Source organism: Oncorhynchus masou, chromosome 6 (genome assembly GCF_036934945.1).
Source record: "Oncorhynchus masou masou isolate Uvic2021 chromosome 6, UVic_Omas_1.1, whole genome shotgun sequence".
Taxonomy (NCBI): domain Eukaryota; kingdom Metazoa; phylum Chordata; class Actinopteri; order Salmoniformes; family Salmonidae; genus Oncorhynchus; species Oncorhynchus masou.
Window position 1 is genome coordinate 83,216,336 of NC_088217.1, and position 142,391 is coordinate 83,358,726.

General features: G+C 45.2%; 5 protein-coding genes and 1 pseudogene across 5 annotated transcripts; 3 read left to right on the top strand and 3 right to left on the bottom strand.

Moving 5' to 3' along the window:
• Window positions 1–59,408: 59,408 nt before the first annotated feature.
• LOC135542805 (mid1-interacting protein 1-B-like) lies at window positions 59,409–61,285 on the bottom strand. Its single transcript, XM_064970027.1, has 2 exons — window positions 60,894–61,285; window positions 59,409–60,694 (listed from the first exon to the last, which is right to left on the bottom strand). The coding sequence occupies exon 2, from the start codon at window positions 60,363–60,365 to the stop codon at window positions 59,892–59,894; it is 474 nt and encodes a 157-aa protein (XP_064826099.1). The 5' UTR covers window positions 60,366–60,694; window positions 60,894–61,285; the 3' UTR covers window positions 59,409–59,891.
• A 725-nt stretch (window positions 61,286–62,010) lies between these two features.
• On the bottom strand, window positions 62,011–90,544 carry LOC135542806 (tetraspanin-7-like). Its single transcript, XM_064970028.1, has 8 exons — window positions 90,307–90,544; window positions 68,283–68,471; window positions 67,262–67,336; window positions 66,917–67,012; window positions 66,583–66,738; window positions 66,423–66,506; window positions 65,328–65,409; window positions 62,011–63,755 (listed from the first exon to the last, which is right to left on the bottom strand). The coding sequence occupies exons 1-7, from the start codon at window positions 90,385–90,387 to the stop codon at window positions 65,341–65,343; spliced, it is 750 nt and encodes a 249-aa protein (XP_064826100.1). The 5' UTR covers window positions 90,388–90,544; the 3' UTR covers window positions 62,011–63,755; window positions 65,328–65,340.
• A 1,204-nt stretch (window positions 90,545–91,748) lies between these two features.
• Window positions 91,749–109,449, top strand: LOC135542807 (X-linked retinitis pigmentosa GTPase regulator-like). Its single transcript, XM_064970029.1, has 17 exons — window positions 91,749–91,880; window positions 94,656–94,781; window positions 95,025–95,117; window positions 95,532–95,594; window positions 98,558–98,716; window positions 98,893–99,042; window positions 99,455–99,613; window positions 99,918–100,073; window positions 100,270–100,394; window positions 101,721–101,918; window positions 104,127–104,319; window positions 104,555–104,667; window positions 104,763–104,822; window positions 108,118–108,279; window positions 108,365–108,413; window positions 108,550–108,656; window positions 108,785–109,449. The coding sequence occupies exons 1-17, from the start codon at window positions 91,850–91,852 to the stop codon at window positions 109,019–109,021; spliced, it is 2,181 nt and encodes a 726-aa protein (XP_064826101.1). The 5' UTR covers window positions 91,749–91,849; the 3' UTR covers window positions 109,022–109,449.
• Window positions 105,144–108,105, top strand: LOC135542809 (cilia- and flagella-associated protein 251-like; annotated as a pseudogene).
• A 194-nt stretch (window positions 109,450–109,643) lies between the features above and the next one.
• On the top strand, window positions 109,644–112,218 carry LOC135542810 (dynein light chain Tctex-type 3-like). The gene is made up of 5 exons (XM_064970031.1): window positions 109,644–109,781; window positions 110,099–110,140; window positions 110,477–110,600; window positions 110,776–110,853; window positions 111,314–112,218. The coding sequence occupies exons 1-5, from the start codon at window positions 109,758–109,760 to the stop codon at window positions 111,388–111,390; spliced, it is 345 nt and encodes a 114-aa protein (XP_064826103.1). The 5' UTR covers window positions 109,644–109,757; the 3' UTR covers window positions 111,391–112,218.
• Window positions 111,682–119,437, bottom strand: LOC135542808 (cytochrome b-245 heavy chain-like). Its single transcript, XM_064970030.1, has 13 exons — window positions 119,322–119,437; window positions 119,133–119,225; window positions 118,389–118,499; window positions 118,201–118,285; window positions 117,926–118,074; window positions 116,011–116,192; window positions 115,656–115,788; window positions 115,469–115,561; window positions 114,988–115,241; window positions 114,429–114,591; window positions 113,818–113,964; window positions 113,251–113,375; window positions 111,682–113,098 (listed from the first exon to the last, which is right to left on the bottom strand). The coding sequence occupies exons 1-13, from the start codon at window positions 119,364–119,366 to the stop codon at window positions 112,981–112,983; spliced, it is 1,698 nt and encodes a 565-aa protein (XP_064826102.1). The 5' UTR covers window positions 119,367–119,437; the 3' UTR covers window positions 111,682–112,980.
• Between the last annotated feature and the right edge of the window lie 22,954 nt (window positions 119,438–142,391).

Here is a 142,391-nt window from a genome sequence, read left to right on the forward strand (position 1 = left end):
ATAGTGCACTACTTTCTCTTGTACACTGAGGACCTGGGGAAGAGTTGACAACATAGTGCACTACTTTCTCTTGTACACTGAGGACCTGGGGAAGAGTTGACAACATAGTGCACTACTTTCTCTTGTACACTAAGGACCTGGGGAAGAGTTGACAACATAGTGCACTACTTTCTCTTGTACACTAAGGACCTGGGGAAGAGTTGACAACATAGTGCACTACTTTCTCTTGTACACTGAGGACCTGGGGAAGAGTTGACAACATAGTGCACTACTTTCTCTTGTACACTGAGGACCTGGGGAAGAGTTGACAACATAGTGCACTACTTTCTCTTGTACACTGAGGACCTGGGGAAGAGTTGACAACATAGTGCACTACTTTCTCTTGTACACTGAGGACCTGGGGAAGAGTTGACAACATAGTGCACTACTTTCTCTTGTACACTGAGGACCTGGGGAAGAGTTGACAACATAGTGCACTACTTTCTCTTGTACACTGAGGACCTGGGGAAGAGTTGACAACATAGTGCACTACTTTCTCTTGTACACTAAGGACCTGGGGAAGAGTTGACAACATAGTGCACTACTTTCTCTTGTACACTAAGGACCTGGGGAAGAGTTGACAACATAGTGCACTACTTTCTCTTGTACACTAAGGACCTGGGGAAGAGTTGACAACATAGTGCACTACTTTCTCTTGTACACTGAGGACCTGGGGAAGAGTTGACAAAATAGTGCACTACTTTCTCTTGTACACTGAGGACCTGGGGAAGAGTTGACAAGATAGTGCACTACTTTCTCTTGTACACTAATGACCTAGGGATGAGTTGACAACATAGTGCACTACTTTCTCTTGTACACTGAGGACCTGGGGAAGAGTTGACAACATAGTGCACTACTTTCTCTTGTACACCAAGGACCTGGGGAAGAGTTGCAGGGGAGAGATGAGAAGAATGCTTCTATTTGAAAGCTAAAACAAAAGGAGCAGCTCCCGACATGTTAAATTTTTTAAAGTAGCTCGTCTGTCTAGATATACAGCCTTTCTCTGCAGACCTAAACAGCTTCCCTGTGGCCCAGCGGTAGAGAGAGGGAGATGGAGGAAAGGAGAGGAGAGAAAGAGAGGAGGAGCAGAGGGAGGGGGGACAGTCAGTCGGCAGGCAGGCAGACAGCCGGAGCCCCGCTCCTCTCCTCTGGTAATTGCACGATATTATCTGCCAGGAAGAAAGATGACGCTCGGCCACAACTGAGAGCACTGGGGGGTGGAGGGGAGGAGAAGGAGGTGGCAGCAGCAATGAGAGAAGCCAGATCTACTCTGCATACAATCTGTCTATCCCTCTCTCTAGCTTCCTCCCTCTATATCCAACACACACCTGCCCTCCACTTCTTCACATATTCTCTGTTTCTCTCTCTCTCTCTCTCTCTCTCCCTCTCTCTCCCCCTCTCTCCCCCTCTCTCGCTCCAATCCTCTTTCTTGGCAGCCTCTCCGAGTGTTCTGATTATTCAGGCTCTCTGCATGAGAAATTGCACCATGAGAATCTGTGGATCGGCGGATAAGAGTATCAGCAGCAGGGGAAACGTTGAGCTTTGCCAAGCCAAACAAACTGTATTGACGGATCTCTCCGTTCTGCTGATCGACGGGACACACACACACACACACACACACTGCATTTATCACAAAAGGGAGATGGACTGCCCTGGCTCTGGCTATGTACATGTCAGCTTATCCACACTAGCTAGACATTATACGACTATATGGCTATTTACACAGTGCCTGCCAACCTCCCAAGCCCCCCACCCACCTGGACTTTACCCACCAGCAATGCTCCAACTTGGTGGGCTGAATCAAATATTTGCTTTTGTTTCCCCAAAGCCAAGCCCCCGATTCCACCCATGGCTCAGGTGTGAGGTTGCCAAAGGATGTCTGCCCGTGCGTGACTGTAATTGTCGGTGTACCGCAGCGAGCGCGGAGATGTTTTCCTGTAAGGGGACAGGGAAGAATCTCCCTCAGGTTCTGTCGTCTCTCTCTTGTCTTATTGGCTGGTAGGGGTCACAGCTGTACAATGACTGGGCTGTCTTCATTATGGTGGAGGGTCAGAGGTGGAGAGAGAGAGAGGGATGGGATGGGAGGAGGAGGAGAATGATTGTGAGCGAAAGAGAAAAAGAGAGTTGAAGAGAGAGAGAGAGGGAATGAGTGTGAGTCAGTGAGAGAGTTAAAGGCAGAGACTCCAGGGGGAGATATAACAGATGTGTGTTTGTTTATGCAGCGCTGTGGGAAAAAAGACCACTGAGAGCCCAGAGGAGTGTTTGATGTTGAGAGAGGGATGACGGAGGAATGACCCCTTTAGGAAGGGAGAAATAAATCTGCTGAAGAGCTCCAGGGTTGCCGCTATCCCTTTTTCTCTCCCTCCCTCTGCTCCCACCATACCACCTCCCTCCCTGTTTCTCTCCCTACATCCCTCTCTCTCTCCCCTCCTCCCAGACAGGTTAACAGCCAACCAAATGGACCCCAGCTGCTCCCACAGTACATTCGCTAGGCATCCACAGCCCTCAAACACTCAAGGCCAGGTGAATGTTCCCTAAGGAAACACATTTAATGGGGCCTTGGCTCTGAGAACAACTGGACACAGGAGTCTCCCCCTAAACTTTCCCTGTCTCTCTCTCTCTCTCTCTCTCTTCCTTTCTCTGTCTCACCCCCCCTTCTCTCTTTCTCTCCATTTCACTCTTTCTCTCTCTATCACCCCCTTCCCTTATGCAATGCCTTGTAAGACAGTAAAGTTGTTCAGATCAAAGCAGAGAGAATCTGTTTGCAGAGCCCTCTTTTTGGAGCAGAGTGTGTGTGTGTGTGTGTGTGTGTGTGTGTGTGTGTGTGTGTGTGTGTGTGTGTGTGTGTGTGTGTGTGTGTGTGTGTGCGAGCGTGTGTGTGTGCGAGCGTGTGTGTGTGCGAGCGTGTGTGAGCGTGTGCGTGCGTGCGTGCGTGCGTGTGTGTGTGTGTGTATTTGTGTCTGTTGCATTTTAATGCATGTGTGTCCCAGACAACTCCCCATCCTGTAAATGAAGAGAGAAACACACACACAAACACAAACAAACACACACAAACACACACACACACACACAAACAAACACAAACAAAACACACACAAACTGCAAAAATCCCAGTGAGTATGCACATGCCCCTGTTAGCAAAAACCATATGTGGAAAATCATGCGCTCACACCCTTCAGTCAATTAGACCACATCCCTCTAGGTTTTCTTCTCAGTAAGTCACTACAGATACAAAGGGCAGATGGCTTCTGCTTTGTTTCACAGAGCTATGAGCTGAGGCTATGCACCACACACACATACACACACACACCCCTCCCTCAATCAGCTTAGCTGAAGGACCCCTGACATGACCACAGGCTTTGATCCCCGTGCTGAACACACACACACAAACACACACAAGAACACACACACAAACACACAGAGACAGGGAAGACATTTGACCCATATGTCATGTCACCCAGTACCAGGGACAGATTTTGTTCAGCTCAAACAACTGCCCACAGACAAAGTTCAAAAGTTCAATGCTCTCAAGAGGTAGAGGTTTGCGGTGGTATAATCCCAAATGTTCTATGTATGAATATAATCGTAATCCTTAATCTACCAGATTTGCTTGTGGCTTCCTCTTCTGGGGGTTTACTACGGTTAAGGTAGAACCAGGACATGGACATGAAGCTAGGATGGAACCAGGAGGTGGACATGAAGCTGGGGTGGAACCAGGAGGTGGACATGAAGCTAGGGTTAGGGTTGAACCAGGATGTGGACATGAAGCTAGGGTTAGGGTTGAACCAGGTTGTGGACATGAATTTAGGGTTAAGATTAGGGTTGAACCAGGATGTGGACATGAAGCTAGGATGGAACCAGGAGGTGGACATGAAGCTAGGGTTAGGGTTGAACCAGGACGGAGCTAGGGTTAAGGTTAAACCAGGATGTGGAAATGAACGTACGATTGAACTAGGATGTGGACATGAAGCTAGGTTTAGGGTTGAACCAGAATGTGGACATGAAGCTAGGGTTGAACCAGGACATGGAAATTAAGTTAGGGTTAGGGTTGAACCAGGATGTGGACATGAAGCTAGGGTTATTGTTGAACCAGGATGTGGACATGAAGCGAGGGTTAGGATTAGGGTTGAACCAGGATATGGACATGAAGCTAGGTTTAAGGTTGAACCAGGATGTGGACATGAAGCTAGGGTTAAGGTTGAACCAGGATGTGGACATGATGCCAGGGTTAGGATTAGGGTTTAACCAGGATGTGGACCTGAAGCTATGATTGAACCAGGATGTGGACATGAAGGTAGGATTAGGGTTGAACCAGGATGTGGACATGAAGGTAGGATTAGGGTTGAACCAGGATGTGGACATGAAGCTAGGGTTAGGATTGGGATTGAACAAGGATGTGGACATGAAGGTAGGTTTAAGGTTGAACCAGGATGTGGAAATGAAGCTAGGGTTAGGGTTGAACCAGGATGTGGACATGAAGCTAGGGTTAGGATTGGGATTGAACCAGGATGTGGACATGAAGGTAGGATTAGGGTTGAACCAGGATGTGGACATGAAGCTAGGATGGAACCAGGAGGTGGACATGAAGCTAGGGTTAGGTTTGAACCAGGACGGAGCTAGGGTTAAGGTTAAACCAGGATGTGGAAATGAACGTACGATTGAACTAGGATGTGGACATGAAGCTAGGTTTAGGGTTGAACCAGAATGTGGACATGAAGCTAGGGTTGAACCAGAATGTGGACATGAAGCTAGGGTTGAACCAGGACATGGAAATGAAGTTAGGGTTAGGGTTGAACCAGGATGTGGACATGAAGCTAGGGTTATGGTTGAACCAGGATGTGGACATGAAGCGAGGTTTAAGGTTGAACCAGGATGTGGACATGATGCCAGGGTTAGGATTAGGGTTTAACCAGGATGTGGACTTGAAGCTATGATTGAACCAGGATGTGGACATGAAGGTAGGATTAGGGTTGAACCAGGATGTGGACATGAAGGTAGGATTAGGGTTGAACCAGGATGTGGACATGAAGCTAGGGTTAGGATTGGGATTGAACAAGGATGTGGACATGAAGGTAGGTTTAAGGTTGAACCAGGATGTGGACATGAAGCTAGGGTTAAGGTTGAACCAGGATGTGGACATGATGCCAGGGTTAGGATTTGGGTTTAACCAGGATGTGGACCTGAAGCTATGATTGAACCAGGATGTGGACGTAAAGTTAGGATTAGGGTTGAACCAGGATGTGGACATGATGCCAGGGTTAGGATTAGGGTTTAACCAGGATGTGGACCTGAAGCTATGATTGAACCAGGATGTGGACGTGAAGTTAGGATTAGGGTTGAACCAGGATGTGGACATGAAGGTAGGATCAGGGTTGAGCCAGGATGTGGACATGAAGGTAGGATTAGGATTAGGTTTGAACAAGGATGTGGACATGAAGCTAGGTTTAAGGTTGAACCAGGATGTGGACATGAAGCTAGGGTTAAGGTTGAACCAGGATGTGGACATGATGCTAGGGTTAGGATTAGGGTTGAACCAGGATGTGGACATGAAGGTAGGATTAGGGTTGAACCAGGTTGTGGACATGAATTTAGGGTTAAGATTAAGGTTGAACCAGGATGTGGACATGAAGCTAGGATGGAACCAGGAGGTGGACATGAAGCTAGGGTTAGGGTTGAACCAGGACGGAGCTAGGGTTAAGGTTAAACCAGGATGTGGAAATGAACGTACGATTGAACCAGAATGTGGACATGAAGCTAGGGTTGAACCAGGACATGGAAATTAAGTTAGGGTTAGGGTTGAACCAGGATGTGGACATGAAGCTAGGGTTATTGTTGAACCAGGATGTGGACATGAAGCGAGGGTTAGGATTAGGGTTGAACCAGGATATGGACATGAAGCTAGGTTTAAGGTTGAACCAGGATGTGGACATGAAGCTAGGGTTAAGGTTGAAACAGGATGTGGACATGATGCCAGGGTTAGGATTAGGGTTTAACCAGGATGTGGACCTGAAGCTATGATTGAACCAGGATGTGGACATGAAGGTAGGATTAGGGTTGAACCAGGATGTGGACATGAAGGTAGGATTAGGGTTGAACCAGGATGTGGACATGAAGCTAGGGTTAGGATTGGGATTGAACAAGGATGTGGACATGAAGGTAGGTTTAAGGTTGAACCAGGATGTGGAAATGAAGCTAGGGTTAGGGTTGAACCAGGATGTGGACATGAAGCTAGGGTTAGGATTGGGATTGAACCAGGATGTGGACATGAAGGTAGGATTAGGGTTGAACCAGGATGTGGACATGAAGCTAGGATGGAACCAGGAGGTGGACATGAAGCTAGGGTTAGGGTTGAACCAGGACGGAGCTAGGGTTAAGGTTAAACCAGGATGTGGAAATGAACGTACGATTGAACTAGGATGTGGACATGAAGCTAGGTTTAGGGTTGAACCAGAATGTGGACATGAAGCTAGGGTTGAACCAGAATGTGGACATGAAGCTAGGGTTGAACCAGGACATGGAAATGAAGTTAGGGTTAGGGTTGAACCAGGATGTGGACATGAAGCTAGGGTTATGGTTGAACCAGGATGTGGACATGAAGCGAGGGTTAGGATTAGGGTTGAACCAGGATATGGACATGAAGCTAGGTTTAAGGTTGAACCAGGATGTGGACATGATGCCAGGGTTAGGATTAGGGTTTAACCAGGATGTGGACTTGAAGCTATGATTGAACCAGGATGTGGACATGAAGGTAGGATTAGGGTTGAACCAGGATGTGGACATGAAGGTAGGATTAGGGTTGAACCAGGATGTGGACATGAAGCTAGGGTTAGGATTGGGATTGAACAAGGATGTGGACATGAAGGTAGGTTTAAGGTTGAACCAGGATGTGGACATGAAGCTAGGGTTAAGGTTGAACCAGGATGTGGACATGATGCCAGGGTTAGGATTAGGGTTTAACCAGGATGTGGACCTGAAGCTATGATTGAACCAGGATGTGGACATGAAGTTAGGATTAGGGTTGAACCAGGATGTGGACATGATGCCAGGGTTAGGATTAGGGTTTAACCAGGATGTGGACCTGAAGCTATGATTGAACCAGGATGTGGACGTGAAGTTAGGATTAGGGTTGAACCAGGATGTGGACATGAAGGTAGGATCAGGGTTGAGCCAGGATGTGGACATGAAGGTAGGATTAGGATTAGGTTTGAACAAGGATGTGGACATGAAGCTAGGTTTAAGGTTGAACCAGGATGTGGACATGAAGCTAGGGTTAAGGTTGAACCAGGATGTGGACATGATGCTAGGGTTAGGATTAGGGTTTAACCAGGATGTGGACCTGAAGCTATGATTGAACCAGGATGTGGACATGAAGGTAGGATTAGGGTTGAACCAGGATGTGGACATGAAGGTAGGATTAAGGTTGAACCAGGATGTGGACATGAAGCTAGGGTTAGGATTGGGATTGAACAAGGATGTGGACATGAAGTTAGGTTTAAGGTTGAACCAGGATGTGGAAATGAAGCTAGGGTTAGGGTTGAACCAGGATGTGGACATGAAGCTAGGGTTAGGATTGGGATTGAACCAGGATGTGGACATGAAGGTAGGATTAGGGTTGAACCAGGATGTGGACATGAAGCTAGGATGGAACCAGGAGGTGGACATGAAGCTAGGGTTAGGGTTGAACCAGGACGGAGCTAGGGTTAAGGTTAAACCAGGATGTGTAAATGAACGTACGATTGAACTAGGATGTGGACATGAAGCTAGGTTTAGGGTTGAACCAGAATGTGGACATGAAGCTAGGGTTGAACCAGAATGTGGACATGAAGCTAGGGTTGAACCAGGACATGGAAATGAAGTTAGGGTTAGGGTTGAACCAGGATGTGGACATGAAGCTAGGGTTATGGTTGAACCAGGATGTGGACATGAAGCGAGGGTTAGGATTAGGTTGAACCAGGATATGGACATGAAGCTAGGTTTAAGGTTGAACCAGGATGTGGACATGATGCCAGGGTTAGGATTAGGGTTTAACCAGGATGTGGACTTGAAGCTATGATTGAACCAGGATGTGGACATGAAGGTAGGATTAGGGTTGAACCAGGATGTGGACATGAAGGTAGGATTAGGGTTGAACCAGGATGTGGACATGAAGCTAGGGTTAGGATTGGGATTGAACAAGGATGTGGACATGAAGGTAGGTTTAAGGTTGAACCAGGATGTGGACATGAAGCTAGGGTTAAGGTTGAACCAGGATGTGGACATGAAGCTGGGTTTAGGATTAGGTTTGAACAAGGATGTGGACATGGAGGTAGGATTAGGGTTGAACCAGGATGTGGAAATGAAGCTATGATTGAACCAGGATGTGGACATGAAGGTAGGATTAGGGTTGAACCAGGATGTGGACATGAAGGTAGGATTAGGGTTGAGCCAGGATGTGGACATGAAGCTAGGTTTAGGATTAGGTTTGAACCAGGATGTTGACATGGAGGAAGGAATAGGGTTGAACCAGGATGTCTACATGAAGCCAGGGTTACGATTGGGAATGAACCAGGATGTGGACATGAAGCTAGGGTTATGGTTGAACCAGGATGTGGACATGAAGCTAGGGTTAGGATTAAGGTTGAACCAGGATGTGGACATGAAGCGAGGGTTAGGATTAGGGTTGAACCAGGATATGGACATGAAGCTAGGTTTAAGGTTGAACCAGGATGTGGACATGATGCCAGGGTTAGGATTAGGGTTTAACCAGGATGTGGACTTGAAGCTATGATTGAACCAGGATGTGGACATGAAGGTAGGATTAGGGTTGAACCAGGATGTGGACATGAAGGTAGGATTAGGGTTGAACCAGGATGTGGACATGAAGCTAGGGTTAGGATTGGGATTGAACAAGGATGTGGACATGAAGGTAGGTTTAAGGTTGAACCAGGATGTGGACATGAAGCTAGGGTTAAGGTTGAACCAGGATGTGGACATGAAGCTGGGTTTAGGATTAGGTTTGAACAAGGATGTGGACATGGAGGTAGGATTAGGGTTGAACCAGGATGTGGAAATGAAGCTATGATTGAACCAGGATGTGGACATGAAGGTAGGATTAGGGTTGAACCAGGATGTGGACATGAAGGTAGGATTAGGGTTGAGCCAGGATGTGGACATGAAGCTAGGTTTAGGATTAGGTTTGAACCAGGATGTTGACATGGAGGAAGGAATAGGGTTGAACCAGGATGTCTACATGAAGCCAGGGTTACGATTGGGAATGAACCAGGATGTGGACATGAAGCTAGGGTTATGGTTGAACCAGGATGTGGACATGAAGCTAGGGTTAGGATTAAGGTTGAACCAGGATGTGGACATGAAGCTAGGGTTAGGATTGGGACTGAACCAGGATGTGAACATGAAGGTAGGATTAGGGTTGAACCAGGATGTGGACATGAAGCTAGAATTCAAATCAAATCAAATCAAATTTATTTATATAGCCCTTCGTACATCAGCTGATATCTCAAAGTGCTGTACAGAAACCCAGCCTAAAACCCCAAACAGCAAGCAATGCAGGTGTAGAAGCACGGTGGCTAGGAAAAACTCCCTAGAAAAGCCAAAACCTAGGAAGAAACCTAGAGAGGAACCAGGCTATGTGGGGTGGCCAACTTCTGGCTGTGCCGGGTAGAGATTATAACAGAACATGGCCAAGATGTTCAAATGTTCATAAATGACCAGCATGGTCGAATAATAATAAGGCAGAACAGTTGAAACTGGAGCAGCAGCACGGCCAGGTGGACTGGGGACAGCAAGGAGTCATCATGTCAAGTAGTCCTGGGGCATGGATTAGGGCCGCGGTTCAGTTGAAACTGGAGCAGCAGCACGGCCAGGTGGACTGGGGACAGCAAGGAGTCATCATGTCAGGTAGTCCTGGGGCATGGTCCTAGGGCTCAGGTCCTCCGAGAGAAGAAGGAGAGAATTAGAGAACGCACACTTAGATTCACACAGGACATGAATTGGACAGGAGAAGTACTCCAGATATAACAAACTGACCCCAGCCCCCGACACATAAACTACTGCAGCATAAATACTGGAGGCTGAGACAGGAGGGGTCAGGAGACACTGTGGCCCCACCCGAGGACACCCCGGACAGGGCCAAACAGGAAGGATATAACCCCACCCACTATGCCAAAGCACAGCCCCACACCACTGGAGGGATATCTTCAACCACCAACTTACCATCCTGAGACAAAGCTGAGTATAGCCCGCAAAGATCTCCGCCACGGCACAACCCAAGGGGGGGGGCGCCAACCCAGACAGGATGACCACATCAGTGAATCAACCCACTCAGGTGACGCACCCCCTCCAGGGACGGCATGAGAGAGCCCCAGCAAGCCAGTGACTCAGCCCCTGTAATAGGGTTAGAGGCAGAGAATCACAGTGGAAAGAGGGAATTGAACCAGGATGTGGACATGAAGGTAGGATAAGGGTTGAACGAGGATGTGGACATGAAGCTCGGTTTAGGATTAGGACTGAACTAGGATGTGGACATGAAGGTAGGATTAGGGTTGAACCAGGATATGGACATGAAGCTAGGAAATGATTAAGATTGAACCAGGATGTGGACATGAAGTTAGGATTCGGGTTGAACCAGGATGTCTACATGAAGCTTGGATTAGGATTAGGAATGAACCAGGATGTGGACATGAAGCTAGGGTTAGGGTTGAACGAGGATGAGGACATGAAGCTAGGGTTAAGGTTGAACCATGATGTGGACATGAAGCTAGGGTTAAGGTTGAACCAGGATGTGGACATGATGCCAGGGTTAGGATTAGGGTTTAACCAGGATGTGGACCGGAAACTGCGATTGGGATTGGGATTGAAACAAGATGTGGACATGAAGCTAGGGTTAAGGTTGAAACAGGATGTGGACATGAAGCTAGGGTTAGGATTAGGGTTGAACCAGGATGTGGACATGGAGCTAGGGTTAGAGTTGAACCAGGATGTGGACATGAAGCTTGGGTAAGGATTAAGGTTGAACCAGGATGTGGACATGAAGCTAGGTTTAGGATTGGGATTGAACCAGGATGTGGACATGGAGGTAGGATTAGGATTGAACCAGGATGTGGACATGAAGGTGGGATAAGGGTTGAACTAGGATGTGGACATGAATCTAGGTTTAGGATTAGGGTTGAACCAGGATATGGACATGAAGCTAGGTTTAAGGTTGAACCAGGATGTGGACATGAAGCTAGGGTTAAGGTTGAACCAGGATGTGGACATGATGCCAGGGTAGGGATTAGGGTTTAACCATGATGTGGACCTGAAGTTATGATTGAACCAGGATGTGGACATGAAGGTAGGATTAGGGTTGAACCAGGATGTGGACATGAAGGTAGGATTAGGGTTGAGCCAGGATGTGGACATGAAGCTAGGTTTAGGATTAGGTTTGAACCAGGATGTGGACATGGAGGTAGGATTAGGGTTGAACCCGGATGTGGACATGAAGCTATGATTGAACCAGGATGTGGACATGAAGGTAGGATTAGGTTGAACCAGGATGTGGACAAGAAGGTAGGATTAGGGTTGAGCCAGGATTTGGACATGAAGCTCGGTTTAGGATTAGGTTTGAACCAGGATGTGGACATGGAGGTAGGATTAGGGTTGAACCAGGATGTCTACATGAAGCCAGGGTTAGGATTAGGAATGAACCAGGATGTGGACCTGAAGCTAGGGTTAGGGTTGAACCAGGATGTGGACATGAAGCTTGGGTTAGGATTGGGACTGAACCAGGATGTGGACATGAATTTAGGATTAGGGTTGAACCAGGATGTGGACATGAAGCTAGATTTAGGATTAGGTTTGAACCAGGATGTGGACATGTAGGTAGGATTAGGGTTGAACCAGGATGTGGACATGAAGCTTTGATTGAACCAGGATGTGGACATGAAGGCAGGATTAGGGTTGAACCAGGATGTGGACATGAAGGCAGGATTAGGGTTGAACCAGGATGTGGACATGAAGGTAGGTTTAGGGTTGAGCCAGGATGTGGACATGAAGCTCGGTTTAGGATTAGGTTTGAACCAGGATGTGGACATGGAGGTAGAATTAGGGTTGAACCAGGATGTCTACATGAAGCTAGGGTTAGGATTAGTGTTGAACCAGGATGTGGACATGAAGGTAGGTTAAGGATTAGGTTTGAACGAGGATGTGGACATGGAGGTAGGATTAGGGTTGAACCAGGATGTCTACATGAAGCCAGGGTTAGGATTGGGAATGAACCAGGATGTGGATCTGAAGCTAGGGTTAGGGTTGTACCAGCATGTGGACATGAAGCTCAGGTTAGGATTGGGTTGAAACAGGATGTGGACCTGGCGAGGGTTAGGATTGGGATTGAACCAGGATGTGGACATGAAGCTTGGGTAAGGATTAAGGTTGAACCAGGATGTGGACATGAAGCTAGGTTTAGGATTGGGATTGAACCAGGATGTGGACATGGTGGTAGGATTAGGATTGAACCAGGATGTGGACATGAAGGTGGGATAAGGGTTGAACTAGGATGTGGACATGAATCTAGGTTTAGGATTAGGGTTGAACCAGGATATGGACATGAAGCTAGGTTTAAGGTTGAACCAGGATGTGGACATGAAGCTAGGGTTAAGGTTGAACCAGGATGTGGACATGATGCCAGGGTAGGGATTAGGGTTTAACCATGATGTGGACCTGAAGCTATGATTTAACCAGGATGTGGACATGAAGGTAGGATTAGGGTTGAACCAGGATGTGTCTGGCAGACATATCAGTGTGGATGACGGATCACCACCTCAAGCTGAACCTCGGCAAGACGGAGCTGCTCTTCCTCCCGGGGAAGGACTGCCCGTTCCATGATCTCGCCATCACGGTTGACAACTCCATTGTGTCCTCCTCCCAGAGCGCTAAGAACCTTGGTGTGATCCTGGACAACACCCTGTCGTTCTCAACTAACATCATGGCGGTGGCCCGTTCCTGTAGGTTCATGCTCTACAACATCCGCAGAGTACGACCCTGCCTCACACAGGAAGCGGCGCAGGTCCTAATCCAGGCACTTGTCATCTCCCGTCTGGATTACTGCAACTCGCTGTTGGCTGGGCTCCCTGCCTGTGCCATTAAACCCCTACAACTCATCCAGAACGCCGCAGCCCGTCTGGTGTTCAACCTTCCCAAGTTCTCTCACGTCACCCCGCTCCTCCGCTCTCTCCACTGGCTTCCAGTTGAAGCTCGCATCCGCTACAAGACCATGGTGCTTGCCTACGGAGCTGTGAGGGGAACGGCACCGCAGTACCTCCAGGCTCTGATCAGGCCCTACACCCAAACAAGGGCACTGCGTTCATCCACCTCTGGCCTGCTCGCCTCCCTACCACTGAGGAAGTACACTTCCCGCTCAGCCCAGTCAAAACTGTTCGCTGCTCTGGCCCCCCAATGGTGGAACAAACTCCCTCACGACGCCAGGACAGCGGAGTCAATCACCACCTTCCGGAGACACCTGAAACCCCACCTCTTCAAGGAATACCTAGGATAGGATAAAGTAATCCTTCTAGATGCACTATTGTAAAGTGGCTGTTCCACTGGATGTCAGAAGGTGAATTCACCAATTTGTAAGTCGCTCTGGATAAGAGCGTCTGCTAAATGACTTAAATGTAAATGTTAAATGATGTGGACATGAAGGTAGGATTAGGGTTGAACCAGGATGTGGACATGAAGCTAGATTTAGGATTAGGTTTGAACCAGGATGTGGACATGTAGGTAGGATTAGGGTTGAACCAGGATGTGGACATGAAGCTATGATTGAACCAGGATGTGGACATGAAGGCAGGATTAGGGTTGAACCAGGATGTGGACATGAAGGCAGGATTAGGGTTGAACCAGGATGTGGACATGAAGGTAGGATTAGGGTTGAGCCAGGATGTGGACATGAAGCTCGGTTTAGGATTAGGTTTGAACCAGGATGTGGACATGGAGGTAGAATTAGGGTTGAACCAGGATGTCTACATGAAGCTAGGGTTAGGATTAGTGTTGAACCAGGATGTGGACATGAAGGTAGGGTTAGGGTTGAACCAGGATGTGGATAAGAAGCTAGGGTTAGGATTGGGATTGAACCTGGATGTTGACATGAAGGTAGGATTAGGGTTGAACCAGGATGTGGACATTAAATTAGGGTTAGAGTTGAACCGGGATGTGGACCTGAAGCTCGGGTTAGGATTAGGGTTGAACCAGGACGTGGACATGAAGGTGGGATTAGGGTTGAACCAGGATGTGGACATGAAGCTAGGGTTAGGATTCGGGTTGAACCAGGACATGGACATGAAACTTGGGTTAGGATTAGGATTGAACCAGGATGTGGACATGAAGGTGGGATTCGGGATGAACCACCATGTGGACATGAAGCTTGGGTTAGGATTCGGGTTGAACCAGGATGTGGACATGAAGGTAGGATTAGGATTAGGGTTGAACCAGGATGTGGACATGAAGGTAGGATTACGATAAGGTTTGAATCAGGATGTGGACTTGAAGGTAGGATTAGGGTTGAACCACGATGTGGACATGAAGCTAGGGTTAGGATTAGGGTTGAACCAGGATGTGGACATGAAGGTAGGGTTAGGATTAGGGTTTAACCAGGATGTGGACCTGAAGCTATGATTGAACCAGGATGTGGACATGAAGGTAGGATTAGGGTTGAACCAGGATGTGGACATGAAGGTAGGATTAAGGTTGAACCAGGATGTGGACATGAAGCTAGGGTTAGGATTGGGATTGAACAAGGATGTGGACATGAAGGTAGGTTTAAGGTTGAACCAGGATGTGGAAATGAAGCTAGGGTTAGGGTTGAACCAGGATGTGGACATGAAGCTAGGGTTAGGATTGGGATTGAACCAGGATGTGGACATGAAGGTAGGATTAGGGTTGAACCAGGATGTGGACATGAAGCTAGGATGGAACCAGGAGGTGGACATGAAGCTAGGGTTAGGGTTGAACCAGGACGGAGCTAGGGTTAAGGTTAAACCAGGATGTGTAAAGGATTAGGATTGAACTAGGATGTGGACATGAAGCTAGGTTTAGGGTTGAACCAGAATGTGGACATGAAGCTAGGGTTGAACCAGAATGTGGACATGAAGCTAGGGTTGAACCAGGACATGGAAATGAAGTTAGGGTTAGGGTTGAACCAGGATGTGGACATGAAGCTAGGGTTATGGTTGAACCAGGATGTGGACATGAAGCGAGGGTTAGGATTAGGGTTGAACCAGGATATGGACATGAAGCTAGGTTTAAGGTTGAACCAGGATGTGGACATGATGCCAGGGTTAGGATTAGGGTTTAACCAGGATGTGGACTTGAAGCTATGATTGAACCAGGATGTGGACATGAAGGTAGGATTAGGGTTGAACCAGGATGTGGACATGAAGGTAGGATTAGGGTTGAACCAGGATGTGGACATGAAGCTAGGGTTAGGATTGGGATTGAACAAGGATGTGGACATGAAGGTAGGTTTAAGGTTGAACCAGGATGTGGACATGAAGCTAGGGTTAAGGTTGAACCAGGATGTGGACATGAAGCTGGGTTTAGGATTAGGTTTGAACAAGGATGTGGACATGGAGGTAGGATTAGGGTTGAACCAGGATGTGGAAATGAAGCTATGATTGAACCAGGATGTGGACATGAAGGTAGGATTAGGGTTGAACCAGGATGTGGACATGAAGGTAGGATTAGGGTTGAGCCAGGATGTGGACATGAAGCTAGGTTTAGGATTAGGTTTGAACCAGGATGTTGACATGGAGGAAGGAATAGGGTTGAACCAGGATGACATGTTACGATTGGGAATGAACCAGGATGTGGACATGAAGCTAGGGTTATGGTTGAACCAGGATGTGGACATGAAGCTAGGGTTAGGATTAAGGTTGAACCAGGATGTGGACATGAAGCTAGGGTTAGGATTGGGACTGAACCAGGATGTGAACATGAAGGTAGGATTAGGGTTGAACCAGGATGTGGACATGAAGCTAGAATTGAACCAGGATGTGGACATGAAGGTAGGATAAGGGTTGAACGAGGATGTGGACATGAAGCTCGGTTTAGGATTAGGACTGAACTAGGATGTGGACATGAAGGTAGGATTAGGGTTGAACCAGGATATGGACATGAAGCTAGGAAATGATTAAGATTGAACCAGGATGTGGACATGAAGTTAGGATTCGGGTTGAACCAGGATGTCTACATGAAGCTTGGATTAGGATTAGGAATGAACCAGGATGTGGACATGAAGCTAGGGTTAGGGTTGAGCGAGGATGAGGACATGAAGCTAGGGTTAAGGTTGAACCATGATGTGGACATGAAGCTAGGGTTAAGGTTGAACCAGGATGTGGACATGATGCCAGGGTTAGGATTAGGGTTTAACCAGGATGTGGACCGGAAACTGCGATTGGGATTGGGATTGAAACAAGATGTGGACATGAAGCTAGGGTTGTTGAAACAGGATGTGGACATGAAGCTAGGGTTAGGATTAGGGTTGAACCAGGATGTGGACATGGAGCTAGGGTTAGAGTTGAACCAGGATGTGGACATGAAGCTAGGGTTAGGATTAGCATTGAACCAGGATGTGGACATGAAGGTAGGGTTAAGGTTGAACCAGGATGTGGACATGATGCCAGGGTTTGGATTAGGGTTTAACCAGGATGTGGACCGGAAACTGCGATTGGGATTGGGATTGAAACAAGATGTGGACATGAAGCTAGGGTTAAGGTTGAAACAGGATGTGGACATGAAGCTAGGGTTAGGATTAGGGTTGAACCAGGATGTGGACATGGAGCTAGGGTTAGAGTTGAACCAGGATGTGGACATGAAGCTAGGGTTAGGATTAGCATTGAACCAGGATGTGGACATGAAGGTAGGATTAGGTTGAACCAGGATGTAGATATAAAGCTAGGGTTAGGATTAGGATTAATCCAGGATGTGGACATGAAGTTAGGGTTAAGATTAGGTTTGAACCAGGATGTGGACATGAAAGGATTAGCGTTGAACCATGATGTCTACATGAAGCTCGGGTTAGGATTGGGATTGATCCTGGATGTGGACATGAAGGTAGGATTAGGGTCGAACCAGGATGTGGACATGAAGCTAGGGTTCGGATTAGGGTTGAACCAGGACGTGGACAAGAAGCTCGGGTTAGGATTGGGATTGAACCTGGATGTGGACATGAAGGTAGGATTAGGGTTGAACCAGGATGTGGACATGAAGCTAGGCCGGATTAGGGTTGAACCAGGATGTGGACATGAAGGTAGGATTAGGATTAGGTTGACCCAGGACGTGGACATGAAGGTAGGATTAGGGTTGAACCAAGGTGTGGACCTGAAGCTAGGGTTAGGGTTGAACTGGGATGGACATGAAGCTAGGGTTAGGATTAGTGTTGAACCAGGATGTGGACATGAAGGTAGGGTTAGGTTGAAACAGGATGTGGATAAGAAGCAAAGGTTAGGATTGGGATTGAACCTGGATGTTGAAATGAAGGTAGGATTAGGGTTGAACCGGGATGTGGACATGAAGCTTGGGTTATGGTTTAACCGGGATGTGGACAATAAAATAGGTTAGGATTGGGATTGAACCAGGATGTGGACATTAAGGTAGGATTAGGGTTGAACCAGGATGTGGACATGAAGCTAGGTTGAACGAGGATGTGGACATGGAGATAGGATTAGGTGAACCAGGATGTCTACATGAAGCCAGGGTTAGGATTGAATGAACCAGGATGTGGATCTGAAGCTACCGGCATGTGGACATGAGCTCAGGTTAGGATTAGGGTTGAAACAGGATGTGGACCTGAAGCGAGGGTTAGGATTGGGATTGAACCAGGATGTGGACATGAAGCTTGGGTAAGGATTAAGGTTGAACCAGGGTGTGGACATGAAGCTAGGTTTAGGATTGGGGAACCAGGATGTGGACATGGAGGTAGGATTAGGATTGAACCAGGATGTGGACATGAAGCTTGGGTAGGATTAAGGTTGAACCAGGATGTGGACATGAAGCTAGGTTTAGGATTGGGATTGAACCAGGATGTGGACATGGAGGTAGGATTAGGATTGAACCAGGATGTGGACATGAAGGTGGGATAAGGGTTGAACTAGGATGTGGACATGAATCTAGGTTTAGGATTAGGGTTGAACCAGGATATGGACATGAAGCTAGGTTTAAGGTTGAACCAGGATGTGGACATGAAGCTAGGGTTAAGGTTGAACCAGGATGTTGATTAGGTTTAACCATGATGTGGACCTGAAGTTATGATTGAACCAGGATGTGGACATGAAGGTAGGATTAGGGTTGAACCAGGATGTGGACATGAAGGTAGGATTAGGGTTGAGCCAGGATGTGGACATGAAGCTAGGTTTAGGATTAGGTTTGAACCAGGATGTGGACATGGAGGTAGGATTAGGGTTGAACCCGGATGTGGACATGAAGCTATGATTGAACCAGGATGTGGACATGAAGGTAGGATTAGGGTTGAACCAGGATGTGGACAAGAAGGTAGGATTAGGGTTGAGCCAGGATTTGGACATGAAGCTCGGTTTAGGATTAGGTTTGAACCAGGATGTGGACATGGAGGTAGGATTAGGGTTGAACCAGGATGTCTACATGAAGCCAGGGTTAGGATTCGGAATGAACCAGGATGTGGACCTGAAGCTAGGGTTAGGGTTGAACCAGGATGTGGACATGAAGCTTGGGTTAGGATTGGGACTGAACCAGGATGTGGACATGAATTTAGGATTAGGGTTGAACCAGGATGTGGACATGAAGCTAGATTTAGGATTAGGTTTGAACCAGGATGTGGACATGTAGGTAGGATTAGGGTTGAACCAGGATGTGGACATGAAGCTTTGATTGAACCAGGATGTGGACATGAAGGCAGGATTAGGGTTGAACCAGGATGTGGACATGAAGGCAGGATTAGGGTTGAACCAGGATGTGGACATGAAGGTAGGTTTAGGGGACAGGATGTGGACATGAAGCTCGGTTTAGGATTAGGTTTGAACCAGGATGTGGACATGAACCAATGTCTACATGAAGCTAGGGTTAGGATTAGTGTTGAACCAGGATGTGGACATGAAGGTAGGTTAAGGATTAGGTTTGAACGAGGATGTGGACATGGATAGGATTAGGGTTGAACCAGGATGTCTACATGAAGCCAGGGTTAGGATTGGGAATGAACCAGGATGTGGATCTGAAGCTAGGGTTAGGGTTGTACCAGCATGTGGACATGAAGCTCAGGTTAGGATTAGGGTTAGGATTCGAGGGTTAGGATTGGGATTGAACCAGGATGTGGACATGAAGGTAGGATTAGGATTAGGGTTGAACCAGGATGTGGACATGAAGGTAGGATTGAACCAGGATGTGGAAGGTTTGAATGAACCAGGATGTGGACATGAAGCTGAAGGATTGAACCAGGATGTGGACATTAGGGGTTGAACCAGGATGTGGACATGAAGGTGGGATAAGGGTTGAACTAGGATGTGGACATGAATCTAGGTTTAGGATTAGGGTTGAACCAGGATATGGACATGAAGCTAGGTTTAAGGTTGAACCAGGATGTGGACATGAAGCTAGGGGGTTGAACCAGGATGTGGACATGAAGGTAGGGATTAGGGGATTGCTATGATTTAACCAGGATGTGGACAGGGTTGAAGCTACGGATCACCACCTCAAGCTGAACCTTGCAACGGAGTTCCTGGGGAAGGACTGCCCGTTCCATGATCTCGCCATCACGGTTGAACCAGGATGTGACATTAAGAACCTTGGCGTGATCCTGGACAACACCCTGTCGTTCTCAACTAACATAGGATTAGGGCTTGAACCAGGATGTGGACTGCCTCACACAGAAGCGGCGCAGGTCTAATCCAGGCACTTGGTCTGGATTACTGCAACTCGCTGTTGGCTGGGCTCCCTGCCTGTGCCATTAGGATTACAACTCCAGGATGTGGACATGAACTGGCTTCCAGTTAGGCATTACAAGACCATGGTGCTTGAAGAGCTTAGTACCTCCATTGAACAAACAAGGATGTGGACACCACTGAGTTCCCGCTCAGCCCAGTCAAAACTGTTCGCTGCTCTGGATTAGACGCCAGGACAGCGGAGTCAATTAGGACACCTGAAACCCCACCTCTTGAATACCAGGATAGGATAAAGTAATCCGATGCACTATTGTAAAGTGGCTGTTCCACTGGATGTCAGAAGGTGAATTCACCAATTTGTAAGTCGCTCTGGATAAGAGCTAAATGTAAATGTAAATGTTAAATGATGTGGACATGAAGGTAGGATTAGGGTTGAACCAGGATGTGGACATGAAGGTAGATTTAGGATTAGGTTTGAACCAGGATGTGGACATGAAGGTAGGATTAGGGTTGAACCAGGATGTGGACATGAAGCTATGATTGAACCAGGATGTGGACATGAAGGCAGGATTAGGGTTGAACCAGGATGTGGACATGAAGTAGGATTAGGGTTGAACCAGGATGTGGACATGAAGGTAGGATTAGGATTAGGTTGAGCCAGGATGTGGACATGAAGCTCGGTTTAGGATTAGGTTTGAACCAGGATGTGGACATGGAGGTAGAATTAGGGTTGAACCAGGATGTCTACATGAAGCTAGGGTTAGGATTAGTGTTGAACCAGGATGTGGACATGAAGGTAGGGTTAGGGTTAGGGTTGAACCAGGATGTGGATAAGAAGCTAGGGTTAGGATTGGGATTGAACCTGGATGTTGACATGAAGGTAGGATTAGGGTTGAACCAGGATGTGGACATTAAATTAGAGTTAGGATGAACCGGGTTGATGTGGATTCTAGGGTTAGGATTAGGGTTGAACCAGGATGTGGACATGAAAGGTGGGATTGAAGGGGTTGAACCAGGATGTGGACATGAAGCTAGGGTTAGGATTCGGGTTGAACCAGGACATGGACATGAAACTTGGGTTAGGATTAGGATTGAACCAGGATGTGGACATGAAGGTGGGATTGGACTTGAAGGGATGAACCACCATGTGGACATGAAGCTTGGGTTAGGATTCGGGTTGAACCAGGATGTGGACATGAAGGTAGGATTAGGATTAGGGTTGAACCAGGATGTGGACATGAAGGTAGGATTACGATAAGGTTTGAATCAGGATGTGGACTTGAAGGTAGGATTAGGGTTGAACCACGATGTGGACATGAAGCTAGGGTTAGGATTAGGGTTGAACCAGGATGTGGACATGAAGGTAGGATTACGATAAGGTTTGAATCAGGATGTGGACATGAAGGTAGGATTAGGGTTGAACCAGGATGTGGACATGAAGCTAGAGTTAAACCAGGATGTAACATTAAACTAGGGTTAGGATTAGGATTGAACCAGGATGTGGACATGAAGCTAGGGTTAGGGTTCGGGTCGAACCAGGATGTGGACATGAAGGTAGGATTAGGATTAGGATTGAACCAGGATGTGGACATGAAGCTAGGGTTAGGGTTAGGTTCGAACCAGGATGTGGACCTGAAGGTAGGATTAGGGTTGAACCAGGATGTGGACATGAAGGTAGGGTTGGGATTAGGATTGAACCAGGATGTGGGCATGAAAATAGGGTTAGGGTTAGGGTCGAACCAGGATGTGGACATGAAGGTAGAATTAGGGTTGAACCAGGATGTGGACATGAAGGTAGGGTTAGGGTTAGGGTCGAACCAGGATGTGGATATGAAGGTAGAATTAGGGTTGAACCAGGACATGGACATGAAGCTTGGATTGAACCAGGATGTAACATTAAGATATGGTTAGGGTGGAACTAGGGTTAGGGTAAGTCATTTCTCCTATATGTCTATTATCCTATTCTTCATGGACACGACACAGACCGAGGCAGAAAGATAAGAAAGAGAAAACACATGGGAGAGTGAGAGAGCGAAAGAGACTTGAAAAAGTGGTAGAGAGAGAAATAGTGAAGAGAGACAAGGAGTGTTGGTGCGTCCGTGCCTTCCTTCCTGCCTGCACGTCTGTGTGGCTGCGTGTGTGTCACTGTGTGTTTCTGTGTGTGTGCGTTAAACTGCGGGCCTCTCAGCATGCATCAATACTTGGCCGAGGGGAAGTCGATATGGATGGGCTGACTGTTCTCTCCCTCTCTGAAGAGCATCGATCAGGTGTCTGCACAGACTAACCTCCAGGAACCTAAAGCCTGTCTACTCTACAGCATTGGCAAGAACAGTGTTGGGATGCTGTTTCCGTTCCTGGGATGTAGAGTGGAGAGACAGTGAAGACAGAGGTAAAGGAGAGAGGGGAAGCAAGGCTAAGGACGTCTCATTTCTACTCCACTGCTCCACTTTCCTCTCATCATGGGTTTATTGATCCGTGAAGAGGAGGGAGGGAAGGAGAGAGCTGAGAGAGAGGAGAGAGCGAAAGGGGGAGAGTAGACGAGAGACAGAATAAAGGCGAGAGAGAGGATAATGGAAAGAGAGTAGAGGGGAAGAGCAGAGGCAAGAGAGAGGAAAAAGAGAGAAAATAGGAAAAGAAGGAACAGAGAAAAGATGGGTCTTTGTCAGTGAACTGGGATGGCCTCTGCCATTCTCTGCTGAGCCAGAGGGGATATGCTGCTCGCCACACACACAGACACACACTGCGCTGTGCCCCCTGCCATGCTGCATGGAAGCCCCCCTGCTGAGAGCACACTTAGCTGCCGGGCATCTAACACTCACTACGGAGACACACACACACACTCATACACGGACAAGTGTGCACTCAGAGAAAGACACACACACACACACACACTTATACACGGACAAGTGTGCACTCAGAGAAAGACACACACACACACACACACACACACACTCATACACGGACAAGTGTGCACTCAGAGAAAGACACACACACACACACCCACACACTCATACACGGACAAGTGTGCACTCAGAGAAAGACACACACACACACACTCATACACGGACAAGTGTGCACTCAGAGAAAGACACACACACTGTGCACCTGTACACACACAAGGCCAGACAAAGCTGCCAGGCATCCGCTCCGCTGCTCAACAGAGAGCCAGACACACACACACACACACACACACACACACGCACGCACACACGCACGCACGCACGCACACACCTGTCTGATAGTGTCACACTCCCTTGCTGAAGTGCCACTGAAGATGACAGACAGAAGGAGGGAGAGACAGAGAGACAAAGCAATAGAGCAATAGAGAAAGGGAGGGAGAGGTTCCTGCGCTGAGGAGAGCGGAGTGGAGGATGGGAGTGTGTGTCTGTGTCTGTGAACAGCGGAGCTGAGAGATGAGAGGAGAGCGGTATGGAGCTCAGAGGTACGGAGCTCAGCGTTACAGCAGCTCCCCCTGCCTGTAATGACTAGATCTTGACTCGCTGCCGAACACTGAAATTCTCACTCGTTTTCTCTTTGCTCCATTCTGCGCCAGCTCTTTCTCTCTCTGTTCTTGTCATGAATTCTAAACCCCCCCCCCCCTAGTTTTCATCTATACAAGCATTGATTCAATGGAAGAAATAAGTGAAGAAAAACCTGACTTTGGGCTGCTTCAAGCCATCCAAGACAGCAGACTGAGAAGAACTACTGCCTCCCTTCAATGCTAGGAGAGTTTAGCATGAAAAGACACACACAATGTACCGCCATCCTCTACAAAGAGCTTCTGTGGAGCCCAACAAGCATTGTAACCCATGGCAACAAAAAGAGGATGTCCTGACTTAACCCAAACAATAGAGGGAAGAGTTTGTGTGTGTTTGAGGCGGTTGGTTATGTAAGAAGGAGGCGAGTGGCGATGATGTGTTTCCTGTTTGTGTGGTGCAGTGTGTCGTGGCACCGTGTGATGTGAGCTGGCGGTCTCATATGTCTCCAGGGGAAACCAGCTGTTTGCAGAGTGTGACGGCTACTGCGGAGAGAGCAGACCGCAAACCGTGTCACAATACACACAGCAGCAGTCTAAACACACACACACACACACACACACACACACACACACACACACACACACACACACACACACACACACACACACACACACACACACGCACACTTTAATCGCCTACCTAAGAACACAGATACCTTCCCTATAAATCTCTGTGTAAAAACCCTGTCAACCACCATACATGCACCAGGGTACATGCACATATACACCTCACAAAAAGGCCGGTGCATGAAATGGTTTTAAACCCTGTGTGGCATTTGGCCTTCTGAGTGGCACAGTGGTCTGAGGCATTGCAGTGCTAGAGGCTTCACTACAGACCCGGGTTTGATCCCTGGCTGTATCACAACCGGCCGTGATTGGGAGCACACAGTTGGCCCAGCGCCGCCCGGGTTATGGGAGGGGGTCTGGCCGAGGGGGGGCGCTTCACAAATACGTCATCATTGTAAATAAGAATGTATTCGTAAAAGACTTGCCTAGTTAAATAAATAACACCATTGTCATTCATCGTCACAATGGCTGCTTAAGGATCTGAGCTCAACCCTGTTTCACATGCAGACTAAATCATTAAGGGGCTTTTGATCAATGCCTGTCTCTCAGTCATAGAAATGGAGGGAGGCTCATGGTACAGACAGTGGACTCCCCTGTCCTTGGGCTACTTCATACACACATAGACACAAACACAAAGCATTCACATCGTAAGCATCCATCCGACCCAGCCCAAACAATGGATGAACCCGGTGCTCCCATCACCAGGTTCACTCTCCCCTCCTCTCACCCCTGGCTCGGACACTGTTCCTCTCTCTCTCTGTCACAGCTTTCTGTCCAGGCACTGTGTTGGAGGCCCGCCAGGTCCTACAAAGACCCTCTGACAGACACAGAAAACAGAGACAGAAACGCACACACATATAGAAACCAAGAGAGAGAGAGAGACACTGACACACACACACACACACAGCGGGCGCTGAGAGCTTGGCACTGTTCACACTGTGTGAGTGGGTGTCAAGCAGAGGCAGAGCAAATGTCAGCAACCAGTCAAACTCAGACAAACCTATCAGTGTTCAGGAGGACATAGTCCAGTCTGCTCCAATATAATCACCTAATTACCATATCTGCAGTAGTGGGAAAGGGCCACCATAGAGATCCTGAATAAATTTCAGTGCGAGCCACGATTGCTGAAATAATTATTTTCTTCAACGGCAGCTTGTAAGTCCATTTAACCAATCTATGGGACATTCTGTCTTGCCTTGGACAGTTTAAAACCAGCTGATCTTATAGGCTGAAATGCATCTACAGAACCCCACAGGGCCAGGTCAGACAGACAGAGGACCAAACCAACACAGCAGCATTAGAATCAGGGGGGTGTGAATGATTCATGGTGCTGTATATCCTTCATTATAAATTGGGTGGTTTGAGTCCTGAATGCTGATTGGCTGACAGTCGTAGTATACCACGGGTATGACAAAACAATGTATTTTTACTGCTCTAATTACGTTGGTAACCAGTTTATACCAGCAATTAGGCACCTCAGGGGTTTGTGGTACACGGCCAATATACAACGGCTAAGGGCTGTGTCCAGACACTCCGCATTGCGTCGTGCGTTAGAACAGCCCTTAGCCATGGTATATTGGCCTTATACCACACCCCCGCGGGCCGTATTGTGTAAATGACACACAGCCAGGGCTTCCGTTGTGTTGGAGTTTGGAGCAATGCTGCTCAGGGTGTAAAGTCACCCAGCTTAAAGCCACAGGGACCTCGTCATTTATATGCGCACACACACGCTCACACACACACACACACACACGCTCACACACACACACGCTCGCACACACACACACACACACACACACACACACACACACACACACACACACACACACACACACACACACACACACACACACACACGCACACACACACACACACACACACACACACACACACACACACACACACTCACACACACACACACACACACACACACACACACACACACACACACACACACACACACACACACACACACACACACACACACACACACACACACACACACACACACACACACACACACACACACACAGTCTCAGCCAAAGGGCATATGGACAACACAGAGTATCCACAGCGTACAACTTTGCAGATGGATAGACTAACAAACCAACAGAACGACAGACAGACCGACAGACTAACAGACAGTCTATTAGTCTGTTAATCTAACAAACCAACAGACAGGCAGACGGACAAAACACACATATACTATAGTATGCAACCAGAGGAGCAGCAGCTGTGTGTTTACATCCTGGCAACACTGGAAGAAAATAAGTAGAGAGGGCTGCTTTTAAAACAAAGTAGCAGTACTGTTGAGCTGTTGTGAAGACTGACTGGGACTGGAGACAGTGGCAGTACACTCTGTGTGAGTGTGTGTGTGTGTGTGTGTGTGTGTGTGTGTGTGTGTGTGTGTGTGTGTGTGTGTGTGTGTGTGTGTGTGTGTGTGTGTGTGTGTGTGTGTGTGTGTGTGTGTGTGTGTGTGTGTGTGTGTGTGTGTGTGTGTGTATGTGTGTGTGTGTGTGTGTGTGTGTGTGTGTGTGTGTGTGTGTGTGTGTGTGTGTGTGTGTTATCCACACACGCACGTCTCTCCATGTGCTCGCTCTCTTTCTGCTTTCAATTACCGTGGCGACAGAGGGGGGATGAGAGAGGAGGGGGGAGAGCGGCAGACACAGTCGAGGAGGTGTGTAAACGGGAGCGGTGCGGTCTACCTCTCGCTCAGTGCCTGCAAGTGTCAAGATAACAGCCTGCCTAATCCGCCGCACCGATGCCGAGCGGCACCTGAACACACACACACACACACACAGAGGAGGGAGAGGAGAGGAGAGGAGAGCTCAGCACACACGTAAGAACCAACCACACACAAACCAACACCCAGACAGAGACTGACTGAATCAAATACGGACGTACACAGTCAGTCAGAAAGAGCGTCTCACACACACGCAAACGCACACGCACACGCACACACACACACACACACACACACAACTCTCCGACGTCCCTTTGCGTGTTGTCTGAAAGGCCAGTCCTACACAGTGAAAGAGCAGGTCATCAGAGGGCTCGGAACAGAACACAGGGAGAAGATGAAACAGATCCACTGTGGAAGTTAATGGAAATACGAACAAGATGGACGCTTCATACATACAATAGAAATGTTTTCATTGACTTGAGATTAAATGGAATTGGACCAATTCCAAGTGAACACGTCACCTACCAACTAGAGTACATACATTATCAAACATTAGAAACTACAACAACTCCTTCACTTCACAAGTACCAGTAGTGAGACAGTGTTGTTTTACAGTAACCGGGAGTGAGACAGTGTTGTTTTACAGTAACCGGGAGTGAGACAGTGTTGTTGTACAGTAACCGGGAGTGAGACAGTGTTGTTGTACAGTAACCGGGAGTGAGACACTGTTGTTTTACAGTAACCGGGAGTGAGACAGTGTTGTTGTACAGTAACCGGGAGTGAGACAGTGTTGTTGTACAGTAACCGGGAGTGAGACAGTGTTGTTGTACAGTAACCGGGAGTGAGACAGTGTTGTTGTACAGTAACCGGGAGTGAGACAGTGTTGTTGTACAGTAACCGGGAGTGAGACAGTGTTGTTGTACAGTAACCGGGAGTGAGACAGTGTTGTTGTACAGTAACCGGGAGTGAGACACTGTTGTTTTACAGTAACCGGGAGTGAGACAGTGTTGTTGTACAGTAACCGGGAGTGAGACAGTGTTGTTGTACAGTAACCGGGAGTGAGACAGTGTTGTTTTACAGTAACTGGGAGTGAGACAGTGTTGTTTTACAGTAACTGGGAGCGAGACACTGTTGTTGTACAGTAACTGGGAGTGAGACAGTGTTGTTGTACAGTAACTGGGAGTGAGAAAGTGTTGTTGTACGGTAACCGGTAGTGAGACAGTGTTGTTGTACAGTAACCGGGAGCGAGACAGTGTTGTTGTACAGTAACCGGGAGCGAGACAGTGTTGTTGTACAGTAACCAGGAGTGAGACAGTGTTGTTGTACAGTAACCGGGAGCGAGACAGTGTTGTTGTACAGTAACCAGGAGTGAGACAGTGTTGTTTTACAGTAACCGGGAGCGAGACAGTGTTGTTGTACAGTAACCGGGAGCGAGACAGTGTTGTTGTACAGTAACCAGGAGTGAGACAGTGTTGTTGTACAGTAACCGGTAGTGAGACAGTGTTGTTGTACAGTAACCGGGAGCGAGACAGTGTTGTTGTACAGTAACCGGGAGCGAGACAGTGTTGTTGTACAGTAACCGGGAGCGAGACAGTGTTGTTGTACAGTAACCGGGAGCGAGACAGTGTTGTTGTACAGTAACCGGGAGCGAGACAGTGTTGTTGTACAGTAACCGGGAGTGAGACAGTGTAGTTGTACAGTAGCTGAAAGCACAAACTGTCTCAGTTCCTCCGTGAACATGGTCTCCCCCTTTCACACAAACGGAAGCAAAACAAACACCTGGTGGAAAATGAAAATGACCACTGAAGTGAAGTGTTCCTCAACGTCCTATTCCATCTCCTCCTGAGTGCTTTTAGAGAACCCTTGAGTTTGTCCCAAATGGCACACTATTCCATATTTAGTGCCCTACCTCTGACCAGGGCTGTCGTTTACTAAATGGGGACTAGGATGCCATTTGGGTTGAAGCCTTGTGATTCTGGCAGCAAAACAGGCTCCTTAACAACTTAATGAAGCCTGAGAGGCTGCTGACAACAGAGAGCGCAACACTGAGAGGAGACAGGGAAAACAAATAAACCTGGCAACTCCACTTCTTCCTCTCTTTCTCTCTCTCAGTAACTTTTCTTCCAAGCAGAAATAGTTTGACAGCCTGACAGAAGATTAAGGGGTTGAGAAGGAGGGAGGAAGGGGGCGGGCAGGGATCTCTCTATCCTTCTCTCTCTCTATCCTATGATGGAGGGATGGTGTGTTGTGTGGAGGCGTGAGCAGAGGAATGAATTCACCCTGTGTCAAGGACAAATGGCAGATGTGTGGGAGTGTTCTCTCTCTCTCTCTCTCTCTCTCTCTCTCTCTCACTCTCACGATCTCATTCTCTCACTCTCATTCTCTCGCTCTCATTCTCTCTCTCTCATTCTCTCCATCCTTTCCTCTGAGCATGTGAGGATGTGGAGTGAGGGTGTAGGAAGAGAGAGGGGTGGTTATCTATCACTGCTGAGGCTGGCTGTCAGGGAGCAGGCAGCACATTCTGACAACACACCCCTCCTGGCCTGTCAGACTAAACAGGAGTCATGTGACAACACACCCCTCCTGGCCTGTCAGACTAAACAGGAGTCATGTTACAACACACCCCTCCTGGCCTGTCAGACTAAACAGGAGTCATGTTACAACACACCCCTCCTGGCCTGTCAGACTAAACAGGAGTCATGTTACAACACACCCCTCCTGGCCTGTCAGACTAAACAGGAGTCATGTTACAACACACCCCTCCTGGCCTGTCAGACTAAACAGGAGTCATGTTACAACACACCCCTCCTGGCCTGTCAGACTAAACAGGAGTCATGTTACAACACACCCCTCCTGGCCTGTCAGACTAAACAGGAGTCATGTTACAACACACCCCTCCTGGCCTGTCAGACTAAACAGGAGTCATGTTACAACACACCCCTCCTGGCCTGTCAGACTAAACAGGAGTCATGTTACAACACACCCCTCCTGGCCTGTCAGACTAAACAGGAGTCATGTTACAACACACCCCTCCTGGCCTGTCAGACTACATTTACATTTACATTTAAGTCATTTGGCAGACGCTCTTATCCAGAGCGACTTACAAATTGGTGAATTCACCTTATGACATCCAGTGGAACAGCCACTTTACAATAGTGCAGCTAAATCATTTAAGGGGGGGTGAGAAGGATTACTTTATCCTATCCTAGGTATTCCTTAAAGAGGTGGGGTTTCAGGTGTCTCCGGAAGGTGGTGATTAACTCCGCTGTCCTGGCGTCGTGAGGGAGTTTGTTCCACCATTGGGGGGCCAGAGCAGCGAACAGTTTTGACTGGGCTGAGCGGGAACTGTACTTCCTCAGTGGTAGGGAGGCAAGCAGGCCAGAGGTGGATGAACGCAGTGCCCTTGTTTGGGTGTAGGGCCTGATCAGAGCCTGGAGGTACTGCGGTGCCGTTCCCCTCACAGCTCCGTAGGCAAGCACCATGGTCTTGTAGCGGATGCGAGCTTCAACTGGAAGCCAGTGGAGAGAGTGGAGGAGCGGGATGACGTGAGAGAACTTGGGAAGGTTGAACACCAGACGGGCTGCGGCGTTCTGGATGAGTTGTAGGGGTTTAATGGCACAGGCAGGGAGCCCAGCCAACAGCGAGTTGCAGTAATCCAGACGGGAGATGACAAGTGCCTGGATTAGGACCTGCGCCGCTTCCTGTATGAGGCAGGGTCGTACTCTGCGGATGTTGTAGAGCATGAACCTACAGGAACGGGCCACCGCCTTGATGTTAGTTGAGAACGACAGGGTGTTGTCCAGGATCACGCCAAGGTTCTTAGCGCTCTGGGAGGAGGACACAATGGAGTTGTCAACCGTGATGGCGAGATCATGGAACGGGCAGTCCTTCCCCGGGAGGAAGAGCAGCTCCGTCTTGCCGAGGTTCAGCTTGAGGTGGTGATCCGTCATCCACACTGATATGTCTGCCAGACATGCAGAGATGCGATTCGCCACCTGGTCATCAGAAGGGGGAAAGGAGAAGATTAATTGTGTGTCGTCTGCATAGCAATGATAGGAGAGACAATGTGAGGTTATGACAGAGCCAAGAGACTTGGTGTATAGCGAGAATAGGAGAGGGCCTAGAACAGAGCCCTGGGGGACACCAGTGGTGAGAGCGCGTGGCGAGGAGAGAGATTCTCGCCACGCCACCTGGTAGGAGCGACCTGTCAGGTAGGACGCAATCCAAGCGTGGCCCGCGCCGGAGATGCCCAACTCGGAGAGGGTGGAGAGGAGGATCTGATGGTTCACAGTATCAAAGGCAGCCGATAGGTCTAGAAGGATGAGAGCAGAGGAGAGAGAGTTAGCTTTAGCAGTGCGGAGCGCCTCCGTGATACAGAGAAGAGCAGTCTCAGTTGAATGACTAGTCTTGAAACCTGACTGATTTGGATCAAGAAGGTCATTCTGAGAGAGATAGCGGGAGAGCTGGCCAAGGACGGCACGTTCAAGAGTTTTGGAGAGAAAAGAAAGAAGGGATACTGGTCTGTAGTTGTTGACATCGGAGGGATCGAGTGTAGGTTTTTTCAGAAGGGGTGCAACTCTCGCTCTCTTGAAGACGGAAGGGACGTAGCCAGCGGTCAGGGATGAGTTGATGAGCGAGGTGAGGTAAGGGAGAAGGTCTCCGGAAATGGTCTGGAGAAGAGAGGAGGGGATAGGGTCAAGCGGGCAGGTTGTTGGGCGGCCGGCCGTCACAAGAAGCGAGATTTCATCTGGAGAGAGAGGGAGAAAGAGGTCAGAGCACAGGGTAGGGCAGTGTGAGCAGAACCAGCGGTGTCGTTTGACTTAGCAAACGAGGATCGGATGTCGTCGACCTTCTTTTCAAAATGGTTGACGAAGTCATCTGCAGAGAGGGAGGGGGGGGGGAGGATTCAGGAGGGAGGAGAAGGTGGCAAAGAGCTTCCTAGGGTTAGAGGCAGATGCTTGGAATTTAGAGTGGTAGAAAGTGGCTTTAGCAGCAGAGACAGAGGAGGAAAATGTAGAGAGGAGGGAGTGAAAGGATGCCAGGTCCGCAGGGAGGCGAGTTTTCCTCCATTTCCGCTCGGCTGCCCGGAGCCCTGTTCTGTGAGCTCGCAATGAGTCGTCGAGCCACGGAGCGGGAGGGGAGGACCGAGCCGGCCTGGAGGATAGGGGACATAGAGAGTCAAAGGATGCAGAAAGGGAAGAGAGGAGGGTTGAGGAGGCAGAATCAGGAGATAGGTTAGAGAAGGTTTGAGCAGAGGGAAGAGATGATAGGATGGAAGAGGAGAGAGTAGCGGGGGGAGAGAGAGCGAAGGTTGGGACGGCGCGATACCATCCGAGTAGGGGCAGTGTGGGAAGTGTTGGATGAGAGCGAGAGGGAAAAGGATACAAGGTAGTGGTCGGAGACTTGGAGGGGAGTTGCAATGAGGTTAGTGGAAGAACAGCATCTAGTAAAGATGAGGTCGAGCGTATTGCCTGCCTTGTGAGTAGGGGGAAGGTGAGAGGGTGAGGTCAAAAGAGGAGAGGAGTGGAAAGAAGGAGGCAGAGAGGAATGAGTCAAAGGTAGACGTGGGGAGGTTAAAGTCGCCCAGGACTGTGCGAGGTGAGCCGTCCTCAGGAAAGGAGCTTATCAAGGCATCAAGCTCATTGATGAACTCTCCGAGGGAACCTGGAGGGCGATAAATGATAAGGATGTTAAGCTTGAAAGGGCTGGTAACTGTGACAGCATGGAATTCAAAGGAGGCGATAGACAGATGGGTAAGGGGAGAAAGAGAGAATGACCACTTGGGAGAGATGAGGATCCCGGTGCCACCACCCCGCTGACCAGAAGGTCTCGGGGTGTGCGAGAACACGTGGGCGGACGAAGAGAGAGCAGTAGGAGTAGCAGTGTTATCTGTGGTGATCCATGTTTCCGTCAGTGCCAAGAAGTCGAGGGACTGGAGGGAGGCATAGGCTGAGATGAACTCTGCCTTGTTGGCCGCAGATCGGCAGTTCCAGAGGCTACCGGAGACCTGGAACTCCACGTGGGTCGTGCGCGCTGGGACCACCAGATTAGGGTGGCCGCGGCCACGCGGTGTGGAGCATTTGTATGGTCTGTGCAGAGAGGAGAGAACAGGGATAGATAGACACATAGTTGACAGGCTACAGAAGAGGCTACGCTAATGCAAAGGAGATTGGAATGACAAGTGGACTACACGTCTCGAATGTTCAGAAAGTTAAGCTTACGTAGCAAGAATCTTATTGACTAAAATGATTGAAATGATACAGTACTGCTGGAGTAGGCTAGCTGGCAGTGGCTGCGTTGTTGACTTTGTAGGCTAGCTGGCAGTGGCTGCGTTGTTGACACTACACTAATCAAGTCGTTCCGTCGAGTGTAATAGTTTCTACAGTGCTGCTATTCGGGGGCTAGCTGGCTAGCTAGCAGTGTTGATTACGTTACGTTACGTTAAAAGAACGACAATAGCTGGCTAGCTAACCTAGAAAATCGCTCTAGACTACACAATTGTCTTAGATACAAAGACGGCTATGTAGCTAGCTAGCTACGATCAAACAAATCAAACCGTTGTACTGTAATGAAGTGAAATGAAAATGTGATACTACCTGTGGAGCGAAGCGGAATGTTGACCGGGTTGTTGAAGTTCTATTCGGTAGACGTTGGCTAGCTGTTGGCTAGCTAGCTAGCAGTATCTCCTACGTTAAGGACGACAAATAGCTGGCTAGCTAACCTCGGTAAATTAAGATAATCACTCTAAGTCTACACACTCTAAACTACACAATTATCTTGGATACGAAGACAGCAAAGACAACTATGTAGCTAGCTAACACTACACTAATCGAGTCGTTCAGTTGAGTGTAATAGTTTCTACAGTGCTGGTAGACGGTGGACGTTAGCTAGCTGCTGGGCAGATAGCAGTGTAGACTACGTTAGGACGACGAAATACGATAATTACGCAATTATCTTTGATACAAAGACGGCTATGTAGCTAGCTAAGAAGAAATTGCTAAGATTAGACAAATCAAACTGTTGTACTATAATGAAATGTAATGAAAATGTAATGAAAAGTTATACTACCTGCGGACCGAAGTGTAGATGCGACCGCTTGCTCCAACCCGGAAAGAGGAGGAGTCATGTTACAACACACCCCTCCTGGCCTGTCAGACTAAACAGGAGTCATGTTACAACACACCCCTCCTGGCCTGTCAGACTAAACAGGAGTCATGTTACAACACACCCCTCCTGGCCTGTCAGACTAAACAGGAGTCATGTTACAACACACCCCTCCTGGCCTGTCAGACTAAACAGGAGTCATGTTACAACACACCCCTCCTGGCCTGTCAGACTAAACAGGAGTCATGTTACAACACACCCCTCCTGGCCTGTCAGACTAAACAGGAGTCATGTTACAACACACGCCCCCTCTACTCACATTGGCACCCAGTACACACCACCGAACACACACCACCAAACACCTACCACCCATACTGGAGGCTGACTCTGATAATAGACAGGCTAGGGGAACACCTACCACCCACACTGGAGGCCTGACTCTGATAATAGACAGGCTAGGGGAACACCTACCACCCACACTGGAGGCCTGACTCTGATAATAGACAGGCAAGGGGAACACACACCACCCACACTGGAGGCCTGACTCTGATATCAGACAGGCTAGGGGAACCCCTACCACCCACACTGGAGGCCTGACTCTGATAATAGACAGGCTAGGGGAACCCCTACCACCCACACTGGAGGCCTGACTCTGATAATAGACAGGCTAGGGGAACACCTACCACCCACACTGGAGGCCTGACTCTGATATCAGACAGGCTAGGGGAACCCCTACCACCCACACTGGAGGCCTGACTCTGATAATAGACAGGCTAGGGGAACCCCTACCACCCACACTGGAGGCCTGACTCTGATATCAGACAGGCTAGGGGAACCCCTACCACCCACACTGGAGGCCTGACTCTGATAATAGACAGGCTAGGGGAACCCCTACCACCCACACTGGAGGCCTGACTCTGATAATAGACAGGCAAGGGGAACACACACCACCCACACTGGAGGCCTGACTCTGATAATAGACAGGCAAGGGGAACAACCACCCACACTGGAGGCCTGACTCTGATAATAGACAGGCAAGGGGAACACACACCACCCACACTGGAGGCCTGACTCTGATAATAGACAGGCAAGGGGAACCCCTACCACCCACACTGGAGGCCTGACTCTGATAATAGACAGGCTAGGGGAACCCCTACCACCCACAATGGAGGCCTGACTCTGATAATAGACAGGCTAGGGGAACACCTACCACCCACACTGGAGGCCTGACTCTGATATCAGACAGGCTAGGGGAACCCCTACCACCCACACTGGAGGCCTGACTCTGATAATAGACAGGCTAGGGGAACCCCTACCACCCACACTGGAGGCCTGACTCTGATATCAGACAGGCTAGGGGAACCCCTACCACCCACACTGGAGGCCTGACTCTGATAATAGACAGGCTAGGGGAACCCCTACCACCCACACTGGAGGCCTGACTCTGATAATAGACAGGCAAGGGGAACACACACCACCCACACTGGAGGCCTGACTCTGATAATAGACAGGCAAGGGGAACACCTACCACCCACACTGGAGGCCTGACTCTGATAATAGACAGGCAAGGGGAACACACACCACCCACACTGGAGGCCTGACTCTGATAATAGACAGGCAAGGGGAACACACACCACCCACACTGGAGGCCTGACTCTGATAATAGACAGGCAAGGGGAACACCTACCACCCACACTGGAGGCCTGACTCTGATAATAGACAGGCTAGGGGAACACACACCACCCACACTGGAGGCCTGACTCTGATAATAGACAGGCAAGGGGAACACCTACCACCCACACTGGAGGCCTGTCTCTGATAATAGACAGGCAAGGGGAACCCCTACCACCCACACTGGAGGCCTGACTCTGATAATAGACAGGCAAGGGGAACACCTACCACCCACACTGGAGGCCTGACTCTGATAATAGACAGGCTAGGGGAACACACACCACCCACACTGGAGGCCTGACTCTGATAATAGACAGGCTAGGGGAACACCTACCACCCACACTGGAGGCCTGACTCTGATAATAGACAGGCTAGGGGAACCCCTACCACCCACACTGGAGGCCTGACTCTGATATCAGACAGGCTAGGGGAACCCCTACCACCCACACTGGAGGCCTGACTCTGATATTAGACAGGCTAGGGGAACCCCTACCACCCACACTGGAGGCCTGACTCTGATAATAGACAGGCTAGGGGAACACAGGTAGAATCTTCCTGGGAGATAACCTTGAGGGTTCAGTACAAGGGTTACCAAGGAGGGTATATTACTGGAAACTTTCAAAGTTGACCAGTAAACTACCAGAATTCTTGTCTTTGAAGGATTTAATGTTTTTTTTTCTATCACAAAACAATTAGCGGCTATTTTGGGTACTTCAGATTATCAAGTGTCTAATCATCTCTGGCCCTCCGTGTGGCCTTATCAAATGTAAAATATATGAAATAATGAAATAAGATGATTTTAAAATAGAAAATTGAATGACAAAGCCGTAAAACATTATCCTAAATAAAAACAATAATTTTGGTGAATACCATTGGTGTTTAATATGAAGGATTCAGCATGAAATATCCTTAGCATTTCTTATTTTCCTATGTCAATACGTCTTTGTTGTAAATATTTTGGCGTCAAACTGGAGGCAGTTGTGAAAAAAAGTCAATAGTTAGACCAATAATGGCATTGTTGATTAGATGCTTTTTACATTAATTGGGCTATTTTATCTTGAACCATGTGGTCTATCTACTAGAAACTCATGGACAATATGAACAGATATAAAAATGAACACTGTACAAATATTTATTTTTAAAAGTTATTCAAGTATAAATTACCTAAGTGACGATAGATTGCCATAGATTTTCTGTTAAATACCAAAATGACTGCAGATTCCATTAACTTTGGCCAATTATCAGTATCGTTGCAACCCTATCCAGTACACAGGTGGTACTTTGCCTATACACAGGGGGTACTTGAGAAGACTCATGAGACCATAAGGTTACTGGTAGAATACACATGAGGGGGTACGTCAGGCAGGGCAAAATTCACTTTGTACAGTAACAGGAAAAGGCTGGGAACCACTGCTCTAAACTGTAATCAGATTGGTATGATAGTTTGTGTGAAGAATATATGGTTTGATGCAAAATCCATGACGTCTGTCTTGGGCCCATTTTACTGCAGCATGAGTAAACAAAACCCCCAAAATAAGGTAAAAGGTTGAGGTAATAGAGAAAGTAACTTTCTTCTAAAAGAGTTGCTTAGTACATCTAGTAATCTAACTTCCTTCTTGACCTGGCCCTAGGTAGGACTTCTGGACAGAGAGAACAAGTTGATCACGTTCAAAACATTGACCTAGTCCCTCACAGCCATGCAGCGGCCCAGAGTGCAACTCGTGGTAGATCAGCTGGAGGACATTGTGACATGTCTCGGCTTCTGTATGGTCTGTGTCAGCAACCTGCCTTTCTCCCATAGTTGGGGTGAGAGTGGTCTGAGCTGGTTAGCTAGTGTACACAGAGACAGGAGCTGCATCAATACAGTCGATCCCTCAGCATTGTGTATCCAGGGGCCCGAGGGTAACGGCTCCAATACCAGAGGCCCCTTAGTGTTTTCACTGTGAGCTCTCTCTATTTCTGTCTAATATGTAACCAGAGAGATAAGAGTGGTGTGGTATAATGTTGTACTGTAGCATGTAGCTTTAGTACACTGTACTATCCTGTAAACAAAAGTCCATTTTTACAGTCATTTGCTTTCACTGCAACAGGTTCTCAAACATGAAGATTTTGACATTATGTTTGCCAGTACTGCTGAACTATCCAGTAACTTACTCCTCTAAGTACATTCTAGTAGTTCAGTACTGCTGAACTATACAGTAACTTACTCCTATAAGTACATTCTAGTAGTTCAGTACTGCTGAACTATACAGTAACTTACTCCTATAAGTACATTCTAGTAGTTCAGTACTGCTGAACTATACAGTAACTTACTCCTATAAGTACATTCTAGTAGTTCAGTACTGCTGAACTATACAGTAACTTACTCCTATAAGTACATTCTAGTAGTTCAGTACTGCTGAACTATACAGTAACTTACTCCTATAAGTACATTCTTTATCATCACCATGCAGTTTCAGCTGGTGGGCTGATAACCCATAAGGGTAAGATATGAATAGCATGTTGGACTGTCCAGTAGCAGCAGTAGTGTGATATTTCCCAGCACTCTACATTACGTGATGGGGATGGTTTCTGTCTAAAGGTTTTTTTTCTGTGTCTAGAGTGATATATCACGCCTCCCGGGTGGTGCAGTGGTCTAAGGCACTGCATCACAGTGCTAGCTGTGCCACTGGAGATTTTGACGCAGTAGCCAGGTGCACTATGTTTTCAACAACACATTTGGTGAGGCTGGCTTCCGGGTTAAAGTAGTGCGTCCTGGTTGGGTTGTGTTTCGAGGATGCACAGCTCTCAACCTTCGCCTCTCCCGAGTCCATACGGGAGTTGCAGCGATGGGACAAGACTGTAACTACCAATTGGGGAGAAAAACGGGATTAAAATAAATAAATATATAACATTTAAAAAAGAGTGATATATCACACAGTCAGTAGGTGGCATTTAGCTAACCAATAAAACGACAGCTCATCAACGGCATGAGCTGGGTAAAAGCAGCTTGTTCTCTCCACACACACACACACACACACACACACACACACACACACACACACACACACACACACACACACACACACACACACACACACACACACACACACACACACACACACACACACACACACACACACCACACACCACACACCACACACCACACACCACACACCACACACCACACACAGTACACTCTTGAGCCACGCTCTCTTGTCTGCTATGTTTTGTTTACATGGAATCTATTCATAGGCCTGGGTTATTTTATGTTGGCTGAAACCCCATACCACTCCATATCAGTGCTTTGAACTGAGCACTGTCTAAAGCACACACACTATGTAGCAGCTATATTAAGCAAAAAAGGGACCTGGGAGGATTAATTATGAAAAAGTCCCCACCTTCCCCACTTCCTGTTTGACTTTAGCTTGACGACTGGGGGCCGGTATCATGATATTGACAAGTGGGGGAGTGGGAGGGTTGTGGAATGAGAGGGAGGGGAGGGTTACGGTGCTGTCCAATAGCGGAGCCGGCCACACACACACACACAAACGCACGCATACACAGTGCAGGAATGTTTGGCCTTGTGCGTTTGTGTGTGACCGTGTGTGGCAAGAGAGAGAGAGTGAGAGACGGAAAGAAAAAGAGAGAAAGTCCTTCATGTCAAAGTGTGCTTTTTATTTTCCGTTGTCTATAGTGTGGTGAAGCTCTGAGTCAGAGTATAGCAGCAGCGCCGGCAGTAGATATTTGACAGCGGTCCCATTGAAATGTTCTCAGCTCAACAGAATAGCTGTCTACTTGATTTATGAAGCCATCTAACTGTCTGCACACCCCCCCCCCCACACACACACACAAAAATACACTCAGTCACATCACACACACCTCGGCCAGCAGCTCAAGGCAGGCCAAAAACACCTTTGTCCTTGCGTAACAGGTTGGCATGTTTGATAAGAAAGTGGTTTGTGTGCATGCACACATCACACACAGTCATGTTGTTCAACAATAACATCAGAACTGCCTGTGGAATTTCTGGTGGACTAGGAGCCCAGATATCATACAATACTTCAATATAGATTCCCCTGTAGTGATGAGGAACAGTTAGTGCCTTAGGTCTGCCTCAGCCAGGAACCGTTAGTGGTTTAGATCTGCCTCAGCCAAGAACAGTTAGTGGTTTAGGTCTGCCTCAGCCAGGAACATCTAGTGGTTTAGGTCTGCCTCAGCCAGGAACCGTTAGTGGTTTAGATCTGCCTCAGCCAAGAACCATTAGTGGTTTAAGTCTGCCTCAGCCAGGAACCGTTAGTGGTTTAGGTCTGCCTCAGCCAGGAACAGTTATTGGTTTCGATCTGCCTCAGCCAAGAACCGTTAGTGGTTTAAGTCTGCCTCAGCCAGGAACCGTTAGTGGTTTAGGTCTGCCTCAGCCAGGAACAGTTAGTGGTTTAAGTCTGCCTCAGCCAGGAACCGTTAGTGGTTTAGGTCTGCCTCAGCCAGGAACAGCTAGTGCTTTAGGTCTGCTTCAGCCAGGAACAGTTATTGGTTTCGATCTGCCTCAGCCAAGAACCGTTAGTGGTTTAAGTCTGCCTCAGCCAGGAACCGTTAGTGGTTTAGGTCTGCCTCAGCCAGGAACCGTTAGTGGTTTAAGTCTGCCTCAGCCAGGAACCGTTAGTGGTTAAGGTCTGCCTCAGCCAGGAACAGCTAGTGCTTTAGGTCTGCCTCAGCCAGGAACAGTTAGTGGTTTCGACCTGCCTCAGCCAAGAACCGTTAGTGGTTTAAGTCTGCCTCAGCCAGGAACCGTTAGTGGTTTAGGTCTGCCTCAGCCAGGAACAGCTAGTGGTTTAGGTCTGCCTCAGCCAGGAACAGCTAGTGCTTTAGGTCTGCCTCAGCCAGGAACAGCTAGTGCTTTAGGTCTGCCTCAGGCAGGAACAGCTAGTGGTTTAGGTCTGCCTCAGCCAAGAACAGTTAGTGGTTTAGGTCTGCCTCAGCCAGGAACAGCTAGTGGTTTAGGTCTGCCTCAGCCAGGAACAGCTAGTGGTTTAGGTCTGGTTTAGGTCTGCCTCAGCCAGGAACAGCTAGTGGTTTAGGTCTGCCTCAGCCAGGAACAGCTAGTGGTTTAGGTCTGCCTCAGCCAGGAACAGTTAGTGGTTTAGGTCTGCCTCAGCCAGGAACAGTTAGTGGTTTAGGTCTGCCTCAGCCAGGAACAGCTAGTGGTTTAGGTCTGCCTCAGCCAGGAACAGCTAGTGGTTTAGGTCTGCCTCAGCCAGGAACAGTTAGTGGTTTAGGTCTGCCTCAGCCTAGGAACAGCAGTTAGTGGTTTAGGTCTGCCTCAGCCAGGAACAGCTAGTGGTTAGTGGTTTAGGTCTGCCTCAGCCAGGAACAGTTAGTGGTTTAGGTCTGCCTCAGCCAGGAACAGCTAGTGGTTTGGTTTAGGTCTGCCTCAGCCAGGAACAGCTAGTGGTTTAGGTCCTCAGCCAGGAACCAGGAACAGCTAGTGGTTTAGGTCTGCCTCAGCCAGGAACAGCTAGTGGTTTAGGTCTGCCTCAGCCAGGAACAGCTAGTGGTTTAGGTCTGCCTCAGCCAGGAACAGTTAGTGGTTAGGTCTGTCAGCCAGGGTTTAGGTCTGCCTCAGCCAGGAACAGCTAGTGGTTAAGGTCTGCCTCAGCCAGGAACAGCTAGTGGTTAAGGTCTGCCTCAGCCAGGAACAGTTAGTGGTTTAGGTCTGCCTCAGCCAGGAACAGTTAGTGGTTTAGGTCTGCCTCAGCCAGGAACAGCTAGTGGTTTAGGTCTGCCTCAGCCAGGAACACTAGTGGTTAGGTCTGCCTCAGCCAGGAACAGCTAGTGGTTTAGGTCTGCCTCAGCCAGGAACAGTTAGTGGTTAAGGTCTGCCTCAGCCAGGAACCGTTAGTGGTTAAGGTCTGCCTCAGCCAGGAACAGTTAGTGGTTTAGGTCTAGGTCTGCCTCAGCCAGGAACAGCTAGTGGTTTAGGTCTGCCTCAGCCAGGAACAGTTAGTGGTTAAGGTCTGCCTCAGCCAGGAACAGCTAGTGGTTTAGGTCTGCCTCAGCCAGGAACAGGTCTGCCTAGTGGTTAAGGTCTGCCTCAGCCAGGAAGGTCTGCCAGGAACAGCCAGGAACCAGGAACAGCTAGTGGTTAAGGTCTGCCTCAGCCAGGAACAGTTAGTGGTTTAGGTCTGCCTCAGCCAGGAACAGCTAGTGGTTAAGGTCTGCCTCAGCCAGGAACAGCTAGTGGTTTAGGTCTGCCTCAGCCAGGAACAGCTAGTGGTTTAGGTCTGCCTCAGCCAGGAACAGCTAGTGGTTTAGGTCTCAGCCAGGAACCTCAGCCAGGAACAGTTAGTGGTTAAGGTCTGCCTCAGCCAGGAACAGTTAGTGGTTTAGGTCTGCCTCAGCCAGGAACAGCTAGTGGTTAAGGTCTGCCTCAGCCAGGAACCGTTAGTGGTTAAGGTCTGCCTCTAGCCAGGAACAGCTAGTGGTTAAGGTCTGCCTCAGCCAGGAACCGTTAGTGGTTAAGGTCTGCCTCAGCCAGGAACAGTTAGTGGTTTAGGTCTGCCTCAGCCAGGAACAGCTAGTGGTTTAGGTCTGCCTCAGCCAGGAACAGTTAGTGGTTTCAGGTCTGCCAGGAACAGTTAGTGGTTAAGGTCTGCCTCAGCCAGGAACAGTTAGTGGTTTAGGTCTGCCTCAGCCAGGAACAGTTAGAATGTCTGTCAGCCAGGAACAGTTAAGGTCTGCCTCAGAACCAGTGGAAGCCAGCGTTAGTGGTTAAGGTCTGCCTCAGCCAGGAACAGTGCCTCCGCCACGAACAGCTAGTGGTTTAGGTCTGCCTCAGCCAGGAACAGCTAGTGGTTTAGGTCTGCCTCAGCCAGGAACAGTTAGTGGTTTAGGTCTGCCTCAGCCAGGAACAGCTAGTGGTTAAGGTCTGCCTCAGCCAGGAACCGTTAGTGGTTAAGGTCTGCCTCAGCCAGGAACAGTTATGGTGTCTGCCTTTATGTCTGCCTCAGCCAAAAGCTAGTGGTTTAGGTCATAGTGGTTAAGGTCTGCCTCAGCCAGGAACAGCTAGCCAGGAACAGTTATGGTTTATTTTCGTCTGCCTCAGTCATGGAACCATAAAGTGGTTGAAGGTCTGTTGGCCTCACCATTTAAGTGGAGCTCAAAAAGCATGCACTGCTAGAAAACAAGCTACTGTCAGTTTTGCTAGAAAACAAGCTGTAATCTAGTGGTTTGGGTCTGCCTCAGCCAGGAAACAGGTCTCAGCCAGGAATTGCCAGGGACCTCACAATACAATTATATAATTCTACTTAGTTGCCGATACGAAAAGTGTTGCAATTCACATGATTCTCACGATTTCTATATGTATCGTGATTCGATACTGCGATTTTATTGTGATTTGATGTTTGAAACATATTGCTCTCTACATGTCTGCTACAGAGAGACAAGAGAGTATATGTTTATTTTCGTTTTTTATCAGTCATGGAAATAAAGTGTTGAAAACATGTTGGCTCACCATTTAAAAGGAGCTAGAAAACAAGCTATAGGATGGAAACACCAGAGGTTTGCTAGAAAACAAGTTATAGGATGGAAACACCAGAGTTTTGCTAGAAAACAAGCTATAGGATGGAAACACCAGAGGTTTGCTAGAAAACAAGCTATAGGATGGAAACACCAGAGGTTTGCTAGAAAACAAGCTATAGGATGGAAACACCAGAGTTTTGCTAGAAAACAAGCTATAGGATGGAAACACCAGAGGTTTGCTAGAAAACAAGCTATAGGATGGAAACACCAGAGGTTTGCTAGAAAACAAGCTATAGGATGGAAACACCAGAGGTTTGCTAGAAAACAAGCTATAGGATGGAAACACCAAAGGTTTGCCGCAGGTACAGCCGATTAGCTCTAGCTGACGCTAAAGAGCAACAACAACAAAAAATACATATATCAATATTATTATTTGGAAATCGATTCTTGGATTCAAAGTATCTATATAATATTGTCCAAAATAATATTGAGATATGTAACTATCGATTTTAGGTGCTATAGGTTGTGGATACGGTAATAAAACAAGTCTTCACACGACCCCGTTCTGGAAAACAACCACTCTGGTGTCAGGAGGGGACTGGCAGAAATAGAATGCCTCCCCCCCCTACCCACTCCCTCTATCAGAGGAGGACAGAGGACAGAACACAGGCCACTGTGTTATCCTGCATCTGAGGATCATATGGGATCGATACCCTGGCCGCAGAAAATCTAATTCCAGGCCTTTATTCCTCTATTCATTTATCAGTCAACTCTCTTTGTCCTGTGTTGTCCTTGAATCTCTCTCTCTCAGCGCCAGATAAAAGGCAGAGTTAGCTGGGCACAGATGTTACTGTCAGTCGCTGGCCTATATGTTTGTTGATAGGCTCATTAATAATAAAATCAACACCGTCTCACTTGTTACGTACAAGAGTATCTTATCCTTCCTCTTGGCTTTGACTAAAATATATTTACATCCTATTTAACCAACCAGACCTCTTCAGCATTCAATGTTTGTCCACGGGGGAGAAACGTCAAATTGCAACAGTTAAGTTTAGGCATTAATTCCAACTGGTTAAGCTTTGGGATAGGCTTCTAAATAAACTTTCTCACTGTCTCAATGATGAAGATGAAGCATGGGCTACTCACCGGTGATGGCCGATGATGAAGATGAAGCGTGGGTTACTCACCGGTGATGGCCGATGATGAAGATGAAGCGTGGGCTACTCACCGGTGATGGCCGATGATAAAGATGAAGCGTGGGCTACTCACCGGTGATGGCCGATGATGAAGATGAAGCGTGGGCTACTCACCGGTGATGGCCGATGATGAAGATGAAGCGTGGGCTACTCACCGGTGATGGCCGATGATGAAGATGAAGCGTGGGCTACTCACCGGTGAAGGCCGATGCGCTCGTTCCAACAGCTAATCTCAAGATAAGCTACTCTGAAAAACAGTGCTGTTTGCTCAGAAAGTCATTGAGAAAGAAATTGTTTGCTTCCACAGACAGATTTGTGTCATCTTTTCAATAGTAGGCGTTTGCTTTACAAACTGTATTTTTTCATGATTCTACTTGGAATTTTGCACAGGCAAACTGTAAAGTGTATTTAGTAGCCTACTGTAGCCTATAATATATAGTACCAGTCAAAAGTTTGGACACACATACTCATTCAAAGTTTTTTCTTTATTTTTACTATTTTCTTTCTGTAAAATAAATCAAAATATATTTTATATTTGAGATTCTTCAAAGTAGCCACCCTTTGCCTCGATGGCAGCTTTGCACACTCTTTGCATTCTCTCAACCAACTTCATGAGGTAGTCACCTGGAGTTAATTTCAGTTAACAGGTGTGCCTTGTTATAAGTTAATTTGTAGAATTTCTTTCCTTCTTAATGCATTTGAACCAATCAGTTGTGTTTTGACAAGGTAGGGTTTGTATAGAAGATAGCCCTATTTGGTAAAAGACCAATTCCATATTATGGCAAGAACAGCTCAAATAAGCAAAGAGAATCTAACAGTCCATCGTTATTTTAAAACATGAAAGTCAGTCAATCCGGAAAATTTGAAGAACTTGTGTAGTGGCAAAAACCATCAAGCGCTATGATGAAACTGTCTCTCATGAGGACTGCCACAGGAAAGGAAGACCCAAAGTTACCTCTGCTGCAGAGGATAAGTTCATGAGAGTTAACTGCACCCCTGAAATTGGCAATTAACTGCACCTCAGATTGCAGCCCAAATAAACGCTTTACAGAGTTCAAGTAAGACACATCTCAACATCAACTATTCAGAGGAGACTGCGTGAATTAGGCCTTCATGGTCGAATTGCTGCAAAGAAACTACTACTAAAGAACACCAATAAGACAAAGAGACTTGCTTGGGCCAAGAAACACGAGCAATGGACATTAGACTGGCAGAAATCTGTTCTTTGGTCTGATGAGTCCAAATTTGAGATTTTTGGTTCCAACCGCCGTCTCTTTTTGGGACGCAGAGTAGGTGAACGGATGAACGGATCTCTACATGTGTGGTTCCCACCATGAAGCATGGAGGAGGTAGTGTGATGGTGCTTTGCTGGTGACACTGTCTGTGATTTATTTAGAATTCAAGGTACACTTAATCAGCATGGCTACCACAGCATTCTGCAGCAATACGCCATCCCTTCTGGTGTGCGCTTATTGGGACTAAAACACACCTCCAGGCTGTGTAAGGGCTATTTGACCAAGAAAGAGAGTGATGGACCTGGCCTCCACAATCCCCTGACCTCAACCCAATTTTATTTTGTATTTTTAAAAACCTTTATTTAACTAGGCAAGTCAGTTGAAAACAAATTCTTATTTTCAATGACGGCCTAGGAACAGTGGGTTAACTGCCTGTTCAGGGGCAGAATGACAGATTTGTACCTTGTCAGCTTGGGGATTTGAACTTGCAACCTTCCGGTTACTAGTCCAACGCTCTAACCACTAGGCTACCCTGCCGCCACGGCAGGTGGTTTGGGATGAGTTGGACCGCAGAGCGAAGGAAAAACAGCCAACAAGTGCTCAGCATATGTGGGAACTCCTTCAAGACTGTTGGAAAGGCATTCCATTCCTCATGAAGCTGGTTGAGAGAATGCCAAGAGTGTGCAAAGCTGTCACCTAGGTAGCTACCTTGAAGAATCTAAAATCAGAAATATATTTCTGTGTTTCATTGTTGTGATGTATTCACTATTATTCTACTATGTTGAAAATAGTAAAAATAAATAAAATCCTTGAATGATTAGGTGTGTCCAAACTTTTGACTGGTACTGTATATATATAGCCTCCACTATACAGTATATATCGACGCAGTATATTCCTCCTAATATTGTACAATCAGAGTTTCTCTACTTTGGCCTGGGCTATTGTTTTCATTGCTATCAGTGTGTCACTGTGAGAGTAGCCACTCATTTTCTGGTATTACAAAATATTCTGCTAATGTCTTTCTGCTAATTCTGCTAATGAAAATTACGTAGAATTAATTTAAATGCCTTCATAAAAGGCAAAACCCTTTTCCAGACCCTGCAACAACAACAAATCCTGTGTGGAAATCCTGCTCAACTGTGTGCCACTACACAAATGCAAATATAGACGCTTTATTAAAAAGGGGATTTTTTTACATTAATTTTTAACCCCCCACCCCCCTCCCAGCACCCCATATCAAGACAAAAGCAATCAGGTCACGGTGCCAGTAGCTGATATTGCTCAGAGGGTTATGTAGAGATGAGGGTAAGTGACAGACATGAGCATACTGCCATGCTACCCACTGTGCCCCACACCCCCACCATGCACCAGCCTTCAGATTATTGTGCAACACTGCTAGACACATTGTGTTCCACAATGACTGACCCAATGGAAGGCAGGACAAACACACAGGGTAGGCAAATAACAAGCATATATGTTTCATTGACATGGATTTACGAGGCATGATGAAAACAACCTTATAAATCCCAATGACATGGCGTCCTTATCAACACAAACCCCAGTGGAGGCTGGTGGGAGGAGCTATAGGAGGACGGGCTCATTGTAATGGCTGGAATGGAATAAATGTTTTGACTCTGTTCCACTAATAAATCCTCTTAATTAAGGATTTTACCCTTTTTTCCATTTTCACCTAAAATGACATACCCAAATCTATATGCCTGTAGCTCAGGACCTGAAGCAATTCATGTAGGAGAATATAACACAGATCCCGTCAAATATATTACAAAGAGAAAAAAACATGCGGTTTTATTTTTTATCATCTTTGAAATGCAAGAGAAAGGCCATCATGTATTTTTCCAGGTTATGTGCAATTTAGATTTTGGCAGAAGTGTATGTGAAAAGTTTTAGACTGATCCAATGAACCATTGCATTTCTGTTCAAAATGTTGTATCAAGCCCAAATGTACCTAATTGGTTTATTGATACATTTTCAATTCATAATAGTGGACTCTCCTCAAACAATAGCATGGTATTCTTTCACTGTAATGGCTACTGTGAATTGGACAGTGCAGCTAGATTAACAAGAATGTAAGCTTTCTGCCCATATCAGATATGTCTATGTCCTGGGAAATGTTCTTGGTACTTACAACCTCATGCTAATCACATTAACTCAATCATCCCACGGGAGGACACCGATCCCGTAGAGGTTAATTAATTCCATTCCAGTCATTACAATGAGTCCGTCCTCCTATAGCTCCTCCCACCAGCCTCCACTGACAAACAGCTAGTGTGTTACCAGAAGAGTTCTCTCATCAGTTCTCTAAACAATAGGACAATGGCTCCACATGTTTATATAAAAGCTTCAGCGTACCTTTGTCTAAGGAGCTAATATGTTATCACTAACATAGTAATGAACCATCTGAAACCAACAACATGCTAAATGCTTTTCTCCTCCTCTCCTGTGTTTCTATCTATCTTTATCTCTCTCTCTCTCTCTCTCTCTCTCTCTTTATCTCTCTCTCTCTTTCTCTTTATCTCTCTCTCTCTCTTTATCTCTCTCTCTCAATCTCTAACAGCAGGGTTGGTGGTTACTTAGCAACCCTCCCAGCAAACTGCCAGAGGACAAAGCGAGGGAGGAGAGGTGAAGGAGAGTTGGAGCTGGGACAATCCCTCTCTCTCCCTCCCTCCCCTGGGAGAGGTACTCAGACTTAACCCTTTGTGCTCCTCTCACACCGGCTAGCTCAGATATAACCTCGCTTTTATGCTCAGTCCCCTCTCAAGGGAAATAACTTCAGAGGGGATAGGCTTAAAGGGATGGAGAAAATATCTCTCTCCCCCACTCTTCCTCTCTCTCCCCTGGTCTGCTCCCCCTCTCTCCTCTGGTCTGCTCTCCCTCGCTCTCTCTCCCTCTCTCTCTGATGTCGGTCCCTCAGACACAGTAGAGTGGTTGGGGCAGAGAGCAGAGAGTTTGTCAGGTGTCAGACAGCGATGGAGAGAGAGAGAGAGAGAGAGAGAGAGAGAGAGAGAGAGAGAGAGAGAGAGAGAGAGAGAGAGAGAGAAAGAGAGAGGCCAATCCACAGACTGATAACCTACCGTACATGGCCTCCTCTGCACACACATCACAGTTAAATCTTAAATGTTTACCAGATCTAATTATCACCTAATGGATGTTGAAATTATCCAATAAGTAGCCATACACGTAGAGGTACTGTATGTACAATAACAATCAGTTGGGGTCAAGAGAGGTCAAAAGACTTGACCCACCATGGATTGCACTCTAAATGACATTGTAACATCTTTAGGTCCATGTATTGATTTTTGGCACAGATTGTCAGCCACTGATAAATGTCACTTCTGACCATGTGGTCAAGTGGAATATAAAACCAATGCCTTCAGGGTTGGGGTCAGTTCCATTCAGATGCTGTCCATTACTGGGAATAATTGGAATTCCAATTCAAGACATGAAAAGGGTCCCTTATTTCCCACCCTGGAGTTTGTAGTTGATAAGTTGAATTTCAAATCACAACCCAACCCTGGTGCCAATACTAAAAGACTGGTATAACAATATACACATGCACACACACACACACACGTAGGCATCCACACACACATCCACATAAACACACAGGTATACAGTCATTATCTTTTCCACTGAACAACACCAATTAAACCAGCCTCCCCTCTCTCCCTTCGTCTCTCTGTCTAGATGTTCTACAAGCCATCAGTACATTCACACCTCCCTCACAGTAAAACATGTTGTTCAGTTTGTTCCTCTAGCATTAATACACATGATAATCCCTGTAGGAGAAGTTATCATGAGCAGGAGTCTGGCTACAGCTTGTGTCACAGGAGGTTGGTGGCACCTTAATTGAGGAGAACGGGCTCGTGGTAATGGTTGGAGCAGAATAAGTGGAATGGTATGAAATACATCAACACATGGTTTCCAGGTGTTTGATGCCATTCCATTTGCTCTGTTCCAGACATTAATATCAGCTGTCCTCCCCTCAGCAGCCTCCACTGGTGTGTGTGTAGTCATGGTGACTCACAGTTCAATCCCCTACTTCTCTCTCGGTGTGAGTCATGTTCTCAAGCCCGCTCCGTGCGCGTGTTTCCGTGCGCGTGTTTCCGTGCGCGTGAGCACCCGGTGCAGGAAAGAAGGTCGGCACTAATTGAATTAGCCACTTCTGTCCTGGCAATCGGCCTGGCTGGCTGGCTGACTCACTGGCTGGGTGATGAAGGACTGTAGATAATCATTACGCCGCACCAACACAGAGACAGAGAGAGAAAAAGGGGAAGAGAGAGAGCGGCGATGGGCAGAATTGATTAGTAGGGCTTTGATTCAAAGCAACGCCCACCCCCAGAGACAAGCTTGTGGGATGAGAAATGATACGAGGGGGAGGGATGGAGTGTGTGTCAGGGGCAAGAGGGAGGGGGAAGGTGGGAGGGTTGGAGGGTGTCAGGGGCAAGAGGGAGCGGAGGGGGGGTGGAAGGGTTGGAGTGTGTGTTAGGGGCAAGAGGGAGGGGAGGGGGGTTGGAGTGTGTGTCAGGGGCACGAGGGAGGGGGGTGGGGGGGTTGGAGTGTGTGTCAGGTGCAAGAGGGAAGGGAGGAGGGGTGAATCAAAATAGGATGCTGACAACTCTGTATAACCCAACTGAGACATCCCTCCAGTGTTGTGGAGGTTCTGAGTCAGCTGGTCAGCTTTGATTGAACAGAAATGCAGTGCTCAGTAGCTGCAGCCCATCAGCAGTCCTTTCTGTTCAGAGAGCCAGCGGTTTGAAAGCCAGGTCTGCAGTGGCAGGAATGGACTGCGTTAGCCCACACAGCTAGCAGAAACCTCAAAGACCTTGTTTCCTCTTTCATTTCAGGACTAGGGTGGTATGTCCCCAGACTGTCAGATACACACAGGGCCAGTGATTGCGCTCTTGTAGCACAGAGCCTCAAGGGCGGTGGAGTTATCGCTGCCATCGCTCATCTTCTGGAGCCAAGCAGACCAGTGTGGTGTCCCCTGGAGAGATAGCAGGCCCAATCACACTGTACTGCAGTCCTCTGGCCTTCACAACTCTGTTAACACACATACACACACACACACACACACACAAATACCCTCAGCCTCTTAGGAAGAACACAGCTAATAGTCCTGTCATTATGGCGTCAATACAAATCAATGCTGTCTGCACTGGGAAACATGAACATTCATAGACATGATCGAGCTGCTGGCCGAGGTGTGTGTGATGTGACTGAGTGTATTTTTGTGTGTGTGTGTGTGTGTGTGTGTGTGTGTGTGTGTGTGTGTGTGTGTGTGTGTGTGTGTGTGTGTGTGTGTGTGTGTGTGTGTGTGTGTGTGTGTGTGTGTGTGTGTGTGTGTGTGTGAGGGGGCCTCTCAAGGGGACACTGGAGAGGATCCCCACCCACCCAGTCTAGCCCCAAAGGTAAAGGGTTAATTAAAAGCTAATTAGGTAGAAAATAAAGGCCAGCGTCTCCATTTCCGCTGTGCCGAACACAATTTTCCAATTGGATAGAGACTTGCACTATCTGCGTCCAATGGGAGAGACACATTACCAATTATGAGGCTTGATAAACACCAATACACTCCCCCACTTCACCCTACTCCCTTCTTTTAATATCCATATTCTCCTCGCTTGCGCGTTTCCTGTGTTCCCCAAACAGCTCTCTAACTCGCCAGCTCTTTTAAAAATCATGCAAATTAGCCACATTCAAAGGGAAAATGCATCGTAACCATGAACAACTTATGCATATTTCAGAGAGCAGGAAATTGTGCCTGAGAAGAGAGGGGGGAATGGAGAGAGAGAGGGAAAGGGAGAGAGAGAAAGAGAGAGAGGGGGAAAAGGAGAAAGAGATAATATCAGCTTAATGACATATCTTACATCCACTGCTTACTGCTCCACTTTCCTTAATGAAGGCAGACATAGAAATATTGCTAATGTGCTGAAATGGGAAAGGGCCTATAATGATTTCTAATTCAGGAGGAAGTTAGGAACGTGCCAAAAAGCAGTATAGTTAATTACAGACTGGCAGTCTGTCGTTCTATGACTGAGTTTGATCACACTCTTATTTGTCATGGCCAATTTAGCATCCTGTGTGTCAAATAGGCCTTTAAAGGTACAGTACAAGTCATGCTAGCTACAAATCATGAGCTTCATCAACTTCCCTTTACACAGTTTCACTATAGACTTCCATACTCATGCCACATTGTCTTTTTCTCTCATGTGGGTATAAAGACTACAGTGATGCATCTCACCACAATCCTATAACTATATCCAAGGGACATTACGTCTTAATGGTATAGTTCACCCAGATTACTATGACACATTGGTTTCCTTACCCTATAAGCAGTCTACGTAAAAGGTATGACAGCAATTCATGCTTTGGTTTTATTTCCCTGGCACAGCTTCTAAATGTTAATGTTTTAGCATTTGTGGCATAAATCGCATTCACGTCATGGTCCTGATATGACTATTTTTCGCGCATTGAAACAGTGCCAGGGAAGCTAAACCAAAGCATGAATTGCTGTCTGCTGTCATACCTTGTCCATAGACTGCATACAAGGAAACCAACACGTGATTTTGCAATTTGCAATTTGGGTGAATTATCCTATTACATCCCTTCAGATGTTTGCTCACAAAGACCTCAGTTGATACAGTCTGGAACGTGAGCCAAACTGACCTGAGGATGTAGCTCAATGCTAGCATTGTATTCATCATGTACTGTAGCACTGCTCTCCTGAACAGATCCTTCCGTATAGAAACCCACTGCATGTATGTTTAAGACAAAGACCTTTATCTAAAGGCTTCTCAGTTGGTACAGCACGGCGATTGCAACACCAGGATATTGGGTTTGATTCCCGGGACCACCCGTACTTAAAATTAATGCACACATGACTGTAAGTCGCTTTGGATGAATTGGCGTCTGCTAAATGACAGCAATGGAAAATATGAAATGTTCACTGTTAATATAATAATAACCCATAGTATTATATTAACAGTGAACATTTAATCCTTTCCATTGCTAGTTAATAACCTCTTATTTTTGGAAAAATAACGTTCCCAAAGTAAACGGCCTATTTCTCAGGACCAGATGCTAGAATAGACATATAATTGACAGCTTAGGATAGAAAACACTCTAAAGTTTCCAAAAGTGTAAAAATATTGTCTGTGAGTATAACAGAACTGATATTGCAGGCGAAAGCCTGAGAAAAATCCAATCAGGAAGTGACTCTTATTTTGAAAGCTCTGTGTTCCTATTGTGGGAGCAAATATAACACATAGACAAATGCATAAGATGTACAGAATAGCTGAACATTAAAACCAGACTACATGAAGAGAAGGACACATAGGTGACAGAATAGCTGGACATACCAAGGCCAGAGGGATATGCAAAGGAGGGGGTCAGTCAAATGACTAACTTATGACCAATAGACATAGTTCGCATATTTTTAGTATAGGTGGACACGCTAGAAACTGAGGAGACACACAGTCTGCTGATCTTAGATAATACACAAACAAAAGAATGCTTTTAGCTAAATGCAGGAACAAAGCAAGGGTCTTGTCATCATAATCTGACGGAAAGCAGGTATGGGCGTTATTGAGCTGAACAAGCGGGATGCACGGATTGGAATGTAACTTTATTTGCATTTGGGATGGGCTCATATGCAATATGTGGATAAATACTGGAGCCGGGGCTCTGGAAAGTGGAGTGTGTTCCGCGGACCATCCCGGCTTGCTATACTCTTGTATTAAAAAGCCGAATTGACTTCACAAGTTCTGTAATGCGTTGTATTTGATCCAATTTTCTACGACACTATGCGTCCCTATTGACCATTGAATTGGATATCAACCAGATTCCAGATATCAACCAGATTTTCTATGGCTTCCCTAAGGTGTCTACAGCCTTTAGACATAGTTTCAGGCCTTTATTTTGAAGACTGAGCGTGAACGACCACATTACGTAAGTGGTCAGGTGGGGGGTCTCAGAGTGATTTTTGCGCAAAAGAGTCGGCCATTGTTCCTCCCGGTCCTAGTGAAAAGCCAACTGTCCCGGTTGATACAGTATATTATCGAATAGATATTTGAAAAACACCTTGAGGATTGATTATAAAAAAACGTTTGCCATGTTTCTGTCGACATTATGGATATAATTTGGAATTTTTGTCTGCGTTGTCGTGACCGCTATTTCCAATGGATTCCTGGGCATAACGCACCAAACTAACGGAGGTATTTGGATATAAAAAATATCTTTATGGAACAAAAGGAACATTTGCTGTCTTACTGGGAGTCTCGTGAGTGAAAACATCTGAAGATCATCAAAGGTAAACGGTTAATTTGATTGCTTTTCTGATTTTCGGGACCAAGCTTCCTGATGCTAAGTGTACATAATGCTATGCTAGGCTATCGATAAACTTACACAAACGCTTGGATTGCTTTCGCTGTAAAGCATAATTTAAAAATCTGAGACGACAGGGTAATTAACAAAAGGCTAAGCTTTGTTTCGCTATATTTCACTTGTGATTTCATGAATATTAATATTTTCTAGTAATATTTTTTGACTGTTGCGCTATGCTATTCAGCGTTGCTGATGACAAATATACCGGATCCAGGATGGGTAGTTCTAAGAGCACAGTTGGCCACTACTGCATTATCTGTGGTCACATCTGAGACAATCAAACAAACGGGTTGAACTGTGGTACACTGGGGTAATATGATCATACAAGACTCGGGTGAACAAAGAGATCTTCTGTTGAATCTGACAATTAATCTTAATGGCTGTACAGTCGTCTCAAAAAAATCTGTGAAGGACCTCGGACCCTGATCTCTCTTTTGAAGAACATATCAAGACCATTTCAAGGACAGCTTTTTTCCATCTACGTAACATTGCAAAAATCAGAAACTTTCTGTCCAAAAATGATGCAGAAAAATTAATCCATGCTTTTGTCACTTCTAGGTTAGACTACGGCAATGCTCTACTTTCCGGCTACCCGGATAAAGCACTAAATAAACTTCAGTTAGTGCTAAATACGGCTGCTAGAATCCTGACTAGAACCAAAACATTTGATCATATTACTCCAGTGCTAGCCTCCCTACACTGGCTTCCTGTCAAAGCAAGGGCTGATTTCAAGGTTTTACTGCTAACCTACAAAGCATTACATGGGCTTGCTCCTACCTATCTCTCTGATTTGGTCCTGCCGTACATACCTACACGTACGCTACGGTCACAAGACACAGACCTCCTAATTGTCCCTAGAATTTATAAGCAAAAAGCTGGAGGCAGGGCTTTCTCCTATAGAGCTCCATTTTTATGGAACGGTCTACCTACCCATGTCAGAGACGCAAACTCGGTCTCAACCTTTAAGTCTTTAGTGAAGACTCATCTCTTCAGTGGGTCATATGATTGAGTGAAGTCTGGCCCAGGAGTGGGAGGGTGAACGGAAAGGCTCTGGAGCAACGAACCGCCCTTGCTGTCTCTGCCTGGACGGTTCCCCTCTTTCCACTGGGATTCTCTGCCTCTCACCCTATTACAGGGGCTGAGTCACTGGCTTACTGGGACTCTCTCATGCCGTCCCTGAGTGGGTTGATTCACTGATGTGGTCATCCTGTCTGGGTTGGCGCCCCCCCTTGGATTGTGCCATGGCGGAGATCTTTGTGGGCTGTACTCAGCCTTGTCTCAGGATGGTAAGTTGGTGGTTGAAGATATCCCTCTAGTGGTGTGGGGGCTGTGCTTTGGCAAAGTGGGTGGGGTTATATCCTTCCTGTTTGGCCCTGTCCGGGGGTGTCCTCGGATGGGGCCACAGTGTCTCCTGACCCCTCCTGTCTCAGCCTCCAGTATTTATGCTGCAGTAGTTTATGTGTCGGGGGCCTAGGGTCAGTTTGTTATATCTGGAGTACTTCTCCTGTCCTTTTCGGTGTCCTGTGTGAATCTAAGTGTGCATTCTCTAATTCTCTCCTTCTCTCTTTCTTTCTCTCTCTCTCTCGGAGGACCTGAGCCCTAGGACCATGCCCCAGGACTACCTGACATTATGACTCCTTGCTGTCCCCAGTCCACCTGGCCGTGCTGCTGCTCCAGTTTCAACTTTTCTGCCTTATTATTATTCGACCATGCTGGTCATTTATGAACATTTGAACATCTTGGCCATGTTTTGTTATAATCTCCACCCGGCACAGCCAGAAGAGGACTGGCCACCCCACATAGCCTGGTTCCTCTCTAGGTTTCTTCCTAGGTTTTGGCCTTTCTAGGGAGTTTTTCCTAGCCACCGTGCTTGTACACCTGCATTGCTTGATGTTTGGGGTTTTAGGCTGGGTTTCTGTACAGCACTTTGAGATATCAGCTGATGTACGAAGGGCTATATAAATAAATTTGATTTGAACTGGGGTGACAGTGTTGTATGTGGAAAAATAACTGAAAATAGAGTCAGACATGTTGTGATTGACAACAATAGATGGCAAAGTACTGCCTAGATTCTATTTCTCCACAGCAACAGTCATCCCTGTTGACTGGCAGAGATGCTTTGCCAGCACAATGCCACGTCATATAAGATTATCAGGTGTGACACCTCTCCCTTTGAGGGTGAAGGTCACCTACTGTACCTGTCTGACTAGATATACAGAATAATCTGTGCTGTCAGAGAGGGTCAAGGGGTTTGGCCGTTGTCAAGGCAACCTTTGAAATGAGAGAGTAAGTGGATAGGTGAGGGAACACTTTTCCATCTCAAAGGAATTTGTCTATTTCAGAGTTGCTGCATCCACTGGAGTTGAGAGGTAGATGATGCAATTAACTCTAGGAGTTATGAAACTACCGTCTCATGACTTTGGTTTAGAATGCTAACCATAACGCATACCATAACTTTAAGCACAGGACACACAGCAATCCAAAGGCCTAGTGAATCAAAACAATCCCCTACTAAATGACAATACTAAAGGCCTACTGACCCTAATACAGCTGTTATACCTAAACAGTGTAGAATTCCAATTTGTGTTCATTTATTTTATTTTTTTCTATTGAAGTGGATGGAGATGAGAGGCTGGTGAGATATCTGGGAGATGGCTGTGAATGGCAGCGGGTCTGGCCACAGTGACTTTTAATCTCATGTCCAGACATACAGTACTGCACTGGCCTAATAGTTGTCCCAGCACCACACCACACCAGGCCATATGTGGTTGGCAACTCTTTAAATAAGCCCAATGGGGAAAGGGGTTCAAGGAAGATCAAGTATCTGAAGGATTTGAATCTTGTATCTCAGAGATCGACTATCTAATAGTTTTATCCCGGATACATGGAATCCCACAACCTAGAAGAATCTTGGAATCAACAATACTGCATAAGATGTATTTCTTGCCAACTGGAAAATGACCTGTTTGAGTTCCTGTGAATGTTGTATTACATTATGCCTGACCTTTTTGTGACCTCAGATGACCTTATTGACAAATTCCTATTTGCCCAGAATATACAGTAGGTATAGAAAGTCACCACCCCCTTTCAAAATGTTCACCCTTTGTTGCCTTACATGCTGACCACATCGCTCGTATCGCATGCGCGAGCATTGCAAAATAAATGTACACACACGTTATTCAATCATTGCACTGACACTGCTCACGTGCGCCAACAAGCATCTGCTTGCAAGTCAGTTTTATTTGTGACAGTGAACTTGTGCAGGTCCTGCCTCTCCCATCTCCTCATTGGTTATACCCACGTGGGTCATTGAATGATGAACTGAGGTCAGTCGGTCGTGGTAATACACCTTATTATGAAAGTTAGATGACAATCACCGTATAAAGTCCAAAGAGGAAAAGGCCTGGAAGGAGGAGAGATGGCTAGAAACGACTTGGTTGACCGTTTTATGTGTGGATTAATTGTAGGAGAGGACCTTGTGCATTTCAGGTAAAATAACAACCCAATGTTTATATCCCAGGACGAATTAGCTAGCAACTGCAAGCTAGGTAGCTAAATTGCCATAAATGTTTAATGCTTTTCGACCTGTCCCCAAATTAAGATAATAATTGGTTCTGAGTGTGTTTTGATATTTCAACCTGCGTGTTGTGATCGCGTTTGGTGCGGGGGGACAAACTTAATTTGCGCACGGTGGTGCACTCGGACACTCACATGCGTCCTGGTTTGGGCATGCTGTTACAGCCTGAAATGAAAACACATTAAAAAAAAATGTTCTGCTATATTTACACACAGTAACCCAGAATATCCAAGTAAAAAAATGTTTAAATAATTCTTACAAAAAATGTATTCAAATTAAATCTGCAAAATACCCTAGTCGGATAAATGAACAGAGTTGGTTGAACCAGAAAACCAGTCATGAGTCTCTTTGAATACGTCTCTAATAACTTTGCACACCTTGACTGTGCAACATTTTCCCATTCTTCCTTGTAGAATTGTTGAAGCTCAGTCAAATTGCATGGTGACCGTTTATGGACTGCACTCTTCAAGTCATTCCACAGATTCTCAATGGGATTTAGGTCGGGGCTCTGGCTAGGCACTCGAGGACATTCACCTTCTTGTCATTCAGCCACTGTACGGTTGCTTTGGCAATGTGCTTTGGTGACATTGTGTTTTACTGTATACATGGTGTTCTTTACTGTAGACATGGTGTTTTACTGTACTGTTTTACATGGTGTTTTACTGTAGATATGGCGTTCTTTACTGTAGACATGGTGTTCTTTACTGTATACATGCTGTTCTTTACTGTAGGCATGGTGTTTTACTGTAGACATGGTGTTTTACTGTAGACATGGTGTTTTACTGTATACATGGTGTTCTTTACTGTAGACATGGTGTTTTACTGTATACATGTTGTTTTACTGTATACATGGTGTTCTTTACTGTAGACATGGTGTTCTTTACTGTAGACATGGTGTTCTTTAATGTAGACATGGTGTTCTTTGGGTGGAAAGATGTATTGGGTTTTCTCCATACCTATCATTTTGCATTCAGACCAAAAAGGTGAATTTGTCTCATTTGACCACAGCATCCTTTTCCACTTTCCCTCAAAATCTACAATGTGCTTTTTGGCAAAGCTCAAACGGGTTTTTTCTTTTCTTCTTGCCACCCTCCCATAGAGGCCAGATTTGTAGAGTGCTTGTGATAGTGGGCACATGCACACATTGACGAGTCTTTGCCATAAAGGCCTGAAACTCCCTCAAAGTCGCCAATTGTAGCCTCTCTGATCAGTCTCCTCCTTGCCCGGTTATCCAGTTTGGAGGGATGACCTGATCTATGCGGGGTCTGAGTGGTGCCATACACCTTAACCACTTGTTAATAGCTTACAATAGGCTCAGTCATCCCCTTCCTCTCCCCTGTAACTATTCCCCAGGTCGTTGCTGTAAATAAGAATGTTCTCAGTCATCTTACCTGGTAAACTAACAGTTAAATAAAAACAAATAATAATGGTCTTAACTGTGCTCCAAGGGACAAAGCCTTTGAAATATTTTTATATCCATCTCGACTTGTGCCTATTCACAACTTTATCTCGTAGATCCTTTGACAGTACATGTCCTACCATAGTGGACTCATTGCTTTGAATTTCACTACTGAGTCCTCTATGAAAAACTGCTTTTATTCTGAAATAATCAAAGTCCTAAAAATGGATCTCAGATGGAAGACAATTAGCTTGACTTGTGATCTGGAAGGTGGTTGGTTATACCTCAGCAAGTTGAAGGGGTGGGGGTTCACTTATCCAAATAGGTTATTTTACTGTTTTACTTTTGAGTTTAGAAGAGAAAGATTCACTTGGATGTTGTGGGTTATGGTGTGTAAATAAAGCTGGGAAAAGTCTAAATATATGTGTTTACATTTCAGGCTGTAAGGCAACAAAAGGTGAACATTTTGAAAGGAGGTGGTGACTTTCTATACCCACTGTAGGATTCAGTTCACAGACTAATCACAATCTTACAGTTTAATCAAGTCACAAAACTATCACGCCGAAGTTGTGTACCTCTCAATAAACCAGTGACTGTGTCAAATAAACTGATCACAACGTAACAATAAGCAGATGTTTAATCGCTGAGCCGTCATTTCTATAGAAAAATAAAATGGCGCTAAAATAAGGTTTACAGTTGGTGTTAATCTCTTGGAATCTCTCAAATTCAAAATGATTATCATTTGATTCCAATTCATAGATTATCAAGCATATGATTTAGTCAATGGTATGGCAATGACTCATTGCTACCATAACATATGAAATCACTGTCAGTAGGCATTATGCAATGTTGCCCAATCAACAACAAACAATGTTAATGTGGATAGACCATCCATACAACAAGCCATTAATACACAAGATTTAGTTTAAACAAATCATTCAAACAGTAGATGGAAAATGTTTAACAATGCATATGAAACACGTCTAGTAGGTTACATTTATTTATTCCCACTGTGGGAATAAATACAAACGATATCACTAGGACATTCCCACCATTCAATGGCTTTTGATGTTATCGTCTGACACACTCAACTTTCTAGTAGTCACAGTCCACAGCCCCTTATTCCAATCTCCTGATTGTACCTGTTCGTGAGGGTGTTTGCTTTCCGGGTAAGCTTAGACAGAACCGTGTGTAGTCCGGTCAAATGATAATGAAATTGTTTCTCCAAATCATCATCATCGGATTCTATTCTGGATATGTCCAACGCGGTCACCCCCATTTTTTCTTTCCGCCTGTCGTCGGCTTGTAGGACCCCCCATTCGATGTCATTCCTGATCGATTTTAATAGCACATAGTAATTGTACATGTCCCCGTCCTGGAAATAGGTGGTTGACCCATTGCTGGCGGTCCTAATCGGTGATATCGTTTTCACCTCTTCTTCCTCGTCTAGAGGCACGTCTCTTAGCAGACTAGGAACCATCACCGTCTGATCCATGTTATTTACGGCACCAATAAATCGGTTCATTGCATTGAACAATGAATTCTTTTGATTGTACGAATCCGAAATTTGCATCATTTTTGCGAGAACCCTGACCGCGTGCAGATAATCTAGTTACCTCGAATCACCGATGATAATGTAGTTTTACTCTGTCAGTCTGAAATCAACCTTAGCAAGCTAACTAGCTAATGCTCTTTATCGGATAACAATTACAAATTTAGCTGCTGCAAAAGCTTACTCAGCCCGAGGAAACGTCCAGACTTCTCAAACGTCTTGCCTGCCTTGTGAGAACTGTACTACCTAACGTTACTCACTAATTGACTAACAAGTGGCTTTTTTCCAAGGGCGTTCCCGGATCTGTCTCAGTCGAATGTTTCCCCTCAGGCTAAAGTAACTGGATGAACGACCTGAAATAAGAGACACCATACGGTTAGTTACTTCAAGTAACGTTATTTCAGTATCATTAGTTGCATAGTAGGCCTACCAAAAATTAAGAAATCCTTACACTGGCCAATAGATGCTTCCGTTCTCAACTCACTGAATTAACAGCTAACATTAGCTAGCCATATTTGTAGATTACATTTAGCTCAAGCAGTACAAACTCACCGTGATGTTATCGTCCCTGGTATTTTTCCGAATAACCACTTCACCTGTTAAACTTCTGTGGAAGGCATAAAGTCTTAATTTGACAGCTTGTTGTGAGCAAAGCGACCGATAGCAGCTTGCTAGCTTAATTGATAAATCCTCAGCACCAGCAGGAGGACGGTGAGATGCAGAGTGGCGTACTGGCGTCAGCCCACAAGCCGTAACTCTGTTTTCAGCCAATCAGATTTTAGCCGGTCTCTCACCATCCCCGCTGATTTTCTGGCAAGTCAATTCCCGGTTAGAACATGTTTACTTCCTTCAACAAAACCACCTATCTTTACCTTCCTTCCATACTTCCTCTTTTGGAGAGATTATGAAGAAAATAACATAATGTCACTTCAATACTGATAACTCAAATGTGTACTGTGACAAACTTGCTTTCACAGTTTTCGTAAAACCAGGGCTCGTGTACATTTGAATTTGAAGGTCTCAAATGACATGCTTTCAAAGAAATACGGAGGCGAGGAAGGAATCATAATTATGTAATTTGAGTTGTGGAATAGAGCAGGCTCATCTGAGGAAACTGGCGACGTGTTGAAGCAGGAGTTTATTTCAGGCTGGGGTTGCGTCATTCCTGCCCACAAAAACACTTTAAGTAGTAGGTGTACTACATTTTAACAATGTATACACTATCAACAAAGTAGTTCGTTTTTATGCTGTATCAACATAGTATAGTTTGATGCTGTAACAGATTCATGATCACGAATACGGATGTCCATTGTGAATAAGTTACATTGTAACAAACGGTAAGGATTTCATTGGATGTTGTTCTTGTTCGTAATTTTTTTTTTAGAGTCAAGCCCATAAAGATTCTATTAAATTATTCTAATTGCTAATTCTATGGTCAAATCTGTCTCACGAACACCCTTTCTAGACGGGATCGCGAATACGTTTTTCATAGATGTGATAGTGACACCGTGGGGTAAAAAATATTATTGCTACCTGTAAATTATATTGGATCTATCAGGGGCAGAATTAATTAATGATGATTAACTACCCACGTTTATTATCAACAACAAAAAATTCTCGGTTCTAGAAATACAAGAGTAAATATCTCACAACAGAAACTCACAACTGAAACGATGTAATGACCATTTTATTCATAGATTCAAGATCACAATTGTTCACAATATCAACATACATTTGTTGGCATGCTAGCTGGCGATGCATTTTAAAACGTTTTCTTTTTTTATACAGTCTTATTTCATCTGTCCAATTTTGGATTGAGAGATAAATTGATCATGTACATTGGTTTTATACTGATCCCCCGAAAACACAGAGCAACTTCAGAATGCGTCAATACCCCAAAACAAAAACCTAAAAGAATCCTAGTAATTACAGGAATAGAATCTTGGAACCAGCTTTCTGTACTCACATGACAGTGGAATGAAACCAGTAACAGTGTCAGTGACCTCGGTGGTCTGCCCCACTCCATTCTACCCCCAGGCCCTCGCTAAAGCTTATTATTCCTACAGTCATTACCACCTAAGAGGTTGCTGTCATTTTACTGATTCTCCATTTAAGTAATACACAAAAGTGGCTAATCTTTAAAAAGTGGTATTTCATTTGATTGTCCAGAGCAATGACAGACCGAATCGAGCTTGAACACCTCAAGTCCTGCCACTGAGAATGACTCTCTCTCTCTTTCTCTCACTGGACACAGACATCAATTCATTGTCTATTCCACATCATTTCATTGAAATGACAACATTGATTCAACCAGTCTGTGCCCAGTTGGCTCTCTCTCTGTCTACCAATCCCATATAGTGAGAAGCAAACGGCAACAACAAAAGACAGGAAGTAGAATAGTCTTCTCTCATCATCAGAAAGCAGTGCTGACTCATTGAAACTCTAGTTTGTGCAGCGATATGCGTCAGTCAGGGGGGAGGGTGTTGGAACCGAATGTACTGGGGTGTGGCGGTGGAGAGAGAGAGAGAGAACTGGATGTGCTGGAGAATGGACAAGGATAGTCAAATAGAATGGGATCTCAAGCAGAAGGTGAATGTGTAAAAACATTTGAACACCAAAACTGGAGTTTAAACCAGAAAAATGTCTGTGTCTCAGACTACTGTTATAGAAACACACATGACTAGTTAAGACTTTTAAAATGAAATGAAATATTACAACAACAAAACAACATTATAACTGATTATGACTGACAGACAGAAGGCACAGGGGAGGGAGTGGCAGAGATCACCAAGTACAGGACTGAATACAGAGGATCTAAACGCATCACAAATACACATCCACAGAGAGCAACTTGCACAAGGTCATTTAGAGTGATAGTCATTAGAAGCAGGATGTAGGTTTACTGTAGTCCATGTAGCAGCAAAAAAGCAGACGCTGTGTGTGTGCGTGTGTGTCAGTCAGAGAAACTCAGTCCCTTCTGAGTGGGCTCAAGTTTCTTTCGAAGACCTCATTGGAAATTCTGATGGCATCTCTCAAAGTATTTCCAGGAAATTTAGACTGGGGAAGATAGCTCCTCGTTCCACTGCTATGTTGCATCAAGGCAATTTCTTAGGAAGATTGTCAACTTGTGTAAGTGAAGATTGGTACTGTTTGAATTAGGCATGGCATGCCTGGATCAGAGCATATGGCTGAGGCAAGTGCTAATCGACAACCATTCATTTTAGAAGAATTAAGGTCTTGAAAGGTAACATTTTTAGTCATGGCATGATGGCATATTAAGGAATGTGTTGAAAGAGAGAAAACGAGAGTGATAAAGTAAGAAAGATAAGGAGTGGAAAAGTAAGAATGGAGTGTTTGGGTGTGTTCCTCCCCAGTTTCCAAGGTGATGTGTACTCTCTCCTCCTCCTGGTCTCCCTGGAAGGAAACAAATAACAAAGGTGCCGACAATCACAGAGAGACTCAACATGATTGTGTGTGTATGTGTGTCTCTGCGCATGTGTGACTACATTCCCTGAAAACACCATCACCACCACTCATAATCAGTGACAACGAGGGGATCCTCTCTTTTGGAACTTGTCACCTGAAGCTTTTGGAAGACAGATCTCCCTGAGAAGTCTCTGCAGGGCCGCCACACAGCCAGAGGGATAGCCATTTGTCTGCTGTAATGAGCGGAGCCTTTGGACTGTGATGTGTATAAGAAGCCTAAATGCCACTCTCTCTCTCTGCACCTGTGGAACGCAGTCTGTCGGTTAACCCTCCCGGAGCCTCCAGTGCCAGGCTTCTGGTCTATTTAGAGCCTTGAGGCTTCTGAAGTGACAAAACAGCCAAGTAGTGTCTGGTGGATAGGAGCCAGTAATAGATTCTGCAAGCTTCGAATTGACAATGACGCTCTGGTGAAGCTCGGCTATGCTAACCGCTAGCAGGCTAAACACTATCAGGCTAAACCCTATGAGGTTAAGCCAGTGTGTCATAGGGGGGAGAAGTGGGGGATTCTAACTCTTTAAGGCATAATCACGCCACACAGCCCTGCCAACACGGTATAAATCAGAGTGTTTAATTGCGAGCCAAACAGCTTTATTTATAATCCACAGCAGCACAGTCGGGGACGGCCAATTAGAGGGGCCTGCTGGGAAGGTGTGAGCTAGCGATAACTACCTTGCATAGTGAGATCACGTTTGTGGGTGTGTGTGTGTTTGACTGCGACTTGCAGGGGGCTGTAGGGGTTCCAGCCATGGAGGTCTGTGACACAACCCCTTATTACACTGGATGCATTGCACTTAGTCACAGAGACAAATAGCACTACACAAGTGTGTGTGTGTGTAGCACTCTGGTACCCTGCAGATAATGACCCATTTTGTATTCTACACGAGTCAAATTAAATGGAGTCCATTGCCCATGTTGTGAATGGCTGCTGATCATACAAGGATTTATACATTGCTAGACATGACCGTCTTGTTGACCTGATAGCCAGCGAGGTGGGACAAGTGGTCTCACCAACAGCACGCATGCATAAACATTCCTGTTTCCTGTGTGCCAGATGTTGTTGTTGTGGGGGGAGGCCAGGGGGAGGTATTTGTTTTGGAAGTGGGCTGCTCATTGGACGGCTACATGGACCAGGCCTTTGCTGAGAAGCTGCTGAAATACCAGCCCCTCGTGGCATGCTGGAACAGCCTGGGGTGGAGGTGAAAGCTGGTGGGGTGGAGGTGCAAGCTGGCGGGGCTGATATTTGGCAGTCTCGGCCACGTACACAGGCTTGCAGTGCGTGGCCTCCAGATTGCGGGCCTGACAAAAACCAGGGCAATGCAATTGGCTAGGTACTGCTCTGTTTCAGCTGTCATGGGCAGCCTAGCCGTTTGGAGAAGGATGTGCTTTCTGTACCCTTGAGTGCCATGCACTCAATGTTTGGATGTTTGAAATGTTTGGATCCTTTTTTGTCAATTTGATTGGTGGATTGAAATAAGGTATTTGTATGTGTGTCAGACTCACCTGCACCTCACTGCTACACCATCTCATATTGGTTGGCAGTGATAAGCCGCGACAGACAGCATGCCAACAGCATACCAATTGACTGGAGAGAAAGAGAGAGTGGCAGAAAAGAGAGAGATAATGGGGGAGAGAGAGAGAGTGGGAGAGAGCAAGAGAGGAGAGAGTGGGAGAGAGAAGGGGGGTGATGATGAAAATGAGTCAGTTCCAACAGCACACAATAAATAATCTCTCTTAAAGGTCCTCAGTCTTCCCTCCATCCTCCCCCTCTTCCCTTCACCCTTCCCTCCACCCTCCCCCTCTTCCCTCCACCCTCTCCCTCTTCTCTCCCTCTTCCCTCCATCCTCATTGCCAGGGGATGGAGGGCCAAGGAGGGATCAGGGAAGGAGGAGAGGGGGGATCAGGGAAGGAAGAGAGAAGGGATAGGGATAAGATGAATTAAAGGGGTGGCTGCTCCTATAAGAGGTGTCATTGATCTCTCTCTGCCACCCCTCCTTCTCCCCTCGCCGCTTCCCTCCATAACGTTTACGGTGCAATTAATGGGCTCGAGACTGCAGAAGAGCAGGCTGTCGCAGGTCACAGCATCCACGGAGACACACACACACACACTCTCACTCTCTCTACCTACCTCCCCCAGGCCCATTAAGGGTAATGGAGGGGGTCGCTGTGACGACGAGTGGCGCTGTGGGGCTAATCGAGCATGTCAGCCGAGCAGGAGGTAACGACCACACTCACGCATAGTAAAGAGAGAGAGGAGACAGCAAAGGAGGGAGAGGAGAAATGAGGAGAAATGGAGAGAGAAGAGGAATGGAGAGAGAGGGAGCTGGAGAAGGAAGGAGGTAGGGGAGAGAGTGTGTGTGTGTGTGCTGTTGTACTCTGGTCTGCATAATAGTTCCCGAGGCGCGCCTGAATGGTATGTGTGTGATGGAACAGGCTCTGAGTGGCGGACTAGCTGATTGGGTCTGAAGGAGCAGCGGTGAACATCACCCCAGCCGTGTGTAATCATTAATAACCTGCACTGGGCGCACGCACCCACACACACACACACACACACACAGAAGGAGAGTGGAAGAACAACTGACCCATACTGTTACTTACTTGTGAGACAGCTATTCCAAATGTCACTCCAGCAATGATCCCCATGTTAGTCTCAATGAAGTCAGTCACCAGCTCATAACAGCCCTGTAGAAGACTAGACAAGTGAGTGTGTTTGTCAGTGTGTACGGTGTGTGTCTGTCTGTCCGTGTGTGTGTCTGACCTGCTGGTGGACCTTGCTGGGGGCTATGGTGACATTGTGCAGGTCAGAAGAGTTACAGTCAGAGATGCTGGCACAGCAGCTGGGTGGGATGCCGTTGTTAGGGAACCAGATACTGGACAACCAGCTGGTGTAGTTCAACACACCACAGCATTTCAACTGGAGGAAGAGAGGGGGGATGGAGAGAGAGCGAGAGAGGGATGGAGAGGGAGGGGAGAGAGAGAGAGAGAGATGGAGAGAGCAAGAGAGATAGAGAGTGAGGGGGTTGGAGAGAGATTTATCACAGTCCGTTTTTAATCACAACCCTAATTTCGCTGTCAAAATGACCGTCACTCACACTGCGCTGCACATTGTCCACAGCCAGGCTCCTCTCATCCTGGGAATTGTAGTTCTTCACTGCCTCACCGAAGGTCCTCTGGAAGGTTCCCTTTATCTGGGAACACAAACACAAAGTTCTTGTTGTGTTCATAGCTTCTCCCGTTGTGAAACAGATGGACACTCTGACTGATGAATTCTGCCCACTGGGCACACACTGGTTGAATCAACATTGTATCCACGTCAGTTCAACAAAATTATGTTGAACTAACGTGGAATAGACGTTGAATTGACATCTGTGCCCTGTGGGTAGGTACTCATGATTCTGTGGGTGAGAGCCAGAGGCAGGTATGGCAGGGCCACCTACCTCATGACGAAAGACAAAGCCGGAGATGCCAGCCACAAGCTCTGCCAGGAAGATCAGGGACAGGAACATGGCATACTGCAGAGAGAGGGCACACAGGGCGCCACAAAACGGCCACTGAGTTACTGTGTATATTTTGCAGACTTTCTCACCCTTTGCTCACGATAAGATTCTCGAAACACTGCAAGGAACATTGAATGACAGTAGAAAAGGAAGACCTTTTTAGAAGGAAATAAATAAAAAATGAAACAAAGACATAAACAAACCCACTGGGCACACACTGGTTGAATTAACGTTGTTTCCACGTCATTTCAATGATATTACTTTAACCAATGTGGAACAGATGTTGAATTCTGTTTCTTCCCCAGTGGGAAGAAATAGACAAATTTGAGTTACTCGGAAGACAACTTCTCCTAGCTCTCACCAGCTTCTCCTAGCTCTCGCCAGCTTCTCCTAGCTCTCGCCAGCTTCTCCTAGCGCTCACCAACTTCTCCTAGCTCTCATCAACTTTTCCTAGCTCTCATCAACTTCTCCTAGCTCTCATCAACTTCTCCTAGCGCTCACCAACTTCTCCTAGCGCTCACCAACTTCTCCTAGCTCTCATCAACTTCTCCTAGCTCTCAACAATTTCTCCTAGCTCTCACCAACTTCTCCTAGCTCTCATCAACTTCTCCTAGCTCTCACCAACTTCTCCTAGCGCTCACCAACTTCTCCTAGCTCTCACCAACTTCTCCTAGCCCTCACCAATTTCTTCTAGCTCTCACCAACTTCTCCTAGCTCTCACCAACTTCTCCTAGCTCTCATCAACTTCTCCTAGCACTCACCAACTTCTCCTAGCTCTCATCAACTTCTCCTAGCTCTCATCAACTTCTCCTAGCTCTCATCAACTTCTCCTAGCGCTCATCAACTTCTCCTAGCTCTCACCAACTTCTCCTAGCTCTCACCAACTTCTCCTAGCTCTCATCAACTTCTCCTAGCGCTCACCAACTTCTCCTAGCTCTCACCAACTTCTCCTAGCTCTCACCAGCTTGAGCATCCATGGGCTCCCGCGGCAGGTAGCGAAGCATCCAAACAGTCCGAACACGATGATGCATGTTCCGGTGCCGATGAGAACATAAGGAGCGTTGGTGGAGCTGTCAGCAATGATAGATATGTACGCACCCAGCATAAACTTTCCCCATAGTCCCACAGCTAAGAGGATCGCCCCTGTGATCTGGACAGAGAGAAAGAGAGAGGGACGAGAGAAGGTGAAAGAGCATTAGAGCCCTGTCACTAAAACGTCATCAAGGGCATCACTGGAGGTTTCAGACCCATAGAGAGGATAGGTGGCACAACTGTAACACAAACATCACAGCTTCATGCTAAATGACACGTTCATATGATATGAAATGTCAGTGGTCTGTTTAAGCAGTCGTCCATAACAGCAGTCAATTTCTCTGTGTAATAAACCATTGATTACACTGTAAATGATACACTGCCGATCTACTATAATGCTGTTAGTGGCACTGGAGATAGCTCTTTGCTGCCACCCAATGAAAGAAACTGAATCCTCACTGCATGGCTCATGAGACAGAAGAGAAAGCGAGACATTTTATAGGCTCTTTTTTCTGGTTAAAAATAACTAAAACTTACTAAGTAGACCAGACCCAGCTGCTGTCAAGTTTTCAAGATATTTCACTTTCAAAATACAGAAATCATACCATACAATGATTTCTGTATTTTGAAAGTTACATATCTTGAAAACTTGAGTGTCGACAAGCAAAACATTTTGGGACAATGTCAACAATGGGTCAATGAAACAAATACAAATTCCATTAAGTAGATGGGAACTGTGAACATTTGTTTCAATGGCAAACAGCCTTTATGGGATATCTTGATTGTTCCACCATCTTTGGCCCTACTCATGAATGATGACTGGTTCCTGACCATGTATCGTGACCAGGAAAAACTCCATATTCATAAGGCGAAAAACTATTTTATTCGTGGAAGGTTAGTAGAACTTACGCCACAGGCTAGGATAATTAATGTAGCGGGTTAGGAGACTGAGGTTAAGGTTAGGAAATGGGTTAGGGTTAGGTTTAGCAAAAATGCTCTCCTAACCTACTATGAAAATCACTTTGTATCGAAGTGGCGTGAAAAGAGTGACTGAGTGAATGCAGGCCTTCCAAAAGCCCACCCAACACCAGCATGCATTAGTCGCTGTAGACTGAACACTTTGCTCTCTCTGTGATATAAACACTAGATGACTAATAGGGGACGCTGTGTTGAAGCATCCGTACCTCCATCTTGGCTCTAACCCTGGGTTATGGCATTTTGTCAGTGCATCATACAAAACCATCTTCCCATTCTTTTATGTTGTTGTTATATTTGTGTGTTTCTACTAGTGCTTATTATGTGCACCCAATGATGTATATAAACCCTGAATTGTGAATTCTATGTATTGGCCATTGAGAGGCTTTGAAGCCACCTGTCGGCCATATTGGCACTCCCCAGTAGGACCAGTCCTCCATAGGAATAAATGGGATGCTACTGCATTTCAGTTAAATGTTTCAAGAACATGCGTTTAAGTCTTTTTTTGTTGAAGTGGGGACAATAACATTAGTAATACAACAAATGATACTTTAAGGAAAATGTTTTCATATATTGTTATTTTATGTTTAGCTCACATAATATAATAGTATGCATAAATGTGTCTGTAACAGAATAAACGAGGCAAAAACAAATGTACACATTAATACATGCATTTTTTTTTACATGCATGTGTTTTACAACAGTGAGGGAGTGCCAACACAGCGCCCCCTATCAGTCATCTAGTGTATAAATAAATAATTGTGTGCACCAGCCTATTCTGTGTAGAGCCCTCTAGTAGTGTTTTCTTGAACAGCAGATGGTGCTGTGGTTATTGGTAAAGACTGGAATTTGGTATTCTATTAGGTCCCAATTAGCTGTTGCAAAAGCAGCAGCTACTCTTCCTGGGGTCCAACACACAACATGAAACATAATACAGATTGACATAATACAGAACATCATTAGACAAGAACAGCTGAAGGAAAACAGCAGTGGCATGTCCACCTGTCCAGAGGAGAAGATGCCATTCCCTTTGATGAGGAACAAAATCATACAAACTGTTCTGAACACTGAGAGATTGTGGGTCTAGAAAGGTAGGCTACTACTATCTAACCTCAACGTGTAGCTGGTAAATTATTATTTTTCTTTAACCTTTATTTAACTTGGCAAGTCATTTAAGAACAAATTCTTATTTACAATGACGGCCTAACCCGGCCAAACCCTAACAACGCTGGGCCAATTGTGCACCGTCACCTGCGACTCCCAATAACAGCCCATGGTGATACAGTCTGGAATTGAACCAGGGTCTGTAGTGACACCTCTAGCACTGAGCTGCAGGCCTTAGATGGCTGCACCACTCGGGAGCCCCACATATACACATACACAAAAAACATGACAGATGAATCTCCTCCTCCATATCATTAAATTAATGTGGAGTGAAAAGTGGGTTAATGTATTCACTTTTGGGATTTGTGGTCTTTGTTCAACGCAGGGGTTCCACTCAAGGACTGGGTTCTCCATGGAGTTCCTCTCTATATCTCTCCATTATTATTAATATATGCATATTTTAGTCCTTAATTAACATATGTGTGGTAGGGAAGATCAGGAATCAGGATTACATCTAAAATGACAATAACTGGAGTTCCTTTCTTTGTAAAACCAGTTAGCAGTTCGCAGGGTTGGGTCAAGGTTTTCTTCATTGTTAATGCGGCTAGTCGTCCCTTACTAGCATAGCAATGACATCACTGAAGAAACTATCACCCCTGCCCTCAACCATAACTAAATATGCTTATCTTATCTCACCTTATAGCTTGTAGCCTCTGGTAGAAGCTCACTCCTTCCTTACACAAGCCAGAAGGCGTTGGCTCAGCTGGTGTGAGATGCGAACACAGTATCATAAGACTCTTTGCCCACCAGTGCTCTCCCATAAAAATCAGCCTATTCAATATTTTATTTAACCAGGCAAGTCAGTTAAGAACAAATTATTATTTACAATGACGGCCTAGGAACAGTGGGTTAACTGCCTTGTTCAGGGGCAGAACGGCAGATTTTTACCTTGTCAGCTCAGGGATTTGATCTTGCAACCTTTCGGTTACTAGTCCAAAACTCTAACCACTAGGCTACCTGCCGCCCCAAACTAATATGTGTCTAACACACACAGTACAGCAGCAGAGGAAGACTTTATTGGAGATAAACACGGCAGAGAGGAAGCATATGGAAAAATGTTACCTAACCACTGATACAGGGTCAGATATTTTGTCATTCCCCTGATGGTTAAGTTTAGGATAGGAGTTAGAGAGATCTGATCCTAGATCTGTGGTAAAGGGCAACATCTACCTCGAACAATGGCACAGCGGTTGCATCCCAATGGCACCCTATTCCCTACATAGTGCACTTCCCATAGGGCTCTGGTCAAAAGTAGTACGCTATATAGGGAGCCATTTGGGAAGCGTCACCTCTCTGTAGCCACCATGCGTTGGGAAATGTTGTTGTGATTCTGAGCATGTCTGGCGCTGGCCGTGCGTCAGAGGCCCGCTGACACATACAGAGCAGCCTGCCTTCCCCCCTCACTGTCTGCCTGCCTCCCTCCCTGTCCCCTCCCTGTCTGCCATTCTCCCTCCCTCCCTGTCTACTTGCCTGCCTCCCTGCCAGCCTGCCTGCCTGCTTCCCTGTCTGTCTGTCTGTCTGTCTGTCTGTCTGTCTGTCTCCCTGCCTGCCTGCCTGCCTCCCTGCCTCCCTGTCTGTCTGTCTGCCTGATTACCCAAGAACACAGCATGAGAAGGAACAGCAACACTCTCACAGGTGGAGTGAGTCAGAGAGAAAGAGAGAGAGAGAGAGAGAGAGAGAGAGTTCTCTCTGTCCCCATCTCAAATCAAATCAAAATCAAATTAAATGTATTTGTCACATACACATGGTTAGCAGATGTTAATGCGCTTGTAGTGAAATGCTTGTGCTTCTTGTTCCGACCATGCATTAATATCTAACGAGTAATATAACCTAACAATTTCACAACAACTACCTTATACACACAAGTGTAAAGGAATGAATATGAATATGTACATAAAAATATATGAATGAGTGATGCCCGAACGGCATAAGCAAGATGCAGTAGATGGTATAGAGTACAGTATATACATATGAGATGAGTAATGTAGGGTATGAAAACAATATATATGTCACGTTCTGACCTTAGTTCCTTTGTTTTTGTCTTTGTTTTAGTCTGGTCAGGGCGTGAGTTGGGGTGGGCAGTCTCAGACTCCTGGACATGGGAGGAGATCCTGGATGGCAAGGGACCCTGGGTACAGCCGGGAGAGTATCGCCGCCCCAAGGCAGAGCTGGAGGCAGCGAAATCCGAGAGGCGGTGGTATGAGGAGGCAGCACGGCAGCGCGGTTGGAAGCCCAAGAGGCAGTCCTCGAAAATTATTGGGGGGAGCACACGGGGAGTGTGGCTAAGTCAGGTAGGAGACCTGAGCCAACTCCCCGTGCTTACCGTGGAGAGAGGGGGACCGGGCAGGCACCGTGTTATGCCGTGAGGCGCACGGTGTCCCCGGTGCGCAGGCATAGCCCTGTGCGGTACATAACAGTGCCTCATATCGGCCAGGCTAGAGTGGGCATCGAGCCAGGTGCCATGAAGCCGGCTCAGCGCATCTGGTCTCCAGTGCGTCTCCTCGGGCCGGGGTACATGGCACCAGCCTTACGCATGGTGTCCCCGGTTCGCCAGCACAGCTCAGTGCGGGCTATTCCACCTCACCGAACTGGCCTGGCTATGGGGAGCATTCAGTCAGGTAGGGTTGGGCAGGCGCGGTGCTCGAGATCCCCAGTGCGCCTCCACGGTCCGGTCTATCCGGTGCCTCCTCCACACACCTGGCCTCCGGTGGCAGCCCCCCGCACCAGGCTGTCTCTCCGTCTCCTCCCTACAGGTGCTCCCGTCTGTCCTGAGCTGCCAGAGCCGCCCGTCTGTCCTGAGCTGCCAGAGTCTCCCGTCTGTCCTGAGCTGCCAGAATCTCCCGTCTGTCCTGAGCTGCCAGTCTCCCGTCTGTACTGAGCTGCCAGAGCCGCCTATCTGTCCTGAGCTGCCAGAGCCGCCCGTCTGTCCTGAGCTGCCAGAGCTGTCCGTCAGTCAGGAGCTGCCAGAGCCGTCCGTCAGTCAGGAGCTGCCAGAGCCGTCCGTCAGCCAGGAGCTGCCGGAGTCTCCCGCCTGTCCGGTGCTGCCGGAATCTCCCGTCCGTCCGGTGCTGCCGGAATCTCCCGTCCGTCCGGTGCTGCCGGAATCTCCCGTCCATTCGGGACCTAGGGTCCCCAGTCCGAGGTCGGCAGCGAGGGCCGCCGCTCTAAAGAGGCCACGGAGGCAGGTGAAGAGGTGGACAAAAACTATGGTGGAGTGGGGTCCACGTCCCGCGCCAGAGCCGCCAACGCGGACAGACGCCCACCCAGGTTCAGGTTTTGAGGCCGGAGTCCGCACCTTTGAGGGGGGTGTACTGTCACGTTCTGACCTTAGTTCCTTTGTTTTTGTCTTTGTTTTAGTATGGTCAGGGCGTGAGTTGGGGTGGGCAGTCTGTTCCTTTTTCTATAATTTTGGATTTCTGTGTTTGGCCTGGTATGGTTCTCAATCAGAGGCAGCTGTTAATCGTTGTCCCTGATTGAGAACCATACTTAGGTAGCCTGGTTTCACTTTTGAGTTGTGGGTGATTATTTTCTGTTCTGTGTTTTATTTCACCGTTCAGGACTGTTCGCTTGTCGTTTTATTGTTTTTGTTTCAGTGTTCACTATTCTTATTAAAAACAAAATGAACACTTACCATGCTGCACTTTGGTCCTCTCCTTCATACGACGACCGTTACAATACAAAGTGGCATTGTTTAAAGTGGCTAGTGATACATTTAATTACATCAAGATGGCAAGATGCAGTAGATGGTTTAGCGTACAGTATATACATATGAGATGAGCAATGTAGGGTATGTAAGCATTATATAAAGTGGCTAGTGATAAATTGATTACATCAATTTTTCCATTATTAGAGTGGCTAGAGTTGAGTCAGTATGTTGGCAGCAGCCACTCAATGTTAGTGATGGCTGTTAAACAGTCTGATGGCCTTGAGATAGAAGCTGTTTTTCAGTCTCTCGGTCCCCGCTTTGATGCACCTGTGCTGACCTCGCCTTCTGGATGATAGCGGGGTGAACAGGCAGTGGCTCAGGTGGTTGTTGTCCTTGATGATCTTTTTGGCCTTCCTGTGACATCGGGTGGTGTAGGTGTCCTGGAGGGCAGGTAGTTTGCACCCGGTGATGCGTTGTGCAGACCTCACTACCCTCTGGAGAGCCTTATGGTTATGAGCGGAGCAGCTGCCATACCAGACAGTGATACAGCCCGACAGGATGCTCTCGATTGTGCATCTGTAAAAGTTTGTGAGTGTTTTTGGTGACAAGCCAAATTTCTTCAGCCTCCTGAGGTTGAAGAGGCGCTGCTGCGCCTTCTTCACCACGCTGTCTGTGTACACCGAGGAACTTAAAACTTTCCACCCTCTGCACTACTGTCCCGTCAATGTAGATAGGGGGCTGCTCCATCTGCTGTTTCCTGAAGTCCACGATCATCTGCTTTTTTGACATTGAGTGTGAGGTTATTTTCCTGACACCACACTCCGAAGGCCCTCACCTCCTCCCTGTAGGCTGTCTCGTCGTTGTTGGTAATCAAGCCTACCACTGTAGTGTCGTCTGAAAAGTTGATGATTGAGTTGGAGGCGTGCATGGCCACGCAGTCGTGGGTGAACAGGGAGTACAGGAGAGGGCTGAGAACGCACCTTTGTGGGGACCCAGTGTTTAGGATCAGCGGGGTGGAGATGTTGTCACCTACCCTCCCCACCTGGGGGCGGCCTGTCTGGAAGTCCAGGACCCAATTGCACAGGGCGGGGTCGAGGCCCAGGGTCTCGAGCTTAATGACGAGTTTGGAGGGTACTATGGTGTTAAATGCTGAGCTTTAATCGACGAACAGCATTCTCACATAGGTATTCCTCTTGTCCAGATGAGTTAGGGCAGTGTGCAGTGTGATGGCGATTGCGTCGTCTGCGGACCTATTGGGGCGGTAAGCAAATTGGAGTTGGTCTAGGGTGTCAGGTAGGGTGGAGGTGATATGGTCCTTGACTAGTCTCTCAAAGCACTTCATGATGACAGAAGTGAGTGCAACAGGGAGGTAGTCATTTAGCTCAGTTACCATAGCTTTCTTGGGAACAGGAACAATGGTGGCCCTCTTGAAACATGTGGGAACAGCAGACTGGGATAAGGATTTATTGAATATGTCTGCAAACACACCAGCCAGCTGGTCTGCGCATGCTCTGAGGATGTGGCCGGGGATGCTGTCTGGGCCTGCAGCCCTGCGAGGGTTAACACATTTAAATGTTTTACTCACATTGGCTACAGTGAAGGAGAGCCCGCAGGTTTTGGTCGCGAGCCGTGTCAGTGGCACTGTATTGTCCTCAAAATGAGCAAAAAAGTTGTTTAGTCTGTCTGGGAGCAAGACATCGTGGTCCGCGATGGGGCTGGTTTTTCTTTTGTAGTCCATGATTGACTGTAGACCCTGCCACATACCTCTCGTGTCTGAGCCGTTGAATTGCATCTCCACTTTGTCTCTATACTGACGCTTAGCCTGTTTGATTGCCTTGCGGAGGGAATAGCTACACTGTTTGTATTCAGTCATGTTTCCGGTCACCTTGCCCTGATTAAAAGCAGTGGTTTGAGCTTTCAGTTTTTCGTGAATGCTGCCATCAATCCACGGTTTGTAGTTGGGGAATGTTTTAATAGACACTGTGGGTACAACATCACCGATGCACTTGCTAATAAACTCGCTCACCGAATCAGCGTATTCATCAATGTTGTTGTTCGACGTTATGCAGAACATATCCCAGTCCACGTGATAGAAGCAATCTTGAAGCATGGAATCCGATTGGTCCTACCAGCGTTGAACAGACCTGAGCCCGGGTGCTTCCTGTTTTAGTTTCTGTCTATAGGCTGGAAGCAACAAAATGGAGTCGTGGTCATCTTTTCCAAAGGGAGGGCAGGGGAGGGCCTTATATGCGTCGCGGAAGTTAGAATAACAGTGATCTAGGGTTTTGCCAGCCCTGGTAGCACAATCAATATACTGATAGAATTTGGGGAGCCTTGTTTTCAGATTAGGCTTGTTAAAATCCCCAGCTACAATAAATGCAGCCTCAGGATATATGGTTTCCAGTTTACATAGAGTCGAATGAAGCGGTGCGGGAGCGGTGCGCGATGTACACTACATACATACTATGTACGTACTATGTACACTACGGAGCCTGACCAGAAGACCGCTCCGTCTGCCACTTCTATGGTGTTGTTGGTTTGGATCGCCGGTTGGGATCCGATCCATTGTCCTGGGTGGTAGGCCAAACAGAGGATTCGCATCGGGAAAGTCGTATTCCTGATCGTAATGTTGGTGAGTTGACGTTGCTCTTATATCCAATAGTTCCTCCCGACTGTATGTAATAAAACCTAAGATTTTCTGTGGTATCATTGTAAAAAATTACACATAAAAAAACAAAATACTGCATAATTTCCTAGGAACGCGAAGCGAGGCGGCCATCTCTGTCGGCGCCGGAAGTGTTGCCCATCCACCATTCCTTTTCTAGTAATGTCTGGGAGCAGCGGTAGGTTAATTTCCCTGTAATGTACCGTTCCCCTGTCCCTAGTTTCCTCTCCTCTAAAGTGTTCATGTCTTATTCAACGTGACACTATGAAATGATTCATGGAGCCATCTGCTGTAGCAAGCGAGGGGCTTCCCTCCCCTACATGCTCCATCAGCAGGGGGTACCATCCTAGGCAGGAGGGATTAAGGGGAGAGGGTGTGTGTGTGTGTGTGTGTGTGTGTGTGTGTGTGTGGGGGGGGGGGGGGGGGGACTGACAAAAAGAGCCCCGGCTAACATGAAGCAGATGCCCTGTGGGGTGTGTTGCAGTCGGCAACCATATTGGCCTCAGTTAACTCAGCAGGGCTATGTGTTTAAGTATTTATGTGTACTGTATATTATCTCAGCTGTGACGTTACACCACAGTCATGAGACATGGTCATAGGGTTTCAACCCTTTATTGCCAGTTAGTTACACTACACGTGTTTCGGTTACAGTAGAAATAAATTCAACATCTGAAACACAAATGAACACGATCCTAGATGACGAAGTCCCTTTACAATGTGATGTACTGTATGTAGCCTATGTTGATTTTGAGTGAACTAGGGCTTTCAGAGTAGGAATAGGTAAGTCAGCCATTTTACCTATAAACACTGAAGTTCCCAGTCTGTTAAAGTGAGACACTTTTATCAGAGTCCGTCGCGGATGGTGCACAGGAGCTAGTTTCATTTCAACACCAGATTGGAGTCTTCACACAGCCTGACAGAGGTAATGGAATTCGTCAGCTATGACAATTTTCCCTCCGGACATTCTCCTCATCCGTCTATCGCTGCAGCTGCCGGCCTCGCAGAAATACAAAATGAGGTTTGTGAAGATAGTGGTACAACCACATGCTGTTTTTTACTGCCGATGGGTTCCAGGTAATATTTCTTGGCAAGCTACCAGCACCCGTATGCAGTCCCAATACATCTGGTTGATAGCAAACCATTTTTGGCTGTTATTAATATACAGAACGAGAAAGGAACTAGAAATAAGAGCACCATGACAACTCCTCAGACAGATTAGGATGAACAGTTGGGGATTTTTATGTCATGACGTTGTTCCAAGCAGAGTTGCCACTGAAGGTTGAGCTCTAAATGTTTTTGATGTCAGGATTGCTCATATCCAGAGACACTTGATGTAGCTGAAATGTAATGTAGCGGCCTAGTTGGCTGAGCTAGCTTGAAAAGATCCACAACTCACCCCAAACTTTTCTAGACAGGACTAGACTTCCAAGAACTGAGGTGGCACGATATGTACTCTAGTATGATTTCACTTCCACATCTCATAGTGTGATACGTAGAGGTGTCAGAATCCTGTCCTGGAGCTGAGGTATTAGGCCGACAGCAACAACTGTTTAACCTGTTTTGATTGTCTTACTTATTGCTCTCTTCTAGCACTCTCCTGACTCTCCTCAACAGAGTGGCTCAGTGATACCAAGAACAATCCACAGAAAAACACTAGCAGAAAGAGATTTGTCGCCAAACAATAATGAATAATTGATTAGATTTAGAGAGCTTTTCCAGATGCTCAGACTAGACGCTTCACATTGTGTAAGAGGAAACACACGTTATCCACCACCACTGGGCAGGGACTGTGATTGGAGGTGCCTCTATGTATAAATGAGAGGGCTGGGGCCGAGGCCTGACTAATGGTCTGACCATCTGCCCTGGCAGGTGCACTGACGCTCATGCAAACATGAGACGACATCGCACCTTTATGCTGTGCCACTGTGAGCTGCAGGAAGAGCCTTTGAGATAGAGCTTTAGCTTCGGTAGAAATACAGTAAGGGGAACATGATGAAGAGACACACATGCACGGCATTTAGGTAGGAGACCCTCTTGGATCATTATTATTCTGTATCTGAAAGCCAAGCAAGGCACTTGTGTTTGCTTTGGTGTTGCATCAACAGGAATTGCTGCTCTGTTTTGCTCTGTTCTGTTTTGCTCTGTTCTGTTCTGCTCTGTTCTGCTCTGTTCAGCCCTGTTCTGTTCTGTTATGTTCAGCTCTGTTGTGCTTTGTTCTGTTCTTTTCTGCTCTTCTCTGTTTGGCTTTGCTCTGTTTCTTTGGATCCTGATGTTCCTGGAGCAGGGAAGCAGGGGGAGCCACACCCCTATGTTCCCTATAGGATTCCAGCCACTCACAGCAGGACTACAGTCACACTCCATCCTCCCCTAGGAGCCAGCTAAACAACACTGAGTCACTTCCTGACAGATTAAACACAGCACGTTGATGCCTGGAGGAAACCACCAACAACAACAGAGCAGACACCTTTTAACAAGTCGCTCATCTGGCTCACACCCTTTTTTCCTTTAAAAACAACACGGCTACAATCAAACCAGACAGACAAAAGAGGCTGTGGGAGATACAGGGACTCAGTGTGTCACCAGAACAGTCACTCACTGGATGGCAGAGCGGGAGAATTGGCAGGGAGGGTGATGTAGAAATGAAAAGAGCACTTTAGATTTCAAAGGGGAAGCGCACCCCTCCTTCTCCCCTTAGCAGAGACATGATCAAAGGTACTGTTGTTCTATGGGCGCTCAAAGCCAGGCTCTTATCGTTGAATTTTGTTCAAATAAAAGTTTTTTTGTTTGTTATTTATTTGTTTACTTTAGGATGGGGGGGGGGTTGAAGGGGGATTAGAATCAGAGTGAAAACGAAACCCCAATCTGAATTCTGTTACAGAAATCTTGACACCTGACAGTGTTTTATTGAAACTCCAATGTGGTGTTCAAGAAATGTTATGTTGCATAACTGACGGCCCACATGAGGAAATACTTACTATAGATTTCTGTAGTATACTGTATAATACTATACTACACATTGTAGTATCCCTCAATCATGTGTAGTACTTACTATAGAAGTGTATAGTACACTGTAGAATACTATAGTTAATACTATAGTATTGTCCCCCAAAAAACACAATGTCTGCAAAAACACAACAGTCCATAAAAACACAACAGTTTTTTAACTATAGTAACAGTACTGTTTTAATTTGCATATAACCTGCCTATTCCCCTCCCCCATATCCCAATTTGTTCCAGCCATAAGTGAGAAACCTACATGCCAAGTACAGTATAGACCATATATTGTGTTATAGAAAAGAACTGAAGCTCTCAACTATCCATTCAGACTCCAGTCCTACCTACCTACAGGTTATGGAAAATTTGCTCTTTTAGAATTTGTCCAGCAGGATAATAAAAATAATAAAACAAAAACACTATAGTAAATACCACAGTAATGTCTACAAAACCACTATAGTAAATACTAAAGCAATGACTACAAAAACACTATGGTAAATACTGCAGTAGTGTCTACAAAAACACTATAGTAAATACTAAAGCAATGACTACAAAAACACTATAGTAAATACAACAGTAGTGTCCACAAAAACACTATAGTAAATACTACAGTAGTGTCTACAAAAACACTATAGTAAATACTACAGTAGTGTCTACAAAAACACTATAGTAAATACTACAGTAGTGTCCACAAAAACACTATAGTAAATACTACAGTAGTGTCCACAAAAACACTATAGTAAATACTACAGTAGTGTCCACAAAAACACTATAGTAAATACTACAGTAGTGTCTACAAAAACACTACAGTAATTAATTTGTGACAGCATGGATCAGAAAGTTTGATTTAGCTTGATTACAATGATTGCTTTGTTGCGGGCCATTAAATTCACTCAGTCTGTGTAGTGAGTGGTCAATAACATTTATCTCTGAAATACAAACATTCTACTCCAGAGGACTTTGGTGTTTCTAGAGTGAATCTGTGCTTCTAATGTAACCAGCTGGAACTACAACAATGATAGAACTCCAAGATGACTCTGTAATGCATGTTGATGGGGGGGTCAACGACAGAATTCTATACATCATTGGAGGTAACGCACACAGACAAAGAAGACAAGACAGGTGTTGTGCTCGTCAAGGTGGATAATGACATCCTAAAATGGTCCTTAAAGTGACAGCCATATTGTGCATCCTTGGCTGAGCACACCATAGGCTTCTTTCTCGGCACTACTCTTCAAACCCAGAGGGATTGACTGTGCTTCTGAAGTGGAAAAGGAAGATGGAAATGATTGCATTTATACTGCACTATAGGCAGCTATACAGTAGTAACTGAAACAGCTTGCAGAGACTGAAGGTAAGGGTACCTCTCAACCATGGTTTATATGTAAATGTCTGTTCACTTTTGATTAATGAGAGGGAAGGAGAGGGAGAGAGAGACTAAGAGAGAGGGAGAGAGAGACAAAGAGAGAGAGAGAGAAACAGGGACAAAGAGAGCGGGAGAGAAAATGTGAAAGAGAAACAAACGGAGATGGCAGAACGAGGGGGATAGAGAGATTCACATTATTCACTGGTGCAGGCAGGGTTTCTGAGTTGGACTGATCATTAGTTCATTAAAGGCTCAACATGGTGCCAAATAAAGTACGATGCTTGGGAATGAAACTAAAAGCTCAACAAGGCTCCCTTGCTCTCTCAGCAAAGCTGTGGGTCCATTCTACAGTGAAGGCACCAAACTAAACCAGGCAATACACAGAACCAACGGGGGAGTTCATCTCCATGGCAACGGCAGTCTCAGCAGCCTAACTGCCAGCTAGCCTGCATGGCCATGAGCGTTACTATTGTGCTGTGTTGGTCTCACTATAACCTGCCATTGTCCCTGTTTTCACATCCAATACTTTTCTTCTGCGCCATGTTGTTATTGGATAGGTGAAATAACAGGCAGCCTGGCAGGCAGTATTGTTGTTATTAGATAGGTGTAGAAAACAGGCAGCCTGGCAGGCAGTGTTGTTGTTATTAGATAGGTGTAGAAAAAAGGAAGCCTGGCAGGCAGCAGTATTGTTATTGGATAGGTGTAATAACAGGCAGCCTGGCAGGCAGTATTGTTGTTATTAGATAGGTGTAATAACAGGCAGTATTGGCAGGCAGTATTGTTGTTATTGGATAGGTGTAATAACAGGCAGCCTGGCAGGCAGTATTGTTGTTATTGGATAGGTGTAATAACAGGCAGCCTGGCAGGCAGTATTGTTGTTATTGGATAGGTGTAATAACAGGCAGCCTGGCAGGTAGTATTGTTGTTATTGGATAGGTGTAATAACAGGCAGCCTGGTAGGTAGTATTGTTGTTATTGGATAGGTGTAATAACAGGCAGCCTGGCAGGCAGTATTGTTGTTATTGGATAGGTGTAATAACAGGCAGCCTGGTAGGTAGTATTGTTGTTATTGGATAGGTGTAATAACAGGCAGCCTGGCAGGCAGTATTGTTGTTATTAGATAGGTGTAATAACAGGCAGTATTGGCAGGCAGCAGTGTTGTTATTGGATATGTGTAATAACAGGCAGCAGCGTTGTTTGAGTTTTGCACTGCCTGGCTCTCCAAACCAGCCAGTGAGGAGCCTGTTCCCCTCCACCTGCTGAGTCAGGTGGCTGTCAGTGTGACCCCCAAACAAATGGTTGGCCCTGAGACATTTTATTGGCACACAATTCACAGTGGAGCCCATACATACCACAGTGGCCTTGATGACACAGGGTCTCAGAAGCACATTATGGGTTCTGCAGGCCTATGTGTTTTCAAACATACTGGACATTTTGGAGGGTCTCATTTTCAGGGACCGAAGTAAAATGTCTAGACGTGTACTAGCAGTTTACAAATAGCATACTGGACATTTCTGAGGTTCTTGCATTCAGGGACCGGGTGAAAATGTTGGAGAGACAGTAGGCTTATCTGGAGAAGGATATCGTCTTGTTTGAATGTCTTTTGAAGGGCACCATAGTGATTCATCTTATAGTTTTTATCGATTAATTTGTTGCAATTATTATTAGTCATACGGTATATTACATATGACATATTACAGTCACCTGATGGCTTTGCAGGAAAGCCAAACTTAATGTGTGAGCTGAGCACTGCATGCATGTTAAAGACGTGAAGCACAGTAACACTCTCACGCCATCAGACAGGCAAACAGACATCAGTGCACTCAATATTCCCCCTGATCCAGTGGCTCACTGTCATTGGTCCACGGTTCAACAATGACTCATGTTTAATGTCGGATATAGCCTTCCTACTAGACCAGGGAATAGCAAGATCCCCTATGAATGCCATATCACTTATTGGGGGCAACCCCCAGCCATAGCTAGCCTTGCCCCTGGCCGGCCACTTGCCTAACCTCACACAGACATACACTAGCTACGGCCTTCTGAGGTTGCCTTAGAGGCTAGTTCTGGGAGTTGGTCGAGTATGAGAAAAAACAACCCAATCTCTGAAATGGATCTAAATTCATGCGAATATAGTGTATCTACTACATGGAACACATCATGTTTTAAAAGATAAAGAGGCAAAACAAAGGGTTAAAGGCCAGGTGCAAGAGGTTTAAAGGTCTGCTTTCAAAGCAATACAGATTTGGATATATGGCTTTAAATCGTCAACAATGAAGGACATATGCTACAACAACACCGCGGTGCATATTGTCAGTAGGTCTACAGCTGAATCTATACAGGTGATCACTAGTCTACAATATAATGCTCATCCAGAGTGTTGATTTGTGACAAGCAAACTGTTAAACTACTGTACATTTCCCATAATGACAATCGGTAGTGCTGTGAAAGAGTCAAATGACCCAGCCATTGAGAATGAGTTTTTTGGGTGAGGGTCCAAATCACCACATGCTGAACATAGCTGAGATGCTAACAGCTGCCTGCTCTCTCTACTGTGTTCACTCACACATAGGGAATGATGGAGAGTGATCAAAGTCAATCCAAAGCATTCAGCACCTCTTCCCAGGCTGCAGGCTAAGTTTAGCCCATGTTTCATTACCGGCAACATGTAAAGCCCTGACTAAGAGTCAGAGACACTGTTTGTTCAACGTCTATTGGTTCTAAATCTAACACACCACACAATTACTGGATTTTTCAGCCATCTTGGAATTCCTCAATCACAGACTAATTGGGTGGATGGCCGGCACTGGATGACCTCTGTGGCTATTTCACCTTTGAACCCACTCGGTTGGAAGTCTGAAGGGAAGTTCTTAATGAGATATTTTCTAGCTGCCTCAGTGATGGGCAGTATCCCGGCTGCCCGGAGAGATCTATACGCACCGAGACCAGAAGTCCTTCACTCTAAATCCCTTACTTTCTTCAGTCTCTTGTGTAGTGTTACTGTAGTCCTTAGGCTCTTTTATTAATCATCTCTTCTGCAAGGGAGGTGAGGTCTTATTCACTCAATTCCCCTATAACCTTCACTCTCCTTGTGTTTTACCCTTTAAATGGGCAATCCGCATTTGAAACAATAACAAAGTGTGTTCCCCGCCACTGTTTCAGTAAAAAGCTGGGGGTGGTGCTCGAGAAATGTAACCACTCTCAAATTAATAGACAGAGCTATTTATGCAAAATAACTAATATCAAAAGTATAACTTTAGCCATGTTTTGAGGCTTTACAATGTTTGTTTACATTTACTATGTTTACAAACATTGGAGTAAAACAAGGTTATATTGTGGGTAGTGATGGGGTACAACAGTTGAACGAACCTCATGAGGCTTTTATAAGTTATATTCTTCACGAATCAATGGGTACATATCATTAATTTATGAGTTAAAAAGGAATGTTGCAACTGCAGATTGCCCCATTTACATTGTTTTCCCTTTCTGAGAAGAAAATAAGTGACCTTTGGACCAGTGTAAATGCTGTCGCCAAGCAACCAATGTAACTAAGCAGTGCCAGGCCAGATCCAGATCAGATCCAGGCAGCTCCTATCAGGCAGATTTAAATGCATTACCCGTTCGTTAACACAGCCGCAGCTAAGCCTTACACATTGTATGCTTTAGCTGGAGCTTCTACAGCCTAGCTTTCAGCCTGGAGACCAGAGGTTGTTTCCTCTTGAGGCCTTCAGAAATGGGTTTCAGACAGAGGTGAGCTAGCTAGGCTAATGTCAGTCTGAGGAGGGAGTCCACCAGACGGTGGAGATGATGATAGTGTAGAGGGGGATTGTAATGAATACTGAGAAACAGATACATGTAGGATCTTAATTTGATCAACCTGTTGCAGGACACCTTTCTTGTGGTGAATTTCAGGTTTAAAAAGGCTTCTGAAGTTTGTAATTTCCACTTTTCCCTTACGAAAAATCTATTAACCCCAACAAGAATTTTCATTAATTACAATCCACATAATAATGAACATGTCCTGTTGCTGCAGAATTATTTTCCTGCTGTAGCAAACTGTCTCAAAGGAAGATCCCACATCTGTATGAGCAGCGCTAACAGAGTGGACAAGGAGGCGACTACTGATATGGTTGCCTGGGAGATGTGTGCTGGGCTGGTGGAGTATAACTGTTTGTCTCTGTTAAACATACTTCTAGATGGCTGAAGTAGATGGGTAAAGGTTTTAACTCCTTGTTATTTCAACTTCTCTTGATGACATTTCAACCCCTATTTTAGCACAACCCCTCTTTTTTAAGCATTTATTTGAAGTTTAATTCACGTTTGTTGACAATGATATATGAGCTAAAATTGAATATTGATCTGATGTCTTTGCTCAGTTGGCAGCCTAGCCAATCTCCTATGATTATTTAGAAATAACTTTAGCTGAGCACAGCCATTTAAATGCCGTACAATAAGACGCACAATCACATTCTCAGAGGAATAAGCCCCAACAAAACGCCTGGTACAGAGGGAACACAAAACATACAAAACATTATGCTTCTTATTCCCATCTGGGCATTAATAATATGCCTCCACAGCATGAATTAGGCCAAGTCTTAGGGCGTCTCTCTGTTCTTAGCCTACTGAACAAGCTGCCATTTCTACTACACAGAGAAGCCTAATACCAAGAGGCTATGGGATTGTCTATCAATGTACTGCATCTGTAGTCTTGTTTTAGCAAAGCTACACAGTCTTCAAGCTACAGTTCATAGAAAACATGTATATGAAGGGGAGAAACTCTGCAAAAGGGTATGGCCTGAATGGACTTGAAAACGTAAATGTTATCCATAAAATCAGACCATCTTGCACTCTTGGAAAGAAAGGTTCGACAAGGGCTCTGCGGCTGTCCCCAGGAGAACACTTTTTGGATCCAGGGAGAACCCTTTTGGATTCATGTAGAACCCTCTGTGGAAATAGTTCTACATGGAACCCAAAAGGGTTCTACACTAAATGAAGCCTTTAATGTTACACGTTATTATCAGGTTAATTAGATGGTTAAAAAGGTGCTTGTGCAAAACAGCATTTCAAAAATAAAGTTATTTGTTGTCTTGACACTGACAGTCTTGTACTCAACACGATATTTCTCCAAAATAACAGTAGTAAATCTAACAATGCGTCACGCCCTCCCTCCGGCGCTCGACATCGCAGGTCTACTAACCACCTGTCCTGGCAAACCACAGTTTTCTCCTTGATTACCGCCCCTTTATTTATCCCTCAGTTGTCTTCAGTCACTAGGTGTTATTGTTTTCTCTCACGTTATGTACCTCAAGAAGACAATAAACACAGAGAATAACATGTCGAAATTGAATGGGGAGAAAATGTGATCAGAACTACGATTACTGGTCCTATTGTGTCATGTTTGTTCATTTGCTTCGGTTCTTTATTAAAATCACCTTCTTCACCATTTTGCTGACTCCCGGCATATACGCTACACAATGCTAAGCCCTTGGTTTACTACAATGTGACGAACGGAGTGGGAAGTGCTGAGTAATTATACCAAATGTGTCAGATAGTCTCACAGTAACCATGCAAAGAACCTTTCTGGTACTGGTCCAGGCAACAGCAGTACATAACAGGTAGATAGCCAGGCTCTAGGTACACTCTTAGAAATAAATGTGCTATCTAGAACCAAAAAGATTATTCGGCTGTCCCCATAGGAGAACCTTTTGAAGAACCCCTTTTTGGTCCAGGTAGAACAACTTTAGGTTCCATGTAGAACCCTCTGTGGAAAGGGTTCTACATGGAACCTAAAATTGTTCTCAGATGGGGACAGCCACAAAACGCCTTTGGAACACTTTTTTCTAAGAATGTAGCCATTGTTGGGGTTGGAGCTCTTGGCATAGAAGTTAGAGACATAAAGAGTAGGCACCCAGAGCAGAATGACAGCTGAGCTGGCCTCAAACAACCTCCCTCTGCCAAGCTCTCAAACAACCTCCCCCTGGTAAGCTCTCAAACAACCTCCCCCTGGTAAGCTCTCAAACAACCTCCCCCTGGTAAGCTCTCAAAACAAGTAAGACAGCAGGGCAGAGGCACTCTGTCTCATCCTGTCTCCTCCTGTCACTGTTTATCTATCTATCTCTGCAGTCCATCCCCATACATCTGTCTGTCTGGCTAGGGAGGAAAACGGCCACTAATATGTTTAGTTAAGCAGGCCATATGGCTTTCTTTGTCTAAGTGGCCCTCAGGTCAACATCAATGGAGTCTGCTTGTTGGAGAAGGAATGGGTCTATTTTAATACAAGTATGGCTGCAGTGGGTGGCTGGCTGGGTGGATGGGTCTGGGTGGATGGGTCAGGGTGGCTGGGTGGGTGCGTCAGGGTGGGTGGGCCAGGGTGGATAGGCCAGGGTGGATGGGCCAGGGTGGGTGGGCCAGGGTGGGTGGATCAGGGCGAATGGATCAGGGCGGATGGGTCAGGGCAGGTGGATCAGGGCGAATGGGTCAGGGCGGGTGGGTCAGGGCGGGTGTGTTAGTGTGAGTCAAGGTGGGTGGGTGGGTCAGGGTTGATGAGTCAGGGTGGATGGGTCAGGGCAGATGGGTCAGGGCGGGTCAAGGTGGGTGGGTGGGTCAGGGCGGAGGGGTCAGGTCGGATGGGTCAGGGTGGATGGGTGGGTCAGGGTGGATGGGTCAGGGCAGGTGGGTCAGGGTGGGTCAAGGTGGGTGGGTGGGTCAGGGTGGATGGGTCAGGGCGGAGGTGTCAGGGCGGATGGGTTAGGGCGATGGGTCAGGGTGGCTGGCTGGGTGGATGGTTCAAGGTGGGTGGGTCTGGTTTGGTTGTTTAAGGCACAATGGGGTGTGTTATATGGCCATTATACCACGGGTAAGGGCTGTTCTGTATACAGCCTTTAGCCGTGATATATTGGCCATATACCACAAACCCCAGAGGTGTCTTATTGCTATTATAAACTGGTTACCAACTTAATTAGAACAGTAAAATGTAAATGTTATCCATAAAATCAGACCATCTTACAGTCTTGGAAATAAAGGTTTCATTATGGCTCTGCGGCTGTCCCCAGAGGAGAACCCTTTTTGGATCCAGGGAGAACCCTTTTTGGATTCATGTAGAACCCTCTGTGGAAATAGTTCTACATGGAACCCAAAAGGGTTCTACCTGGAACCAAAAGGAGTTCTTCCAAGGGTTCTCTTATGGGGGCAGCTGAAGAACCCATTTTGGTTCTAGATAGCACCTTTTTTTTCAGAGTGTACAAGTTGAAAACCAACCCATAAAAATAAGTCTGGCCAATGGTGACGGTGTACATTTACAACACAAACCTAACGACAACTAGGTCAATCTTCAGTCCCTGCAGAAATCTTAATTGAGGAAATGACAGGTAGTACACAGCATTGTACGAGATCTTCAGTTTCTTGGCAATTTCTCTCATGGAATAGCATTCCTTTCTCAGAACAAGAATAGACTGACGAGTTTCAGAAGAAAGTTATTTGTTTCTGGCCATTTTGAGCCTGTAATCGAACCCACAAATGCTGATGCTCTAGATACTCAACTAGTCTAAAGAAGGACAGTTTTATTGCTTCTTCAATCAGCACAACAATTTTCAGCTGTGCTAACACAACTGCAAAAGGGTTTACTAATGATCAATTAGCCTTTTAAAATGATAAACTTGGTTTAGCTAACACAACGTGCCATTGGAACATAGGAGTGATGGTTGCTGATAATGGGCCTCTGTACGCCTATGTAGATATTCCATTAAAAATCAGCCGTTTCCAGCTACAATAGTCATTTACAACATTAACAATGTCTACAGTTTATTTAAGATCAATTTGATGCTATTGTAATGTTCAAAAAATGTGCTTTTGTTTCAAAAACAAGGACATTTCTAAGTGACCCCAAAATTTGAATGTTGGGGTGCAATAAAGTACATACACTAAAGGGTAAACAAATATGTTTTGAGCAAAATAGTTTTGTTTTTTTATTGGAGATGTTCTACAGATTATCTACAGGCTATCAGTAACATTTCAACTAACCCTAACCCTTATTCTAAACCTAACGGCGGCAGGGTAGCCTAGTGGTTAGAGCATTAGACTAGTATCCGAAAGGTTGCAAGTTCAAATCCCCCGAGCTGACAAGGTACATATCTGTTGTTAGCCCACTGCAACTGCTTCAAAAGGTTACAGTTATTTTTTTATTTATTCAACTAGGCAAGTGAACAAATTCTTATTTTCAACCCACTGAACAGGTTAACTGCAGAACGACAGATATGTTATGTTTAGAATAAGGGTTAAGGCTAGGGTTAGTTGAAATGTTACTGATAGCCTGTAGATCATCTGAAATGTTCCATCTACAGATGGACTATCCAAATACTGTGATACCCAATGGTGTGAGGTTCAATGCATCAAATGGTGGCAGGTTCTCAAAGTACCATGATGGACACTGTGCCCATTAAAGCAACTGTGCAAACTCTCCTGTAGCACCACCCCAATTGGTTGAATTATGTGTGTGAGACTGTTTGGGTGTTATGCCACTTATTTATTGAGATCATTGAAAATAAGAATTTGTTCTTAACTCACTTGCCTAGTTAAATAAAAATAAAAATAACCATAACCTTATGAAGCAGTTGCTTATCAACAGATAGTTTGTTGATAGTATGACCATCTGTAGAGCATCTAGAATATCCGGACTATCCAAATAAAGTGTGACCAGATGTTGATTAGGTTACCTGTTGGACTATTCTTAACATTCTTACAACAGCATGCGAATGTTACAAAATCACAGGAAAAATACATGTAAAAAAAATAAAAATAAATGATGGCTTCATCAGCATTAGCGAAAAAATATTAACGACATTTCACATGATCAACATTTGTTTCAATATTTATAGCCTACGTAATACAAATATATTTCCTAGCCTATAGAAGAAGAAAAAACTCCTCAAACGTTATAATAATGCTCGGCTATAATAAAGATAACGGTCCACGCAGCGCGCCCACTAATAAACATGCACTTGTTCCAAGGCAGCAGCCTGTGCGCACGGCACAACATCCGTTTTTTTCAACGTAAACTATTCAATCATAAAGGTCACAAACTAGATTATTACCTACATATTACATTTAGGACGACAATAAACTATCGCTTTGTCATGTCTGCTTACCCAAAACACGAAGGAATAGACGACGAGGAGCGTTTTGAGGCAGGTTATCACTGGTTTGGTCTCCATTCTTCTTGATGCCATTCTACTGTAAAATGGGGCGCTGGGTTTTCAGCGGGGCTGCGTTGCTGTGATTCCCCACTGGGCTTTGTTGGTTCAGTTGATCCACCCGCAGTCTTTCACAGCGCAGTCGCTCTCTCCTCACTGGCAGTAAATGAATGAGCTGCAGGTGGTTCTACAGGCCTCGGACCTCTCCATGCGCCGTCTGGCGGGGTTCACGGGTTACAGTGAAAAACCGGATCAATGATTATTATGGGGTGTATATAACTTTACAAAAAGTCAATTAATAATTTTAAAATACGTGTTGCATTTTATGTGAAAGTCGTTACAAAAACATTATAATACTGGTTTAAAGACCAAGCCTATTTATTGCACTTATTTTTTTAACTATTAGGGGTACAACTATTGAAAATAAATTAATTCACAAATTAAGCCACAAATATTTTGCTCAATGTAAAAGCAAGATGGTTGGCTGTGGAGGAGGTATTGCAATTTGGAGAGTGACTAAAGTTCATGTGATCATCTGACAAGGTGTGAAAAGTGTTCACAGACTGGTAACAGAATTGACAGGCTGGTGTTCCATGTGAGATTGCAACGTATCGTGAAACTGCAAGGGGAAGATCTTAGCAACCAACGGGGGCATAGGATCCACAAACATAGTCTAATAGGCCAGTTCACCTCGTCCAGGCTAACTGTGAAGTCAGGAGGACTTCGAGAGTTAGGTGTTATAGCCAGACTAAGGGAAACCTAGCCACAGAGTTAAACACCATCTTTGACCATGGGTGTATCGTTAGTTGATTCAGTTGATTGTCTGTTGCAAAACCGGTTTGAACGAAACGGGGAGGGGCCTAACTGAATTTGTCCAATAAAAACTATTGTTTTTGCGTTTTGAGTAAACGGTATCCGACTAATGAATACACCCCTGGCACTGACCGCTTGAGATACCAGTAACTACCTAACCCTCGTATATGTCGGAACGTTCCTCTGCCCAGGTGTTCCTTACACCTGCCACATCTTACAACGCCTGGACAGGTATTTAACATATTAGCTAACAACATTATAATGTTATAGCAATCTGTCAGTCGATGACACAATCGATGGCGTTGCACGCAACCATTCGTTGACTAGGGGAACGTAACGTAATGGCTGCACAATAGAAGTTGATCCCTGGGCTAGTTTTCAGTTTATAATATGCCTCCCCTCTGCCCTGCCTCATTCCCCTTCAGATCTGAGACCACAGGATGAATGTAAGCAAAAAGTGAACATTATTTCTGCCATTTGCTTTCAACAGACGCCCCAGATGTGCGAGGTGGACTGAACAAATGACACAGGGAGTGTGCGACTCGACACAAAATGAAACGCAGCCTTGGTTGCTACAGGTGAAATTTTGTTTACATCCGGGTTGTTTCGGACGAAAACAACACACAACACGCATAGAAGCAGCTAACCCTGTGTAGTGTAGTTGCTAAGCCGATTTGACATTACGATGGCAGGGGAGACAGAAGACGAGATACCTGGTAAGATAGCTCGCTATATAGCTAACGTTAACTAACATTATTCACCCCTTTGAAAATGTTTCGGAATGAACATGAAATATATCGCTTGCTAACGTTACCTAGTGTGCTAGCTAACATAAACTATCACGCATGAGCAAAGTAGCCAGGCGAGATAACACTAGTGAAAATTAGCTAACTAGCTGGCAACAAGGGACAACCTCCATGTGCGCCGTTGTTTACGTCTGTCATGGAGAATAATGTCACAGGGAAAAGTTATCAGTATCTTTGATAATGTGGTTAACAGGTAGTAAGCTAGCTAAATTAGCTTCTAGTGGTGTATTGTTTTTTGGACTAGATGGGATACAGTTTATATCAGAGTGGACTTTGAGTGGTAGGTTATGAGAATTGGGTTAAAGGGCCAGTGCAGCCAACAACGTGATTGCCCAGTGTTTTATTTATACACTGCTCAAAAAAATAAAGGGAACACTAAAATAACACCAAGATCTGAATGAAAGAAATATTCTTATTAAATACTTTTTTCTTTACATAGTTGAATGTGCTGACAACAAAATCACACAAATTATCAATGGAAATCAAATTTATCAACCCATGGAGTTCTGGGTTTGGAGTCACACTCAAAATTAAAGTGGAAAACCACACTAGAGGCTGATCCAACTTTTATGTAATGTCCTTAAAACAAGTCAAAATGAGGCTCAGTAGTGTGTGTGGCCTCCACGTGCCTGTATGACCTCCCTACAATGCTTGGGCATGCTCCGGATGAGGTGGCAGATGGTGTCCTGAGGGATCTCCTCCCAGACCTGGACTAAAGCATCCACCAACTCCTGGACAGTCTGTGGTGCAGCGTGGCGTTGGTGGATGGAGTGAGACATGATGTCCCAGATGTGCTCAATTGGATTCAGGTCTGGGGAACGGGCAGGCCAGTCCATAGCATCAATGCCTTCCTCTTGCAGGAACTGCTGACACACTCCAGCCACATGAGGTCTAGCATTGTCTTGCATTAGGAGGAACCCAGGGCCAACCGCACCAGCATATGATCTCACAAGGGGTCTGAGGATCTCATCTCAGTACCTAATGGCAGTCAGGCTACCTCTGGCGAGCTCATGGAGGGCTGTGCGGCCCACCAAAGAAATGCCACCCCACACCATGACTGACCCACCGCCAAACCGGTCATGCTGGAGGATGTTGCAGGCAGCAGAACGTTCTCCACAGCGTCTCCACACTCTGTCACGTCTGTCACTTGTGCTCAGTGTGAACCTGCTTTCATCTGTGAAGAGCACAGGGTGCCAGTGGCGAATTTGCCAATCTTGGTGTTCTCTGGCAAATGCCAAACGTCCTGCACTGTGTCGGGGTGTAAGCACAAACCCCACCTGTGGACGTCGGGCCCTCATACCACCCTCATGGAGTCTGTTTCTGACCGTTTGAGCAGACACATGCACATTTGTGGCCTGCTGGAGGTCGTTTTGCAGGGCTCTGGCAGTGCTCCTCCTGCTCCTCCTTGCACAAAGGTGGAGGTAGGGGTCCTGCTGCTGGGTTGTTGCCCTCCTACGGCCTCCTCCACGTCTCCTGATGTACTGGCCTATCTCCTGGTAGCGCCTCCATGCTCTGGACACTACGTTGACAGACACAGCAAACCTTCTTGCCACAGCTTGCATTGATGTTCCATCCTGGATGAGCTGCACTACCTGAGCCACTTGTGTGGGTTGTAGACTCCGTCTCATGCTACCACTAGAGTGAAAGCACCGCCAGCATTCAAAAGTGACCAAAACATCAGCCAGGAAGCATAGGAACTGAGAAGTGGTGGTCACCACCTGCAGAACCACTCCTTTATTGGAGGTGTCTTGCTAATTGCCTATAATTTCCACCTGTTGTCTATTCCATTTGCACAACAGCATGTGAAATGTATTGTCAATCAGTGTTGCTTCCTAAGTGGACAGTTTGATTTCACAGAAGTGTGATTGACTTGGAGTTACATTGTGTTGTTTAAGTGTTCCCTTTAATTTTTTGAGCATTGTGTGTGTAAAATATATATATATATATATTACTTCCATACTATGAGGTTGCAATAATACTGTGAAATTGTGGAAATTATGACAATGCCCTTTTAGCTGTTTGAAAAAGCACACTTGTAATTTCAGCCTGCTTTCGTGGGATGGAGTTTGGGGGTAAATTAGTTAAAACACCAATAAGAAAGAGTTCTTAACCTCTGCCAATAACAGCTAGTGTTTTTTCAGTTTTCCCCTCCCCATTCAGACCACACCGACAGTCCTAGTAAAATTGTTTCAGAAATTGCTAGTATTTGCAAACTATTTTTGTTTGTTTTCAATTAAAATAGACAAAAATAATCACATTAAGGTATTTCGTTGTTAACCAGAAATAATTTGATATTGAGATAAAAATAAAATGGCTGTATTGGAACTTTTCGGGCTCCCGAGTGGTGCAGCGGCCTAACGCAATGCATCTTAGTGCAAGAGGCGTCACTACAGTCACTGGTTCAAATCCAGGCTCTATCACATCCAGCCGTGATTGGGAGTCCCATAGGGCAGCGCACAATTGGTCCAGCGTTGTACGGGTTTGGCCGGGGTAGGCGGTCATTGTAAATAAGAATTTGTAGTTAACTGACTTGCCTAGTTAATTTAAAAAAAGAAAATGTTGGGTTGGAGTTAGCTAAAATGCATAATTTGATGTCAATTTGTATCCCATCTAGCCATGACTGTGTATTATTAGCTGGCTATCTAGCTGTTTGAAGTGTGATCGATGTTGTTTGTGTTCTAACAGAAACGGGAGCAGTCTTCACCTTTGGAAAAAGCAAATTTGCAGATAACGTCCCCAGTAAATTTTGGCTGAAAAATGATGTACCTCTGAAAGTGGCCTGTGGAGATGAGCACACAGCTTTGATCACAGGTCAGTGACCGATCACATTTTCTAATTGATGGTAGTGATCAGAGCCATATGACAATGGGCCTGCAATTCTGAAGAACATGCAACACCTGAAGTAAGATAAAATCATTTGCTAACACACCCTATCACACATTTAAAATACATTTTTATGCAAATGAAATGCTGCTCAACTGCAGCTTCTATTAGTATTAATGTCGCTGTTCCTGTATCTTTCTCAAGTGGTTTTATTTATTTATTTTTCAACAGAGAATGGCAAGCTTTTCATGTTTGGCAGTAACAACTGGGGTCAGCTGGGTTTGGGATCAAAGACCATGGTGAACAAGCCCACTTGTGTGAAAGGTGGGTCTAAATTGCTCTCCCTTTGTTTGGGTCAAAAGCAGTAGTCTCTTGTATTGCTGTCATCTCCCCTTGAATGTACTAGACAAGAGGGAGTGGGGGACGACAACAGACAATATAGCTACTGAAATCAAATGTCCAATGATGTTTTTCCCCCACAAAATTTGTTGGATTTTCTGTGGCTTAAACTAAGTAATGATGCTGTTGTTTTGTAAATTGTGAATGGATATACTAGTAGCAGGAGACAAAGAGAGATTTGTCACTGCTGTAATCCCAATCTGGAGGGGTCTGTAATCTGGAATAATCTAATCTTCCGAGCAGGAGGGCAGCAGAGGAGCGAAAGAGAGGGTTGGCCTGCTATTGTGGCTGATTGCAATCTGACAATGGGTGTCTTTCTCATTCTTGTCTTTCTCTAAGCTTTGAAGTCTGAAAAGGTGCGGCTTGCAGCCTGTGGAAGAAATCACACTATAGTTTACACTTGTAAGTACACAGTTATGACCACAGGTACAATATAAATGATGACATGTACCAAATTATGATCATATTACTAAGTGAAAGTTGACTCTTTGTGTCCTGCAAGGAGTAGGCCTTTTACAGAGTTTCAGAAGAAAGTTCTTTGTTTCTGGCCATTTTGAGCCTGTAATCGAACCCACATATGTTGCTGCTTCAGATACACAACTAGTCTGAAGAAGGGCAGTTTTATTGCTTCTTTAATCAGAACAACAGTTGTCAGCTGTGCTAACATAATTGAAAAATAGTTTTCTAATGATCAATTGGCCTTTTTAAAATGATAAACTTGGATTAGCAAACACAACGTGCCATTGGAACACATGAGTGATGGTTGCTGATAATGGGCCTCTGTACGCCTATGTAGATATTCCATTAAAAATAATAAATTTCCAGCTACAATAGTCATTTACAACATTAACAATGTCTACACTGTATTTCTGATCAATTTAATGTTATTTTAATGGACAAAAAAATGTGTTTTTCTTTCAAAAATGAGGACATTTCTAAGTGACCCCAAGCTTTTGAACGGTAGTGTACATACATGCATGCATGCATGCATACAGACAGACAGACAGTTTGGACACACCTACTCATTGCGACTGCACTTGAAGTAACTTCCAAAGTTCTTGAAATTTTCCGTCTTTCATGTCTTAAAGTAATGATGGACTATCGTTTCTCTTTGCTTATTTGAGCTGTTCTTGCCTTAATATGTACTTTGTCTTTTACAAAATAGGGCCATCTTCTGTATACCACCCATACCGTGTCACAAAACAACTGATTGGCTCAAATGCATTAAGAAGGACATAAATTCCACAAATTAACTTTTAACAAGGCACACCTGTTAATTGAAATGCATTCCAGGTGACTACGTCATGAAGCTGGTTGAGAGAATGCCAAGAGTGTGCAAAGCTGTCATCAAGGCAAAGGGTGGCTACTTTGAAGAATCTAAAATAGAAAATATATTTTGATTTTCTTTTAACACTTTTTTTGGTTACTACATTATTCCATATGTGTTATTTCATGGTGTTGATGGTTTCACTATTATTTTGCAATGTAGAAAATAGTAAAAATAAAGTAAAACCCTTGAATGCATAGGTGTTCTAAAACTTTTGACCTTGTGTGTGTGTGTGTGTGTGTGTGTGTGTGTGTGTATATATATATATATATATATACATACATACATACATACATACATACATACATACAGTGCCTTGCGAAAGTATTCGGCCCCCTTGAACTTTGCGACCTTTTGCCACATTTCAGGCTTCAAACATAAAGATATAAAACTGTATTTTTTTGTAACGAATCAACAACAAGTGGGACACAATCATGAAGTGGAACGACATTTATTGGATATTTCAATCTTTTTTAACAAATCAAAAACTGAAAAATTGGGCGTGCAAAATTATTCAACCCCTTTACTTTCAGTGCAGCACTCTCCAGAAGTTCAGTGAGGATCTCTGAATGATCCAATGTTGACCTAAATGACCAATGATGATAAATACAATCCACCTGTGTGTAATCAAGTCTCCGTATAAATGCACCTGCACTGTGATAGTCTCAGAGGTCATCATGAAGAACAAGGAACACACCAGGCAGGTCCGAGATACTGTTGTGAAGAAGTTTAAAGCCGGATTTGGATACAAAAAGATTTCCCAAGCTTTATACATCCCAAGGAGCACTGTGCAAGCGATAATATTGAAATGGAAGGAGTATCAGACCACTGCAAATCTACCAAGACCTGGACGTCCCTCTAAACTTTCAGCTCATACAAGGAGAAGACTGATCAGAGATGCAGCCAAGAGGCCCATGATCACTCTGGATGAACTGCAGAGATCTACAGCTGAGGTGGGAGACTCTGTCCATAGGACAACAATCAGTCGTATATTGCACAAATCTGGCCTTTATGGAAGAGTGGCAAGAAGAAAGCCATTTCTTAAATATATCCATAAAAAGTGTTGTTTAAAGTTTGCCACAAGCCACCTGGGAGACACACCAAACATGTGGAAGAAGGTGCTCTGGTCAGATGAAACCAAAATTTAACTTTTTGGCAACAATGCAAAACGTTATGTTTGGCGTAAAAGCAACACAGCTCATCACGCTGAACACACCATCCCCACTGTCAAACATGGTGGTGGCAGCATCATGGTTTGGGCCTGCTTTTCTTCAGCAGGGACAGGGAAGATGGTTAAAATTGATGGGAAGATGGATGGAGCCAAATACAGGACCATTCTGGAAGAAAACCTGATGGAGTCTGCAAAAGACCTGAGACTGGGACGGAGATTTGTCTTCCAACAAGACAATGATCCAAAACATAAAGCAAAATCTACAATGGAATGGTTCAAAAATAAACATATCCAGGTGTTAGAATGGCCAAGTCAACGTCCAGACCTGAATCCAATCGAGAATCTGTGGAAAGAACTGAAAACTGCTGTTCACAAATGCTCTCCATCCAACCTCACTGAGCTCGAGCTGTTTTGCAAGGAGGAATGGGAAAAAATTTCAGTCTCTCGATGTGCAAAACTGATAGAGACATACCCCAAGCGACTTACAGCTGTAATCGCAGCAAAAGGTGGCGCTACAAAGTATTAACTTAAGGGGGCTGAATAATTTTGCACACCCAATTTTTCAGTTTTTGATTTGTTAAAAAGGTTTGAAATATCCAATAAATGTCGTTCCACTTCATGATTGTGTCCCACTTGTTGTTGATTCTTCACAAAAAAATACAGTTTTATATATTTATGTTTGAAGCCCGAAATGTGGCAAAAGGTCGCAAAGTTCAAGGGGGCCGAATACTTTCGCAAGGCACTGTGTGTGTGTGTATATATATATATATATAACACAGGAAAGTGAAGTTTAGCCTTTAATGTTTTATATTATAATCCTTGTGGTAGTAGAACTGAGACTGATTCATGTATGTGTCCTGTCCACAGCTCGGGGAAACGTGTACTCTACCGGTGGAAACAACGAAGGTCAGCTCGGTCTGGGAGACTGTGAGGAGAGGACAGCCTTCCAATTGGTGGACTTCTTCAGTTCACATGGACCAATCAAAATGCTTGCTGCCGGCTCCAACACCTCTGCTGCCCTCACAGGTAAGAATCTCCCGTTATAAGTCACAACCTCTGAGTTACAACTATGAGTGTCTTCTGGTTCATATTGATGACAAACATTTTTACTTCATAGACCAGAGTTGCACTAATTTACAACTGTCTATATTTCTGTTGCTCCTCCTCACCTGGTTTTTGCTGTAAATATGTCCTTGTTCTAGAGAGTGGGACACTGTTCATGTGGGGTGACAACATTGAGGGGCAGATCGGCCTGGGGAAGGAGAGCAGTGCCCTGACCCCCCAGGAGGTCACTGTGGGTCGGCCAGTGGCCTGGGTGTCCTGTGGGTACTATCACTCTGCCTTCGTCACTGGTGAGGGGACAATGGTATAGCCTACTTCAGCACTGTCAGTGTGGCAGGTCACATGATTCCTCAACTTTGTAGGAATAGGGAGTTACCCCATTGTGTATGAACATGTCATTTTTCTTGAGTTGGTAGAATGTCTAGATATAGATATATGAAAGAGAGCTGCACACTGTTGGAGCTCAGATGCAAAAATGTAATACCAACGTTTCAACAGCTTGGCTGTCGAAACGTTGGTATTAAATTTTTGCATCTGAGCTCCAAGAGTGTGCGGCTCTCTTTTATTTTCAAGTTTCTACTCCGCTAGCCAGCACCTCGTCTTAATAGGTGTGCGTTTCTTTTTCTTCTAGATAGATATAGATATAAAAAATAGGTAAATATGTTAATGCAATTCATCAACAGGGAATCTCTTTTGTCACAGTTGACGGGGGCCTGTACACATTTGGGGAGTGCGACAGCGGCAAACTGGGCCTGGCCACGGGTCAGCTCCATGGACACCGCAGGCCCCAGCTGGTGAAGGGCATCACAGACCAGGTGACCCAGGTGGCATGTGGAGGTGGGCACACCGTGGCTGTGACAGGTAGGCAGCTTGGTGTCAACCAATGGACAGTTGACTCTCACAAGGCTGTGGCTTTCAGCATGTCCCATGAACAGGTTTTGGTCCCACTTTGAAAGTGTCCTTAAAATGCTCGTATGTATCCAAATAGTGAAGTTAGGTCGTGTAAAGTCTAATTGCACATTGTTATAAGATTTTGTTGTACCTGTTTGTGTACTACTTTTATGTTTTATATGCGTAATGAAACTGTCTGGGGGTTTTCTCCATGGCACAAAGCATCAGGAGATAGTGGGTTAACCATGTAGCGCTGTGTTTGATTTGACTCTAGAGGAGGACCTGTACACCTTTGGCCTGGGTCAGTTTGGTCAGCTGGGCCAGGGGACCTTCATCTTTGAGGCGAGGCTGCCCAGAGCGGTGGAACACTTCAGGAAGGGCCGAGTACGACAGGTGATGTGTGGGGAGAACCACACTGCTGTCATCTCAGGTAAACAGGCTTAGTGGAGACAATTTTAACCCCAAAAACAGTTATAATTCAGAAAATGTTACAAAGACATTGTAAATGTGCAAACTTTTATACAACAGTGGCACTAGCATTTTATGGATAGACTCCATTGCCATTTGCCATGATAACATTGCTTGCGTCTATTAAGTTGACTGACACATCGTTGTCATGGTTTCAGACAATGGTCTTCTCTATACCTTTGGGGACGGGAGACATGGGAAGCTGGGTCTGGGAGAAGATAACTTCACCAATCAATTCAAGCCCACTCTCTGTCCACGCTTCCTCAAGTACAACGTCCAAGCGGTATGTACAGTTGAAGTCGGAAGTTTACATACACCTTAGCCAAATACATTTAAACTCAGTTTTTCACAATTGCTGACATTTAATCCTAGTAAAAAAGTCCCTGTTTTAGGTCAGTTAGGATCACCACTTTATTTTAAGAATGTGAAATGTCAGAATAATAGTAGAGTGATTTATTTCCAGTGGCTCAGGTTTTACATGCACTCAATTAGTATTTGGTAGCATTGCCTTTAAATTGTTTAACGTGGGCCAAACGTTTTGGGTAGCCTTCCACAAGTTTCCCACAATAAGGTGGGTGAATTTTGGCTCATTCCTCCTGACAGAGCTGGTGTAACTGAGTCAGGTTTGTAGGCCTCCTTGATTGCACACACTTTTTCAGTTCTGCCCACAAATGTTCTATAGGATTGAGGTTAAGGCTTTGTGATGGCTACTCCAATACCTTGACATTGTTGTCCTTAAGCCATTTTGCCATAACTTTGGAAGTATGCTTGGGGTCATTGTCCGTTTGGAAGACTTATTTGCGACCAAGCTTTAATGTTCTGACTGATGTCTTGAGATGTTGCTTCAATATATCCAAATAATTTTAAATTCCTCATGATGCCATCTATTTTGTGAAGTTCACCAGTCCCTTCTGCAGCAAAGTACCCCCATAACATGATGCTGCCATCCCATGCTTCACGGTTGGGATGGTGTTCTTCAGCTTGCAAGCCTCCCCCTATTTCCTCCAAACATAAATGGTCATTATGGCCAAACAGTTCTATTTTTGTTTCATCAGACCAGAGGACATTTCTCCAAAAAGTATGATCTTTGTCCCCATGTGCAGTTGCAAACCGTAGTCTGTCTTTTTTTATGTAGTTTTTGGAGCAGTGGTTTCTTTGTTGCTGAGTGGCCTTTCAGGTTATGTCGATATAGGACTTGTTTTACTGTGGATATAGATACTTTTGTACCTGTTTCCTCCAACATCTTCACAAGGTCTTTTGCTGTTGTTCTGGGATTGATTTGCACTTTTCACACCAAAGTACGTTCATCTCTAGGAGACAGAATGCATGACGGCTGCGTGGTCCCAAGGTGTTTGTACTTGCATATTATTGTTTGTACAGATGAACGTGGTACCTTCAGGCATTTGGAAATTGCTCCCAAGGATGAACCAGACTTGTGGAGGTCTTAATTTTTTTTCTTCTGAGGTCTTGGCTGATTTCTTTTGATTTTCTCATGATGTCAAGCAAAGTGTAAAACTGTAAAAAAGTGATGATAGTTGGACATCCAGTCTTATCTTATAATTTTGTCTAGTGCAAGATTCAGGTCAATTACATGTTGTCTTTGTTCCAGGTGACATGCGGAGGTTGCCACATGCTGGTTCTAGCCAAGCCCAGAGACAAGAACTGCCAGGAAGTGACTCTGGAGGAGAAGGATGTCACAGAGGACTACCTGGAGAAGTCCTACACAGAGCTCTTAGGGGACACCCTCACCTCCACCCCTGCTTCCCTGAACAATAGCCTCTCTGCCCGGGTCAGGAGGAGAGAGAGGGTGGGTACTGGGTACTGGCCTGGGGGTCCACACATGTAAAAGTGGGAGTGTTGGGAGTCTCAACATCCAGTCCCTGAACCGCCACATGTCCCTGGATGTTGCGGTCTAGTTCCTCAGATTGTTGTCTGAAACTTTTGAGTCAGTGTTTGTTTTAATGTTAGCGGCCTGGTTCTCTAAGGAGATCCCTAACTAGACGTCCTTCACCTTTTAGCACTGTCAACAAGGAGCCTAATTATGGGCCTAACAGGTAGTGGATATAAGTAACAACATGGAGCCTAATCATGGGCCTAACAGGTAGGGGATATAAGTAACAACATGGAGCCTAATCATGGGCCTAACAAGTAGTGGATATAAGTAACAACATGGAGCCTAATCATGGGCCTAACAGGTAGGGGATATAAGTAACAACATGGAGCCTAATCATGGGCCTAACAAGTAGTGGATATAAGTAACAACATGGAGCCTAATCATGGGCCTAACAGGTAGGGGATATAAGTAACAACATGGAGCCTAATCATGGGCCTAACAAGTAGTGGATATAAGTAACAACATGGAGCCTAATCATGGGCCTAACAGGTAGGGGATATAAGTAACAACATGGAGCCTAATCATGGGCCTAACAAGTAGTGGAGATGAATAACAACATGGAGCCTAATCATGGGCCTAACAAGTAGTGGAGATGAATAACAACATGGAGCCTAATCATGGGCCTAACAAGTAGTGGATATAAGTAACAACATGGAGCCTAATCATGGGCCTAACAGGTAGGGGATATAAGTAACAACATGGAGCCTAATCATGGGCCTAACAGGTAATGGATATAAGTAACAACATGGAGCCTAATCATGGGCCTAACAGGTAATGGATATAAGTAACAACATGGAGCCTAATCATGGGCCTAACAGGTAGGGGATATAAGTAACAACATGGAGCCTAATCATGGGCCTAACAGGTAGGGGATATAAGTAAAAACATGGAGCAAGTAACAACATGGAGCCTAATCATGGGCCTAACAAGTAGTGGATATAAGTAACAACATGGAGCCTAATCATGGGCCTAACAGGTAGGGGATATAAGTAACAACATGGAGTCTAATCATGGGCCTAACAGGTAGGGGATATAAGTAACAACATGGAGCCTAATCATGGGCCTAACAGGTAGTGGATATAAGTAACAACATGGAGCCTAATCATGGGCCTAACAGGTAGGGGATATAAGTAACAACATGGAGCCTAATCATGGGCCTAACAGGTAGGGGATATAAGTAACAACATGGAGCCTAATCATGGACCTAACAGGTAGTGGAGATGAATAACAACATGGAGCCTAATCATGGGCCTAACAGGTAGGGGATATAAGTAACAACATGGAGCCTAATCATGGGCCTAACAGGTAGGGGATATAAGTAACAACATGGAGCCTAATCATGGGCCTAACAGGTAGGGGATATAAGTAACAACATGGAGCCTAATCATGGGCCTAACAGGTAGGGGATATAAGTAACAACATGGAGCCTAATCATGGGCCTAACAGGTAGTGGAGATGAATAACAACATGGAGCCTAATCATGGGCCTAACAAGTAGTGGAGATGAATAACAACATGGAGCCTAATCATGGGCCTAACAGGTAGGGGATATAAGTAACAACATGGAGCCTAATCATGGGCCTAACAGGTAGGAGATATAAGTAACAACATGGAGCCTAATCATGGGCCTAACAGGTAGTGGAGATGAATAACAACATGGAGCCTAATCATGGGCCTAACAGGTAGGGGATATAAGTAACAACATGGAGCCTAATCATGGGCCTAACAGGTAGTGCATATAAGTAACAACATGGAGCCTAATCATGGGCCTAACAAGTAGGGGATATAAGTAACAACATGGAGCCTAATCATGGGCCTAACAGGTAGGGGATATAAGTAACAACATGGAGCCTAATCATGGGCCTAACAGGTAGGGGATATAAGTAACAACATGGAGCCTAATCATGGGCCTAACAGGTAGGGGATATAAGTAACAACATGGAGCCTAATCATGGGCCTAACAGGTAGTGGAGATGAATAACAACATGGAGCCTAATCATGGGCCTAACAAGTAGTGGAGATGAATAACAACATGGAGCCTAATCATGGGCCTAACAAGTAGTGGATATAAGTAAGCTAGCTAAGCTAACACAGCTAACTAACCCTGTGTTCTCTGTTTCAGGAGCGTTCCCCGCAGCAGTTTGGGCTCATGTTCCGGACCCTGCCCCCCCTGACGTCCGAACACCTCAATACCTCCGCACCCCTGCCCGTATTCAGCCAGACCATCCCCTCCAGTCTGCCCCCCAAGGAGCTAACCAACAGAAAGGTGCACAACGGCATTCACCAACACAGGAGCACTGGGTCTAACAAGAAGGGTATCTACACTGAACTTGTATTACATTACATTTCAGGCATATCTGTTTAGAATGTTGAACTATTTAGAAAACACGCATATTCCTTGGTGAAGCATTGCATTTTCAACAGCTAGCATGGTCCCTTTTTCATTATCACATCACAATGCAGTTCTTCACATTTCTCCTAACTTCTCTTGAGCCTATATATTTCTTTTTAAGAAGTGAAAAGATTCTTGTGATATTTTGTTGGTGGCAGAAAAGAGGTCAGCTGAGAAGGGAAGGGATGAGGGAGACAGCAGCACTGTGGAGAACATGATGGACAACGAGAGTGTTAAAGATCTGGGAGACACCACGGACTTCCTCAACATGGTGAGTCACCAACCCAATTCTGTCCTGTACATTCTGTGGAGCTTTCATACAGAAGTTATCACAAGTTCTGAACAAAAGTCTCTTCTTTGTGGCAGACTCATGTGATGAAAATGGACCCCAGTGACAAGACGTTGACGTTGTCCCCTGTACAGAAGGTAAGATGCACACACAGCATAACTGTCAACTAAGGAGTTTTCTTATTATGATCAAGCAGCCTCTGCGCACCGACCAGCAAGCTCCTTGCAAAATTACTCGGCACTATCAATATATCTTCCTGAACAAGGGACGCTAGCCATTCTAGCCATTCTGCTTCCCTGTACCATTTACAGTGACTATCTACCATCTGTCTGTGTTTTTCTTTCAGCGTTGAGCACTATTGAGTTCTTCACTCTGTTTTCTCTGCATGTTTACTATTTTCCTCTAACTATTTCATATTTTCTTCATCCTCTGCTTCCTGGCGCTGGTGATAGAGGAAGGGTAAGCTTGTGAAAGGGCATGGTAAGGCTGGGGAACAGCCAGAACTCTGTACCCCTAGGAGGGTGGATCCCACCCCACGGGGGGCACTGCCCACAGAGCTGCTCAGCAGCTCCAGTGACAGGTCTGTGGTGGTAGAGAAGAGACCGCGCCACAGGGCTGCCCAGGGCAAAGGCAGTGGCAAGGAGAACCTCGTTGTGGCTCTGGAGGCGATAAAGCCTGCTGAGCCGAAGGCTGGCCCTGCCAAGCCCTCCAGCATAGGGGACATTAGCAAGGCCAAATCCAAACCCTGTCCGTCCACACAGAAAAAACAACTGTTAGCAGTTGAGAGAAAAGTGAGGGAGAGATTTGTCGTGGATTCTAAGGCAATCCAAATAAAGGGCACAGTCAAAGTGCAGAGGTCAAAAATACTCTCTTAAAGGTCAACTCTATATATACAAAGGTGAAAAGTCAACATGTAGCTGTTAGGAGGACACCAGATAGATAGAGTGGCAGACATTCACAAGGCCTTATGCTAACTGATGCACTGCCAGTGGATAAGACAACTGAACCAGACCTGGTGTCTGAAGTGCCACAAAAAACGACGAATGAAAACACAGAAAGAGAAAAGAGCAAACCAAAGACTGAACCACCTGAACAGACACTGCTGCCCTGCTTACTGACCGGAGTGTCCTCTCTGGGGTCAGGTGTGGGGCTAGTGACAGCCAGACAGTTTGGTTCTCCCTCAGACAGTGAGTCAGTCCGGAGTCAGAGCAGGACCCAGAGGTTCAGCAGACAGAGTGCTGAGGACGCCCAGTCTTCCTGGAGCCAGTCATCTGCATCCTCCGAACCAGGAGGCAAGAGAACAGCAGTCCGCATCAACATCATCCCTGCCCAGGGGAGCTCTGATCAGGGGGTGGAGGAGGAGCAATGCAGGTCCTACTCTGGTCCCCCAGACAACAGAGAACAGAACAGGAGGAGAGGAGAGGGGAGGAGAGTGGAGACGAGACAGGGAGCAGCAACGATCAGACACCGGCCAAGCAGGAGAGTGAGGGTGAAGAGGAAGAGATTGAGGGAGGGGTTGAAATGAGGAGGGCAGAAAGTGGGGGTGGAAAAGGAGTGGCCAAGAGCCGTGATGAGGTGACAGATGATGAAAACAGTGAGGATGATGACACGGTGAAGGGAGAGGGGGAGGATGGAGGGATCTCTGAATTAGAGGAGGAGAGCGAGGGAGGAGATGAGCCATGTAAGACTGAAGCAGATCAGGGAGACGAAAGTGAGTTAGAGGATGCAGAGAAAGAGGAGAGTGGACTGGAGGAAGAGGAGGAGGGTGACGGGACAAGTAGCCCAGTGGGAGGAGAGGGAGAGGAGGAGGAAGAGAGTGGGGAAGTATCGCATAGTGACACTGAGAGCAAGAGTAAGGAATCCTATTATGAAGAGGAGGATGAAGAAGATGAAGAGGAGGAAGGTGAGGAAGAGGATGAGAGTGTTGGATCTGTAGAGGAGGAAGATGAGAATGAGGCAGGCAGTGAAACAGAGGCAGAGGAGGAAGAGAGCAGTACTGCAGAGGAGAGGGAAGAAGAGGATAAGAATGAAGAGGAGGAGGATGAAGAAGCCGGAGAGGAGGAGGAGAGTGAGGATGAAGCTGGAGAGGAGGAGGAGAGTGAAGATGAGGAAGAAGACGAACCTGGAGAGGAGGAGGAGAGTGAAGGTGAGGAAGAAGCTGGAGAGGAGGAGAGTGAAGATGAGGAAGAAGATGAACCTGGAGAGGAGGAGGAGAGTGAAGGTGAGGAAAAAGCTGGAGAGGAGGAGAGTGAAGATGAGGAAGAAGATGAACCTGGAGAGGAGGAGGAGAGTGAAGGTGAGGAAGAAGGAAAAGAAGAGGAGAAAGAAGAAAATGAAGCCAGAGAGGAGGAGAGTAAACAGGAGGAGGAGGAGGAAGAAGAGGTGGTTGACAAAGGAAAAGCTAATGAAGGCCAGGAGAGTCATCAGAATGCTGCGGCCAGAGGTAACGGGTCCAAACAGAGGTCAGGGAAAGGGGAACAATGTTCTGGGACAATGTTTTACCTCAGTACCTCAATCTCAAATGATATGTACCTCAATGTTCTGTTCCAAACCAGTGCTGTCTGTCAACCTCTCTCAGGAACACTCTTAATTGAGCATTTTAATGCCTTTTTACAACCCATACCTTTTTGTATAACTTTAGATTTTTCTCCTACTGTTTTTATTCACGACTTCCATTTTGTTTTACTGTATATCAACTGCCTTTACTGTCTCACTGTTTTTATTCACGACTTCCATTTTGTTTTACTGTATATCAACTGCCTTTACTGTCTCACTGTTTTTATTCACGACTTCCATTTTGTTTTACTGTATCAACTGAATGTCCACAGCCTTGTCTTTCAATCTCCTTGTATAGTACTTTACCATTTTACATGGCAGTTAAGATTTGATGCTAAAATGCTTTTTTTAAATCCCCGTTTTAACTTTGTTCTTCTGTAAAGACAATTTACTAATAGTAGCTACTATTTTCCCGGCATGCCCTCCAACGATTTTGTACTTTTTCTTTATCGTGATTTGTTTGATATAATGAATATTACAGAATAGTTGTATTTATGTTTAAATAAATATTTGTTGTTCTAAAACTATCAAGACCTAGTTCCGTCACGTGTGATATAATTTGTGTTGAACACATTCTCTACACATGAATACATAGTGCTGTTTGCATTAAACTGTTCCAGTGGCAGGTGGGATCCCTTTCTTCCTTTATCCCCGTCTGCAATCCCTTAGCTCCCTGTTGTGACTCCACTATCCATATCCAATGTGAAGCTCCCACCTCTAGTCTTCCTCACGTCTCTTTAGTGCCGACTCTCCCTCGTGTGTGTGTGTGTGTGCCAGTGTGCAGTTTCTCCCCTGTGACTAAGTTGTATCTGTTACCTAACTTACTATCGCTTGTTTTAACCAGTCTTCCCCACTCACTCTCATCCCTTTTTGCAGGATTTAAGAGCTGAAAAGGTGGAAGGACAAAAGGATGTTGAAGAAGAGGAGGAGGAGGATGAAGAGGAGGAGGACAACAAAGCAGAGGAGAAAGAGAAATCTGAGGACATGGAGGGACAATCATTACAGGGTCAGAGCCAGTCCACAGCAGAACCCCTCCAGGTACGCTACCCTACCGATGACCCTAATCTACAGATCTAGGACCTGTATGTTTGTTAACTTCTAAAACAGAATTCCCTCTTTCTAGGGACCAGAGGGTGTGAAAGAAGAAACTCTCCCAGACGGTGTGCAGAAAGGTGAGCATAAAAGAGATTTTCTGAAATGTCTGACAAACAGGTGAACTTTGTCTTGAACTATTTGTGGTTAATGCTTTACTGTTTCTGTGCTACGGGTGGATGGATTAACATGAAGTGTCTGTTGTGTCTGTTGCAGAGGACTCAGGTCAGCCCAGTCCTTTGGCTCCGACAGAGGAGAGCTCTGCATCCAGCACTCAGCTGCAGAATCAAACAACAGAGAACCAACCAAGGACCAACAGAAAGGTATGACAGAAAGTCATTAGAACAAAGAGGCATAAGCTAAACAACAGAACCACTTCATAAAGCTATGTGATTGTCAGTGATTGAGTAGGTCAGATCTCACTGTGTTCTCTCCTCTCTACTGCCCTCAGCTGTTGCTGTTCAAACGCCTGTCCTCCTCCAAAGCCAAGCAGACAGAGGACAGTGCGGAAGCCCCAGCAGAGGGCACCGGCATGGGGGAGCTGCCTGCCAGTGCCAAGGGTCCCTCTGCAGGGCTGGAGAACAGAGATCCATCAGAGACCAGCGCTAGTGGTGCACAGCCCCCTCTGAGAGTACCCTCGGACTCTGGTGCGAGAGGTGCCCGCTCTACCACCTGCACTCTACTGTGACGCCACTCATTGGGTGTTGGAGAACTGGACTGGCAGCGCCAATAAACCCTTGAAGAGGATGCACATTGACTGTACACAACAAACAACCACTCCACTTTGAACACTAGCGAACTTCTCACAAAGTGACCTATTTATTGACATTCAATTCCAATACTTCCCATATACGAAACGTGTATTATAAATGTGTATACTTGTATTTAACGTGCACAAAAATGTCTTTAATTAACCACAATGTGTTTTGATCGTGTTTTTATTATGTAGTTGTGTGTTATAAACTGTGAGGATATACTATTTATTGCTGACTGAAATGTCCCAAATGCACAATTGCACTTTAAATGTAACCTTAATGTGTGTTTTTCAGGGAAATATGACATTTGTGTGTGTTCTGATATGTTATTTTCATTGTCTCATAAACCGTTTGAACTTGGTTCTGGTGTGACAATCATCTCATGATTTGGATACTAGTTAATTAAACAACTTTCTGTAAAAGCTTTGATCATTTTACACTTTAATGCAACGAGATTGCTGGAAAGCGCCGTCCTCTTTAATCCTGTGTTATTTTAAGGCTCGCCCGCTAGGTGGCAGTGTTCACAGAACCTCAGGTCATTTCTTGGGGTTGTGACCTGCTTCCCTCCACTCGTTAACCACCTGTGACGACAAACAGGAAAACTCAAACATTTATCAAGCAGATTTTCACTGGAAAACAGTTATTTCTATCACTTTTAAGAAGGCGAGAATGGAGGAATTTTCTGGGGAAGAGGTACTGAATATGCTACCAACTATTTCGTTGCTATACTCTTGAGTATGAAATCCAAAATGTAGATAGCTAGCTAACTGGCTGGCACAACAACGCCTGTTAGCTAGCCAAATAGCCAAACAATTACAGTGGAAAAGACAACTAGCTAGATATTGTTTAAAGTTTAAACTACCTAGACGATATCGGCGTTACAGCATTTACCTAACTACCTTGATATTACTGCATTTCAGTTTTAGTCCTAGAGTTTTGACCATTCTAACTGCAGTGAAAGGTGTGATGAGTTGAAGAGGTGCAAGTCTCTGACTCATCATTGTTTCTAGGGCTCTTTCAACTCTGAAGAGGCCAGTAACTCCGTGAAAGAGGTAACAACTATCTATTGATTCAGCATCAATACGTTTGAATAACCAAATGGAGAATATAGATATTTAAGATTGGTTTTGAAATATAGATTTAGCTAGCTATTACTTAGTGTAAATTTACAGTGAGGTATCATGTGAAACAGCATCCAGTCTCGCAGTCTGTTTGTCCCCTGGTTACTCAAGACAAACGCTCATATCCCCAATATAGACATGACTCTGTATACAGCACTGTTCACATCAGGTCCCATGCTCCCCACATGCCTAAAGGGGCCAGCCTTCTCAGCTGTGTGTGTGTGTGTGTGTGTGTGTGTGTGTGTGTCCAAACTGTCTGTCTTGCAGTGTATTCAGAGCATCATTGGAGAAGAGAGCTACAGACAGGACACTGTGAACCAGTGGACAGCCAAGATTGTGGAGCAAGCCCTCACCCTGCTGGTCAAACAGACTAAGTCATACAAGTACATTGGTATGGCTGCCTTCATCTCCTATTGAACACAGACTTGTTCCTTTTACTGTAAATCCAGCATGCAAACTTATTGTATGGTGCCAATGGTGAAAAATATGTGAAAAAACACAATTGCTTACTGATATTTTGTTAACGATGATCATAATTTGACCCCTGCCTGTTCCTCTCTCTACAGTTAGCTGTGCTGTCATGCAGAAGAGTGGTGCAGGTCTCCACACAGCTAACTCCTGCTACTGGGACACTGTTACTGATGGTAAGCTAACATCCACCACTGCTCAGTTCAAAGGGTTTCCTAGTTACACCAGATAATGATATTTAACTAAATATTTTTGGTATCTATTACTGGGAGTTACAGGTTAAGTACTGTTTGGTAGCACAGAGAATTTTCGAACGACCTTAAGTTGGCAATACTTCATTCTTGATTCAGCCAAACATGTATATTATGAAATGTCCAGTGGCAGGTGGTGTTTTAATTTAGAAAATGCGCCGTTATTTAAAAAAAAATCGTTTTACTCCATGAAGTAATCGTCAATGTGTATGCCGCCATCTTGTTTATCTCAAATCTTCTTTCATTCAACAAAACAGGTGTCATCATGACTTGCGGCACTTTGGGGTGGGAACCACATGTCTCTTCACTAAACCAGCCCTCCCCAGCTGCCTAGGAAACACTGCTTATCAAACTGACTCATGCACCATCTGTTCCTTTCTCTCAGGGAGCTGCACAGTGAAATGGGAGAACCGCACCATGTACTGTGTGGTCAGTGTGTTTGCTGTGGCCTTAACCCCCTAGACCAGGACCAACCCTGATACTGCTTATAGAAGGTGCAATGCTTCACCCATCCTGCAGGGGAGGTATTCAGTAATCAGTAGCTCACTGTACATTCTATGCTGAATGGGACAAGCAGCGATACGGCTATAGATGTGGTAAAGGGGTCAATGGAACTCGACCAAAACAATGGAAATGCGTGGAGGAAAGATCCCGACTCTCCTAATTGCCCTCCAGAAAAATGTGGTTATTTGTATATTTGACAAGACATGTTCATGTCACCAAGAGTCACATTTTTAATGTCACATGCACAAGTACAGTGAAATGCCTTTATTGCAAACTCAAAAGCCAACAATGCAATAATCAAAAACAATGTAATACTAGAAGAAAAACCGACTGACGACCACCACTGACTTCTGTATGCTAGCTATGCTACCAGCTTATAGGAATGGGAGTTAGCATTTAGCGGACACTTCTTCTAAACCTGAAAAGGGACAACTTCTAAATGTTATGCAGTGAAAACAGCCAAATATATCCAAATCGAACTTTAGTAACCACATTGGGCCCGTTACAATGTTAGATCAGATTTGTTGAATGTGTGCCAATCCTGCGTCCTTCTATCCCCACGGTCTGCGTTCCATTGACCTATTTAATGCATCTATTGAAATGCTCTGGATGGGCTGAAATGCTGTCCACCCCAAAGACACTTTATTCATTGACTTTAAATGCATCAGTTGAAATCTTCCTATTATGACAGCTTGTCTTCAAAGCTGCTACCTTACGATACCAATGTTCCAACTATAATGTTGGCTTTACTTGTAATGAATAAATAATCATTTTGGTGGGTGCTTATATTTGTCCTGTTGTCCCACTTCCTTGATATAGGGTGAGGAAAAGCAGTGTTTATTATGTACATTATTTTACATCACATGATCAGCTGCTATTGAGTCCAGCAGGAGAAGCTGCAGCTGGGGTAACTAGTATATCACATCCCAAACAGGTTTTTGTTGCTGCTCATTTTCATTTTAGACAAACGTCTGCTGTACCTACACACTGAAGAAAGCTGCAAAGGCAAAATGTCTGGTAGACTATCCCTGGTGCAGTGAAAAGAAAATATTATTTTAAATGAAGTAAACTTTATGCATGTTATTTTGCTTATACAAACTTGTAAATACAACACCAGAAACAGGAGGAAGTGGAACTAGAGAGTTTTGACACTAGAGTTTCTGTGTTTGCATGTTGTATTGCAGAACAAGAATAACGTTCTGGCCTCTGTGGTAATGCGGGTAGGTTTGGTCATTTCTTCACAGATTAGTGCAAGAAACCTATTGTGAAATGTCACTGAGGAGGGGTGTGGAAGGTCATGATCATTAGAACAGTGAAGTTTACTTCCATTTTTGTTGCTATGATCTGATAAACTTGTGTGAGATAAGGGCACTTAAGTTTAAAGAATCCATAAAAAAATAATTGATTGTTTATGTTGGGGATAACAACACAACAGTTTAGGAATGTGAAACAGCTTACAAGCCAGAGGATACTCTGGGTCTGGGCAATATTGAAAGCTAACTTTGATAAAGTAGGAATAATTGGTGCTCTTGGAGGGGTGTTGGGGTCTCAGAAGTTCTCCTTGTTGAAGATGAACTTGACACCAGCCTCAGAGTGAGACAGGCACTGCTTCTCCAAGACGTCAGCCAGCTGGGTGGGACCGCACAGGAACACTCCTACTTTTTTCCTGGACACACACATTAATTACGAATAGTCCACAAGTTGTGAACTATACATGTAACACATTTTACAATCTAAGTACATCTAACTCGTGTTTCTCTGGAATATGGCATTTCTGTTGGCTGTCATTTGGATTAGAAGAGGCTGAAAGGCACTCACTCTGGATGCTTTGTCCCAATAGTAGTAAACTCATTGTCCCAGTTAGGTTTCCCATACAGAGTCTTCTGCTTCAGCCCTGTGATAGGGTCATTCTCTGCCTCATGGTGAACTCTGAAGTGAGCAGCCTTTTGTAAAAAAAAAAATCACTTTTGAGATTAATTTTGTGATTATGCATTGTCCCACTCTCATCTATGTTCAATAGTTATTCAGTTTGAGACAACGCAGATTTTTTAGCTTTCATCCTTGTACATACAACATAAATATGTGTGTGTTAGTGCTGTGTATCTGTACATTGGTGTGTCTTCTGAAAAGCAGGGGCACAACTTTCTCTGTGGACGGGGGGAGAACCACATTCTGAAATTGCATTTTTGTCCCCACAGTTTTATCATTGAAATGTGATACAAAATGTGGCGAAGGTGTGCTTTAGGACCATGAGGACATCTCCGAGTGGTCGGGGAGGCTGTTTGGAGTGTTTTTTCCGACTGGATATATATATATTTTTTAAAGATGTCCCCCCCGCTTCTAAAACCAAAGTTGCGCCGCTGCTGAAAAGTGTGGTGTGCTGACCTCGGTTTCTTTCCAACGGGTCAGGTAGATGTTGTAGCTGAGGAAGTCCACCATGCCTTTCTCTGTCATCTGTCCCTCCAGAGACTGCAGCAGGTCAGCAAACCACTCAAACGCCTGGGTCTCAGGACACAGCCAATAGAAGTAGATCTGGCATCGAGGAGATGGAAGAAAGATTGTCCATTTCACATATTGGACAAAACAAAGCTCTGAGGAAAGCCTTGAGGCCGCAGCGTGAAGCTTAATAAAGAGCAGTGATACTATCAAGAGCAGTGTGCGGGTTTCTCCTTTTCCTCATCTTATTCAACTGTTACCGTGCACCTGCAACAAAGATAGCTCAGATGTGCGAGTGCCCTTTTGAATTTTGAATCACAAATTGGACATATAACAAGAAGTAAAGAGCAGCCTAAAAGAACGATGTAAACGTTGAAAATAAATGAACATTACACTCATAGCAGTGAGATTTTCTCTCACTTGATGAAATGAAATAGAAAAGCAAATCACAATGCAATGAAGAACATTTTAGTTGAAACATTGGTGGAATGAAATGGGGAAGTACCCTACACTGCAATTTAGAAAGACAATAAACCAGACAGACAGAGACCCTCTCTCACCTTCTTGGTGAAGACATTCTGGTTCTCCTGGATGTGTTTGTACCAGACTGACTTGAGGACGGAGGCGAAGGGGGTGACCCCGATGCCAGCACCCACCAGCATGACCACCTCATAGCCGAACACGTCCTCACTGGCCGTACCAAACGGGCCATCTATCGCCATTCTGCATCCAGGGAGAGAGTTACAGTCATATAACATTTTAATAGTCTTCTAATTACATTTATATGGTAAAAACATGACAGGATCTAATATACTGGATACTTTCTGGTTAAACAATTACACAATGTTGCGATTGTTGAAATGTACTACTGCTGAAAACCACATTCCTCTGTGGCACTTCCCCTCACCGTTATTTCACAGTCAAAAGAAAACACTACTACCCCATCGTCATGTTCTAAATGACAGCCCACTAACTACACTATGATGTCAAGTAGGGACATGAAGTGCAGAAATAGCAGTACAAAAACCTAATTGACATTCAACCTAATGGATATTTAACCGAAGATTAGTTAAGGGGACGGGGACGTAGAAAATGTTAGCTCTGCATTCAAGCACATACTTGGGCAGTTTCCATGCCTCCTGGGTCTCGTTCTTGTCCCCCCCGCAGGCCTCGTACAGGCCCTGGGTCCAGTCGCCCACGATACGGATGTGGACGCTGAAGTGATCCTCCTCGGGGGCGGAGGTGAGGGTGAAGGGATGCCACTCCAGCTGGGAGACGCAGGGACACTGCATGAAGACGTACTGGCCGACCTCCATCCTGAAGCCCTTCCTCTTCATCTGGAGCTCCAGGGTCTTGGACGGGTGCATCACCACCTGGAGAGGAGAAGGATGGGAGAAAAACAAGATGGAGGCCAAAAGAGACAACTAACTGTTGGATGAGTAGACGTGAACTGCATAGCGCATGATTCTGGTTCTTGGCCAGAATCATGTGTAACAAGGACGACTGTCTCAATCACACTGGCTTTAAATCTAAAAGAAATTGTCCGTTAGAGAAATTGCCTGTTGGGAGTGTACAAGCTGGCTTGAAGGACAGTACTGACCTTGGTGATGACCACCTTTTGTTGGGAGCGGTAGAATCGGACCAGTCTCTCACACACATACAAGATCATAGGCCCCACCACCCACTTCCATGTCTGAAGAGGAAACCGACAGAGAAAATGTTCTTTACAAAAAAGAAGCAGCACACTTAAGTCATGTAAAAAAAAAGAAGGAGCTGTCATAGCTCACCATAGGAGGGTTCCCAGCAAACTCTGGCTCAGGGCAAAAGGTCCCGTTCTTTCCCCATGACTCAAACTGATCTGCACACTGCGATGGCTTGTTCTCCAGGAGACTTGTAGCGGTCTGCCCTCGGACAATTCGCCTGTGGCAAACCGTTTTAGAGAGATTTCAAATAAAACGGTAGGGCTTTACCTGCAGGTATAATGCTTTTATTACTTGTTATAAGCATGTATGAACCCTTTTAATATCTTAAAATGAGGCTAATAATATGTTATGTCTCTGTAGGAAATGTTCAACTGACTCAAACAGGGTATTATGGAGAAACAATGAATGTGCACATTTTTGTGAGTTTTAACTGACTCACCCGAAGCCGTGGAAGACGAGTCCGATGAAGAAGATGATGAAGAGGTGATGGGTGTACCAGAAAACCTCGAAGTATGACCTGCGGATGACCTCCATGGATGATGTAATGATGAGGATGAGGGCCAAGGTGATGACCACGCCCGTTAAACCCGCGATGGTAGTGAACATCACTATGGTTGGGTTCTGACCCAATCAGAGAAGAGGGATTTCAGAGTAATGCAGTCATGTTGTTGCCTCGGAGGGAGTGTGGAGGCTGTGTTTGGGACTATCTGCTCAACCTATTTAGGGAAGTCGGTAATGTTCAGAAATGCTTCCTTCTGACTCAGCATAATGAACTTGCTTTAATATTACAAAAAGTGGGACATTTGCTGACCATTTTACTATCTGTTTTATTCATATATTATATTTCTCTGTTCAGAGGAGGCAGCCAATGAGTAATGAAGGAGTCATAGTGTGTTATGGGCTGAGGAACATAGAAATACATTATCATTCTATTCATTCTATTTCTATGCTGGGGGATTCCTCTCTGTCATAATCTGCTATCAATTGTCAACATTCTGTCCTTGGTCAGAACTGACCTCTTGACATAGCTACATTAAATACAGAATACTCTGTAACACGTTATGCATTCCTAAAGCCTTTATAGCACTACATAAGACATTAGAACGTGTCCTAGGCAGTCATAAACATAATGAACACAGTGTCCTAGGCAGTTATAAACATAATGAACACAGTGTCCTAGGCAGTTATAAACATAATGAACACAGTGTCCTAGGCAGTTATAAACATAATGAACACAGTGTCCTAGGCAGTTATAAACATAATGAACACAGTGTCCTCGGCAGTTATAAACATAATGAACACAGTGTCCTAGGCAGTTATAAACATAATGAACACAGTGTCCTAGGCAGTCTTAAACATAATGAACACAGTGTCCTAGACAGTTATAAACATAATGAACACAGTGTCCTAGACAGTTATAAACATAATGAACACAGTGTCCTCGGCAGTTATAAACATAATGAACACAGTGTCCTAGGCAGTTCTAAACATAATGAACACAGTGTCCTCGGCAGTTATAAACATAATGAACACAGTGTCCTAGGCAGTTATAAACATAATGAACACAGTGTCCTAGGCAGTCATAAACATAATGAACACAGTGTCCTAGACAGTTATAAACATACTGAACACAGTGTCCTAGGCAGTCTTAAACATAATGAACACAGTGTCCTAGGCAGTCTTAAACATAATGAACACAGTGTCCTAGGCAGTTATAAACATAATGAACACAGTGTCCTAGGCAGTTATAAACATAATGAACACAGTGTCCTAGGCAGTCTTAAACATAATGAACACAGTGTCCTAGGCAGTTATAAACATAATGACCACAGTGTCCTAGGCAGTTATAAACATAATGAACACAGTGTCCTAGGCAGTTATAAACATAATGAACACAGTGTCCTAGGCAGTTATAAACATAATGAACAATGTGTCCTAGGCAGTTATAAACATAATGAACACAGTGTCCTAGGCAGTTATAAACATAATGAACACAGTGTCCTAGGCAGTTATAAACATAATGAACACAGTGTCCTAGGCAGTTATAAACATAATGAACACAGTGTCCTAAGCAGTCATAGACATAATGAACAATGTGTCCTAGGTAGTCATAGACATAATTAACACAGTGTCCTAGACATTTATAAACGTAATGAACACAGTGTCCTAGGTAGTCATAGACATAATGAACACAGTGTCCTAGACATTTATAAACGTAATGAACACAGTGTCCTAGGCAGATATAAACGTAATGAACACAGTGTCCTAGGCAGTTATAAACGTAATGAACACAGTGTCCTAGGTAGTCATAGACATAATGAACAATGAAAATCTGTAGCTAATAGAATACTCACGGTCTGGTCAGTCCTGATGGGGTTTAGGTAGGAGGCATTGTCTCCGGTGCCAATCTGGGACAGCACAAAGGGCAGAGAGCTGCTGTTCCTGTACAGCTGGGCTCCCATGAACCACTCAAAGTTAAACAGGTGGGCGATGATGTGGACCGCTAGGCAAGGACAAAGGCAAAGTGAAGATTACAATCTGTACAGAGACATCTGTTTGATGAACAATGAAAACGAATGAAGACGATCAAAGGCAAATGTAAAGCAAACTAAGTGAGTGAGTAGGGTACCTGTGTGAAATGCTATCATGTAAGCTACCAGCTTATGAAAGGTGATGTTTCTGTCCAGTTGTCGAGCAGCTGTGCGACTGCAACACTGAACGTGTAGGAAAAGTTTGAAAAAATGTGATACAGCTATTATTTATAGATGACTACCCATACACATTTGAATGAAATAGGGTCGGGTGTGTCTGTGTTACCTGAATGGAGCCGCGCAGGAAGGACAGAAGGTTCCGGCAGACTGGCAGCAGAATAAGCATACAGTTAAAGTTGAGACAGGCTGCAGGAGCCCTGGCCCAGGAGAGGGCATCCTGAGGGGAGTGATAGTAGGGTTAGATAGAGAGGGAGAGGAAGTGGGAATAATTAGTCGAACAACACCATTTTTACAGTTTGAATCTGTTTTTTTACTTCTGGTTACTGGTTTCAATTGAGAGGGGCCCTCAGGGACTGGGCAGGAGTGAGAGGGGCCCTCGGGGACTGAGCAGGAGTGAGAGGGGCGTAGAGTAAAGTGCAGACTCAGTTTCACTTCTGGTCATTGCTACTTTTAGTTTAGCCACCTGGGCATCCTGTGAGGAACACGTAGTCAGTCATATACACAGCTGTAACCACAGAGTAAAGATATCACATCAACTTGTGATTCCTCTTTTGTTTCAATCTCTGTCAGACAAGAGGGGTTAAGGCATAATATGGACTACACATATTCAATATGAATGACCTACTAACTGTACAATATACATGTAAATATAAAATCAAATAAGAATTAAGGTCTACGTGCTAAATATGTAATACAGCAGGACCTGCTGACAGATGACAACAGCACTCCATATTTCGTTCTGGGTTGCCGAGATGTCTAATACACTAAGAGCAGAGTATGACATCTTAAACTGACCTCCATTTCTTCAATCATTTGTTCAATAGAAAAGGACTTTGGTTCTCAAACTTACCCCGAGAAGGACCCGTGTGTAGAACCATCTCTCAGTCAGGAAGTTCATGTAGAACTGGACAAACAGGTAAGCGTTGATTCCCAGCCATACCAGCTAAAACAGACCCAATTCACCTGGTTAGATCAGTAGGACATTACACCCCAAAACAGAAATGTGGAGTAATTATAGAATTGAATTTGGCAGACTTACAATGACAAAGACCGAAAGTCCCTCGTTGGCAGCAAAGTTGCCCATGGTGAAATGATGATTGAGTTTGTGTGTGTGTGTGTGTGTGTGAGAGAGAGACAGAGAGAGAGTGAAAAGTGGAAGGGGGAGAGTGATGTGCTGAGTTATATAGACTAGAGACCAGGACATGTGGTTTCCACCACGACCCCTGTGAGTGAGGGTGCATCTCAATAGTCTAATGCTGCTTCCTCTTTTCTTCTCAACTTCCTCATCTGCACTGATCTGAAAATAAAGCAAAGGTGAAAGCAACATGGTGATTACCTTCATCAGGTATTTGCTTTAACCTGTCCAACTCTATCCAACGACATATGTGCAGACCCACTGGACAGTCAATTCAACATCTATTCCACTTTGGTTCATTGAAATGACATGGAAACAGCGTTGATTCAACCAGTGTGTGCCTAGTAGGGATGAAGGAAAGGAGGAAAGGAAAGGAAGCCACTTCAGTATGAGATGCACCCATACTGCATGCTATTTCATTAGGGAAGTACATGTAGCAAACTCTTTTGTCATCCCAAGGTATTGCACAATGACAGGCTTTTATTTCTTTATTTGACCATCGGCTGGACCGCTTTCTCTTCCAAAAGGAAGTCATCTCTCCATGGCGACACAGTGACTTTTATGCAGCAGAAGTGAACGATTTCCACAGGAGGTGAAATCTCTAATCAACTTGTATGTCTTTTTTCTTTAAAAAAAAGCATATATTTAAATGTGTATGTAATGTATGTAAATATATAAAATATGAAAGACAAACTAAACCTATATCAGATAATGATGTCTAGTCATTATGCTTAACTAGTTTGATTGCATTGCTTTTTCAGTCAGACTAAGTGAAAATATCTTGAAATATTAAGTATTCCAAAGAAGTAGGCCACAAATGGTGAGACGTTGATCTAACTCAAGCAGACAACAACCCAGTGAGAGCCCCGTATGACCACAAGAGGTCACTATATCACATCAGTATTTCAATGGATGTATCCTCCTCTTACAAGTACATGTTCTTGATTCATTTGGACAAGTCGTTAAAAAGGAATGGTCAAAGTAGACCTAATTCATTTCCCAATTAAGAAGTGTTGATAACTGATGCAAAATTAGATCATCCAATGTCTGTGAATTGATACCTCTCTCAGCAAAACCCCTGTAGAATTGTCTACTGCGTGTGTCCTAGTAAGATATAGTATATTGACAATGTGATTCTACAGATTGATGAAAGGGAAATGGAGGACGGACAGAAAATCATTCATCATCATCTCTTTGCCTTTGAAACCTCACTGTAGTTGCAGCCAGTCGCACTCTGAGTCACTTAACAGACTGTCATTAGACTCATTTACAGTAACCCTACAGTTGTTACCTGACTGTATTCTTATACTAGTCTGCCATAGAGATAGCCTTCACTCCAGCTGTAGCGCAACATTATGAAGACTATAACGTGAAAGCTCTAGTATTTGACTTTGTAGGCATGCCCAACAAAACAATACAGCCTCTGATTCAGCAGAGGCTGCTGGGGGGAGGACGGCTCATAATAATGGCATCAGAGCAAATGGAATGGCATCAAACGAGCCGGTCCTCCCCAATTATTATTTTTTTCAATTGCTAATGTAACCGATGTGAAATGGCTAGCTAGTTAGCGGTGGTGCGCGCCGCGGCCGGGGTAGGGGCGAGGGGACGGATTAAAGTTAAACTGTTAAACTAACATGCATTGTCAAAACTCTTCACACAGTCAGCGAAACAGAAATGTATGTGGACCAAATTGTGAATCATTTTTCATTGCGTCACACAAAATGCATTCAATGATGTCATGTGTGCTCCCTCTCCGGCCTCTAGGGCATCAGGCTGCTGGGTATGGCGCACACCTGTCACCACACCTGTCACCATCGTTATGCGCACCTGCGCGTCATCAGACTCACCTAGACTCCGTCACTTCCCTGATTACCTTCCCTATATGTCAGTCCTTTTGGTTCCTTCCCCAGGCGTTATTGTTTCTGTTTGTTTCATGTCTGTGCGTTGTTCGTGTTTCTTGTTTTGTATTATGTTGTGTTTATTTGTTAAAACACTCACTCCCTCAACTTGCTTCCTGACTCTCAGCGCACATCGTTACAAATGACCACATTCTCTGAAATCCATGAACTCTTTTCTCATTCATACTCATTCATACATTAATTTCTCATTCATACACCACCTGCAAAACTATATATTTGCAGCACATGTTTTCAAATGCAAACACACTGTTTCCAAAACTGTTAAAAACACATTCAAAACAGAATGATGGCAAATGCTTTGCATTTCTGCAGTAACCAGATTGAAGCATATAGAAAATCTCAGCAGAATATTTTATAATTCAAAACACAGCTGACTGCAATTTCAGCTGAAAGCCGACCCAAGTGTCCTGTTTTTAGTCTTGTTACCAAACAGACAAAAGAGGACGGCTTGGGAATGATTTAATTTGGAAACATGGATCAAGGAAGACAGGTTGTTGGGGAGAGAAGAGTGGCAGGGAGAGGAAGACAGGTTGGTGGGGATAGAAGAGTGTCAGGGAGAAGGAGAATGTGTGGAGGACAAAGGGCAGGAAGACCAGGAGTGGTGGTCTCTGATGAGATAACAGCCACAATTATTGACCATTTTGTAAACCATGATCTCTCCTTGAGATGCAACCTTTGCATCATTAGTATACATTTCCCGGCAAAACAACAGGTGAAATGTGCATCCTTCAATGATAATTGAACTACATATTACAGTGCAGTACAGTATTTTCACATTTTTACATGTACTGACATTTTGAAATATATTGATTATCTTTGTGTTTTTCAGTAGGATACAAAGGTTGCCTCCCACAGGAGGGAGAGGCAGAGTATTATCAGATGCGCAGGAAATTGCCATTGTTGACATGGTAATTGGCAACAATACAATAAAACTGCGGGAAATTTGGGACAGAGTGCTGGCAGACAATACCACTTTTGGGAATGTGAATATGGTCAGCACAACGACAATTGCTAGAGTCCCAGAGAAACATAAAATAAGGATGAAGCACTGTACCCTTTGAGTGAAACAGTGAACGTGTGAAAGAACACTGGTATCAATATGTCCAGGTAAGATGTCTGTTCAATAACCAAACAGGTTCATACGCAGCTATGCATAATGTAAAGTAGTGTAAAACTGTGGATTTACTGTATTTTAGAGAGTAATGGAGATGAAAGCCAGGCAAACTGCACATACATTCATCTTTGTGGATGAACCTGGATTCAACCTGGCAAAAACACGCCGCAGGGGAAGAAATGTGATTGGACAGAGAGCAACCGTGAATGTCACCGGCAAGAGAGGAGCTAACATCACAATGTGTGCAGCACTGTCCAATGATGGTTTGCTGTCACACAAACCACTCATTGGCCCCTACAACAGAGAGGCTAATTTATTTTCTGGATGACCTGCATAATGGACTTGTACCAGCGGAGGAGAGAGGGGCAAGACTTGTACCAGCGGAGGAGAGAGGGGCAAGACCCTCGTTGTCGTGTGGAACTCTCCTACCCTCGTTGTCGTGTGGAATAATGTGGCATTCAACCACTCTGCATAATGGACTTGTACCAGCGGAGGAGAGAGGGGCAAGAAACTCTCCTACCCTCGTTGTCGTGTGGAATAATGTGGCATTCAACCACTCTGCACAATGGACTTGTACCAGCGGAGGAGAGAGGGGCAAGAAACCCCCCTACCCTCGTTGTCGTGTGGAATAATGTGGCATTCAACCACTCTGCTGCAGTCACAGACTGGTTTGCTGCACATCCCAGGATGTCAGCACTATTCCTGCCTCCATACTTTTTCTCTGCAGGGAGGTGGAAGGTTTATGACCACCATCGACATGACCAGATGTCCTTACTGGATGCAATGAATGCAGGGTGTGGAGACACTTCTCCTGAGACTGCCAGGGTGTGGAGAGACATCTCCTGAGACTGCCAGGGTGTGGAGAGACTTCTCCTGAGACTGCCAGGGTGTGGAGACACTTCTCCTGAAGACTCCCAGGGTGTGGAGACACTTCTCCTGAGACTGCCAGTGTGTGGAGAGACATCTCCTGAGACTGCCAGGGTGTATAGACACTTCTCCTGAGACTGCCAGTGTGTGGAGACACTTCTCCTGAGACTGCCAGGGTGTAGAGACATTTCTCCTGAGACTGCCGGGGTGTGGAGACACTTCTCCTGAAGACTGCCAGGGTGTGGAGACACTTCTCCTGAGACTGCCAGGGTGTATAGACACTTCTCCTGAAGACTGCCAGGGTGTGGAGACACTTCTCCTGAGACTGCCAGGGTGTGAAGAGACTTCTCCTGAAGACTGTCAGGGTGTGGAGACACTTCTCCTGAGACTGCCAGGGTGTATAGACACTTCTCCTGAAGACTGCCAGGGTGTGGAGACACTTCTCCTGAGACTGCCAGGGTGTGGAGACACTTCTCCTGAAGACTGTCAGGGTGTGGAGAGACTTCTCCTGGGACTGTCAGGGTGTGGAGACACTTCTCCTGAAGACTGTCAGGGTGTGGAGACACTTCTCCTGAAGACTGCCAGGGTGTGGAGACACTTCTCCTGAAGACTGTCAGGGTGTGGAGACACTTCTCCTGGGACTGTCAGGGTGTGGAGACACTTCTCCTGAAGACTGTCAGGGTGTGGAGACCCTTCTCCTGAAGACTGCCAGGGTGTATAGACACTTCTCCTGAAGACTCCCAGGGTGTGGAGACACTTCTCCTGGGACTGTCAGGGTGTGGAGACACTTCTCCTGGGACTGTCAGGGTGTGGAGACCCTTCTCCTGACAACTGCCATGGTGTGGAGACACTTCTCCTGAAGACTGCCAGGGTGTGGAGACACTTCTCCTGAAGACTGTCAGGGTGTGGAGACACTTCTCCTGAAGACTGCCAGGGTGTGGAGACACTTCTCCTGGGACTGTCAGGGTGTGGAGACCCTTCTCCTGAAGACTCACAGGGTGTGGAGACACTTCTCCTGAAGACTCCCAGGGTGTGGAGACACTTCTCCTGACAACTGCCATGGTGTGGAGAGACTTCTCCTGAAGACTCCCAGGGTGTGGAGACACTTCTCCTGAAGACTGCCAGGGTGTGGAGACACTTCTCCTGAAGACTCACAGGGTGTGGAGACACTTCTCCTGAAGACTAACAGGGTGTGGAGACACTTCTCCTGAAGACTGCCAGGGTTGGATTCGACATTACATGTTGATGAGAACTAGAACCCTCACAGTACTGTACAGTATGAGTGATTTATACTATACATGTTGATGAGAACTAGAACCCTCACAGTACTGTACAGTATGAGTGATTATACTATACATGTTGATGAGAACTAGAACCCTCACAGTACTGTACAGTATGAGTGATTATACTATACATGTTGATGAGAACTAGAACCCTCACAGTACTGTACAGTATGAGTGATTTATACTATACATGTTGATGAGAACTAGAACCCTCACAGTACTGTACAGTATGAGTGATTATACTATACATGTTGATGAGAACTAGAACCCTCACAGTACTGTACAGTATGAGTGATTTATACTATACATGTTGATGAGAACTAGAACCCTCACAGTACTGTACAGTATGAGTGATTTATACTATACATGTTGATGAGAACTAGAACCCTCACAGTACTGTACAGTATGAGTGATTTATACTATACATGTTGATGAGAACTAGAACCCTCACAGTACTGTACAGTATGAGTGATTATACTATACATGTTGATGAGAACTAGAACCCTCACAGTACTGTACAGTATGAGTGATTATACTATACATGTTGATGAGAACTAGAACCCTCACAGTACTGTACAGTATGAGTGATTTATACTATACATGTTGATGGTTTTATTGCAGCACTGGAATTTTAGGAATTTGTTTTTTTGTTTCAACTTTTCATTTTTTTACAAGTAAATTACTATATGCAAAGATATAGAAAAAATACAGGCTATTGAAGCAAATGGCTTTGTTTCTGATTCATTCTTGTTACATATACATTACTTTAGTACAGTCAATAAAGTGAAAAGGTGTTATTCTTATTCTATAATTAAATACTGATTCATGTGAAAAATCATTCAAACTTCAAAGAGAAAAGTTCATGATTTATGTCTGTGTGAAGTGTTTTGTTGGTAAGGAAGACTGTGTGAAGTGTTTTGTTGGTAAGGAAGACTGTGTGAAGTGTTTTGTTGGTAAGGAAGACTGTGTGAAGTGTTTTGTTGGTAAGGAAGACTGTGTGAAGTGTTTTGTTGGTAAGGCAGACTGTGTGAAGTGTTTTGCTGGTAATGCAGACTGTGTGAAGTGTTTTGTTGGTAATGCAGACTGTGTGAAGTGTTTTGTTGGTAAGGCAGACTGTGTGAAGTGTTTTGTTGGTAATGCAGACTGTGTGAAGTGTTTTGCTGGTAATGCAGACTGTGTGAAGTGTTTTGTTGGTAATGCAGACTGTGTGAAGTGTTTTGTTGGTAAGGCAGACTGTGTGAAGTGTTTTGCTGGTAATGCAGAATGTGTGAAGTGGTTTGTTGGTAAGGCAGACTGTGTGAAGTGTTTTGTTGGTAAGACAGACTGTGTGAAGTGTTTTGCTGGTAATGCAGACTGTGTGAAGTGTTTTGCTGGTAATGCAGACTGTGTGAAGTGTTTTGCTGGTAATGCAGACTGTGTGAAGTGTTTTGCTGGTAATGCAGACTGTGTGAAGTGGTTTGTTGGTAAGGCAGACTGTGTGAAGTGTTTTGTTGGTAAGGCAGACTGTGTGAAGTGGTTTGAGAAAGTGGCTTCAGTATTGACCGATGCTTGTTAGCAATTGAAAGAAATCTGTAAGGTGACACCAGCCTCCTGTGGTCTGAATGGGAGAGATTGTCTTGAGAAGGGCCAGTGTTTTGCTGGTAATGCAGCTGAAACACGTTCAACTCTCCATTCTATCTAAAGGACATATACTGCCCAGAGCCTATACATAATGCAGGCATGTTTTAGAGGTCAAACTAATCCTGCCCTGTTATTGCTTCACATGTTTTGCCATGGCAACGTGTGTTCATGGTGTGTAACAACACTGCTGCTGTCTCCTAGCTCTTAGGCCACACACACACACACACACACACACACACACACACACACACACACACACACACACACACACACACACACACACACACACACACACACACACACACACACACACACACACACAACCTCTCTATCTCTCTCACCCCTTCTAAACCATGCTACTATAGCAATATACTAAAGTTCTGCAGCTGAACGCTGTTTGTCTCTCCCTGTATAGACGGCTCAGTTGTAGCCGTGATACGGCAACACTCCATCTGTCTATGAGCCATATCATCTAGGCCTCCAGCTGCTGTTGTGTCTGCCACTTTCAGGTGAGGCTTATCTACCCTCTGCAGAAAGGCCGTCCCATCTGTAGCAACATGAGACTAATGTCTTCCTCTCTCCATCTCCCTTCCAGTCAGTCTGACCTGACAACTTCCAAAGCTAGAGATTACTCTGTGCTCTTTTCCCTTGACCCCTGTGATGTGTGTGAGATTGTGTGTGTTTATGTCCATGTGTCACGAGTCCAAGTATCAGTTTAACTATAACCCACTAGGTTCTGGTGCACTATGTGCAGTCCTGCATTAAAAATGTCCTAACTTTATCTCAGTAACCCAGTTACTGGATTTAATCAAATAGGGCTTGTACTCTCTGAGTTAAATTGGATTAAAGAGGGTACAAATGTCAGTTTCCCAATCAATGCTAAATGACTTATCTTTAGTCTACAACATGGAGGCATTCATTTAGCAAATTAACATTAAGTGCTCCGTGCTCTGTCCTAATTGGTTTCTGATTTGCTCTGATTGGTGGAAGTGGATTCTGATTGGTCATAAGTGGGGCCCTGCTGTAGTAACCCGGCTGTTTTGATCAAGGTGATGAGGAGTACTAGAGATACTGTAGAAGGCATGCTAATCAGCTGGTTTTCACTATGTAGCCATGTTGGGGCCAGGCGTGGGCACAGTTGCACTGACTTCAATGAGTTATTTAGTGTTTCCTAGCGCCGTCTGAAGATATGAGCCACAGAATATGGGAAGGGGCAGGGGGATATTTATGAGAAGAAAGTACTGGAAATGTCTCAATAATTTCTCCCAAAGAATCTCACACTATGTAATGTAATGTGCCCACATGTGACTGATTTATTTCCATTGGTATAAGCCTACAGGGCTTTTACATCCATGTGTTTCACCAGGTAACTTGGTCTTGGTGAGAGTAATAAGAAGTGATTAACAAGCACTTAAAATGTAATTTCCATGTCATACTGAGATGGGTCATGGCTTGCCGGGGAAATTCCCAAAATGATTGTTAAATTCAAAGTTCTTAAAATAACTATACCAAATGTCAACTCTGCATGTAGTCTACTGTAATTCCCTGGCCACAGGATGACGTTTGATGTGAATGAGCCAGCGAACTAATTGAACTACAGTGACTCACTGCTTCTCTGACCTTACTGCATACCAGTAAGGATATTACATTGGAGTTTTATATACCCTAAAATAACTGTCCAGTGTTTCCAGATTTCTGTGACCATGCCTCCTGAATCTGACTAAAAACATCTGGGTCATTGAGAAATAAGACTGTAGTTGAAAACGTGGACAATTTTTACAATGCTCAGGTGTGCCTCAAGCTATAGTCCTGATAAAGCTGGTTTGTTCTGTTATACAGTAGTGTTGGTGTAACCTACTGCACAAGCACAGCTAATCCAATGAAACCCATTCCAGTGGGGAGCTGGGGAAGGAAACCCCCACCCTGGAGATACCCTTACTGACTGACCCAGGATCTGTATGATTACAGCTCTCAGCTTCATTAGGAGTGTACATCACAGATCCTTAAACATGTAAACCCTCTTATCAAGACCAATTAGGGTTAAGTCCCTTGCTCAAGGGCACATGGGCAGATGTTTCTCCTCTTCGGCTCAGGGATTCAAACCAGCAACATTTTGGTGACTGGCCCAACGCTCTTAACCACTAGGCTACCTGCTGCCCCTACAACATTCCAGCGTGTGATGGACATCATCCTGGGGCCTCACGGGGCTCAGTGACAGGGCCTTCCCAGAGACACACAGGATGTGTCCCAAATGGCAACCTATTCCCTATGTAGTGCATTTCATTTGACCAGAGCCCTGGGATTTATTATGGCATACAGGACATCATGTAGACAGAGGTAAAGCAGTAACACAGGACATCATGTAGACAGATGTAAAACAGTAACACAGGACATCATGTAGACAGAGGTAAAGCAGTAACACAGGACATCATGTAGACAGAGGTAAAGCAGTAACACAGGACATCATGTAGACAGAGGTAAAAAACAGTAACACAGGACATCATGTAGACAGAGGTAAAGCAGTCATACAGGACATCATGTAGACAGAGGTAAAGCAGTAACACAGGACATCATGTAGACAGAGGTAAAACAGTAACACAGGACATCATGTAGACAGATGTAAAGCAGTAACACAGGACATCATGTAGACAGAGGTAAAGCAGTAACACAGGACATCATGTAGGCAGAGGTAAAGCAGTCATACAGGACATCATGTAGGCAGAGGTAAAGCAGTCATACAGGACATCATGTAGGCAGAGGTAAAGCAGTCATACAGGATGTCATGTAGACAGATGTAAAGCAGTAACACAGGACATCATGTAGACAGAGGTAAAACAGTAACACAGGACATCATGTAGACAGAGGTAAAGCAGTCATACAGGACATCATGTAGACAGAGGTAAAGCAGTAACACAGAACATCATGTAGACAGAGGTAAAACAGTAACACAGGACATCATGTAGACAGATGTAAAGCAGTAACACAGGACATCATGTAGACAGAGGTAAAACAGTAACACAGGACATCATGTAGACAGAGGTAAAGCAGTCATACAGGACATCATGTAGGCAGAGGTAAAGCAGTCATACAGGACATCATGTAGACAGAGGTAAAGCAGTAACACAGGACATCATGTAGACAGAGGTAAAGCAGTAACACAGGACATCATGTAGACAGAGGTAAAGCAGTAACACAGGACATCATGTAGACAGAGGTAAAAAACAGTAACACAGGACATCATGTAGACAGAGGTAAAGCAGTCATACAGGACATCATGTAGACAGAGGTAAAGCAGTAACACAGGACATCATGTAGACAGAGGTAAAACAGTAACACAGGACATCATGTAGACAGATGTAAAACAGTAACACAGGACATCATGTAGACAGAGGTAAAGCAGTCATACAGGACATCATGTAGACAGAGGTAAAGCAGTAACACAGGACATCATGTAGACAGAGGTAAAGCAGTCATACAGGACATCATGTAGGCAGAGGTAAAGCAGTCATACAGGACATCATGTAGGCAGAGGTAAAGCAGTAACACAGGACATCATGTAGGCAGAGGTAAAGCAGTCATACAGGACATCATGTAGGCAGAGGTAAAGCAGTCATACAGGACATCATGTAGGCAGAGGTAAAGCAGTCATACAGGACATCATGTAGGCAGAGGTAAAGCAGTAACACAGGACATCATGTAGGCAGAGGTAAAGCAGTCATACAGGACATCATGTAGGCAGAGGTAAAGCAGTCATACAGGACATCATGTAGACAGATGTAAAGCAGTCATACAGGACATCATGTAGGCAGAGCTAAAGCAGTAACACAGGACATCATGTAGACAGAGGTAAAACAGTAACACAGGACATCATGTAGACAGAGGTCAAGCAGTCATTCAGGATGTCATGTAGACAGAGGTAAAGCAGTCATACAGGACGTCAGCGTGCATATAGACAGAGGTAAAGCAGCACATCACCAACATTACATATACAGTATGTAGCACCTACCATAACAACACTCTGGTTCTTCTCTATGTCATTAATGCTGTTTGAATCCCTGGATGTGTCCCAAATGGCCCCCTAATCTCCTTTATAGTGCACTACGAGGGCCCACATGCCTCTCGTCAAACGTACTACAGGGAATAGGATGCAATTTCAGACACACTCCCTGTATGACCAAATCAAGAGTAGAGACTACAGTAGAGACCACAGCAGCGAATACAACAGAGACTACAGCAGAGACCACAGCAGAGACCACATCAGAGACTGCAGCAGAGACCACAGCAGAGACTACAACAGAGACTACAGTAGAGACCACAGCAGAGACTACAACAGAGACTACAGCAGAGACCACAGCAGAGACTACAGCAGAGACCACAGCAGAGACCACAGCAGAGACTACAACAGAGACTACTGCAGAGACCACAGCAGAGACTACAGCAGAGACTACAGCAGACTACAGCAGAGACCACAGCAGAGACCACAGCAGAGACTACAGTAGAGACTACAGCAGAGACCACAGCAGAGACCACAGTATAGACTACATCAGAGACCACAGCAGAGACCACAGTATAGACTACATCAGAGACTACAGCAGAGACTACTGCAGAGACCACAGCAGAGACCACAGCAGAGACTATAGCAGAGAGCACAGCAGATACTACAGCAGAGACCACAGCAGAGACCACAGCAGAGACTACAGCAGAGACCACAGTATAGACTACAACAGAGACTACAGTATAGACTACAACAGAGACTACAGTATTTTACTACAGCAGCGACTACCGCAGTAACTACAGCCTTTGAAGTGATCAGGTGGTCATGCATGAATGTGTTGCAGCTCTAATCTATATTAATGCAACAGCTCTGTGGTTCCAAGTCCTTATTGGCTCCTGACACCCAGTAAAAGGTCACCCTTGTTTTTAATTTGCCTCAGTTTAATTCAATACCCAGTCGAAAAGATAAGGCTATTTTTGAGAGGTGATGTCAGTCTGGTATGAGATATTACATTCCAAGGGTGTTGAAATCAATCATGTGTACAGTAATCACATGTTAATTCTGTGTAAGGTTCTGTATTTATTTTCTTAGTCTACCTTATGTTCTGTTTCGTTGTGTTCTTGAACGTAGCCCTCTTTCTTTGTGTTCTGGAACGTAGCCCTGTCTTTCATTTTTGTTCATTGATTTCACCTGTATTCGTTTCTCACCTGGTCTCATCAGCTCCTTATCTTTAGGGCGGCAGGATATTCTAGTGGTTAGAGTTTTGGGCTAGTAACTGGAAGGTTGCAAGTTCAAATCCCCGAGCTGACAAGGTACAAATCTGTCGTTCTGCTCCTGAACAGGCAGTTAACCCACTGTTCCTAGGCTGTCATTGAAAATAAGAATTTGTTCTTAACTGACTTGCCTAGTTAAATAAAAAATCTAGTTAAATTTTTTTCTGTTTGTACCTTTGTGATGTATTGTTCGTTTTGACTCTACAGTCGTGGCCAAAAGTTTTGAAAATGACACAAATATTAATTTTCACAAAGTCTGCTGCCTCAATTTGCATGATGGTAATTTGCACATACTCCAGAATGTTATGAAGAGTGATCAGATGAATTACAATTAATTGTAAAGTCCCTCTTTGCCATGAAAATGAACTGAATCCCCAAAAAACATTTCCCGCTGCATTTCAGCCTTGCCACAAAAGGACCTGCTGACATCGTGTCAGTGATTCCCTTGTTAACACAGGTGTGAGTGTTGACGAGGACAAGGCTAGAGATCACTCTGTGTGGGCTCACTCACAATTTTGCCTAAGAACTCAGCCATGAATAAAGAATGGTACCAACACATCCTCCGAGAGCAACTTCTCCCAACCACCCAGGAACAGTTTGGTGACGATCAATGCCGTTTCCAGCATGATGGAGCACCTTGCCATAAGGCAAAAGTGATAACTAAGTGGCTCGGGGAACAAAACATTGATATTTTTGGTCCATGGCCAGGAAACTCCCCAGACCTTAATCCCATTGAGAACCTGTGGTCAATCCTCAAGACGCGGATAGTCAAACAAAACCCCACAAATTCTGACAAACTCCAAGCATTGATTATGCAATAATGGGCTGCCATCAGTCAGCATGTGGCCCAGAAGTTAATTGACAGCATACCAGGGCGGATTGCAGAGGTCTTGAAAAAGAAGGGTCAACACTGCAAATATTGACTCTGCATCAACTTCATGTAATTGTCAATAAAAGCCTTTGACACTTATGAAATGCTTGTAATTATACTTCAGTATTCCATAGTAACATCTGACAAAAATATCTAAAGACACTGAAGCAGCAAACTTTGTGGAAATTAATATTTGTGTCATTCTCAAAACCTTTGGCCACGACTGCACTAAGCCTTTTCCTAGCTCGTTTGTGAGAACCAGTTATAGCCTTCAGCCCTAATGTTGATTCACCTGCCTGTTTACCTACTTGTGTATGACCATTGCATGCCTGAGACCACGATTCTTGCCTTCTGTGAAGGCGAAATTAACACCTGCCGTCTGCTCGTGAATCTACACATTTTTCTCCCTGAGCATTCATTACGCTCTGCATACAAGCTGTAATGATTGAAGAGGAGCTTTATTCAACCTACGCTGTAACCTTGATCTTAAACGCTAAAAGCTGACATGTAAATGTAATCTAAATGACTGGACCTAATGTTCCCCGGGTAGAGTTATACAGTTACAATTTCATTCATGTTTGGTGCTGAATTATCTGGCTCTTAATTTGTTTTATGGAGGTAGAGTATATAAAGTTAACTTGACGCATAACTCTCCTTCCTCGTTATGTTCGCGTTTCTCATTGTCATGAATATTAACTCTGGTCAGCTCCTAAGAAAGATCCTGCTAATGTATCTTAGCTGACTGACAGAACAGGGCCTGTAAATATTTAATGTCCAGTCACTAACGACTGGCGGATGTCTTTGATGCACTGGAATGTAATGGTCTCTTTGGCACGTTAAAAATTCATTAACAGGGGGGAAACTCCTCTCTGCATGCATGATTAGAAGACCTCTCGAGTGTTTCTTCTCATATTGTCTCATATATATTATATATTATCTTCTTTCAAATGTTATGTTAACTTGGATGTTTGTACAGTACAGTGCATCCATGGTGTGATTGAGCGTTCAGAAGACGCTCGATACATCACTATCTGCGACCTGGTATGTCTCCACTTTCTAGGGAGAAAATGCCTTGATTTCCCCCCGGTGGTATTTATTAAAACCGGGTTCTGCCTTTTTGACTGCATGGAGCCCCTGCCACATTCTAGCGCATGATGACTATTATCCTGAGGACTCATTAGTATTAGTAGTACCCGCTGTCCAGAGAAACACACCCTGAAGTTCTCCCTTCAGCACCTCCAGGCCTCTACACATGACAGGAACCTGGACGGTGGCACCAGGCATGTCCTTTACCACCGTCTACCTCCGGTTTCTCTGAACTAGCCATTCCTCCTGAGGCTACTCTGCAATCACCATTACAGGGGACTTTGCCCTCCACTGTTGCAGATCTGTCAATAGCTCCAAACCAATTCACCTGAAGCCACTCTACAGACTGCAATCATCAACCCAGCAATCAGCCTGGCATGGCTAAAAGGCTGCCTCCGGCTCCATCCCAAATGTTTCCCCCCTCTGCCTCTTCATAACCCCATGAACTGCTCTCAGTACCCATGAGCCTTGATCAAGTCCCACTCCGGTGCCTCCCTAAACTCTGGTCAAGTTTTGTTTGTCAGAACTTTCTATTTTAATGTTGGCTCATTACACTCAACAATTGTGTTTCTGTTGTACATCCACTAGTACTGGGTCACTGGCCTATCACGCAGTGTCACAGAGCAATACAAGACAGGTCAGGATTGTACCAAATGTGATGATTGAAATCATCACATATGCTACACTCTTAGAAAGGAATTTTCACACAAACCTTTCCAGTTTGAAAAAGGTTCCTCAGGAGCCCCTCTGAAAAGGGTATTTGAGGAACCACTGTATAAAGGTCACTGCTACGCCAGAACCAGTCTAGAAAACGATGCAAATTACACAATCTCTCTCTCTCTCTCTCTCTCTCTGTCTCTCTCTCTGTGTCTCTGTCTCTCTGTGTGCTTGGGGAGGTGATCTTTTAAGACCTGAGTGTGTTCCAGGACACCTACCAAGGGACAGCCAGGGTTTAATCATGGAGCTGAGTACTGTTAATGCAGGCTAAATAGTGTGGTGCGTTGTCTGGCAGTGCCTATCTAGAATTTATTGTGGAGATTCCGTGTCCAGGTTGTTGATTGGCTCTGACATTTCTCAGGTGGTGTTCAGCATTGCTGCTGTTTTTCTCCACAACAATGTTTGTCTGCTAATACTAATGAGCAAAGGCTCTTGGTTAATTCCTGCTGGTTGGTTGTAGTGTAATGGTTGTTGTCATGCCTTGCTCTTTGATGACGGCACATGACAATGATGACACACAGGAGATGCTCTGGGGCTTATTGGGGGGATGACGGGGGACTATTTCCCAACGGTCACTGATGAAGCCTCTGAGGATCAACCAACCAACCAACCAAAAGTGCTCTCATGCTCTGGATAATAGTGTTCTTCAGTTGAAAAGGGGCTCACGTTTGTGTTTTTATCCATTTAGTCATTAGACATCACATTTCGACAATAGTTAGCGATCGAAAAGGAGTAGGAAAAGCATTGTATGGAAGAGTCCTCGTAACCTCGACGAATTACACGTAGACCATACCACGATGCCGTACCATGGTGGTCGTACCACATACACCATACCGCGATGACCTATCTTTCCGATTTGGTTCTGCCGTACGCTACGGTCACAAGATGCAGGCCTCCTTACTGGCCCTAGAATTTCTAAGCAAACAGCTGGAGGCAGAGCTTTCTCCAATAGAGCTCCATTTTTATGGAATGGTCTGCTGACCCATATGAGAGACACAGACTCGGTCTCAACCTTTAAGTCTGAAGGTGAACGGAAAGGCTCTGGAGCAACGAACCGCCCTTGCTGTCTCTGCCTGGCCGGTTCCCCTCTCTCCGCTGGGACTCTCTGCCTCTAACCCTATTACAGGGGCTGAGTCACTGGCTTACTGGTGCTCTTCCATGCCGTCCCTAGGAGGGGTGCGTCACTTGAGTGGGTTGAGTCACTGAAGTGATCTTCCTGTCCGTGTTGGCGCCCCCCCCCCCTTGGGTTGTGTCGTGGCTGAGATCTTTGTGGGCTATACTTGGCCTTGTCTCAGGGTGGTAAGTTGGTGGTTGAAGATATCCCTCTAGTGGTGTGGGGGCTGTGCTTTGGCAAAGTGGTGGGGTTATATCCTGCCTGGTTGGACCTGTCCGGGGCTATCGTTGGACAGGGCCACAGTGTCTCCCGACCCCCCCTGTCTCAGCCTCCAGTTTTTATGCTGCAGTAGTTTGTGTCGGGGGGATAGGGTCAGTTTGTTAAATCTGGAGTATTTCTCCTGTCTTATCCGGTGTCCTGTGTGAATTTAAGTATGCTCTCTCTAATTCTCTCTCTCTTTCTTTCTTTCTTTCTTTCTCTCGAAGGACCTGAGCCCTAGGACTATGCCTCAGTACTACCTGGCTTGATGACTCCTTGCTGTCCCCAGTCCACCTGGCCGTGCTGCTGCTCCAGTTTCAACTGTTCTGCCTGCGGCTATGGAACCCTGACCTGTTCATCGGACATGCTACCTGTCCCAGACCTGCTGTTTTCAACTCTCTAGAGACAGCAGAAGCGGTAGAGATACTCTGAATGATCGGCTATGAAAAGCCAACTGACATTTACTCCTGATGTGCTGACCTGTTGCACCCTCTACAACCACTGTGATTATTGTTATTTGACCCTGCTGGTCATCTATGAACATTTAGCCATGTTCTGTTATAATCTCCACCCAGCACAGTCAGAAGAGGACTGGTCACCCCTCATAGCCTGGTTCCTCTCTATGTTTTTTCCTAGGTTCTGTGCTTTCTAGGGAGTTTTTCCTAGCCACCATGCTTCTACACCTGCATTGCTTGCTGTTTGGGGTTTTCGGCTAGGTTTCTGTACAGCACTTTGTGACATCAGCTGATATAAGAAGGGCTTTATAAATACATTTGATTGATTGATTGATTGATTGATTGATTGATTGATACCACGATGACCGTACCTTGGTGACCATACCAAGATGACCATACCACAGTGACCATACCAAGATGACCATACCAAGATGACCATACCACAGTGACCATGCCAAGATGACCATGCCACAGTGACCATACCAAGATGGCCATACCACAGTGACCATACCACAGTGACCATACCAAGATGGCCATATCACATTGACCATACCAAGATGACCATACCACAGAGACCATACCAAGATGACCATAACACAGTGACCATACGAAGATGACCATAACACAGTAACCATACCAAGATGACCATACCACAGTGACCATACCAAGATGACCATACCAAGATGACCATACTAAGATGACCATAACACAGTGACCATACCAAGATGACCATACCAAGATGACCATACCGCAGTAACCATACCAAGATGACCATACCATACCAAGACGACCATACCACAGTGCAAATATTATCAATAACACTGGTGGTGGAACCTGGAATCGTACTTAATGTACTTTAATGTACTTAATGTAGTCTTCTCTGTGAGCTCTGGGAGCTTTGACCAGTAATGAGGTAGACCAGCCAACCAGGCCTCTGTTGGCAGTCTACTGGATGAACCAGCTTGACCTCCATCTCTGCTTATTACTTACTAGCTTGCTGGAGGCTGCCACCACCAGGGCCGGATTAACAAATGCTTGATCGTTGTGATAGCCTCATGTTTTACCGGTAAGCCTACGGGGTACCCCCACTATTTATTTGGTCAGGACTCCGTACTGGACCGTCCTCGCTTACTTTCACCTGTGGTACATTTAAACATGTGCCCTATTTGATTAACAGCTGTGATATTTTTTTGTCTTTTCTAATAAATCAGTCACCCAACCAAGGCAGCAGGCTGGTGGAATCCACCTAGGCCCCTGCCTCCTCTCCGCCTCCCCCTATCTAATGACCAGCAGAGCGGCACTAGGCTCTCTCCTCTAATAGGGGGGGTCTCCTGCGGTTGGCGGGTGCAGTAAAAAAATAAAGAGCATTATATTTGAAGCCCCTGGGTGGTTACTATGACCCTGACCATCACTGCAGCCATGTCCTGTATTCAGGGGGACTAGAACACTTCCCAAGGCCAGGGTTTCAAGGTCAAAGTAAGGTGCCGTATTCAGTAGGCACTGGAGTCGGAACTGGAGGAGAAAACCAAGAGTGGTGATACATGAGAGTTCAAGAAAGCTAGCAGCTGTCTCGGTGATGGAAATGGATCATGGAGAATTACAGCTCTGACAGTACTGTTATAATGAGTATTGCATAGAATAGTCCATTGGGATATTACTACTATATACTGTAGTAGATGACTGTGGTGAAAAGTGCTGTCCCCATGCCGCCTGTCTTACAGAATAGTCAGATGTGTTACTGCTATAGCTCTAGTTGCATTAATTAAGGGTTAAGGGTCGGGGTAATTCATTCCTACTACTCTTTTTACAATTCTGTTGAAAAGTCACAAAATCTGGTGATAAGTGCAATGGTGAACTTTTGAAGCTGTGCATTTTGCCCCTTGATTCTTCATCCCTTAGACAATATACACATTGTAAACACACGCACTTACCCCACACTCACATCTCCAACACTACCACGGTTTGTGTCCAGAACACAAACGATCTGACTGAAATGAAAAGACCTGAATCCCCAGAGCTTACTTTCATCTGGCCTCCTTACTCCCTCTCTCCTCTCTCCTTACTCCCTCTTTCCTCCTTGTCTCCTCTCGCTCTACTCTTTCTCTCCTCTCTCAATCCTCCCTCTCTCCTCCCTCTCTTCAATCTTTCTACTTCCTCTTTCCTCTCTCTCTACTCCCTCTCTCCTCTCTCTCTACTCCCTCTCTCCTCCCTCACTCCCTCTCTCAGTCCAGAACATCTTCCTGATGTGAGAGAATTTCATCCATTCTGACAGCTGCTACAGGGCAGCGAGAGGGGGAGAAAGAGAGAGAGTGGAGAGAGTGGAGGAGACCGGGAGAGAGAGAGAGAGAGAGAGAGAGAGAGAGAGAGAGAGAGGGGAGAAAGAGAGAGAGCAGGAGACTGGGAGAGGGGGAGAAAGAGAGAGAGAGAGAGACGAGTACTTTCTGTACAGAAACAAACCAGGGTTGAACATAGATTTAATTATTATGGCAGTCTATTTTTAGAGGACTTCCACTATCCCAAAACAGCACCACAGGCCCTACATGGCCAATAGAATCTGGTCATCTATATTACAAGTGATCCAACATATGACCTCTTGGTTTGTAACTCTGATCTCTGTGTCCCTGAGCAAGTCCCTGCTGTTGCCTTTGGGAAGTGTGTGTGACCTTCGACAGCAAAGACTCCATCCTTCTCAAGCATTACGAGGGCGGGCACCATCTTAAAGAGAGAGATGGAGAGAGTGAAGGCAACACATCACACATTTTATGAGGAAGTCAGAGTGAAAGAGGGGAGGAGAGAGTGAGAAAGAGGGGAGGAGAGAGGGAGAAAGAGGGGAGGAGAGCGTTTACTCCCTAATGAATCAGAATGCATTATCCCCTACTTTCTTTCATCTGTAACCAAACCAATGTCAGCCTCAGGTGTGAAGATTCTCCACAGGTGAGAGAGTGAGATGATGAACAGGAAGCCTAGTGGCCTGCACACTACAGGATGTGTTCTCTATAGTCATAGTGCGTTCCGAGCACAGGAGGCTGGTGAGGGGAGGGCGGCTCATAATAAAGTCTGGAATGGAATTAATGGAAAAGGGATTAGAACAGATAGAGACAATGTGATTGATACCATTCCATTAATTTTGTTGTAGACATTACTATAAGCCTGTCATCCTCAATTAAGGTGCCACCAGCCACCTGTGTTTCCAAGTACTTGCTAAACCAGTCCAATCATTGTTGGACCATATTTTAATCTGTCCCTAATTACATTCTCCGGTGTCATGTATCATATGAGTGTCTGTTCTGGACACATTGCGTAATAAGAGACTTGCATAGAAAAGCAGCCAAAGCCATTCTGAAAATTGAAACTGTTTTGCAAGCACATACATGTAAGCTGGTGTCTGCTCCTCCCAATGTCAATGGAGAAAGTTTCATAATTGTACCAGACACATTAGTCATTGTACACCTTCCATTGCTCATCATGTCTAAAACACAGCATTCATTTGTTTCTCCATCTAAGCTTCTATTTTGGGGTATACTCTAGGCTGTGCTCTGTATCCCCACACCTTTGTTTACAGACGCTCTATTCCCCACTTATCCCCGTCCAGCAGTAAGCACAGTAAGTAAGCCACTGTGTAACTTTAGCAACTCCATGTTGGAGAGAGAATTTGCTACCTGTTGTTGTTTTTTTTGTATTTTTTTTTTTGAGGGAGGATCAGCTTAATATTGCGGAAAGAATGTTGCTTCCAATGTAATTGTCTGCATCATTTCCAATCCCCCATATTTTTTGGGTAAATATATATATCCATACACACATGCATACATATACACATACAGTGCCTTGCGAAAGTATTCGGGCCCCCTTGAACTTTGCAACCTTTTGCCACATTTCAGGCTTCAAACGTAAAGATATAAAACTGTATTTTTTTGTGAAGAATCAACAACAAGTGGGACACAATCATGAAGTGGAACGAAATTTATTGGATATTTCAAACTTTTTTAACAAATCAAAAACTGAAAAATTGGGCGTGCAAAATTATTCAGCCCTTTTACTTTCAGTGCAGCAAACTCTCTCCAGAAGTTCAGTGAGGATCTCTGAATGATCCATTGTTGACCTAAATGACTAATGATGATAAATACAATCCACCTGTGTGTAATCAAGTCTCCGTATAAATGCACCTGCACTGTGATAGTCTCAGAGGTCCGTTAAAAGCGCAGAGAGCATCATGAAGAACAAGGAACACACCAGGCAGGTCCGAGATACTGTTGTGAAGAAGTTTAAAGCCGGATTTGGATACAAAAAGATTTCCCAAGCTTTAAACATCCCAAGGAGCACTGTGCAAGCGATAATATTGAAATGGAAGGAGTATCAGACCACTGCAAATCTACCAAGACCTGGCCGTCCCTCTAAACCACATATGTCAGAGTCAAGGCCCGCGGGCCACATCCGGCCCGCGAGAAGGTTTTTTACGGCCCCTGGGATGATCTTGATTTATTATTAGAACCGGCCCGCAGACCGCAGCAAGCCGGCAGCCCGCAGATCTTTTACACGCACCAATACTACATTTCCCACAATGCAACGGTGACGCACCGAGCAGTAGGCTGCTTCATTTCAATATTTATTGGCACAGCAGTCGTCAGCATCACAGTAAAATTAACTTTCAGATACCCATCAAAAATGGCAAAACGGAAGGTGGACACTGAGAACCGGGGTTTCAAACAAGGTGGGAGTCGGAGTATATGTTCACGGAGGTAGCTGGAAAACCTGTGTGTCTTCTGTGTGGAGAAAGTGTGGCGGTACTGAAAGAGTATAATCTGAGACGACATTATGAAACGAAACACGCGGACAAAAACAAGAATATGGACATGGAACAAAGGCTACAAAAGGCAGAGGAATTAAAACGAGGCCTCAAATCTCGACAGGCTCTGTTCAAAAAAGCCAAATCACAAGGCCAGGCTGCTGTCAAGGCCAGTTTTATTTTGGCAGAAGAGATCGCTAAATCAGCCCGGCCATTTACGGAGGGGGATTTCATCAAAAACTGCATGATTAAAGTTTGTGACGAAGTTTGCCCAGAAAAAAGGCAACTCTTTTTAAATGTGAGTCTGAGCAGAAACACCATTGCCGAGAGAGTAGACCAGTTGTCCATCAATCTAAAAGAGCAGCTTGTGAAAAAGGGAAAAGATTTCATTGCATATTCCTTGGCTGTGGATGAGAGCACCGACATTTCTGACATTGCCCAGTTGTCAATTTTCATCCGCGGAGTGGACTCCAGCCTAAGCGTGACAGAGGAGTTTTTGGCTTTACGTCCTATGCATGGCACAACTACGGGGCATGATTTGTATGAAGAGGTGTCAAGATGTGTAAATGAGATGGAGCTGCCTTGGGAAAACTCGTGGGTTTGACAACCGACGGAGCACCTGCGATGTGTGGACACAGGAGCGGACTGGTGGCGAAGATACGGGAAAAGATGCAAGAGGAAAACGCGACAGGTGAGCTGACAGCTTATCATTGTATCATACACCAGGAAGCGTTGTGCGGTAAAGCCTTGAAAATGGAGCATGTAATGAGCATCATCACGCGCACAGTTAACTTTATCAGAGCCAAAGGTTTGAATCACCGCCAGTTCAAGGCATTTCTGACGGAGTTAGAAACGGAGCATGGTGATTTGCCTTATCACACAGAGGTGCGATGGCTAAGCCAGGGAAAGGTGCTTCAAAGATGTTTCGAGCTTCGTGAGGAGATTTGTCTGTTCTTGGACAGCAAAGGGAAAGACACAACACAACTCCGAGACGAAATGTTTCTGTGTGAAATGGCTTTTCTGTGTGACATTACGAGTCATCTGAATGCAATGAACTTGCAGCTGCAGGGTCGGGATCATGTCATCTCTGATATGTACAGTACAGTGAAGTAAAATAGAAAATATAGGCTACTGATGGTGCCTTGAATACCGGTTTCTTTCATTTAATGTTCATGTTATGGGGATTTTTATATAAAGGAAATTTGTCTTTTGTGTCTGTTGAAAATTAAAGATTACTGACAGAGCCATAAGAAAATATTGCTTTATTTATCTGATCATATTGGAATATATTTGTTAGGTTTTCAGTAGGTTCAATTAGGTTCACTAGACTATATGCGTCATTTAAAAATTTTTCAATGAACATTCGAACAGTCCGGCCCTCGGCTTGTAGCTAAATTTTTTATTTGGCCCTCCGTCCATTTGACTTTGACACCCCTGCTCTAAACTTTCAGCTCATACAAGGAGAAGACTGATCAGAGATGCAGCCAAGAGGCCCATGATCACTCTGGATGAACTGCAGAGATCTACAGCTGAGGTGGGAGACTCTGTCCATAGGACAACAATCAGTCGTATATTGCACAAATCTGGCCTTTATGGAAGAGTGGCAAGAAGAAAGCCAT

Excerpts from the sequence above, each read along its gene's own strand:
- LOC135542810 (XM_064970031.1), top strand. The coding sequence starts at position 109,758 with ATGGAGGAATTTTCTGGGGAAGAG. Across the intron at positions 110,141-110,476 it reads CCAGTAACTCCGTGAAAGAG|TGTATTCAGAGCATCATTGG; the intron begins GTAACAACTATC and ends TCTGTCTTGCAG. Across the intron at positions 110,601-110,775 it reads TAAGTCATACAAGTACATTG|TTAGCTGTGCTGTCATGCAG; the intron begins GTATGGCTGCCT and ends CTCTCTCTACAG.
- LOC135542805 (XM_064970027.1), bottom strand. The coding sequence starts at position 60,365 with ATGATGCAAATTTCGGATTCGTACAATCAAAAGAATTCATTGTTCAAT.
- LOC135542808 (XM_064970030.1), bottom strand. The coding sequence starts at position 119,366 with ATGGGCAACTTTGCTGCCAACGAGGGACTTTCGGTCTTTGTCATT. Across the intron at positions 114,592-114,987 it reads GAGGCATGGAAACTGCCCAA|AATGGCGATAGATGGCCCGT; the intron begins GTATGTGCTTGA and ends CCCTGGATGCAG. Across the intron at positions 113,376-113,817 it reads CCCGTTGGAAAGAAACCGAG|GCTGCTCACTTCAGAGTTCA; the intron begins GTCAGCACACCA and ends TTTTTACAAAAG.
- LOC135542806 (XM_064970028.1), bottom strand. The coding sequence starts at position 90,387 with ATGGCATCAAGAAGAATGGAGACCAAACCAGTGATAACCTGCCTCAAA. Across the intron at positions 67,337-68,282 it reads GCCCATGGATGCTCAAGCTG|TATGCCATGTTCCTGTCCCT; the intron begins GTGAGAGCTAGG and ends CTCTCTCTGCAG. Across the intron at positions 65,410-66,422 it reads TTGGAATAGCTGTCTCACAA|TCAATTGGTATGCTGTTGGC; the intron begins GTAAGTAACAGT and ends CTTTCTCTCCAG.
- LOC135542807 (XM_064970029.1), top strand. The coding sequence starts at position 91,850 with ATGGCAGGGGAGACAGAAGACGAGATACCTG. Across the intron at positions 101,919-104,126 it reads GGGTCAGGAGGAGAGAGAGG|GAGCGTTCCCCGCAGCAGTT; the intron begins GTGGGTACTGGG and ends TCTCTGTTTCAG. Across the intron at positions 104,823-108,117 it reads CGTTGTCCCCTGTACAGAAG|GATTTAAGAGCTGAAAAGGT; the intron begins GTAAGATGCACA and ends CCCTTTTTGCAG.